General features: G+C 35.2%; 1 protein-coding gene, 1 non-coding gene and 1 pseudogene across 2 annotated transcripts; 2 read left to right on the forward strand and 1 right to left on the reverse strand.

The window, feature by feature from the left end:
- The first annotated feature begins 930 nt into the window (after positions 1-930).
- LOC107618156 (dimethylnonatriene synthase) lies at positions 931-4486 on the forward strand. The gene is made up of 2 exons (XM_016320115.3): positions 931-2076; positions 3678-4486. The coding sequence occupies exons 1-2, from the start codon at positions 1084-1086 to the stop codon at positions 4305-4307; spliced, it is 1623 nt and encodes a 540-aa protein (XP_016175601.3). The 5' UTR covers positions 931-1083; the 3' UTR covers positions 4308-4486.
- Positions 4487-22565: 18079 nt separating this feature from the next.
- Positions 22566-107796, forward strand: LOC110267052 (trimethyltridecatetraene synthase-like; annotated as a pseudogene).
- LOC148543963 (small nucleolar RNA R71) lies at positions 85533-85640 on the reverse strand. The gene has a single exon (XR_015900413.1). It is a non-coding gene; the product is annotated as a small nucleolar RNA R71 (small nucleolar RNA).
- Positions 107797-144179: the final 36383 nt, after the last annotated feature.

Here is a 144179-nt window from a genome sequence, read left to right on the forward strand (position 1 = left end):
TAGTGTTATCCTATTTTAGACCGTCTATTTCAACAAATCAATAAAATCCTTCCTTTGACAAAAAAAAAATTTCAAATTTCAAATTTTGATTTATAGACATGATAGTAAATTACCAGTGGTTAAAAATAGCTGGTACAAAATAGATAATTAAGTTATAATGTAAAAAAATACATTTATGTCTGAATATTACTAAGGTCTTATAATGATGAGTAAAGTATCGTTTTTGTCTCCAACGTTTGGGGTAAATTCTATTTGTATCCCTAACGTTTAAATCGTCCTATTTGTATCCCTAGCGTTTGTAAAAGTGATTTAATATTATCCTGCCGTCAATTACATATCATGAGTGCTTTAGTTTGAGTTTTAAAAATCTCTTCTTGAAGTTAGAATACAAATGTTTAGGATAGAATCGATGATCTACTCCGAAAAATAGCTCATCAAATGTTGAAACTAATTCCTACAACATTTATATAATTCATTTTTTTAGGGATATAATTGAATCTAAACACAAATAATGGGTATAATATTAAAATCGAACACATCCAAGTGAGACCTAATTGAGAATGAATACATCCAAGTGAGAATAATTAAAAAAAATATAATCTGATTTGTTAGTATAATTGATAGTAAGATAACATTGAATCACTTTTATAAACGTTAATGATACAAATAGGACGATTTAAACGTTAGAGGCACAAATAGAACTTACCCCAAACGTTGGGACCAAAACCATACTTTACTCTATAATGATTAGATCAACTTTATTTTTTTAATTGTTGTATTCACACTTAGACAAAAGTTGTGTTTATTACAGCCTTATAAGGTCAGTAGAAAGAAAAAAAATTATCCAAAAAAATAGAACTCAAAACGAAAGGACCAGCCAAAGTTGAAGCAATTTCCTACTACTTGCCTTTACTCTTTATTCATGAAGTCAAGGTCAAGCACTTAGACGAAAAGAGTAAAATAATGAACAAGTCCACAAAGAATCTAAGGTTACACAGTACACACATACAACCAAAATTAGTTAATTAGGATTAGCATGCATCACACGGCAATAATTTTCTCTATAAATACATCCACTCACACATGTACCTTCATCATTCATATATTAAACACATAACATTCTTCCTTTATCTCAGTAATCCAAAAACCACGAACCCAAATATGGTTATAGATTTCTTATCTCCTGGCTTAATTCCAACCATAGCAACAATATTAGCCACTTTTGTGGCCGTCGACCTCCTCCTGCGCCATATTCGTGGCCGACGATACAATCTGCCACCAGGCCCAAAACCATGGCCCATCATAGGGAACCTAAACCTCATTGGATCCCTTCCTCACCGGTCCATCGACGATCTTAGCAAAAAATATGGGCCCATCATGCATCTTTGGTTCGGCTCCCACCCTGTAGTTGTGGGTTCATCAGTAGAAATGGTCAGATCTTTCCTCAAAACCCACGACGCCGCCATAGCCGGCCGACCCAAATTCTCTGCCGGAAAATACACAACCTACAACTATTCCGACATAACATGGTCTCAGTATGGCCCGTACTGGCGGCAAGCGCGAAGAATGTGCTTAATGGAGCTCTTCAGCGCTAAACGCCTAGAGTCGTATGAGTACATAAGAAAAGAAGAGATGCAAAATCTGCTGAGTGATCTTGCCAACTCTAATAACAAAACAGTGTTGTTGAAGGACCATCTTTCAACTCTAAGCCTCAATGTTATAAGCCGCATGGTGCTTGGGAAGAAGTACTCGGAGAAATCAGAGAACGCAATTATATCACCGGACGAATTCAAGAAGATGCTGGACGAGTTGTTCTTGCTGAACGGTGTGCTTAACATAGGGGACTTCATCCCTTGGATTCATTTCTTGGATTTGCAGGGATACATCAAGAGGATGAAAGCTTTGGCTAAGAAGTTTGATAGGTTTATGGAGCATGTGTTGGATGAACACATTGAGAGGAGGAGAGCAGTGAAGGATTATGTTGCCAAGGACATGGTTGATGTTCTTTTGGAGCTTGCAGAGGATCCTAATCTTGAGGTCAAACTTGAGAGGCATGGCGTTAAAGCATTTAGTCAGGTACATATTGTACTCCCCAATCTCTTTCATCCTACTTTGTCACCTAAGATAATGGATTAGAAATAAGGAAGAAGGGAAAATGACATTTTGTTGAATTATTAGTGTTTTTAAATCATTGTCATAGTGGTCATTCCAGGAAAGTTGTCCAAGTTAAACTATGACTATCTTAACAATAAATAAATAAAAAATAATATACTTTTTGTAAATAAAAATGTGGTATGTTTATAATAAATTTTTTCTATTTTCTATATGTGTTATTGATTATTGGCATATACTACCAAAATTCCTTACACGTATATTTTTTTTTTATTTCATTATATTTATCTTTATTCTTTGATTTTATAATGTATTTAAATATTTATTATACTGTAAAAAATATTAATGAATATAATAAAATACATATTTGTTAATATTGATGAGTATTTAATTTTTTTCTGGTCTAAAAAATATTATATATTTTAAATTTAATTAATATTAGTGCACTAATACTAGTGAGCACTAATTAATATTGATATTAATATTAATGAATAAATATTTTATTATATTTATTAATATTTTTATAATGTAATAAATATTAAATACATAGTAAAATGAAAGAATAAGAATAAACATATTAAAAAAATGAATTAAAAAAAGTTGAGAATAGGGTATAAAAATTTTATAATATAACAAATTTTTTTTTTATAAATATCCGATAAAAATAAATGATACTTTATTTACAAAAGTATTATTTTATTATTTATCATAGTGGGCGGATATAGTAAACTTTGTCATGAGGTTAAGCAAACTTTTCTATTACCAAAAAAATTAAATCTTAAAAAATAAGGATGGATTAATTTTTTTTTAAATTAATTTTTTTATTTTATTTTAAAAAAATTCCTAAAATCATTCCTTCTAATATTTTACCTATTTGACATAACTTGAACTATATTTCTTTTGACTTCTGATTTGTTGGTCACTGCAAATTTTTTTTGTTCGGAAGAAACTATTCTTCCTCTTCTTTTCTTTGGTACCGAATTAGGCATACCCAACTATATAAATTATATTTTAAATCAGAATAAAAATTACAAAAATAACCAAGTAGCTAAACATTACAGTCTAGTGAAATTTCGAGGCTAACATTTTTAGTAAAAAAAATTGGTTATAAATGCCAAAAAATATAAAAAAATATATATTGATCACCAATTTTTTTTTAAATCTGTAACTTTTCTTAATTACTTTCAAAAAAGGATTGATCGGATCATATGTGGAACGATTAAAATTGTGACTAGTATATATTTCATTCATCAAATATGTAGAGGTTGAAATTGAGACTAAGTATAGCATCTTTTGAAAAAAAAAAAAGGGGGGTAATATCTGCTCAACGAACTTTTTTAACTATGAAACAACAAGAAGCAAAAACAAATTTAACAAATATTCATGCTCAATTCGGAGTTACGTTGAAATATATATATATATATATATATACACGAAGATATTTACTTAATAACACGATCTCTTTGCGCATTGATTAGAATAACCTATTTCATTACTTGCACCTTTGATACTAAAAAGTTTGATTGAATAATTTGTTGATCCGCTTTGATATAAATATTGAGTAGGATTTAATAGCTGGTGGAACAGAGAGCTCTGCAGTTACTGTAGAATGGGCAATTTCGGAGATGTTGAAAAAGCCAGAGATTTTCAAAAAGGCAACAGAAGAACTAGACAGAGTGATAGGAAGAGAGCGATGGATTGAAGAGAAAGACATTGTTAATTTACCTTACATTAACGCCATCGCTAAGGAGACAATGAGGTTACACCCGGTGGCCCCAATGCTGGTGCCACGGAAAGCCCGCGAAGATATTAAGATCGACGGCTATGATATCCCGAAAGGGACACAAGTGCTAATCCATGTTTGGACCGTTGGCAGAGACCCCGAGATATGGGACAACCCAACTGAGTTTCAACCCGAACGATTTCTTGGTAAGGATATTGATGTGAGAGGCCATGATTATGAGTTGTTGCCATTTGGTGCTGGTAGAAGAATGTGCCCGGGTTACCCTCTTGGACTCAAGGTGATTCAATCAAGTTTGGCTAATTTGTTACATGGCTTTAATTGGAGACTACCTGATAATATGAAAAAAGAAGACTTGAATATGGAGGAAATTTTTGGGCTTTCAACTCCAAAGAAATATCCTCTTGAGGTGGTCATAGAGGCTAGACTTCCTAACCGTCTTTATTCCATCTGAGTACTAGGGTTAAGTGTTTTGGAATAATTGTGAGCATTGTGTGCTGCTATGAAGTTTAATTTCATGAACTCCCTCTCTCCTTTCCCCTGGAGAAAAATAAGAACTACTTTGGATCATATTGTTATGATGGTCAATAGAACCTCCAAAACTAGTAAGTGATGGTTATGATTTTTTATCTATGATCACGGTTGTAGTATCTAAATTCTGACACTTTAGGCTATATTTTTTTTATTGTGACCATAGGTTATTCTATGATTACGCGTAAAAATTATGACCATAATCTAATTTATAGTCACGATTTTAGTGTGACCATAGCTTATCTATCGTCACTCTATTTTAAAACCATGAACATAGATTAGACTGTAGTTACCCTTTTAAAAAATTGTGATCATAACCTACTCTATGGTCACTCCTGTTTTAAACCGTGACCATAGTTTATTCTATGGTCACCCTTTTATATAACGGTGACCATAGCCTAATCTATGGTAAGGTTTTAGCGTGACCATAGCTTATCTATGATCATCCTATTTTAAATCCTATTTTAAAACCTTGACCATAGCCTTCTCTATGGTCACAATTTTAGCATGACCATAGCTTATTTATGGTTACCCTATTTTAAAACCATGACTATAGTCTACTCTATGGTCACTTCTGTTTTAAACCGTGATTATAGCTTATTCTATGGTCACCCTTTTATATAACCGTGACCATAGCTTAATCTATGATACAGTTTTAACGTGACTAACTGACTATAGGTTATCTATGGTCATCCTATTTTAAAACATTGACTATAGCCTTCTCTATGGTTTTCCTTTTATAAAACCATGACCATAACTCACTCTATGATCATCATTTTAAAAAATCGTGACCATAACCTTATCTATAATCACGGTAAAAATTGTGACCATAACTTATCTATGGTCATCCTATTTTAAAACCACGAACATAACTTATTCTGTTTTCTAAGATTTATTATTTTTTTTTTAAAAAAACATAATCACATTCCAGAATTATTATCATCACAAAATAAGTCTAAAAAGGAGAAATTCAGGAAATCTAAATCATAAAATTTACATTATAAATTAGATATGTTTTTAGTCCAAATAACACAAATTAAAATAAGACATAATTTATTCATTACATGTAATACCAGATAAAGTCTCTTAAAAAAATACAGAAGACATAAAAATATTAAATTTAGATAACTAAAGTATATATGAGACTCATCCCATCTCATATTTCTATGAAACATAATATTTTTTTTATATTATGTCCTTCTGCTAGCAAAAAAAATAAATATGTTAAAACGGAACAAAAATACTTTCGATGACATAGAACAGTTGAGTAATGAATATGTGACACAAATTTAATAAGTCAATCAACATTAAAAAGGACTATATTAACAAGTCAATCAAAAATAGAAAGGTACCGTAAAAAAAATTTCAATGACAATAAAAAAAATTTAAGTCAACTAATGCAGTTGTGTCTTATTCTATTTAAAATCTGACACCAATGCTCTAAGTATACCATTCTTATAACACTTTGTTTGGATGAAAGATGGAAAATGAAAAGAAAGAAAATGGGAGAAAAGAAAATGGAAGAAAAGAAAATGAAAGGAAAAGTTAATTTTTTTTATGTTGTTTGGATGAAGAGAAAATAAATGGAAAGAAAATAGGAGAAATTTTTTTTTTGTTTAGATAGAAAGAAAAGTAAGAAGAAAGAAAATCATAACTAAGTGAAATTACATTAACATCCTTCTCTATATTATATATAAATAATACTATATCAATATATTTTTACCATTGTTTCTATAAAGGGTAAATATGTCTTTTACCATTGTTTATACTTTTTTAACCAGTTTTCATCTCATGTCCGAGAAGAAAACTTTTCCATTGCCTCCGTACCACTTTTATGTTTTTCTTCCTATTTTCTATCTTAATCCAAACAGAGGAAAAATTAATTTTCCCTTTATTTTCCATCCTTACGTTTTTCTTCCACCCAATTTTCTTTAAACCAAACAATGCATTAATGAGCTTCTTAGTTGGAGAATTGGATTTGGAGGGAATTGGGAGAAACGACATTGTTTGGGGGAGGGGTTTTAAAAAAAAAATAGAAAAACCGTGACCATAGATATGTTTACGTCACTCCTCAAAATTGTAGTTACCATTTCGTAAAATCGTGACTATAGACCCTTTTAGGTCACTCTTTTTTAAAAATTGTGATCATAGACTCTTTTAGAGCACTCCAAAATCGTGATCATAGATCCTTTTAAGTCACTTCCAAAATCGTGACCATAGACCAAGTCATCCTTTTTTAAAAAACTATGATCATAAATTTTTTTTTGTCACCTTCAAAACTATAATCATAAATCTCTTTAGGTCACCTCAACATTGTGACTATAGATCCTTTTAGGCCACTCTTATTTTAAAAACCGTGACCATCTTTATAAAAATTTTTTGTTGGGTCTTGATACTTCGATCATTTTTATAGTCGAATAAATTTTTATTACTAAATTAGTTTATAATTTTTTATTTTATTAAAAAAATTATTACATTAAATTTTGGTAAAATATTAAATAAATTGATTGCTATTATTATTTAATAAAAACATAAAATTTTAAAGAATTTTAAAAATTTTCATATCAATTTTTTATATATAAAAAAAATTGATGTAAGAATAAATTTGTGTAATATAATAAAAGTTTAGAGACTAATTTAATTAAAATTTGTTAAAAATTAAAGTATCCGAATACAAATTTTGTAAGAATTGATTTGTGATATTATTATTATTATTATTGAATTTTAAAACAGGGTCTTTGCTCTATGAAAATTGTACTAAAATACAAAAAGTAACACCAGCCAACAACCTTACACAAGACAAGGTCATCAAGCATATATAAAAATTCGAATGCTTAAAAAAAATCACATCAATAATGCAGAACTAGTTGGACCCCATGTTCAACCAATGATTTATCTCGTACATTTTCATATATATATATATATATATATATATATATATATATATATATATATTATACTATATCAAGTGTTTCATATTGACTAAAAGAAATTAAATATCTAAGTATATATTAAAAATTAGTTATTAAATTAATTAAAAATTAATTATTAAATTATTTATATATAAATATATAATAACTTATTATAATTAATTTTTTAAAATATATTTATTTTTAATTTTATAAATTCATTAGGTAAATTTATTTTTTTTTAATTTTTATTTTAAAGAATTCAGTCATTGGGGACAAATTTCGAATTTATTGAAGTAACTTGTCTCTATATAAAAAGGTGAAACTCACGTGTAATTATCTTCATATATAGGTAATAGTTGAGAGTAAAATTCTAAAAATTGGATCGATTATCGAACCGTTTTAGTTACTGATTTATTGGTTTACTGGTCTAACTGTGCTTCAATTGAAAAAAACCGTTTTATATCAAAATAATAAATAAATTATAAATAAACATCTTAAAATATAATTATAATCTAATATAAATCTTAAAATATCTTTTAAATTTAGAACACTATATAAAACGCCATCAACAAAAATCATGTGATTTTATTAAAATACACCGACACAAAAATTAAATAATAAAAAAATATCTAATATCAGCATAAAAATTTGTCATCAATCATTAATATTATAACTTTTCATTCACTACTTGTAATGTAATATATTTTCAAACTAGATCTATTTTTTTCGTAAATTAGAAGTCACCTTAGAGGCCTAAAACCATTCCACCAAAACTATCTCAGAAGAGGGTTTGCTTTAGAAATTCTTGAATCCTTAAGCAATCAGGGCTTCGGAGCAAAAACATTAAAATAAATTATCATACTCCAATGCTACAAATGCAAAATACCACACAGAAATCCAATCAGAAGCAAAAATGGCAAGATTAAATAAAAAGGGATTCATAATCATAAGAAAACAAAGGATCAAGAAACAAACAACGGCATGCAAATGCATTTAGAATTTCACATAACACAAATAGGTAGAAGCAGCAAAAAAATGCAGAAAAGAGAAAGTTATCTTGCTGAAGAGTTCTAGTGGCGAATTCAACGCCACTGGTAGATTTGGACTCCAAAAAAACTAGTTGCGCGTGAACTTCGAGAAAATGTTGGATTTGCCAATGCCAGAGTCATCGATAAAGACGATCTTGAAGAGGTAATCGTACTCGTGGTCCACCTTGCGAGCCATGAGATCCTTCTTCTCCTTCTCCGATTTCTCGAACCTAAAACCAGAAGATCAGATCAAGCGACAAAAAAAAAAAAAAGAAACCAAACGTTCATTCAGGTCCAAAGTCGCACCACGGCGGCGCGTAGCTGCACACTCAAAAAAACCAAAACAAAACAAAAGGCGAAGCCACAAAGTGAAGAACAAGCGACCGAGCCACTGACCTTTAAAGACGACACCGACAGACTGTTGATTGATGGACGACGCCGACCAGACGCCAGAGAGAAGATGCAAATGACCAGTTACAGACCCAAAAAAATTTATGTTAAGGGATAAAAATAATATACATTGCTATTAAAAGATATATTAATCCAAATTTAAAAAAATAAAAGTGTACATTAATTATTTGAATATAAAAAAACCAAAAATTACATATAATAAAATAAAACAAAAAATATTTTTTGCAATATTTTTTTATTATTATTTTTATAAATAAAAAAAGATATTCTAAATTAATAAACTAATCGATTGACTTTAAAAATTTATATGCAACATAATTACATATAATGAAATAGAATGAAAGATAAACAAATAAATAATAAAGATCACTAAATCGAAAATAAAATAAAATACATAAATTTATGAAGAGAATAAAAAATTAGACTAACACTTAAACTATAATAGTTTGGATTAAAATTTGTAATTGAAAATATCAAAAAGAAAACAATGAAATTAAAAGATACATAGAGTCATAGAGAGTTATATAAAAAAAATAGAGAATTTAAAATTTACCTTTTGATGAAGAAAAAATGACCATTAGAAAAGAAATAGAAAAAAAAAGTTAAAACTAAGAAGAGGGTTTAAAAAAATAAAAAAGTGGTGACAGTTGAAATTTGAGAATGAGAGAAGACTAAATTTGATTAGGTTAACTAATAGTTAAAATGATAAAAAGATAAAATAAATATAAAACTTTAAATAATTGGGATAAATTAATTTATAGTGGGATCATTTAAAATTTAAAATGGAGGCATATAATAATATGTATATTTTTAAAAGAAAAAAATTAAAATAAGAGTGGGGGCAAGTGTCCCTCCATCAAACTACATGGGTCTGTCCCTGCAAATGACGGCAAGAAGATGAAGATAGCGGATGGGCCGAGAGTTCACAGAAGAAGAGAGTAGGGGTTGGAGACTTGGGGGCTGTGGCTACATGGACAAACAGCGGCAGTGGATCGACGGACCGGTGGCGACAGTAGCTAGGGTTGGAGAAGGGGGCTTGTGTGAGAGAGTGAGTGAAGAATGAAGACGGAAGAGTGTGAGCTGTGCAGCTAAGGATGGATAGTTTAAAGTTTAAACGTTTAAGCAAAAAATAACACCGTTTTTACGAAATTGGCCAGTTTTCGATCCGATCCAACCAACCAATTCCTGGCCGATTCACCGGTTTTTATTTTTACGGTTTTATATGTTCGATCGGACTGTTAATGCTGCTGGTTTGTGGTTGGACCGGTTCGACCGATCGGTTCAATTTGGTTTTTAGAACCTTGGTTGAGAGTTATTAGATAATAATTTACAGTATTGCTACACATGCAAGTCTTTTTGACAACCAAGTCTAACTAAATTGGTTAAAGCTCAACAAAAATCAATTTTATTAGTGAGAGCGTGAATACACGCTCCAACTCCCAGCCACTAACGTGAATACTCATATCCTTCTTCTTTGCGTTCTTCATTCTTCTTCACATTCCTTCTTCTACTTCTTCACGTTTCTTTTTTTTTCTTGCATGTTTTCTCTCCATCGTCGTTCATCTATTATTGTTGTTATTGCTGCATTTTTTCTTTTCTTTTCTTCCTTTTCTTTCTAGTAATTTTGCAGCATTGAATTTTCTTCTTTGTTTTTAGTTTTTATTACTCTTAAGAGAGTGAAACAAGAATAATTATGAAAAAATGAAATAAGAAGAAGAAGATGAAGAAGGAAAAGATTAAAAAGAAGAAGAAGCAGCAGCAGAAGATAAGGAGGAAGAAGAAGAGTTTTGAATTATGCAGAATTTAATAGAACAAATAACAACAAAATTTCTTAACAATAACATATAAATTTCTTAATTTTCACACCAAAATTTTACTACAAAGTACAAAAATGTCTTCTTTAATGCTGTATTTTTTCTTTTTCTTCTTTTTATTCTTCTTTGTCTTTTTCTTTTTTATGTTGCTCTTATTTCTTCTTTTAAGAGCATTGCTCTTATATTAGACTTGAATGAATATGTTTGTAATGTTTTGTAATCTTATTTAGTTGAATGAATGTAGGTTCCTCATCTTCCTAGTGATTTTGTAGTATTATGTGTTTCATCTTCTTTGTTTGATTTTTTTTTTTAATTTTTATTCTTGTTAAAAGAGTAAAATAAGAAGAATCATGAGAAGGTAAAACAAGAAGGAAAAGATCAATAAGAAAAGAATAAGAAGATGATGATGATAATGAAGAAGAAGGAGGAGGAGGAGGATGATGAGGAATTTTGAGTTATCATTAAGTAATTTTAGTGTATTCTGGATTTAAATAATGTACACTTTTGGTTTGTACTTATTTTGAATTGAGTTCGTTTGTGTGATGTCATCATTAAGTAATTTCAGTATATTTTGGATTTAAATAAGGTGCACTTGGTCTGTACTTATTTTGAATTGAGTTGTTCGTGTATCGTCAGTAATTTCGGTGCATTCTAGATTTAGTTTTGATACATTCTAAATTTAAATAAAGTGTATTTTTAGTCTGAACTTGTTTTGAATTTAGTTTGTTTGTATGTCGCCATCATTAACAAATTTTGGTACATTTTAAATTTGAACGGTTATACACATAAAAAGAAGAAGATGATGATGATGGAGTAGGAGGTGGAAGAGGAAAAGGAAGGAGGAGATAAAAAAAATTCAAATGAGAAAAGAAGGAGGAGGAGGAGGAGATGGAGTTGGTGGCATGGTGGTGATGGCGACGACGATAATTAAAAAAAAGATAAAAAAGGAGGAGGAGAATAAGACGACAATGATGACAATAACGATAATAATAATGATGATGATAATAATAATGATAATGAAGATGGAGGAGAAGGAGGAGCAAAAGGAAGGAGAAAAAGAAATTTAAATAAAGGAAGAGGAAAAAGTGATGATGGTGACAGCAATAATAATAACGAAATAAGAAGAAGAAGAAGATGCAATAGCCAGAAACGGAGCTTTGTGTAGACAATGGGGCCATGACTCCCAAAAATAATTGTAACAAAATTAGTAGTTCTTGTCTAAAAAAAATAAAGTTAGCTCATTTGATTAAATTGATATTTTTTCATTTTGTTTATCCGTGTTCAATACTCACCTTCACCACTTACTTGTTTTTGTGTGTTGAAATTGAAATGAAAAAATCCTCTCTAATTTCTTCTCTCATACATTTTTATTTTATGTATTATTTTAATTTTAGAGAAATGTAGCATAACTAGTAGAAATACTAGTTGCTAATAAAAAATTATTATTTTATTTTATTTTTAAATATCGTTGAAATATTAGCATTGTTTACATTAATAAATTTGGACGTTTTATTGGCTGAAAAGTTAAGATTTTATTTTATTGTAATATATTATTTGATTGTAATAAAAGTAAATAGTCTTGAGATTTTTAAGAGATAGATATAATCAAAGATAAAATTAATTGTTCAAAATTTTAAAAATTAACTTATAAATTATAATTGATTTTATATAATTTAAAAAAACCTACTTTTTAAAAAGAAAAAAATTGTTTTTGTGTGAAAAATCGATTTTTTCATACAAAAATCAATTTTTTTAAAATTAATTTTTATTTTTTAAATTAATTTATTAATTTTATAATCGGTTAATAGTTAATTTTATTATTCAAAATTAGTTTAGTTTATTAACTTAAACTAAGTTTTTTGTTAATCAAAATCAAATTTAGTTCTTTTAGTTAACTTTAACTATATGTAATCTTACGTGTTAATAACAAATTTTTAAAAATAATTATATTTATAAATTTTATTTTAATATAAATATTATTGTATAATTTTTTGTTAAAATTTTTTACTCCTTACAAAAGTTTTATTCAATCTCCGCTACTAGCAATAGCAACATGAGTAAAGAAGAGGTGCTCATGAATTAAAATTTTTAATAACAATTTAGTTGAATTTGGTTAGATATTTTATTTAATTGTAGAATTTTTTTAATAATTTAGTCAAATATTTTAGTTATTTAACCGTTTTTCAACTAACAATTTTACATAAAAATAAATGCATGTAATTTTCATCGCATAAAAATTATTGATTTCTTTCATAACTTGTTTTTACTTGTAATTTGCTCCAGCAAATTACGAATATGGCTATATTTCAAAACTACTATTGATACGTGTTTCAAATATTCGTGATATGAAAAATTAAAGAGTTCAAATATTATTTAGTAATTATTAATTTATAATTTTAAATATTAGAATGTTTAATTTAATTTCTTGTATTTTGATTTTGGTTATTTAGTTATTATTAGGTTGGACTTTGTATTAAGGATAAACAAGAAGATAAAAATTTAACTGAAAAAGATACATTGAAATTAAAATTAAAATTAAATACAAAGAGAATCACTCAACTTTTTATCCAATTTTTTGATACAATAAGAAAGAGATTCTTCAATCTAACTTATCTACATCATAGTTTGAAAGTTGAATCGAAGGACTCACTCAATCTTCTATCCAATTTCTCGATACAATAATAGATGGACTCACTCAATCTCACTTGTTCACACTATGATTTTATCACGAAAATAAAAAGTGTTTTGGCACTATTCTAATTTCTCTATAAAAGAAATCCTAAACCCAGTAACATAAATCCTAATCTAATAACTAAATAAACAAAATTAAAATATATAAAATTAAATTCAACACTCTAATATTTAAAATATAAACTAATAACTATTAAGTAATACTTAATCTCTTCGTATCATTAACATTGAACCAACGTATCAACTATCCATCATTAATACACCTATTAAAAATATAAAAATTATATATATATATATATATATATATATATATATATATATATATATTTGAGACGAATTTTCACGAATTAGCTATCTTTATTATTTGTAAATATATGAAAATACTTTGAAAAATAAAACATATTTAAATTTGAGGGCAAATCAACCTAATAAACTAAAGGCATGCAAAAATTACGGTAATCACCCAAAAAAAATACGTTACGTATATGTTTCTAATGAATATTTCTATGTAAATCGACATAGGTACACTCGATTTAGTTTTGTAGGTACTAAATCGAATTAGTATCACTTGAATTAGTATGTACATATGTAAATCAAAAGAGGTTGATTCGATTTATATAGACACCTAGTAAATCGATAGAGAAAATTTTGATTTACTCATTCGAATAATAAGCAAGTAAATTGACTGGTGGTGTTTTGATTTACATGGACGGAAGCCAATGAATAAATCTACACAATATAATTCGATTTACTAGGAGACTTATGATCATACATAAATGGATGCAAGCTATTTCGATTCACTATGGTACAAACGTATATAAATAGCTGTTGAATGTGAATTCTTCATTATAGTGAGCCTCACAATGGCTAGTGATGAGAGTTTTTTAGTTTTAGTACACTATAGAGGGTCGATTAAGAAAAAAACGCATTCTGGAATTAAGTTTACTGATAAGAATCTGCTTAGTATTTTTCTCAAACCTTCAATGAGTTTCACCAAGTTCCAGAATACTATAATCCGACGATTGGGGCTGCAAGGCATGGGTGGAGAAGTTATTCTACAAAATTTCGACTTTCGTGTTGCGAGATTATGTGAAGTATGATTCGTTCGTTATAGGCAGCGACGAAGATTTGCAAGTTTTGTTCCATTGTCGTCGGCAATTTCTCAAGGTGAGGACCCCTGAGCTGTTGGCCAAGCTTCTGGATGTGGTCTCTAGTTTAAGAGGTTCTAACTGGAATCCTCAGTCTGCAGCCACAGCAGCATGTTCTAGTTTTCGGCCTATTGGTGCCTCTTCTTCTGTGCCCGTGCTTGAACCTGAGGCAGTTTTGGTTGCCTCCTCATCCTTCGCTGCTGATCTAAATCGCACTATTGACGGACAAATAGGTGACACTGGACCCTTCGGACATGTTGCGATTGTGATGACTGACACTCCTAAATTGGTACCTGAATTGGTACCAGAATCAGGACAGGATGTAGCACCGGATGGTGTGGAACATGTATTTTAGGATGATGATGATGATGATGTGGAGCATGCCACGATTGCCAATGATAGCGATGAAAACATAGCGAGAAGTACTCGAACTGAGGGTGCTGGAGCAGCTAGTTTAGGAACTTAGCAGTACCCCCCGCACTTTTCATCCTTGGACTTGGATGCCATGAGACAGCATGGTGTACCTGGCGTGCCTGTCGGATTTGGAGCCAAAGACACACAGGATACAGGAGAAGTAGTTGAGTTCTAGGTTGGGCAGCAGTTTCAGGATAAAGAGGAAGTCGTACTGAGCGTGAAGACCTATAGCATCCGACGTGAGATTGAGTATAAAGTGTTGGAATCCGATTATCGCAAGTACCATGGGAAGTGTAAAGAATTCGGCAACGGGTACACATGATTGATTCGTATTACTTTCCGCCAGCGCAGAGATATTTGGGAGGTAAAATGGTACAATGGACCGCATACTTGTCTGGCCACTTCGATATCTAGTGATTACAATAGGCTGATTACCATGTGATCTCTGCCTTCATACTGCCTAGGAACACAGAAAACAACTAGTAATCAATTGAGTACCTTATCGCCAGGGGCCAGTGAAAGGCGTCAAACCCATCCGGTCTGAAACCGAGAAAGCGCCAGAAGATCCATGACTGGAGAAGTTGCAGTGGACCTGCCAACTTAACCACGTGCTTGTTGGCCACACGACATAGGCACCTGTATAACCACGACCCCAGCTATATCTGCCCATGTCCTCTCACCTCGCTACGTAGGGCAACCACCTGATATGCATGCGTGTACCAGACTTGTCACCGAAGAGCTGCGTTGATAATAGCATCATGATGTCGCTCTCGCGTACCTCCTAATTGTCTCCTCATCTGTGCCTTCGGGAAGGTCACTAAATGTCTCCTACATCCAAGTGCACTTCATAGTAAACTTGTCGATGCAGCCTGGTGGCAGCAACATACCCAACAAATCCTGGAACCAAACCCATGCCGGACGGTCGTCGTCGATATATCGCTCGAAGTCCGTCAGACAACCGCTGACGTACTGTTCGTGGATCGGGAGCCCTAGCTAGTAGGCTACATCCTATAGCGTAATCATGAACTCACCGAATGGTAGATGAAATGCGTGCGTCTCCGGCCGCCATCTCTCCACAAATGTACTCACTAATGGCTCATCTAACCTAAACCAGTGGTCGTTGAGTCTCGTAAGATGGGCTAGTCCAACCATCTGCAGGTACGACACGATCCTATCATCTAACAGCATACCATGCTGCCTTCTCATGCTCGTGATACAACGGTGGGACTGCATGACATGGAAAAATTCTCTTACAATCATAACACTTTTCAACACAACATTCACCTAAAACGGATAATTTTAATCGAAAAATATTTTAACCAAAATAACATTAAATTCTAACAGAACATAGTCTACCTACTATTTCCACCATAAAGCTAAAGTCTTTATTATATACCTACAAGTGTGCTATTTCTCGTTAATATAATCTTTGATAATTCAAATTTTTAAATAAATTAAAATCATTCTATACTTTAGGCTAATCTTCTGCTGTCTACATAATCCAAAACTTGAAATCCAAGTTAACTTAAAGATTCCTATCCCTATATGAATACTCTAATTACCATTCGAAGGTTAAAGAGTCTATTAATTATAATATTCAAATTCTAAACGGTTTAATATTACTAACAATCTTCTAACACACTACTACCTCTAAATCAATACTCTAACTACTACTTTAAGGTTAGACATTCTAATAATCAAATTCTAAGCGATTTAATATCACTAACAACGATTTATTTCTTATAAAAATAAAAAATAATTTGCTAACCTCTTCATGCACGCTACCAGTAATGTGTGCGACTTCATCCAACCGATAGATTTGATTTGGGTCGTCTTCCATTTCTGCGGTATCAAACTTGTAGCATAGCCTTACTTTCTCTGGATTTTCGGATGTGGTGAGGTACGGTGGTATAATGTAATTCGAATGAGATGAATTCAAATTCTATATATAGAGGGAATGAAAGTAAATCGAATTAGGGGGCATAGATTTATGTTAGAGCCACTTTATATGTAAATCGAATTGCACTGTTTCGATTTACCATAAATTAAAAAATCATAGGCTAAATCGACGCTACCTGTATCGATTTATTATGGGTGAGCTCAAAATCATGTGCTTCCCTAATAAATTAAAGCTACCTATATTAATTTACACTCTTCATGCTAATTCGAAATGCTGTTATTCAATTTATATTTTATTTTTGTAAATCGAAAGTTCCTCATTCGATATATATAATTACATACATTAAAGACATACGCATAACGTATTTTTTTAGGATGATTACGTAACTTTTACATGTTTTTAGTTTATTAGGGTGATTTGTCCGAAATTTTATTTATTTATCATTATTATTTAACCAAAGCAATAAGAGGCAGGGAATGAGAGTTGAGTACAACTGTACAATACCTCAAATTTAAATGCGGCGTGGAGGATATTTAACCAAATTAAAGCTGTTTACTCAAATTATTTACTTTTTGTATTTTAAAAGAACACTCATATTTTATTGTCCACTTCATTTAAATATTATGTAAGTCGTATTCTTATTTGGTTTACTTTATTTAAGTCTTTTTTAATTATTTTTTCATTTTTACATAAAACTTAATGTAACGAGTAAAATATAGGCCGATGTCTAATTAGGATAATTTTATTAGTATTTGAATTACTATAAATAAATATAGTAGAAAAATAATGGTTTAATTACTCTGCAGGTCCCTATAGTTTCACCAAATTTTTAATTAGGTTCCTATACTTTTTTTCTTTTCAATTGGGTCCTTAGATGTTAATTTTTTTTTTCAATTTAGTCCCTACCGTAACAAAACCGTTTAAATAACAGAATATTCTATTCAAAAATCGAATATTCTCCTAATTAAGTTATAATAGCTAATTAAACCCACTTCTATTTTTTAAAATACCAAAAACACCCTTGCCATTTTATCCAAAAACAAAGAACCCTAGTCAGCGCTTGTTCTCTGTGAAGTCACTGCGTTTCTCCTCCGATCCATTCGTTGGTGTCGTCCTCCATCTACGGCGGCGGCGTCGTCGTCGTCGTCCTTGGCGGCGTGAGCGTCCATCGTCGTCATCGTCCGTCATCCTTGGTCTGCGCTGCACTGCTCTGCGCTGGTCGTGCGTCTGCTCTACTCTGCTTCCCACTGGTGGTGTGTCGCTTCCGTCGTGTTCTCTCGCTGTGGATTGCTACGCCGCTACTTGCGTCGCCACACCTCGCCGCACCTCGCCTTGCTGCCTGAAGTCGATCTGCCAAAATCCCATATTTTTTCCAATTAACAATTTCTTCATTTTCATGGCAGATCCTTCCCATCTTAAACCCAGGTTAGATTCTAACTATCGTCATCCTAGACAATGGAGCTGGATTAGCTTTAAATGCCCCCTTTTATTTTGTTATGAGCTTTAATTACCCTTTAATTAATTAAAAATTGTTCCTTTTATGTTCCTTGGGGGCTAGAAAATATTTTGTGATATGATCCACTTACAGTTGGATAGGCTCACGTGGTTTTTGTTCATGGTTCTGTTCATTGAACTCTAATTAGCAGAGTTGTTATTAATCCTAAGTGACTCTGAAAAAAAGGGTTTTCCCGCGGGGGATGTTTAATGTTGTTATATTTTGTTAATGTTGAAATGTAAGTGGAAACCAAATAAAGCAAAAGAATTTGTCTTCTTTCTGTTTGATTTTGTTGGTTGCTTTTGCTTTACTTTCTAGCTTGCTTGGACCAATTGGTGTTTAAGGCTATTCCTCGCTTTTTAAGTGGTGCTGTATTGATTTAAACATGCACCAAGAAGTTCAGACTTAAAAGATGTTCAAATTTATATGATATTTGCTAGACTCCATCAAGGGAAACTATTAGTTTTCCATGGTGCTCTTTTTACTTTGGTGTGTTCTTGATGTGAATGAAAATTTGCAGCTCTTATAAGTTAAGACACAGATTCATATAAAATTGATGTCCTTGTTCATAAACGGTGAAAATAAAATCAAAATCCTATAGTCAAAGATGGTTGGTGCAGTTTATAATGATAACTGATTGCTTACTAAACAAAAAAATCAAAGTTAAAATCCTGTGACTCTGGCGAGGTCAGGTTTAAAGGAATTATTTATAATTTATTGCTGGAAAATCCTATCATTTGTTGTTATTTCCGATGTGATGGACCTTAGTTCAAATGTTTGTAATGTGCCTATTGTTGTTGTCTGTTGTAGAAGTTATAGATTTGTCAACTTTCCACCCCTTAGAAATGCTCTGAAAATTCATGCTTTGTTGCAGTTCAATCTTTTATCCATTGGTGTATTTGTAATGCAATCAGTTGATGAACGAGAAGAGGAATCCAAAGCGTCTGAAATCACTGTATTCCAAAATGCCTATGACAGACCAAGGTTTATCTCAGCAGAAAGAATTATACTCAATGAGCAGGAAGAATTATCTCAGCAGCACATTAATGGCAATAACTTTACTGATAGACCAAGGTTTTCCAATTCTAGCTTTCGGGAGGATCCATCTTCAGGAAGCACTTTGAACACTTCAGCGAATCCTTAGGATAGGCCAATTGGGAGTGCCAACAAGCTTGTTAGCAGTGGTCAAGAGGGGCTTACTTATGATGACAACTCAGGACATGGATTCTTAACTGACATCTTTGCTGAGAATGCAATCGTGGATGATACTAATTTGAACCCTTTGGAGTTCTTAGCTTCTCTGTTCCCTGGTTTTGCTGTAGAAAGCCTTGTGATAGTGACATTGGTTTCAATTCGGACATTGCTTCAAGTCTGAAACTATGCTTTCTATGGTTTTTATTTTTAGATTTCAAATTACATAGCCTTTTGATTTTCTATAGTATACCATGATATGATAAAGACATAAACTATATTTCATGAATCTACACAAATGTAAAATGTTACATGATCATAATAAATACTTGAATGATGGAAATTGAATTTTATATATACTTTTTACTACTATTTCTGTTTCATTTTATTCATTACTTTTTTTTGTATGTTCTTAAGATAAGGTATTTTGAAAGTCAAAAAAATAAAAAAAAATTATTTTTGGTACAATTTGTATATAAATAAGCAAAAGAATGATAATGACAAAATAAAAGGGATTATAGGAATATCTTTCATGTCGTAGAATCATTGAATAAGGATTATAGGAATATCTTTCATTGAATATTTATAGTTTTATCGAATTTTCAATTAGGTCCTTATACTTTTTTTCTTTTCAATTAGGTCCCTAAGGGTATACAGGTAATTTCACAATTTATTAACATTTTTTTGACGTTTAACGTTAACAAGGACTAAATTGAAAAAAAAATGATGTATAGGGATCTAATTGAAAAGAAAAAAAAGTATAGGGACCTAATTGAAAATTTGGTGAAACTATAGGGACCTGCAGAGTAATTAAACCAAAAATAATAGGAATCATGAATTGAGTAATGAATATAGTTTCTTTTTTGGAATTCCTTTCATGGAATTATCGCTCTCTCTTAATTTTCTCTAAATTTCCTCTGATTGATTAATTCTTCTCTATTCCTAAATTATACCCCTTACATTGGTGTTTTCATTGACCACTATTTTTCCATTTTTTTGGTAGTTTGGCGATCTCACTTCCAATGGAACAAATTGGAAGTGTAGCTGAATATTTTACTGCCTTTTTGTGTTATGTTCAAAGAGTAAATTTGAATGATGCTGAAATATTGAAGACATTTCTTAATGGATTGAAAACTTATATCCATAGAGAAATTATCTTTGATGATCCTAAAATTATTCGTGATGCTTTTTATTTGGCAAAGTATTATGAAGAATACTGGAGCAATCCATTTTCAGAAATTTCAAAGCCAAAATATCATCTCAACACCAAATCCAGAAAAGTTCATCAACAAAAATTTCCTATCAATCACTGTATTAAAGTTTGAAATCAACATTTTAAACAAAAATTCAAATCCAGAATTTCATAGTAGACACCACAGACCATCAACTGAACACAAAATCAGAAATTCAGAAGCATTAGTTAGTGAAATGGAGACAGTTCAGCAAGACCAGAAACATGTCCAAAGTGGACCCAATGAATCCGTAAGAGCAACTCCAATAGTTACTTTTTGGAGTCCCTATTACTGTGGCGTGTCAGAAAAAAAGGAACCAACCATTCGTGTCAGAAAAAAAGGGAACCAACCATTGGAATAAGATGAGAAGGAGGTCCTTCTCTTGGATCGAGAAGAGAGAGTCCCTCTGAGTGGAGACTCTTGTTGCCCAATAATAACTTGCCACTTGGCAAGTTATTTGAAAAATAAATAATTATATAAAATTTTTATTAATTAAATAATTATATTAAATAATTAAATAATAATTAATTCTGTAATAATTATAATAATAATTATATTAAATAATTATATTTTTATTTAATTAATAATTTATATTAATTATTTAAATAATAATTAATTAGATTAAATAATTAAATTTCTATTTAACTAATTATTTAGATTAATTATTTATATCATAATTAATATTAAATATTATTTATATTATTATATTAAATTATAATTAATTAACTTTACATACATTAAAAAATAAATTTAATTTTTACATCTTACAAAATAATTTTTGGTTGGGTTAGTTATTTTTATTTTTAAAATTTAAAATGCTAACCACGTTATTAAAATTATCAGTTGTAAAACTATATATTTTGTATTATTGTTACATATGAATTTTTTTAATATTAATATCTTTTAATAGTGAATTATTTTTAAATTTATAAATTTAAATGATATTATTAAAAAAATAATTACATTAATTTTAAGTATTTTAATTAATTAATTAATTACGTAGGACCACAACAGGGACTAAAGTTAGTTCCTTCTAATGGAGAAGAGAGAGATGCTTTGAGTTCCTATTTACTATTTATGACGCAAAAGCTGACGTGGAGTTACTTTTTATGACAGGTAGGCCATAAATAGGAACTGGAATGAATTCCTACTGGAGATGGTCTAAACGCTTAGCCTTATACAATATGTTATTTTTCTAATATTTTTAATTAAAAAATCATCAAATATACAAAAACTTTTAAAAATATATTTATATTAAAAAAAACGTATATGTTCAAATAGATTTCCAAACAATTTCACGTTGAACGTTTTCATTTCCAAAAAAAAAAATTACATTGAGATTTTTTAATTTTACAAAAATAAAACATGGATATCTATATTAGTCATACTCGTTATTTTACTTAAGCAAATAAATTCTCAAAAAAGTGTGATATAAAAATTTATATATTTTATTTTTATAAAATTAAAAAACTTTAATATAATAAAAATTTTTATAAAACAAAAACGTCCCATGCAAAATTTTTTAAAGATATATTTAAATATATATTAAAAAATAAAAATACTATTCGTACACTAAAATTAATTACTAAATTAGTTATGAATATATCCGTATATAAATACATGTGTGGTTTAATTTATTTTTAATGTATATTTATATTTTAATATATAGTTTATACAAATAATTAATTTTGGTGACTAATTTTAATATACACTTAGCATAATCATAAAAAGAAATTAACTTAATGATATCTAATATTCACGTCAGATCTTTAGTCCCTTGGGCACACCTACTCTCTAGCAAAATAAATAATTCACTCAGGGATACAACCTTTCATCCCAATTACACACAATAGAATCTAACCTGTGACGGGGATATAAAAGTCATAACTGTCAAAGCTATGCCTATAGCATTGCAGCCCCCTGCCTGGGATTCAATTGCAGCCACATGGCTTGCAATATTTCTTGCCCTCCTTCTTACACCCGCTACATCCGCCGCCGGCGATATAAATTACCGCCAAGCCCAAAACCATGGCCCATTATCGAAAACTTCAACCTTATTGGGCCTCTCCCTCACCGGTCCCTGCATACTCTCAGCAAAAAGTATGGGGCCATCATGCACCTCCAGTTGGTTCTACCCCTATCATCGTGGGCTCCACAGCCCAAATGGCAAAGGCCTTCCTCAAAACATACAATTTGCAATTGCAGATCGGCCCAAACTTGCTGCAGGAAAATACACAACTTATAACTATTCCAATATTACTTGGTCCCAGTACGGCCCATACTGGAAAGTGGAAACATCCCCGCAGATTGTGCGCAACAGAATTATTCAGCGCGAAACACCTCCAGTCTTATGAGTAGATAAGGTCATAAGAAAGCAAGAGCTACGTGCTTTTCTGAATAAGCTGTTCAACAACGCCAACAAAACCATTGTGTTAAGGGACCATTTATCCACCTTAAGCCTCAATATCATGAGCTGCATGGTGTTCAGGAAGACGTACTTAGAGAACTTGGAGGATGCAATTGTATCGCCGGAAGAGTTCAAGAAGATGCTTGACGAATTGTTCTTGCTAAATGATGTGCTCAATATTGGGGACTTTCCCTTGGATTAACTTCTTGGATTTGCAGGGTTACATAAAGAGGATGAAAATGTTGGGTAAGAAGTTCGATAGGTTTATGGAGCATGTGTTGGATGAACACATTGAGAGGTGGAAAGCAGTGAAGGATTATGTTACAAAAGACATGAAGATTATGTTGCAAAAAACACGGTTGATGTTCTTGTGCAGATTGGAGAGGATCCAACTCTTGAGTCATCATGTAGTACTTAATTACTATTTATATTTATTTATTTTATCTTAAATATAAAATTTAGAAATAGGAAACAACCAAATTGGTCTAAAAATTTTTAAAACAGACATTTTTATTTTCAATGAATTATAGTTAACTAGGTGTTCGAAAAATATTTTGGCAAGGCTTATATTTTAAAAAAATATTATTATGCCCAAAATGAATAGAAACTCACTCAAAAGATCGAACTACTACACTTACCCGATGGCAGTTTAGCTCTACTTATGTGAATAAGTAACTAACTCCTAAGATATCTCCCACTTATCTAGAAGGGAATATTTATCCTCCCTCAAAAGGTAGAACTACTCTAAAAGGGGGTACTCTAAAAAGTGGTTATCTATTCTACTATAAATACACTGACATCTTCAGGTATATTTAGGACTCAATCTACTAAAAACCTGCCTAAAACCCTTGCTAACATAAGCATCAGAGGTCCTTGCAGGTACCACCCTCACCTCCTCACGAGGAACTCGAACAGCGGCACCTCGGCACCGGTACAAGTTGGACGCTGTCACAGAAGGAGCCCGAACCTCACGTCTAGGCCCAAATACAATCCGGTTTCAGGTAATCTTCATAACATTGGCGCTGTTGGCAGGGACTTGGAAGTCTACACCGAACCATGGCGGGCGAGCAATTTGAAGATGGACACACTGCATCTGAGTCCGAGACAGAACCTCATAACGATGACCGATCCCTTGTGATACCCCCACGACAAGAAGGAACAAGTAATCCTAATAGGAAAGGAACATCACAAAATTCTCAAAGCCAACAACTACAGCCAAAGGTACATCCACTTGAGAACGAAGTACTTCTACACCCAACTGAAATCCTAGGACTCGTACACGGACATCATGGCCGGTTAGAGTAACTCGAACAGGAGATCGAGCGACAAAGAAAAGCCGAAAGAGATCTATACGACGTAGAAGGGAACTTGAGGAAAAGCTTCTAAAATTAGAAGCTGATCTACGAAATCGGACTAACAACACTAAACGAGAAAAAAATCCTTTTGGGGGAGAAGACCCATTCATAGAAGAGATCATGTGTGCTAAGGTCCAAGGAATTTTAAAAGTTTTGATATGGATCTCTATGATGGCACAACCAACCCAAGACATCATCTCAACAATTTCAAAAGTAGGATGTATCTGGCCGATGCATCCGATGCAACTCGTTGCAAGGCTTTTCCGACAACATTAACCAAAGCAGCAATGAAGTGGTTCGATAGCTTACCACCCAGGTCAGTGACTTGCTTTGATAACCTAGTAAGAAACTTTCCTACCCAATTTTTAATTCAGAAGAACAAAGGGAAACATGCTCCAAGTCTCTTAGGGGTAAAACAAGAAGTATGAGAAACTCTCTGAGCTTATATGGAAAGGTTCAATAAAGTCTGCTTAGAAATACAGAATTTGCCATCCAAAGCAGTAATAATGGGATTAGTTAATAGCCTTAGAGAAGGTTCATTTTCTCAATCCATATCAAAGCAGCACTCGACCTCTTTATATGAAGTACAAAAGCGGGCAGAGAAATATATTAACATGGAGAAAAATTTTCGACTTAGAGATCCAGCTCCAAGGCTGAACCCAACCTACCAAGTTGGGGATAAGGATAAGGAAACAAAGAAAAAGATGAATACAGCTCGGAAAAGTCTCGAAGATACCACAACTACACCCCACTCCGAGTTTCTCTTGTTGATATCTACAGGGAGATCTGTCACATTAAAAGGCTTCCGCCTCCTCACCCCATTAAAGACAAAAAGGCTGGAAGTCGGACGGAATGCTGCGAGTATAAAAAATTATATGGTCTTTCTACCAACGATTATTATGATCTAAAAAATGTTATAGAAAAGTTGGTTAGAGAAGGTCGGCTAGAAAGATACCTCGCTGAAAGACGGCGAGATCAGCCACCACCAACCCTAATAGGCACATACACATGATAAATAAAGGATTTGCAGGAGGAAAAATTACTAAGTCCTCACATAAAAGGCATCTTAAGGAAGTATATCAAGTCAGGAAAGATTGCGGAGTTTTCGACTTACCCACAATCTCGTTCAATCAAAAAGATGCTCAAGGGGTGACACCTAGTCATGATGATCCCAAAGTAATCACAATGATACTTGCTAATATAAACCTCCATAGAAATTTGGTGGATCAGGGGAGCTCAGCCGACATATTATTCAAACCCGCTTTTGATAAACTCGGTTAGAAGAAAAGAAACTGAAGGCCTATCCAGACAACCTTTTTGGGTTAGGAGATACGCCGATCCAACTTCTTGGTTTCATTTTTTTGTGTGCCACTTTTGGTAAAAGTATGAAATCAAGAACCTTAAGCATTGACTACATTGTGGTCGACTTGGTGTCAGCCTACAATGCCTTGATAGGTCGGACCACCTTGAACCGACTAGCTGCAGTTGTTTCTACATCTTACTTATGCATGAAGTTTTCAACTACAGAAGGAATTGCCACTGTAAATGGAGATCAGAAATTAGCAAGAAAGTGTTACAATGAAAGTCTCAACCTAAGGGGCAGTACCAAAGGTAAGGAAGTCAACAGTATTGAGTTCGGTGGTATCCAAGCACGAGAAGAGCTGCATTCACAACTTGAAGGAAAGGTCGAAAAAGTTCAAATCAGGATTAGACAGAAAAGACAACGAGTATAGGGGCTAACCTGGATGAAAAATTAAAGGCAAATCTCGTTGAGCTCTTACAAAGAAACGCCGATCTCTTTTTCTGGAAATCCTCCGATATGCCTGGCATAGACCCCCGACCTCATGTGTCATAAGCTCGCCGTTTACCCAGACTCTCGACCTGTTCAACAAAAATCGCAAAAACTCGATCCTGAGAACACAAGTCGTAGAAGAACAAGTGCAACCTTTGTTAGAAGCCGAGTTTATAAGGGAGGTAAATACCCTTTGTGGTTGGTCAATATGGTCTTTGTGAAAAAGCAAAATAAAAAATAGAGAATGTGTGTTGATTACACTGATCTCAACAAAACTTGTCCCAAGGATCCATATCATCTTTCCAGCATTGATGCCTTGATTGACTCAGTTTCAGAATATAGATATCTATCCTTCATGGACGCATATTCGAAATACAATCAAATCTTGATGTATAAGTCTGATCAAGAGAAGACCTCTTTTATCACTCCAAAAGCTAACTATTGTTATGTAGTAATGCCTTTTGGATTGAAAAATATTGGAGCCACATATCAACGATTGATGAACAAGGTGTTTTCATCTTACCTTAAAAAATTGATGGAAGTATATATGGATGACATGCTTGTAAAGACCAGAGACAATCTCAACCTCTTGTCTGACTTAGCTGAAGTATTAACCACAATAAGAAAGCACGGAATGAGACTAAATTCTTCAAAGTGTACCTTTGCAGTAGAAGTTGAAAAGTTCTTAGCCTTCATGCTCACTCAAAGAGGTATTGAGGCCAACCTGGACAAATCAGCAATATTGGAGATGAAAAACCCAACTTGTCTCAAAAAAGTCTAACAACTAAATGAAAAGTTGGCAGCTTTATCCACATTTCTGGCAAGATTAGCCATGAAGCCTTTATCCTCGTTTTCAATACCTTAAAAGGGGAATTAATTTAAATGAACTCAGGAATGCGAGCAAGCCTCCCAAAACTTTAAAACCTTTTTGAGCCAACCTCCAATTCTTACCCGACCTGTCTTAGGGGAGGAGCTTAATGGATTTTTTCTGAAAAGGATTTTTCTGGAGGGAGTTTTACGAGGCACCATAGTAAGGACTAAGGGTAAAAAGAAAAATCCTTAGTAACAAGAAGACTTATGTAAATCATTTTCTTTTTATTAATGATAATTCATTTTCTACCAATTTTCTATCCAAATGCATTAATTTAAACTCGAAAAAACTACAAAAATTATTGCCCGACCTGAGTGGTTGGTAAGATGAAGCGACGAGGTACAAATTAGTGTAAGAAGTTATATAAATAGTTCATGGTCCGATCTTAAAAGAGCTGGACCTAAAACGAAATGTAAGAGTAACTTGATAAATCTGACTACTTAAAGTCAGAGTGTAAACAATTAAGGAAAAACAATATTTACATATGAAAGGTCCAAAAATGACCGACCTACTTCGTCAACGTCTTTCCCAACTTAGCAAAAACAACATCAAAAACTTCAAAAATAACTTAGTAAAAATTTCTAAGTCGTAAAGGGTTAACAAAAATGACTTTGACTATTTATGTAAAATTCTAAAAATAGTTTTTACAAGTTATAATTTATTTATTTTTATCTGCATATTCAATTTTAATAATAATTTTTTTATTTATGAATAGATTACTTCCTATTTTAATATATATATAATTTTAAATTATTGTATAAATATAATTAATATGATCTTATTTTTATTATTTGAGCATCATTAATGTCCTTGTGAATTTTTATTGCATAATTTATTTTGACCAAAAATAATATAATTTGATTTATAAAAATTTAAACTTGAGCATTTACTATGATTAAGCTCAAATTTTAATTTATTTTGTTATGTTATATAAATATTAAATTCTTTGATTAATTACTTATTTAATTACAATATGATATGATATAAAAAATTTATATTGACAATTAAATTTCAGTTGTTATACAAATATTATATTTTAGGTAATTGTATATTTTTTATTATTTTAAAAATTATTATATATTTTTAGAATCGTTTAATTATATTTATTTTTTTTAAAAGAATTGTCATTATTGTAGAGCAATTAATATTTGTAATAGTCTAAAATTGAGAAAATAAAAAATACAAGATATTAATACTCTAACTTTTTGAGTTATAAATTTTGAAAAAAAATATATATGATTATGGTTAATGATCATAATTGGAGGCTTTTATTTTATTTCAATTTTTTCAGAATATGTTTGCCTTAATTAAATTTTATTTTTTTATTAATTGCTATTGTTTTTTGGTACACTTAAATGTCATTAGTTTATATCAATTAAAATTTATGACTTAAAAAAATAGACACATGTCTAAGTGAACAAGAAATATTCTTTTAATAAAAAATTTATAGTACTTTAGCTTTTTTTTTTCCTACATCATATCTTACCTTTTTATCATAATTAAAAGTTTTGCAGATACAATAAATTAACTATTATATTATTAAATATATTTTTAAAGATAAATTATTAAATATTAATTATCATAATCATATTTAAAGGTATCTAAGTTATTTTTATATAATAAAAGTGATATACTTCAAAATATATTTGTATATAATTTACAAACAACTATATGTGATTTTTACCATAATTTTTATTTTTAATAAAAAATATTATTATATTAAAGTGATGTATTTTAAATGTGTATAAATGTGATTTTTATTACAAAAAAAATTACAAAATAATAAATGCTATTTTGTTTTAATTTTATCTTAAATATTTAATTTTAATTTTATTTTTAACATTTCAATATGTTTAAGTTATATCACTAGGACAAATAATATTAATTATAACTAATCAATTATGTTATTTGATTTGACTAAAATAAACATTAAATTATTTAATAAATAATAAATAAAGAAATAAAATAAATAAATTTAATTTAAATTATACTCGTATTATTTTTTATATATGAATCATAATATACTTTTTTGTATTTTAATTAATAGTCTCTAAAAAAGTTAATATTTTATTTACAAATATTTTGAATTTTCTATAATATTTTTATAAAACTTGATTAATAGGCTTCTTTTATAATATTTTCTTTGAAATTTTTTAATAAAAATATATCTTTAGTTTTGTCTTTCATCTTTTATATTCATTCATTATACTAAATTTTTTTACAATGTACACGCATTATTTTTTTTGTCTTCTTTTACTTCTTTTAATTTCTTTTTTTACCTTATTTTTAGTTGTTTATTTTACCTTTACTCCTGGTATGTTTATTGTATTTTATTTTATTTTAATCTCAATTTTATAGTTATTTTTAATTATATAAAATTAAATAGTTTCTGTCAGGACATGCTTAAATATATTATTTATTATATATCATCATTAGAATAAATAAAAAATATAAATTAAATATATTATTTAATTTTAATTTAAACTAAAAATTGAATAAACTGTCAAAAAAATATCAACTAATTTTATTTTTAATTTTTCTATAATTTTATTTAAAGGTAAAGTCTCTCTATAACCACTAACATCATCGATAAAAAAAATATAAGTCTCTATAAAATGATATATATAAGATAAGTAACATATATATAATTTCAAAGTTATTAATCATAAATTGTGGACAAATTTTTAAAAAGAAAATTTTATAGATCAACATGTAACTTTCTAATATTTTCGAGACGTATCAATATTTAGGTTATCTATATATTACTTTTTAAAGTATTATAATTTCACAAGTTATAATATGTGATATTTGTTATTGTTATATATATGAAAAATGTGAGTTAGTATTTACCCATTTATCTTTGATTAATATTATTGTAACTAGAATATATTAGACTTTACGAGAATGATATAACCTAAACTTTGGTTATCTGAGAATTTAGTGAGTGGTTACTGTTGGAAACAAGAAACTAAACTGGAGGAAGGATTTGTGTATCATTGAGTGTAATCAAGTTGTCTATTCAAGTTGTCTAGAATGATACAATATAAAGGGTATTTATAGGTGCTAAAAGAATCGTAATAATAAAGACGTAATCTCCTATAATAAATATTCAGATATACTAAATAATACTAATTGATCCTAATTATATTCTAACATCCCCCCACAAACTCAAGTGACAACTTGAGTTTGAAACTTATTTAAAACAACGAAATAAAGAGAAAAAAACTGAATAAACTGATAAAACGGGTGCAGATGGAACTGCCGCTTGTCTGAAGGAAGCGCAGATGGAACTGTCAAAAAGAAATGCAGACGGAATTGCCACAAGAAAACACAGACGAAACGCAGACAGAACTGCTACGAGAAAACGCAGATGGAACTGCCACGAGAGAACGCAGATGGAACTGCCACAAGAGAACGCAGACGGAACTGCCACAAGAGAATGCAGACGCAATTGCCACGAGAGAACGCTGACGGAATTGCCACGAGAGAACGAAAACTATATGATTTCTTCATGAGAATAGGTAAGCAGCGGATGACAAATGGTGTTTGATCATTCGACTCAGAAAAATAGAAGACAGAGAGAACAGGCTAGTCGGTGAGGTGAAAAAGTATCAAAGGAGTGACAAAAGATAAGGAAAAATGACATAGAAAAAAAAGTGCAAAAACTACGGTGAGTTTACTGCAAGGAAAACAACCTATCCTCTTCAAGGAGGATACCATGGCTCTGATACCATATTAGAAACAAGAGACTAAACTGGAGGAAGGATTTGTATATTATTGAGTGTAATCAAGTTGTCTATTCAAGTTGTCTAGAATGATATAATATAAAGGGTATTTATAGGTGCTAAAAGAATCGTAATAATAAAGACGTAATCTCCTATAATAAATATTCAGATATACTAAATAATACTAATTGATCCTAATTGATTCTAATTATATTCTAACAGTTAGAGTAGCTTCACATCACGAACCAATATGAATGCTAGCAATAAGAATGATGAAAAACCAGCTAAAATAGATATTCGCAGGGACTACTCGTGATTTGGGGTTAGATGAAAATTCATGAAATCTTCACGACCTGCCCACGTAAAATAAATGGGGACGGAGACATAAATGGCCATCCGTAGAACCCATTAAATAATTGCGAATATAAAATTACTCATTCATTTTAATTTATATATACATTAATCCCTTTCTTGAATTTAGTATTAAAAAATATATAAATAGTATAAATTGATATTTTTTAGTAGAAAAACAATAATAAAAATTATTAATTAAGCTAATTACATAATAAAAAAAATTATGAATAATTTTTAAATAATAATAAAAATTAAGATCACTATTTTCACATACTAAAAAATTTATAAAAAAAATTTTAGACAATAAATTAATATTTAGTAAATTATATATAGCCTTGTCAAAAAAAAATAATTAATACATTAAATATTATTATTTATGTGTTAATATCATATGGATTATTGATTATTAAGTTATAATAATTTCTAATCTAATTTTTAATAATTAAAATTTAAATAATTAAAATTATTAAATGCTGAATGTTTTTGCACCTAACCAATTTTATTTTTATTATTGTAATTAAACAAAAGATGATTTGTTAATTAATTCTAAATTCAAATTTAAATTTGAGTAAGAAAATAAACAAAAGATGATTTGTTAATCAATTCTAAATTCAAATTTAAATTTGAGTAAGAAAATAAAAAAAAATTGTTTTGAATTTTATTTTACTAACCAAAATTAATTTTAAGATAATAAATTACTTTGTACATCATATCATATCGTAAGATAGTGTGGTCATTTGCTATTTTTTATTGGCAAATATTATCAAATGAAATGGCGTAAGAAATTAAAAAATATATATTTATAATCTAGAGAATATTAATTTCTTTTTCAATAAAATAAATTTTATATTAAATAACCAAAGTTGTTATTGGTTTCTCTTCACATTAACTAATACTCAACGATGATATTATGGTAATATTACCAAAAAATATTAATCAATCTAATAGATTTTGTAATGACATAAGTCTATAAATTTAGAAACAACGTTGATTGTATTGTTTTGACTTCAAAAGAATGAATATGATATTAACAAATAAAATTGTCCCAAATAAATTTTAATATAAAAAAATCTTCATAAATATTGCTATCAATGAGAGAAATTGTTATACTTTAAAGACAAATACTCTTTTTTTTTCTACGAATTTTTTAATTTGGCAGGTTGAGGACTAATCCACTATATATTGATGCTTCATTTATTAAAAGTCTGCTGATAGCCAATAGATTACTACACACATAAAACGAGATTCGAACTTTAAATACTTGCTTAGACAGACGAGTGAGATAATCACTCAACCAACCTAAATTAATTAAAATAAATACTAATTATTTTTAATATTTTCAAGTTATAAAATATTTATAGTAATAATTATTATATATATTTTTAGTTTAATTTCTTAATAAAAAATTTATATAACTTTATGTATTATCCCGTGCAGGGCACAAGAACATAAATTAGTCTGATTAAAAAAATTTTTGGTGACTAATTTGGAAAATAAGTGATCTTTTAGGAACGAATTTGACTATTTACCCAATTAAAGAGTTGAACAAATCTCTACATTTAAGCAAAATACTTAACCAAGTTGTTATAATCGCTTTTCAAATCATGTACCTTCTCCTTCTCCGTTTCCTCCTCCTCCTCCTCCTCTTTCTCTTCTTCTTCTTACTAGCATCTTAGTTGCTGTTTTTACTTCTCCTTCTTTTTCTCTTTTTTTCTTTCGATATCGTCGTCACCACTGCCATCACTATCTTCTCCTCCTCCTCTTCCCTTTTTTCATTTGATTTTTTATTTTTCATTCGTTTTCCTCCATCATTTTCTCCATCGTCATAATCATTGTTATCATTATATCGTCATAATCATCATCATTATCGTCATCGTCATCTTTTTTATCGTTATCGTCGTTATTATTATCGTTATGTTTAAATTTTTGTCATATTAATAATGTTGTCTGATCCAAAATTAATTTGGATATGTTTTTATTCATGATTGAGTCTTGTTTGTATGCTTGTTGTCGAATTGAGTTTGCGTGTGCAATTATTAAGAAAAGCTTCTATGGTGGAGAAAGTATTTTCTGGTCCTCCAAAGACTTGGATACATTTTCAATTGTGAAAAAATTATAGATTGTTTTAAAATTTTGCAATTCAATATTAACATTTTTTTGTTGGTGATGTGACACACTCACATGACCCACTCACAGTATCAATGATCATGGATCTAAAAAATTAATATCCACCTATACACTTGTCAACATCCAAAAAAGAAAAAACTGTAATTTTATTTTATATTTATAAATTGTAACATATGTAATTAATAATAAATAGTTTTAGTAACTAAAAATAGATAATAAAATTAACTCAATAAAACATAATAAATAGTTACAGACAGTTAACTTTTAAAGTTAGTTAAAATAAAAGTGTATACTATCGATATTAATATATTAATATTTTTTATTAAAATAATCTTATCTATATTAGTAATTATCTTGGATAAAAAATATTTATATCATAAATGTTATAAGAAATAATATTTAATAATTTTTGTCAAGTGAATTTTTTAATATATTTTTATTGTGAATGATTATATTTTTTTAAAATAAAAAAAATTTAGAGAGCAAATTTTGTTTCGAAATTTTTGTGTACTTTTTAAATATTTGTTCAGATGTTGTTACAAAAATTTAGGTCACATAAATAAGTTGTTTGCTAAATATAAAAGTCATTTTTTTATTTACAAAAAATATAATATTTATTAATTCTTTTAATCGTATTTTTAAATTATTTAGGAACTATTTTGTCGATAAAATCTTTAATCTTTTTGTCAGTGGCTGAATTTTTTGGATACTAAATTGATAGTTAGTCTAAATAATTATTTAGAAACACATAGAGAATAAAAATATTTAGATATGTTAAAAATAAAAAAATAATTATAAATTATTTTTTTATAATTTAATATTCTAGATTAATTATAGATTATTTTTTTATTATTTTAGATTAAATATAAATTATTCTTTTAAAAAGATTAAGTTTTATGAAAAAATCGTCAACAATTTCATGACTGATTTATAAATATAGTTTTTTATTATAAATTTCCATCACAGAGAAGATAGCTGTCATTTTTTGGGATTTCTGCTAGGCCGTCACAAATGTTAAATAACAAAAATAATAAATTAAAAGGACTCAAAATTTTCTTTCTACACTTGCGTAAGACATAAATAACAACCATTATTCACACGGGTATTATTCATCTTAAAACAAATTAATAATTAATTAATTATCATTTAAAATATACAAATAATAATTAAAAATTAATACTATTCCATTTAAATTAATAAACAAAATTTTGAATGTAAATATAAAAAATTAAAATTTGATAATTTGAATTATATCTATTTAAATAAATTCATAAAAAATATCATTTTAAAATATTTTTAATTTAAACATAGTTTTTCGATTTAAAATAGACTTTCAAAAATTATATTTAAACTCAAAATACTATGATTTAAATTTTTTAATTTATTTAATTTAAAAAATTAAATAACTAAAAAAATATTCTTTTTTAAAAAAATAAAGGCTATTAATTTTTTTTAATATAGATCAATGACATAATCTTTCGATACTCAATTAAGAGGTTGCGGGTTCGAGTCTCCTATCTTTGGTAAAAAAAATCAATATTTTCATATTTCATAATATTAAATATTCTTTATTTATTATTAGAAAATTAAATTATTAATTACTTTAATATTATTAGCAGTTTTCTTTTCTTTTTATCAATATAAAAAAATAAAGAAATAACCATTTTTTTACCTGAATTTGACATTTACTTATATATTTATTGTTCTTCATAAATTAATTTTACTAAATACATATTTATTACAAAGAAAATTATATGGTACAGATCTAAATCTGTACAGATTTAAAGATTTGCTTACTTAAACCACACTTTTTAAAGTCACACTTTTCACTTAAAACCGTAGCTCTTCACAAAGAAAAACGTCACCTAATGGAAAAAAAGTAAATTAGAAGATTTAAGAGAAGAAATAATTAAGTTATCAAAATTAATAGATCAAAAATTAATGATTTTAACTAATGTTAACTGTAATGACACCGAATTCTTAAAATCAATACAAAATGATTTTTCTCAAAATCTTTATTTTACTATAAGCTTTATTGAAGGACTTCAAAAACCTGAAAAAACTTATTTTTCACATGGAATTTCTAAGAAATGTTATCATGGAAATGATTCCCCACATCTTCATCATACTTTTAACCCACAATTAAATTCTATAGTAGATATGCTCGAAGAAATACTAGTATCCATAAAATTTCAAAGAAATAAGGAAAAAGAAAATCCAAAAGAAGAAAAATTTCAAAATATAATCAACATAACAGATTTAAAAGTAAAACCACCACTAAAATTATGAATATTGAAGAAAAATTAGAAGAAGTTACAATGCTTTTTAAACAATTAAAAATGGCTCAAGAAAATAATATTATGGAACAGGGATTTCAGATAGAAGAAGAAATAGTAAATTCTGAAAATATAGAAAATGAAGAACACATCCTAGATTATTCAAGTGACGAAGAACCAGCAATTCCAATACAAGTAAAAAATGAAGCTGGAACATCTAGGGATAATCAATCTCAATTTAAATGGGAAACAGGTTTTGATAATTATGCTTTTAAAAAGGGGTTTATAAATAAAGATTCAAAATATACAAAAATACCATCAAAATACGTTCCTAAAATTCAGGAAATGGAAGGAGAAAGAATGCTCGATTTAGACTGTAAAACGAATGAAAAAGAAATTTTCGAAAACTGGTTGAATTCCTTCTTATTAGAAGCCTTTACTAATCCAAAACTTAATGAATTATCTGGAAGAGACATTTGGAATTACATAGGGTTTCATACTAAAGGAGCTATAAGAGATTATATGACATCAATAGAAAACCAAATAATAGAAGAATTAGCAACAAAAATAACAGCTTATGATAAGATATTATATATAATGATGATTCTATATAAAGAATTTTTTGGAAAAAATATTATAGATCATAAACAAGAAGTCTATAATAAAGAATATCAAGAAGCAAAAAATCATTTAGCTAACATTCACATATATGATCTATGTAATGTGGAGTCTTATATATGTGAATATAGAATACATTATTACAAATTAAAAGAAGAAGATAAAAATCATTATCTTAATATGTATATAACAAAACTTCCATATCCTGCTAACGAATTTATTATGGGAAGATTTATAAGAGAAATAAATAGAGGAACAATTGAAAATAATTTTGGTGGAGCAACCTCTGCAATAAGAGAGGAAATAAAAGAACGATGTATGCAAGAAGCAACTCAAAAAAGATTTGCAAATATAATTAGAATTTGCTGTCAGGATAATGAAGAGATACCTCAAAAATATGGTCTTAATAAAAATTTTCAAAGAAAAAGAAAATATCAATTTAGAAAAAGAAAATACTATCCAAACTGGAGAAAAAAGAGGTATTTTAGAAAAAGAAATAACAATAAAAATAAGAGACAAAAAAGTGATTATTGCCCAAATAAAAAAGAAAATTGTAAGTGTTGGTATTGCCAAGAAGAAGGACACTATGCAAATGAATGTCCGAAAAAGAAGGATAAAAAGGATCTTACTAAACAAATAGAAATCGCTAAGTCTTGTTTCATGGAACCTTTAGAAGAATCTGATGATAATTTAGACTATATTTTTGAATATGTCTCGAAAACAGACTCAGAGACTGAGTAATAATGCTACATTTATTACTATAAAAATAACAGAAAAATTTATAAATGCTTTCATAGATTCTGGAGCAACACAATGCTTTGCTAGTTCAAATACAAAACTTGATTGGAAAAAATTAAAGAAACCATTAAGAGTTAGAATAGCTGACAAATCAATACATAAAATTGACCAAAAAGCAGAGATGGTTGAAATTTTTATTCAAAATTATAGGTTCATTGTTCCATCTATATACATGTTAGATTCTGGAATGGATTTTATCATAGGAAATAACTTTTTAAAGCTATATCATCCATTCATTCAAGAACTAACATATATAGTTTTAAAAGCTCCACACGATTCTTCAATAAATCAAAAATCAAAACGTATAAAAATACCGACTACTACTATAGATAAGATCTTAAAATTTAAAATATTTTCTATATTGGAGACATGTTATTTAAATTTATACTTTCAAATAAATATCCCAAAAAATAATCTTGAAATAAAGATAGAAGAACTTTTGAATGAAATTTGTGCTGAAAATCCTTTAGATATTAAAAATACAAATAACGAATTAGTAAGCATTAAATTAAAAGATCCGACAAAAGAGATAAATGTTCCAAATAAAATTCATTATTCCGCAAGAGATAGAGAAGAGTTTTCATTAGAATGTAGAGATCTTTTGGAAAAAGGAATTATAAGATTAAGTAAAAGTCCTCATGCGGCTCCAGCCTTTTATGTCGAAAACAATAATGAAATTAAAAGGGGAAAACGAAGAATGGTTATTAACTATAAAAAGATGAATGAAGCAACTATTGGTGATGCTCATAAACTTCCAAGAAAAGATTCAATTTTAGAAAAAATTAAAGGAGCAACTTGGTTTTCATCTCTTGATGCAAAATCAGGATATTGGCAACTTCGTTTAGACGAAGAAACAAAGAAATTAACTGCTTTTACTTGTCCAACAAAAGAATCAACAAGTGTGTTGCTCTATGAATGGAATGTATTGCCATTCGGATTAAAACAAGCTCCAGGTATTTATCAAAGATTTATGGAAGAAAATCTAAAAGAGTTAAATGAATTTGTTTTAGTATACATTGATGATATACTAATTTTTACAAAACAGGATAGAGAAGATCATCTTCAAAAATTATTAATAGTTTTAGAAAGATGTAAAGAAAAAGGATTAGTTCTTAGCAAAAAGAAAGCAAGAATAGCAAAACAAGAAATAGAGTTTCTTGGATTAATTCTATCCACTCAAGGAAAACTTAAACTTCAGCCAAATGTCCTAGAAAAGGTAAATTTATTTCCTAATAAAATAGAAGATAGAAAACAATTACAAAGATTTTTAGGGTGTATAAATTATATTTCTGATCGAGGATTCTTAAAGAATATAACAGAATACACTAAAAGCTTATTTCCAAAAATAAGTACTAAAAAAGAATGGAAATGGGATGAAAAAGATAGTATGCAAATTCAAAAGATTAAAGAATTATGTGAAAAACTTCCAGAACTTTATATTCCAGAAGAAAATGACTACTTAATAGTAGAAACAGATGCTTCAGACCTAACCTGGTCAGGATGTCTAAAAGCTAAGAAAGCTATAAAAAGTTTGGAGCAAGGAAAAGAATCACTAGATTCTAAAAATTCCCCAAAGGAATTACTTTGCAGGTATATTTCAGGGACTTTTACTCCAACAGAACAGAGATATACCACTCATGAAAAGGAAACTCTAGCAGCAATTAAATCTCTTAAGAAATGGAAAATTGATTTACTACCTAGAGAATTTACATTAAGGACAGATTCAAGCTACCTAACAGGTTTCATACGATATAATTTAAAAGTTGATTATAATCATGGACGATTGGTAAGATGGTAATTATTTTTGTTACAATATCCAATAAAAATTGAATATATTAAGGGTGACAAAAATGTTATTGCAGATACATTAACAAGAGAATGGAGTTCGTCTACAACGCATTAGATCAAGAAATTCAGAAATACGAACAAGAACTCGAAAAATGCAAGCATTGTCAGCAAATAAGGACACAGATCCAATCCCTCAAGAAGGCCGTCGAAGCAATGAAATCAACACAACAACCAAAACCATCAGAGCTCAGCCAGCTAAGCGTGGTGGACAAATCAGGTGAAGAAAAAATTCCAGAAAATAAAACAATTGCTGAAATTATCAAAAAATCTACCCAAGATAAAAAATATTATGTAATTTATAATGGCCCCATGAAAGGAGTATATGATGCCTGGGAAAAAGCAGCACCATTTACACATCAATCAAGGATAATTCATAAAGGAGGGTTTTTAACACTGGAAGAAGCAAAGGAATCTTTCAGGGAATATGAAGCTCTTCATCCAGAGCAAACCCTAAAAAGAGCAGATAAAGCTCCAATTCAAACCCAGAGAACAGGGATAATAAGAAACATTCCTACAAGGGCTGAAATCAAAGAAAAGAAAAGGGTCTGTAGATCAAATCTCAGAGAAACCCTTAATATAGTCCTGAACTGGACTGAAGAAAAAAGAGCAATTTTAGGATATTATCCTATTGCCAAAGAACAGCTAACAAAGCTGGTTATATTTCCAGATGCATCCCCATCGGACACCTATCAGTTTTTCCAGTATGGATTAATTGATACAATTTTAATTTTTAATGATCTAAAAATTATTAGTGAGTTTCCTGCAGGATTCTTTGATGCAGTGAAGAGATTTAAAAATATGATTGACAACGTAAATCCAAGGGATATATCCCTAAAATTTACGAACAGTCAACCTATTTTTAATGAAGAAGAAGAATGCTTGGTTCCAGCACACCAAGTAATATTCATGTCCGTCTTCCCAGGAAATTTTCAACCAATTGATCAAGTTCAAGATTTAACAATCTACAGTCATGAAGGAAGGCTAGCCAGCACACTAGCAAGGGTCTTCGAAAGAACTCAAAAGATAACAAGGGAATCTCACACAAGAATTAATTATAAAAGCAGAAATACTTTGCTTGTGTCTAGTAAAAGGAATGAAATTGAAGAAAGAGAGATGAGACTCTTAGTGGAATTTGAATCAGCATTCTACAACTTGTCTGGACTCTTAGAAAAGCTCCCTGAAGGGATAAAGAGGAATCTCTGCTATCTGATAAAAGAGAGAGAAGACCACAAGTGCCAGCTATGCGTCTCAGAGTTATCTGAAGAAAGCAATAATAAAACGGAATCAACCCACATGATAAAGGAAGAAGACAACGCATCTGAAGGACACATAATGAAAGAGGAAGACAGCACATCTGAAGCATCTCTCAACATTATTGCATAGTGACGTAAGCGCTTAGGTCATAGAGCACCAACAATGTAGCTGGTGCAAGATAATAAACAATGACGTAAGCAATGACGTCATAAGAAGGGTAAGGATGGGAATTGTCCATCAGACCCAACCATTATAAATAGGTTGCTTAGGCAATTGTACAGGGCATCAGAAAATAGAAAGCAGGAGGCAAAGAGTACTCAAATGCTAGGAGAGCAAGGAGGAAGCTGCCGAGGCGATTCTATGATCTGAAGAAGAATTCCCATTAGGGAAAAATAGTTCTAAACTCCCCTCTGGAGTTAGTATTTACAATCTCCCCTCTGGAGATAAAAACACCTTATGTAAAATATATTAAATAAAGGAAGTTTTTCTCCAGAAAGGTATGTATTCATTCTAAGTCTTTCAATTATGAATTATTTAGAAAGTTTAGAATTAACAGAAGAATCTGATTATTATAGATTAACTGCTTTATTAGATAATGAAAAACAGGCTGTTTTAAAAACAGAATTAAATCTTAAATCAAACGAAAATTTTAATAAACAAAACCTTTTAAAAGAAGTTTTTAATAGAAAAAATATAATATACTATGGAAAAATTCAACTTGAAGCCCCTATAAAGATAAAATCCGCCAATGGAGAACTCGAAATAGCTTTGATAAATGATGAAGAATTAAGTAAACAGATTGAGAAAATTAAGGATCAACAAAAAAGATCTAAAATTGGATGGATTCATATTAGTACTATACAAGTCTTAATCAAATCTACATATATGAAAGGAATTAATTCACCAATAAGCTTAGCAATCTGTGATAAAAGAATTACTGATGACCCAATAGATCAAATAATTGGAATTGTTCATGGAAACTTGGCAAATGTAAATGTTAAATTTAATGCCCATCTGGGATATGCTATACCTTTATCAACTGAAAATCTTGGAAGATCTATAAGTCTGGCTTATAAATTTCACAGAAAGAATTTAATGGAACAAGATGATGAACCATTTTCAATTACATATGCAATAAATTATGCTTTAACAAATAGCCATCATAGTATAATATTTAAAAACAGAGAAAGAATTTATGTCGATGAATTATTTCAGAAAATTGTAAAAATAGAAATACCAAAATATAAAGCTATTGAAAACCCAGTTCTATTAATAAAAGAACCGTCAGGAAAATTAGTTTCATCGAATTTTCAAATTAGAGAATCTAAAATTAATAGCCCTTTAAGTCTATCTAAGTTGAAGATTAAAGAAGAAAATTCTGAAATAAAAGAATTAACAAAAAAGGTCGAAAAATTAAATGAAACCCTAAACACCAAATTATGACAATAAATAAAGAAGAAATATATGTAACCTATCAAGACAAGAAACAAGAGCTTTTTGAAAGAGAAAATCGTTTGAATTATTTACAGTTTTCTGAAATAAATCAAAGAGCATTTGAAGCTCTAAAAATAATCTATGACAAGTTAAAAAGAGAAGTTGAAGAGCTAGAAAAATTAATAAAATCTCTAGAAAATAGTGATGAATCAATGATAGAGTTTGCAGAAATTTTAAAATAAATAATGAAGCATAAAAAGATTGAAAAACCAGAAAATAAAATAAAAAGAAAAAGGGCAGAAAAATTAAAAAGTAAAATAAAAGAGTATAAAAAGGAATTAAATAACCTTCAGATCAAAATTGATGACCTTATAATAAAAAGGATAGAAATAAGAATAAATATAAACAAGTTGGAATTAAACTTAAAAAATTTATAAATGCCTGGAAAACCATATTATGACTTAAAAGAATTAAAGCTGTTGAAAGAAAAAATGGAAAATGAAGTTGAAAAATTAAGAAGGTATTTAGAAACAACAGAAAGTGTAGAAATAAAAGAAGTTTTTGAGGATTTAAGAAATTATATTAAAGAAAAAGACAAACAGATAAAAGATTTTATATACAATAATCCATACAAAAAAGAATATTATAAACTAAAACAAGATTGAAAACTATAAAAATGAAATTACAATATACAAGGATTAGTAAAAAATTACAAAATTGGTATCAGAGCCAAGTTAACGATTAAGGGTAACACTTTCTCTTTAAGCAACACTTTTACTGATACACTTTTAAACCAAATAAAAACAAAAATCTGTAAATCTGTACCAAAGTGCATCTGTACACTAGATGGACCCTTATTACAATACAAGTCCACATTTTTTTTACCAAATTCAAAGTTTTGACTCCATCTATCAATGTAAGCAAACTAGCTGAATAGGCTCACCTGTCCCACATTTCTATGCACCGTTAGGTTATTAGCAGAATTCCATCTCTACCCTCTATTGCACTATGTCAATTGGATCATTCTACAATTCATTTATTATAATTTCACAAACTTAAAGGCCACTCACAAAATATAAAAAGTAGTGTACCGAAATTACCACAACCACAAAAATAACATACTCCTCCATAGTCCTTAAAGAACCTGAGTTTACTTTCCTCACCATAGACAATTCCATCCTAAGTAATTTTGGTGTAAAAACTAAGAAAATTTATGTGTATTTATTAAGAAATTTTAGTGTATTTTTATTCTGATAAATTATATATAATTTAAAATTCAGCACAACGATGAGGGATCTAACTTTTCTTTCTTCAAGATGAGAGAGAATATTATCTACAACCCAACTAAAAAGCACACAATTTATCCGATTATTCATGCACATTAACTTGCTAATGAAATATTGCAGTATTAAAGTGTTAAACATTCCATAACTATTTGCGTTAGAGTATGATAAATTACTCTAGCTCTTGCAATTGCTTCTTTTTTTTTTCTTTTTCATCATCATTTTTTTTATTCATCTTTTCCTTTTTGTTTTACGTTTTTAAGTTTCTTCTTGTTTTACTCTATTAACAAGAATAAAAACAATGAACCTACATTCATTCAACTAAATTAAAAGAAAGAAAAAAAGAAAAAAAATATAGCATTAAAGAAGACATTTTTGTGTTTTTGTAGTAAAATTTCGGTGTAAAAATTAAGAAATTTATGTGTATTTGTTAAGATTTTTTGGTGTATTTTTATTCTGATAAGTTCTGTATAATTCAAAACTCTTCCTCTTCCTCTTCCTCTTCCTCATCTTCTACTGTTTCTTCTTCTTCTTTTTCATCATCATCTTTTTTTCTTATTCATCTTTTTTTTCTTGTTTTATCTTCTCATATTTTTTCTTGTTTTACTCTCCTAACAAGAATAAAAACAAAAAAATCAAACAAAGAAAAAAAGAATACATAATATTGTAAAATTACTAGAAGAGAATAAACCTACATTTATTCAACTAAAAGAAAGAAAGAAATAAGAAAAAGAAGAAGAAGAAAAAATACAACATTAAAAAAGATATTTTTGTACTTTTGTAGCAAAGCTTTGATATAAAAACTAAGAACTTTATTTTTTTTTAATAAATTTTAGTATATTTTTATTTCGACAAGTTCTGCATAATTCAAAATCCTTCATCTTTCTCCTCCTCGTCTTCTACTGCTTCTTCTTCTTCTTTTTCATCATCTTCTTCTTTTTTCTTATTCATCTTTTCCTTCTTATTTTACCTTCTCAAGTTTCTTCTTATTTTATTCTCTTAACAAGAATAAAAATAAAAAAGTCAAACAAAGAAGGAAAAAAAATACATAATACTGCAAAATTGCTAGGAAGAGGCTGAACATACATCAATTCAACTAAAAAAAAAATGTAGCATTAAAGAAAGCATTTTTATGCTTTTGTAGCAAAGTTTCAGTGTAAAAACTAAGAAATTTATGTATATTTGTTAAGAAATTACGGTATATTTTTATTCTGATAAATTCTGCATAATTCAAAACTCTTCCTCTTCCTCCTCCTTATATTCTGCTGCTTTTTCTTCATCATCTTCTTCTTCTTCTTATTTTATTTTCTCATAATTCTTCTTGTTTCACTCTGTCAAGAGGAATAAAATAATAAAAAAAAGAAAAATTAATGCTACAAAATTACTAGAAAGAAAATGAGGAAAAGAAAAAACACAGCAACAATAGCAGCAATAAAAGAACAACGATGGAGAAAAAACATGCAAAGAAGAAAAAGGAACGCGACAAAGAAGAAGAAATGCGAATAAGAAGAAGGAAGAACGCAAAGAAAAAGAAGGAACACGAAAACGAAAAATAATGTTTGCATTAATAAAGCGCGTATGTATACACGCTGCGTATAATGAAAGTGACTTTTGTTGATTTTAGACCAACTTAATTGAATTTGATTATCAAAAAGACTTAGATGTGTAGTATAACTATAAAAAATTAATATGAAAAATTGTACAAAGTTTGATTTTCAATACAATTATTATACATCTATTAAAACAAGACATTTAAAACTTTCTATTAATGATCATAAGTCATAACATGTACTTTTAGGATACAGATTAACTAGATCATTAAATATTTAGTACACCATATTTAATTTTTGGGTAAAGTACTAAATTGATCCCTTACGTACGTAATTCTGTTTTAGTTTAAAGTGTCCTATTTGAATTAAAAAAAGTTTCATTTAATTTTAATGTATTCCCACCGTGAGGTCAAAATTAAATAGTTAATGGAATGTCCTACATGACAGCAGTACAAGAAAAATGTCGCTAATCTGGTGAACAAGTACATGCTCTAGAGGCACAAAATCAACCGTGAATGCATCAATACATTTATTTATCATTCTCCTTACAATTTAAATGAATATTTCTATAGAACTAAGAAGAATGATAAATGAATATATTTATGCATCTATTGCTGATTTTGTATCTCTGGAACTTGTACTTGTTCTCTAAATTATCGACCTTGTTCTTACACTGCTGTCATGTAGGACATTTCATTAATTATTTAACTTTGACAACACGGTAAGACTATATTGAAACTAAATAAAACTTTTTTGAATTCAAATAGAATACTTTAAACATTAAGGATCAAAATAGGATTACGCACAAACGTAAAAGACTAATTTAATACTTCACTCTTAGTTTTTTAACATTGGAACTCTGGAAATCGAGGTCTTTCTTTAATTATTTATCAAAGATTTCATCAATGGAAGGAATGACTCATTCTTTCATGACTTTTAGATGGCTAACCCGTATTTGTGATTCAATAGATTCGGCAAAGCAACGTTTAGCCCCCAAAAAATTTTCCATTTTGATAAATTGACCTCTGAGATAAAGAAAAGCACACGTGACTGTTTAATAATAATAGTAAAAAATTGAAAAATTTCACAAAAATCTTTTATATATATAGAAATCAACACCATACTTTTCAAGTTTTCATTCATAAAACTGTGTTTGCGAAAAAAAAAAAAAGGTAACTATTATACATATTAGGTTTAGTGGAAAAAGTGTATAAATACAATTTTTTATATTTTGATTTAGTAAAAATTTTTTAACTTTTATTTTTATTTTTATTTTTATTTTTAAGAGGATTTCAGGTAGAGTGTAAATGAGTGGTTCAAGTTGGTTTTGAAAGGACATTTATATCCGAATCAATCAAATCTAGTTAGTTCGCACTGGTCTAAATTTACACTTGTTTATTTGCAAATCTAAACCAATCCAACTTGTAACACCCTACCATACAAAGTCTTATGCTTAAGTCATAATTCAGAGATGGCAAGGTATTACGACCTTTAAAACAAAAATTTAGTACGTATAGTAGTATGAATAATTGATTATAACTAGGAGCCTTAGTAGAAAAAAGGGGTAAACAAAAACCGTAACTCGAACGCGCAACACTCCGATCGATAACGTAACGAACCGGGATAAGCTAACGCGAGATCATATATATAAAGAGTGTCAAAAACAAGAATATCAAGACTCAAAATCCGGCTGCGAAGAGAACCGGTCCGAGCATAGCAATATATACATATGATAAAATAAGGAAACCCCAAAGGAAACCCAAAGGGACACAAATACAGAAAACCTATTCTCCAAAAATCCCCTCTAGAAGGAGTCATCACAGTTTGTATTATTTAATGGAGATAAAAGTATCTAAACAAGATATATAACCCAAAACAGAGTCCCGAGAACAAAGGATCTTCGCTAATCCAGAAGTCTCCAGCATGCCTCAACGAGAAGCCTCGCGTCCTGCATCTGAAAACCACAAAATCCACATGGGTGAGAACCAGAGGTCCCCAGCACGGTAACAGCTTCCACATATATAATACATAATAATAGAGGAAAGCCGAAGGCAATCTTAGAGCTTCCTCCAGATAATATCAAAGCTTATAAACAAGCTAAACCGTAAGTGGCAACTGACTAAAGATTCTTCAGTCTAACTAATACTTCCCTTTCCAATTCCTTCAGACCTCCCAACCACCAGCAGGAGTATAATATAGCAAACACAGTTATATCAGACAAGAGATTTACAAATAGGAACAGATAAGGCATTTAGATAATTAGCAAGTAATATGCAGTCAAATAGGCAATCTCAAACAATTCATGTAGTATGCTTATGATGCATGCCTATCCCTAGTGGCTGATGATATCATCTGTCGGTTATAGAGCCAACCCGACAAGTCCTGGTAGCTAATCATTGGACTGTCCCTCTGCCGTGCATCCCCAACTCGAGTTATACTCATCATAAACTTGATCATAAACATGATCCATATCCATCACCCTCACTGGTGAATATTTACGGGGGCGAGCTCATCCGGGCCTTTCACAGTGCCCGGCCACACTTACGACATAGGGTCAAAAGAGCTTCGAGTCTCAACCTGGAGCACGTGGTGGCTAGCCACTGCTACTACCCAGGGAAACCCTCATCTCCAATGGTGGAAGTGCCAACATTCACAATTCATTCAACAGCATATATGCATTTATACTTAGCCATAAACATGGCTCCGCTGCCACACGGCATAATCCAGCCATTCGGCTCACAGTTAAATCCATAACCAGCCAATTCATTAACAATTACGGCCATTCGGCCCATGGCATAACAAGCACTTCCACCGCCATCCTCCACATCTCACATAATCATCTTTGATCCTCATGGATCATTCATTTTTCCCTTGCTTCACTCGCAAGTTACCACATTCACTAGCCTTTTTCCTCATGCTAGGCATATCATAATGATTTAAGACATAAGTGGTGAGATCGGAGGCTTAGAAGTATGAAGTTTGGCTTTTAAAACTCAAAAATCAACTTTGGAATGAAAACAGGGCCACGCGTACGCGCACTCCACGCGCACGCGTGGATGATGCTTTCTCGAAGAACGGTGCATACGCGCCAAGTGCGCCTACGCGCGAGGGGTCATTCTGCTAAAAATTTTCTAAGTTAAAAGCTGCAGAATTCACAGATTCAACCCCCAATCTTCCGACGGTCATAACTCTCTCATTTTAAATCATTTTTCACCCGTTCTTCGAACGGCATGGACATCCCGGATCCAATTTCATTTCTAAACAGATTTGGCACAAATCAAAGATCCGTAGTCCAAGTTATGTCCCGTCAAAGTATGCCCAAAAACCATATTTTCATTCAAAACCACAAAGTGCCATTTTCAAAACAAGCCACTTTCAACTCTTTTCAAAATCAATTAAAACATGCCAATTTCATCCCTTTTCTTTGAAATCAATCAAAGTGTACCAAATTCAACAACAAGCCATCCTCAACTCACGCATTGACATTTTACCAAAATTCTCAAAACTACCTCCAACCATTTTAACACTTCTCAATCAAAAGGCCAAAGGATAAACATAATATTATGTCACATCCTTCTCATCCCAATTTCTAACAATATCAATTTTCAATCAACCATCATTATACATAATCATCATACTCACCAACAATATGGTACCACCCATCAATTCAACCTCAATCATTCATCAAGCATATATCACAACATGCATTTTCTCACATATCACACAATCAAGGCATCAATATTCATAATCACACATATGATCATATCATATATCTCAACCATTCCACAACATCATCAATTCAATGCCTATCTTAGGGCCTCTAGCCTAAGTATTTCCTACCACATTACATATTAGATACGGGAAACCGAAACCATACCTTAGCCAATTTCCCAAGCTCAACCGGAGCACTTCCAAACCACTTGTCCACAAGCTCTCAAGGTATCAACACCTCCAAGAACAGATTTTATCACACAAAACCCTCTTCCAAGCTTTCCAAAATCACCAATCAAGCTCCAATATTCACATATACACAACCTAAGCCACAATCATCATACCCATACACATCTCAATGCCCAAACCTCATAGAACAACAAATTACACTAGGGTTGAGAATCTTACCACACCCAAGGTCCAAAGAGACAAGATTAACCTTCTCCTTCAAGAGAGTTGGGTCCTATAACATCAAAGAACCCAAAATCTCAACATTTTTACTTATGAAACTCGAAATCAAGGGCTGGAATTTCGAACAGTAAAACGTGGCTTACCTCAAGATTAATTGTAAAGGTTTTGTAGAGCTCTCCGCGGTGAACGCGTGGCCGTAAACGGAGCGGCAATCGGAGCTCTAGATCAAAAGTTATGGTGGTTTGAAGATCAAGTGAGAGATAGAACTTGAGAGAGTGTTCTTCCCTCCATGGCCTCTCTTTTTCAGCGTGTATTAGTGTTGTGTGAGGAGAGAGAGTGCTGAAAACTAGGGTTTTGGTTTAGTTATGTTGGGCCAAGGGCCCACTTTGGGTCCGGTTGGACCGGTTTGGCCCGTTCGGTCCAATCTTGGTCCGATTTCCATAAAATTGGTACCGAAATTCTCATCTCAATTTCTTCTATCATATTAAGCCATAAAAATATCATTTTTGGCTTTCTAGAATAAATTCTCATATATGGGTTAATTAGCCGTTAATTAACCGGGTCTTATATTCTACCCACCTAATTGGGAATTTTGCCCACAAAATTCAAATTCAAATTCAATTACCTGAGAATAAGTGCGGATAATCCGTTCGCATCTCCGACTCAAGTTCCCAAGTGTGTTCCTCAACACCGCCTCGACTCCAAGCCACTTTGACTAATGAAACCTCTTTTCCACGCAACCGTTTGATACTAGTATCATCAATTCTGACTGGAGCCACTGGAAGCGTCAAATCTTCTCTTAACTGAACCGATTCGGGTTCTAACACATGGCTAGCATCAGGAGTGTACTTTCGAAGCTGCGACACGTGAAATACGCCGTGCAGGTTTGAAAGATGGGGTGGTAGAGCCACCCGATACGCCACCGGCCCAATCCTCTCCAAGATCTGAAATGGACCAATGTATTGAGGATTCAACTTCTTTGCTTTAATCGCTCTACCTACTCCTGTGGTCGGAGTAACTTTCAGGAAAACATGATCTCCTGCCTCAAATTCTAAGGGCTTCTGCCTTTGATCGGCGTAACTCTTTTGATGACTCTGCGCCGTAAGCATCCTATCTCGGATTTTCTTGACTTGTTCAGTGGTCTCAGCTATCATTTCCGGCCCCAACAAGCCTTTCTCTCCAGCTTCATACCAACATAGTGGAGATTGACATTTTCTCCCATACAAAGCCTCATACGGAGCCATTCCGATGCTCGCATGGTAACTATTATTGTATGCAAACTCTACTAACGGCATATACCGATCCCAACTCGCCGGTTGGTCCAAAACACAAGCTCTCAACATATCCTCTAGTGTTTGGATCGTCCTCTCGGATTGACCATCTGTTTGAGGATGGTACGCTGTACTCAAGCTTAATCGAGTTCCAAAAGCTTTCTGAAATGCACCCCAGAACCTCGAAGTGAAACGAGGATCTCTATCAGAGATTATAGTAGCAGGTACACCATGGAGTCTCACAATCTCCTTTATGTATAACCGAGCTAGCTCCTCAAGGGTGTAAGTCATCCGAACGGGTAAAAAGTGAGCTGACTTCGTCAGTCGGTCCACGATCACCCAGATAGCATCAAAACCAGTCCTAGTCCTTGGCAATCCCGACACAAAGTCCATTGCAATACTTTCCCACTTCCATTGCGGAACTTTTAAGGGTTGCAACATCCCGGAAGGTCTTTGATGTTCAATCTTTACCTTTTGACAAGTTAAGCACTTTGAAACATATTCCGCCACATCATTCTTCATACCCGGCCACCAAAACATCGCCTTTAAATCATGGTACATCTTAGTACTCCCCGGGTGAATGGAGAATCCGCTTTTGTGTGCCTCCTTTAAGATATCTTGCCTTAAAGTGCCAACATCCGGCACAATGATCCTACCCTTGAATCTCCATAACCCATCTTTTTCTTCCGACACTCTCCACTGTTTTCCTTGCTCGATAGCCGGTAACACCTTCCATAACGCTTCATCATTTTCATGAGCCTATAGGAGTTCAGACTTAAAGTCACTCGAGATTTCTAATCGGCTCAAACACAAGGTTCCAGATACTTCTCGAGCACCAATTTTTAGACTCTCGAATCCCTTGAGCAACTTCTCCTCTTGAAGCATCATCCAAGACGCATATAACGACTTCCGACTTAACGCATCCGCCACTATATTCGCCTTTCCAGGATGGTAATTTAACTCAAAGTCATAGTCTTTCAACAATTCCATCCACCTCCTTTGCCTCATATTAAGCTCTTTCTGATCAAAGAGGTATTTCAAGCTCTTGTGATCGGAGAAGACTTGGAACTTAACCCCATAGAGATAATGCCTCCACACCTTCAAGGCAAACACAACCGCAGCGAGTTCCAAATCGTGCGTAGGATAACTAACTTCGTGAGGTCTCAACTGTCGTGAGGCATACGCCACCACATTATGATGCTGCATCAGCACGCACCCTAGGCCCTTTAACGATGCATCACAATACACCTCAAAAGGCTCGTTCGGCTCAGGTAACACTAACACAGGTGCAGTCGTCAACTTTTTCTTCAATGTCTGAAAGCTCTCCTCGCACTCAGGAGTCCAAACAAACGGAGTGTCTTTGCGAGTTAACTTTGTCAACGGCAAAGCTAATTGCGAAAAGCCTTTGATGAACCTTCGGTAATAGCCAGCTAAACCCAGAAAACTCCTTATCTCAGTTACTGTGGTTGGTTGCTTCCAATCCATCACAGCTTCTACCTTGGTTGGATCTACGGCTATTCCCTTCTTACTCACCATGTGACCCAAAAACTTCACCTCACTCTTCCAGAACTCACACTTAGACAGTTTTGCATAGAGTTTCTTCTCCTTTAAAATCTGCAACACGGTCCGCAAGTGTTCCGCATGCTCTTCTTCAGTCTTGGAGTAAATTAGTATATCGTCAATGAAGACAACCACGAATTTATCCAGAAACGGACGGAACACTCTATTCATGTAATCCATGAATACTGCAGGAGCGTTCGTCAACCCAAAGGACATTACAGTGTACTCGTAATGACCATAACGAGTCCTGAAAGCGGTCTTAGGGATATCCTCACCCCCTCACCCTTATCTGGTGATAACCGGATCGCAAATCGATCTTAGAGAAAACCCCAGCTCCTTGTAACTGATCCATGAGATCATCAATCCTCGGCAATGGGTACTTATTCTTTATGGTGACCTTGTTCAGCTGCCTGTAATCCACACAGAGTCGCATACTTCCATCTTTCTTCTTTACCAGTAACACTGGAGCACCCCACGGGGAAACACTTGGTCGGATAAAGTTCTTACCCAACAATTCCTCTAACTGAGACTTTAGCTCGGCCATCTCTAACGGTGACATCCTATAAGGAGCACTTGAGATTGGTCCCGCCCCAGGCACCAATTCAATAGCAAACTCGACCTCTCGGTTAGGTGAAAATTCCTCAATATCATCGGGAAACACTTCCGGAAACTCACACACTACCGGAATCTGATCCAACCTTTGATCATCACCCGAAACACCCGCGGTTAACAACAGGATACCCGGACATTCGGTTCCAGAACAGTTCACCATCATTGAATTCAAGTAATAATTATTCACCACAACCGGCCCTTCTATATCCTCCGGCATAAAGTACACCGACTTGGTAGAACAATCAAGCAGGACATGGTTTTCGGATAACCAGTCCAATCCCAAGATAAGATCAAGACCGATCATCGGTAAGCAGATTAGATTATGGACAAAATCATGCTGCTTGAACCTAAACGAAACTTTCGGGCATCCTAGTCTAGTTACCATGGCTTCATGGGTAGCATTATACACTTTTAAGTCATAACCTAAGGTTACGATCTTCAACCCTAACTCATGGGCTTTCTCAAATGCAATGAATGAATGCGATGCTCCCGAATCAAATAAAGCATTTAAAGTTTGACCAGCCATTTCACAGTTACCTCGAATGAGTGTCTCGGATCCCTCTGCACCCACAGCAGAGGTGGTGAACACCCGACCAGTCTGTTGTGCTTTCCCAGCACCTTGCTTTTGCTTCTCTGGACAACTTGCGGCTTTATGCCCCGCCTTTCCACAATTGTAGCACAAACCCCATCCGGCCTTGCATGGTACTCCCGGATGGTGACTCCCACACCTAGTACAAGCTTGATCATTCTGAGGCTGCTTCCCAAACCTTTTCCCTTGGGAGTAGTTGTTGTTGGGCCTCCTAAAAGAACCTCCCCTCTTGAAAGGCGGACCTCTAGGTGCAAAGCTCTTCCCTCGGTTCTGTAAAAATGATTCTTTGTGACTTCCTTTCTCAGCGGTTGCCCTCTTCACACACTCTTCAGCAACCCTACACTTGTTCACCAACTCGGAGAAAGTCCTAATCTCCATTGGTCCCACTGAACTGAAAATATCGCTCCGGAGTCCTCCTTCGTACTTTACACACTTCCATTCCTCATATTCCACCGGAGTCCCTTGACACATACGAGAGAATTTGAACAGCTCCTCAAACTTGTCAGTATACTCAGATACGGACATAGTACCATGCTTCAGCTGCAACAATTCAAGCTCCTTGGCCGTCCTAGCAGAAGTCGGAAAGTACTTCTTATAGAACTCCTCTTGGAAGACATTCCAGGTGATATAATCATCACCCTGCTGCAGGAGGCGTCGGATTCCTTGCCACCAATGCGACGCTTCCCCAGTGAGCAAATAGGTAGCGAACTCTACACGCTGCCCTTCAGGTACCACCTGCGCTTGCAGTGCTCGTTCCATGGCTTGAAACCACGTATCGGCTTTAGTCGGGCTAGTAGTTCCCTTGAACTTCGGTGGATTAACCTTCAAAAAGCTTGCCAGTGTCATCGGACCCTGAACTCCACCTCCGTCATTACCATGGTTGTTCATCTGTTGACCAAGAGCCTCAGCAGTGGCTTGCATAGCAGCAGCCATGTTCTCCAACGCAGTCATAAAGTTCACCGGGTCATTAGGATTAGTCTCCGGCGCACGAGCATTCGTATGTCCTCTCCCACAGCCTCTATCGCGTCCACGAGGCGCCATCTGGTTCCTATACACACCAAACAATCAATATTAAGTTGATCAGTCTTAATATCGGAAGTCTAGTGCTTCAAAGTCCCAAATGCATGCTCATGAACGTTTATGCCAATTATATCAAGCAGATATACTAGTAGCACATAACACACACACAGAGAATGCACAGAAGCATAGTCAGTCCATTCCTCAGGCTCTACAGGAACGAACTGCTCTGATACCATAATGTAACACCCTACCATACAAAGTCTTATGCTTAAGTCATAATTCAGAGATGGCAAGGTATTACGACCTCTAAAACAAAAATTTAGTACGTATAGTAGTATGAATAATTGATTATAACTAGGAGCCTTTGTAGAAAAAAGGGGTAAACAAAAACCGTAACTCGAACGCGCAACACTCCGATCGATAACGTAACGAACCGGGATAAGCTAACGCGAGATCATATATTTAAAGAGTGTCAAAAACAAGAATATCAAGACTCAAAATCCGGCTGCAAAGAGAACCGGTCCGAGCATAGCAATATATACATATGATAAAATAAGGAAACCCCAAAGGAAACCCAAAGGGACACAAATACAGAAAACCTATTCTCCAAAAATCCCCTCTAGAAGGAGTCATCACAGTTTGTATTATTTAATGGAGATAAAAGTATCTAAACAAGATATATAACCCAAAACAGAGTCCCGAGAACAAAGGATCTTCGCTAATCCAGAAGTCTCCAGCATGCCTCAACGAGAAGCCTCGCGTCCTGCATCTGAAAATCACAAAATCCGCATGGGTGAGAACCAGAGGTCCCCAGCACGGTAACAGCTTCCACATATATAATACATAATAATAGAGGAAAGCCGAAGGCAATCCTAGAGCTTCCTCCAGATAATATCAAAGCTTATAAACAAGCTAAACCGTAAGTGGCAACTGACTAAAGATTCTTCAGTCTAACTAATACTTCCCTTTCCAATTCCTTCAGACCTCCCAACCACCAGCAGGAGTATAATATAGCAAACACAGTTATATCAGATAAGAGATTTACAAATAGGAACAGATAAGGCATTTAGATAATTAGCAAGTAATATGCAGTCAAATAGGCAATCTCAAACAATTCATGTAGTATGCTTATGATGCATGCCTGTCCCTAGTGGCTGATGATATCATCTGTCGGTTATAGAGTCAACCCGACAAGTCCTGGTAGCTAATCATTGGACTGTCCCTCTGCCGTGCATCCCCAACTCGAGTTATACTCATCATAAACTTGATCATAAACATGATCCATATCCATCACCCTCACTGGTGAATATTTACGGGGGCGAGCTCATCCGGGCCTTTCACAGTGCCCGGCCACACTTACGACATAGGGTCAAAAGAGCTTCGAGTCTCAACCTGGAGCACGTGGTGGCTAGCCACTGCTACTACCCAGGGAAACCCTCATCTCCAATGGTGGAAGTGCCAACATTCACAATTCATTCAACAGCATATATGCATTTATACTTAGCCATAAACATGGCTCCGCCGCCACACGGCATAATCCAGCCATCCGGCTCACGGTTAAATCCATAACCAGCCAATTCATTAACAATTACGGCCATTCGGCCCATGGCATAACAAGCACTTCCACCGCCATCCTCCACATCTCACATAATCATCTTTGATCCTCATGGATCATTCATTTTTCCCTTGCTTCACTCGCAAGTTACCACATTCACTAGCCCTTTTCCTCATGCTAGGCATATCATAATGATTTAAGACATAAGTGGTGAGATCGGAGGCTTAGAAGTATGAAGTTTGGCTTTTAAAACTCAAAAATCAACTTTGGGATGAAAACAGGGCCACGCGTATGCGCACTCCACGCGCACGCGTGGATGATGCTTTCTCGAAGAACGGCGCATACGCGCCAAGTGCGCCTACGCGCGAGGGGTCATTCTGCTAAAAATTTTCTAAGTTAAAAGCTGCAGAATTCACAGATTCAACCCCCAATCTTCCGACGGTCATAACTCTCTCATTTTAAATCATTTTTCACCCGTTCTTCGAACGGCATGGACATCCCGGATCCAATTTCATTTCTAAACAGATTTGGCACAAATCAAAGATCCGTAGTCCAAGTTATGTCCCGTCAAAGTATGCCCAAAAACCATATTTTCATTCAAAACCACAAAGTGCCATTTTCAAAACAAGCCACTTTCAACTCTTTTCAAAATCAATTAAAACATGCCAATTTCATCCCTTTTCTTTGAAATCAATCAAAGTGTACCAAATTCAACAACAAGCCATCCTCAACTCACGCATTGACATTTTACCAAAATTCTCAAAACTACCTCCAACCATTTTAACACTTCTCAATCAAAAGGCCAAAGGATAAACACAATATTATGTCATACATCCTTCTCATCCCAATTTCTAACAATATCAATTTCCAATCAACCATCATTATACATAATCATCATACTCACCAACAATATGGTACCACCCATCAATTCAACCTCAATCATTCATCAAGCATATATCAAACATGCATTTTCTCACATATCACACAATCAAGGCATCAATATTCATAATCACACATATGATCATATCATATATCTCAACCATTCCACAACATCATCAATTCAATGCCTATCTTAGGGCCTCTAGCCTAAGTATTTCCTACCACATTACATATTAGATACGGGAAACCGAAACCATACCTTAGCCAATTTCCCAAGCTCAACCGGAGCACTTCCAAACCACTTGTCCACAAGCTCTCAAGGTATCAACACCTCCAAGAACAGATTTTATCACACAAAACCCTCTTCCAAGCTTTCCAAAATCACCAATCAAGCTCCAATATTCACATATACACAACCTAAGCCACAATCATCATACCCATACACATCTCAATGCCCAAACCTCATAGAACAACAAATTACACTAGGGTTGAGAATCTTATTACACCCAAGGTCCAAAGAGACAAGATTAACCTTCTCCTTCAAGAGAGTTGGGTCCTATAACATCAAAGAACCCAAAATCTCAACATTTTTACTCATGAAACTCGAAATCAAGGGCTGGAATTTCGAATAGTAAAACGTGGCTTACCTCAAGATTAATTGTATGGGTTTTGTAGAGCTCTCCGCGGTGAACGCGTGGCCGCAAACGGAGCGGCAATCGGAGCTCTAGATCAAAAGTTATGGTGGTTTGAAGATCAAGTGAGAGATAGAACTTGAGAGAGTGTTCTTCCCTCCATGGCCTCTCTTTTTCAGCGTGTATTAGTGTTGTGTGAGGAGAGAGAGTGCTGAAAACTAGGGTTTTGGTTTAGTTATGTTGGGCCAAGGGCCCACTTTGGGTCCGGTTGGACCGGTTTGGCCCGTTCGGTCCAATCTTGGTCCGATTTCCATAAAATTGGTACCGAAATTCTCGTCTCAATTTCCTCTATCATATTAAGCCATAAAAATATCATTTTTGGCTTTCTAGCATAAATTCTCATATATGGGTTAATTAGCCGTTAATTAACCGGGTCTTACATTCTACCCACCTAATTGGGAATTTTGCCCACAAAATTCAAATTCAAATTCAATTACCTGAGAATAAGTGCGGATAATCCGTTCGCATCTCCGACTCAAGTTCCCAAGTGTGTTCCTCAACACCGCCTCGACTCCAAGCCACTTTGACTAATGAAACCTCTTTTCCACGCAACCGTTTGATACTAGTATCATCAATTCTGACTGGAGCCACTGGAAGCGTCAAATCTTCTCTTAACTGAACCGATTTGGGTTCTAACACATGGCTAGCATCAGGAGTGTACTTTCGAAGCTGCGACACGTGAAATACGTCGTGCAGGTTTGAAAGATGGGGTGGTAGAGCCACCCGATACGCCACCGGCCCAATCCTCTCCAAGATCTGAAATGGACCAATGTATCGAGGATTCAACTTCTTTGCTTTAATCGCTCTACCTACTCCTGTGGTCGGAGTAACTTTCAGGAAAACATGATCTCCTGCCTCAAATTCTAAGGGCTTCCGCCTTTGATCGGCGTAACTCTTTTGACGACTCTGCGCCGTAAGCATCCTATCTCGGATTTTCTTGACTTGTTCAGTGGTCTCAGCTATCATTTCCGGCCCCAACAAGCCTTTCTCTCCAGCTTCATACCAACATAGTGGAGATTGACATTTTCTCCCATACAAAGCCTCATACGGAGCCATTCCGATGCTCGCATGGTAACTATTATTGTATGCAAACTCTACTAACGGCATATACCGATCCTAACTTGCCGGTTGGTCCAAAACACAAGCTCTCAACATATCCTCTAGTGTTTGGATCGTCCTCTCGAATTGACCATCTGTTTGAGGATGGTACGCTGTACTCAAGCTTAATCGAGTTCCAAAAGCTTTCTGAAATGCACCCCAGAACCTCGAAGTGAAACGAGGATCTCTATCAGAGATTATAGTAGCAGGTACACCATGGAGTCTCACAATCTCCTTTATGTATAACCGAGCTAGCTCCTCAAGGGTGTAAGTCATCCGAACGGGTAAAAAGTGAGCTGACTTCGTCAGTCGGTCCACGATCACCCAGATAGCATCAAAACCAGACCTAGTCCTTGGCAATCTTGACACAAAGTCCATTGCAATACTTTTCCACTTCCATTGCGGAACCTCTAAGGGTTGCAACATCTCGGAAGGTCTTTGATGTTCAATCTTTACCTTTTGACAAGTTAAGCACTTTGAAACATATTCCGCCACATCATTCTTCATACCCGGCCACCAAAACATCGCCTTTAAATCATGGTACATCTTAGTACTCCCCGGGTGAATGGAGAATCCGCTTTTGTGTGCCTCCTTTAAGATATCTTGCCTCAAAGTGCCAACATCCGGCACAATGATCCTACCCTTGAATCTCCATAACCCATCTTTTTCTTCCGACACTCTCCACTGTTTTCCTTGCTCGATAGCCGGTAACACCTTCCATAACGCTTCATCATTTTCATGAGCCTTTAGGAGTTCGGACTTAAAGTCACTCGAGATTTCTAATCGGCTCAAACACAAGGTTCCAGATACTTTTCGAGCACCAATTTTTAGACTCTCGAATCCCTTGAGCAACTTCTCCTCTTGAAGCATCATCCAAGACGCATATAACGACTTCCGACTTAACGCATCCGCCACTATATTCGCCTTTCCAGGATGGTAATTTAACTCAAAGTCATAGTCTTTCAACAATTCCATCCACCTCTTTTGCCTCATATTAAGCTCTTTCTGATCAAAGAGGTATTTCAAGCTCTTGTGATCGGAGAAGACTTGGAACTTAACCCCATAGAGATAATGCCTCCACACCTTCAAGGCAAACACAACCGCAGCGAGTTCCAAATCGTGCGTAGGATAACTAACTTCGTGAGGTCTCAACTGTCGTGAGGCATACGCCACCACATTATGATGCTGCATCAGCACGCACCCTAGGCCCTTTAACGATGCATCACAGTACACCTCAAAAGGCTCGTTCGGCTCAGGTAACACTAACACAGGTGCAGTAGCCAACTTTTTCTTCAATGTCTAAAAGCTCTCCTCGCACTCAGGAGTCCAAACAAACGGAGTGTCTTTGCGAGTTAACTTTGTCAACAGCAAAGCTAATTGCGAAAAGCCTTTGATGAACCTTCGGTAATAGCCAGCTAAACCCAGAAAACTCCTTATCTCAGTTACTGTGGTTGGTTGCTTCCAATCCATCACAGCTTCTACCTTGGTTGGATCTACGGCTATTCCCTTCTTACTCACCACGTGACCCAAAATCTTCACCTCACTCTTCCAGAACTCACACTTAGACAGTTTTGCATAGAGTTTCTTCTCCTTTAAAATCTGCAACACGGTCCGCAAGTGTTCCGCATGCTCTTCTTCAGTCTTGGAGTAAATTAGTATATCGTCAATGAAGACAACCACGAATTTATCCAGAAACGGACGGAACACTCTATTCATGTAATCCATGAATACTGCAGGAGCGTTCGTCAACCCAAAGGACATTACAGTGTACTCGTAATGACCATAACGAGTCCTGAAAGCGGTCTTAGGGATATCCTCACCCCCTCACCCTTATCTGGTGATAACCGGATCGCAAATCGATCTTAGAGAAAACCCCAGCTCCTTGTAACTGATCCATGAGATCATCAATCCTCGGCAATGGGTACTTATTCTTTATGGTGACCTTGTTCAGCTGCCTGTAATCCACACAGAGTCGCATACTTCCATCTTTCTTCTTTACCAGTAACACTGGAGCACCCCACGGGGAAACACTTGGTCGGATAAAGTTCTTACCCAACAATTCCTCTAACTGAGACTTTAGCTCGGCCATCTCTAACGGTGACATCCTATAAGGAGCACTTGAGATTGGTCCCGCCCCAGGCACCAATTCAATAGCAAACTCGACCTCTCGGTTAGGTGAAAATTCCTCAATATCATCGGGAAACACTTCCGGAAACTCACACACTATCGGAATCTGATCCAACCTTTGATCATCACCCGAAACACCCGCGGTTAACAACAGGATACCCTGACATTCGGTTCCAGAACAGTTCACCATCATTGAATTCAAGTAATAATTATTCACCACAACCGGCCCTTCTGTATCCTCCGGCATAAAGTACACCGACTTGGTAGAACAATCAAGCAGGACATGGTTTTCGGATAACCAGTCCAATCCCAAGATAAGATCAAGACCGATCATCGGTAAGCAGATTAGATTATGGACAAAATCATGCTGCTTGAACCTAAACGAAACTTTCGGGCATCCTAGTCTAGTTACCATGGCTTCATGGGTAGCATTATACACTTTTAAGTCATAACCTAAGGTTACGATCTTCAACCCTAACTCATGGGCTTTCTCAAATGCAATGAATGAATGCGATGCTCCCGAATCAAATAAAGCATTTAAAGTTTGACCAGCCATTTCACAGTTACCTCGAATGAGTGTCTTGGATCCCTCTGTACCCACAGCTGAGGTGGTGAACACCCGACCAGTCTGTTGTGCTTTCCCAGCACCTTGCTTTTGCTTCTCTGGACAACTTGCGGCTTTATGCCCTGCCTTTCCACAATTGTAGCACAAACCCCATCCGGCCTTGCATGGTACTCCCGGATGGTGACTCCCACACCTAGTACAAGCTTGATCATTCTGAGGCTGCTTCCCAAACCTTTTCCCTTGGGAGTAGTTGTTGTTGGGCCTCCTAAAAGAACCTCCCCTCTTGAAAGGCGGACCTCTAGGTGCAAAGCTCTTCCCTCGGTTCTGTAAAAATGATTCTTTGTGACTTCCTTTCTCAGCGGTTGCCCTCTTCACACACTCTTCAGCAACCCTACACTTGTTCACCAACTCAGAGAAAGTCCTAATCTCCATTGGTCCCACTGAACTGAAAATATCGCTCCGGAGTCCTCTTTCGTACTTAACACACTTCCATTCCTCATATTCCACCGGAGTCCCTTGACACATACGAGAGAATTTGAACAGCTCCTCAAACTTTTTAGTATACTCAGATACGGACATAGTACCCTGCTTCAGCTGCAACAATTCAAGCTCCTTGGCCGTCCTAGCAGAAGTCGGAAAGTACTTCTTATAGAACTCCTCTTGGAAGACATTCCAGGTGATATAATCATCACCCTGCTGCAGGAGGCGTCGGATTCTTGCCACCAATGCGACGCTTCCCCAGTGAGCAAATAGGTAGCGAACTCTACACGCTGCCCTTCAGGTACCACCTGCGCTTGCAGTGCTCGTTCCATGGCTTGAAACCACGTATCGGCTTCAGTCGGGCTAGTAGTTCCCTTGAACTTCGGTGGATTAACCTTCAAAAAGTTTGCCAGTGTCATCGGACCCTGAACTCCACCTCCGTCATTACCATGGTTGTTCATCTGTTGACCAAGAGCCTCAGCAGTGGCTTACATAGCAGCAGCCATGTTCTCCAACGCAGTCATAAAGTTCACCGGGTCATTAGGATTAGTCTCCGGCGCACGAGCATTCGTATGTCCTCTCCCACGGCCTCTATCGCGTCCACGAGGCGCCATCTGGTTCCTATACACACCAAACAATCAATATTAAGTTGATCAGTCTCAATATCGGAAGTCTAGTGCTTCAAAGTCCCAAATGCATGCTCATGAACGTTTATGCCAATTATATCAAGCAGATATACTAGTAGCACATAACACACACACAGAGAATGCACAGAAGCATAGTCAGTCCATTCCTCAGGCTCTACAGGAACGAACTGCTCTGATACCATAATGTAACACCCTACCATACAAAGTCTTATGCTTAAGTCATAATTCAGAGATGGCAAGGTATTACGACCTCTAAAACAAAAATTTAGTACGTATAGTAGTATGAATAATTGATTATAACTAGGAGCCTTTGTAGAAAAAAGGGGTAAACAAAAACCGTAACTCGAACGCGCAACACTCCGATCGATAACGTAACGAACCGGGATAAGCTAACGCGAGATCATATATATAAAGAGTGTCAAAAACAAGAATATCAAGACTCAAAATCCGGCTGCAAAGAGAACCGGTCCGAGCATAGCAATATATACATATGATAAAATAAGGAAACCCCAAAGGAAACCCAAAGGGACACAAATACAGAAAACCTATTCTCCAAAAATTCCCTCTAGAAGGAGTCATCACAGTTTGTATTATTTAATGGAGATAAAAGTATCTAAACAAGATATATAACCCAAAACAGAGTCCCGAGAACAAAGGATCTTCGCTAATCCAGAAGTCTCCAGCATGCCTCAACGAGAAGCCTCGCGTCCTGCATCTGAAAACCACAAAATCCGCATGGGTGAGAACCAGAGGTCCCCAGCACGGTAACAGCTTCCACATATATAATACATAATAATAGAGGAAAGCCGAAGGCAATCCTAGAGCTTCCTCCAGATAATATCAAAGCTTATAAACAAGCTAAACCGTAAGTGGCAACTGACTAAAGATTCTTCAGTCTAACTAATACTTCCCTTTCCAATTCCTTCAGACCTCCCAACCACCAGCAGGAGTATAATATAGCAAACACAGTTATATCAGACAAGAGATTTACAAATAGGAACAGATAAGGCATTTAGATAATTAGCAAGTAATATGCAGTCAAATAGGCAATCTCAAACAATTCATGTAGTATGCTTATGATGCATGCCTGTCCCTAGTGGCTGATGATATCATCTGTCGGTTATAGAGACAACCCGACAAGTCCTGGTAGCTAATCATTGGACTGTCCCTCTGCCGTGCATCCCCAACTCGAGTTATACTCATCATAAACTTGATCATAAACATGATCCATATCCATCACCCTCACTGGTGAATATTTACGGGGGCGAGCTCATCCGGGCCTTTCGCAGTGCCCGGCCACACTTACGACATAGGGTCAAAAGAGCTTCGAGTCTCAACTTGGAGCACGTGGTGGCAAGCCACTGCTACTACCCAGGAAAACCCTCATCTCCAATGGTGGAAGTGCCAAAATTCACAATTCATTCAACAGCATATATGCATTTATACTTAGCCATAAACATGGCTCCGCCGCCACACGGCATAATCCAGCCATCCGGCTCACGGTTAAATCCATAACCAGCCAATTCATTAACAATTACGGCCATTCGGCCCATGGCATAACAAGCACTTCCACCGCCATCCTCCACATCTCACATAATCATCTTTGATCCTCATGGATCATTCATTTTTCCCTTGCTTCACTCGCAAGTTACCACATTCACTAGCCCTTTTCCTCATGCTAGGCATATCATAATGATTTAAGACATAAGTGGTGAGATCGGAGGCTTAGAAGTATGAAGTTTGGCTTTTAAAACTCAAAAATCAACTTTGGGATGAAAACAGGGCCACGTGTACGCGCACTCCACGCGCACGCGTGGATGATGCTTTCTCGAAGAACGGCACATACGCGCCAAGTGCGCCTACGCGCGAGGGGTCATTCTGCTAAAAATTTTCTAAGTTAAAAGCTGCAGAATTCACAGATTCAACCCCCAATCTTCCGACGGTCATAACTCTCTCATTTTAAATCATTTTCACCCGTTCTTCGAACGGCATGGACATCCCGAATCCAATTTTATTTCTAAACAGATTTGGCACAAATCAAAGATCCGTAGTCCAAGTTATGTCCCTTCAAAGTATGCCCAAAAACCATATTTTCATTCAAAACCACAAAGTGCCATTTTCAAAACAAGCCACTTTCAACTCTTTTCAAAATCAATTAAAACATGCCAATTTCATCCCTTTTCTTTGAAATCAATCAAAGTGTACCAAATTCAACAACAAGCCATCCTCAACTCACGCATTGACATTTTACCAAAATTCTCAAAACTACCTCCAACCATTTTAACACTTCTCAATCAAAAGGCCAAAGGATAAACACAATATTATGTCATACATCCTTCTCATCCCAATTTCTAACAATATCAATTTCCAATCAACCATCATTATACATAATCATCATACTCACTAACAATATGGTACCACCCATCAATTCAACCTCAATCATTCATCAAGCATATATCACAACATGCATTTTCTCACATATCACACAATCAAGGCATCAATATTCATAATCACACATATGATCATATCATATATCTCAACCATTCCACAACATCATCAATTCAATGCCTATCTTAGGGCCTCTAGCCTAAGTATTTCCTACCACATTACATATTAGATACGGGAAACCGAAACCATACCTTAGCCAATTTCCCAAGCTCAACCGGAGCACTTCCAAACCACTTGTCCACAAGCTCTCAAGGTATCGACACCTCCAAGAACAGATTTTATCACACAAAACCCTCTTCCAAGCTTTCCAAAATCACCAATCAAGCTCCAATATTCACATATACACAACCTAAGCCACAATCATCATACCCATACACATCTCAATGCCCAAACCTCATAGAACAATAAATTACACTAGGGTTGAGAATCTTACCACACCCAAGGTCCAAAGAGACAAGATTAACCTTCTCCTTCAATAGAGTTGGGTCCTATAACATCAAAGAACCAAAAATCTCAACATTTTTACTCATGAAACTCGAAATCAAGGGCTGGAATTTCGATCAGTAAAACGTGGCTTACCTCAAGATTAATTGTATGGGTTTTGTAGAGCTCTCTGCAGTGAACGTGTGGCCGCAAACGGAGCGGCAATCGGAGCTCTAGATCAAAAGTTATGGTGGTTTGAAGATCAAGTGAGAGATAGAACTTGAGAGAGTGTTCTTCCCTCCATGGCCTCTCTTTTTCAGCGTGTATTAGTGTTGTGTGAGGAGAGAGAGTGCTGAAAACTAGGGTTTTGGTTTAGTTATGTTGGGCCAAGGGCCCACTTTGGGTCCGGTTGGACCGGTTTGACCTGTTCGGTCCAATCTTGGTCCGATTTCCATAAAATTGGTACCGAAATTCTCGTCTCAATTTCCTCTATCATATTAAGCCATAAAAATATCATTTTTGGCTTTCTAGAATAAATTCTCATATATGGGTTAATTAGCCGTTAATTAACCGGGTCTTACATTCTACCCACCTAATTGGGAATTTTGCCCACAAAATTCAAATTCAAATTCAATTACCTGAGAATAAGTGCGGATAATCCGTTCGCATCTCCGACTCAAGTTCCCAAGTGTGTTCCTCAATACCGCCTCAACTCCAAGCCACTTTGACTAATGAAACCTCTTTTCTACGCAACCGTTTGATACTAGTATCATCAATTCTGACTGGAGCCACTGGAAGCGTCAAATCTTCTCTTAACTGAACCGATTCGGGTTCTAACACATGGCTAGCATCAGGAGTGTACTTTCGAAGCTGCGACACGTGAAATACGTCGTGCAGGTTTGAAAGATGGGGTGGTAGAGCCACCCGATACGCCACCAGCCCAATCCTCTCCAAGATCTGAAATGGACCAATGTATCGAGGATTCAACTTCTTTGCTTTAATCGCTCTACCTACTCCTGTGGTCGGAGTAACTTTCAGGAAAACATGATCTCCTGCCTCAAATTCTAAGGGCTTCCGCCTTTGATCGGCGTAACTCTTTTGACGACTCTGCGCCGTAAGCATCCTATCTCGGATTTTCTTGACTTGTTCAGTGGTCTCAGCTATCATTTCCGGCCCCAACAAGCCTTTCTCTCCAGCTTCATACCAACATAGTGGAGATTGACATTTTCTCCCATACAAAGCCTCATACGGAGCCATTCCGATGCTCGCATGGTAACTATTATTGTATGCAAACTCTACTAACGGCATATACCGATCCTAACTTGCCGGTTGGTCCAAAACACAAGCTCTCAACATATCCTCTAGTGTTTGGATCGTCCTCTCGAATTGACCATCTGTTTGAGGATGGTACGCTGTACTCAAGCTTAATCGAGTTCCAAAAGCTTTCTGAAATGCACCCCAGAACCTCGAAGTGAAACGAGGATCTCTATCAGAGATTATAGTAGCAGGTACACCATGGAGTCTCACAATCTCCTTTATGTATAACCGAGCTAGCTCCTCAAGGGTGTAAGTCATCCGAACGGGTAAAAAGTGAGCTGACTTCGTCAGTCGGTCCACGATCACCCAGATAGCATCAAAACCAGTCCTAGTCCTTGGCAATCCCGACACAAAGTCCATTGCAATACTTTCCCACTTCCATTGCGGAACCTCTAAGGGTTGCAACATCCCGGAAGGTCTTTGATGTTCAATCTTTACCTTTTGACAAGTTAAGCACTTTGAAACATATTCCGCCACATCATTCTTCATACCCGGCCACCAAAACATCACCTTTAAATCATGGTACATCTTAGTACTCCCCGGGTGAATGGAGAATCCGCTTTTGTGTGCCTCCTTTAAGATATCTTGCCTCAAAGTGCCAACATCCGGCACAATGATCCTACCCTTGAATCTCCATAACCCATCTTTTTCTTCCGACACTCCACTGTTTTCCTTGCTCGATAGCCGGTAACACCTTCCATAACGCTTCATCATTTTCATGAGCCTTTAGGAGTTCGGACTTAAAGTCACTCGAGATTTCTAATCGGCTCAAACACAAGGTTCCAGATTCTTCTCGAGCACCAATTTTTAGACTCTCGAATCCCTTGAGCAACTTCTCCTCTTGAAGCATCATCCAAGACGCATATAACGACTTCCGACTTAACGCATCCGCCACTATATTCGCCTTTCCAGGATGGTAATTTAACTCAAAGTCATAGTCTTTCAACAATTTCATCCACCTCCTTTGCCTCATATTAAGCTCTTTCTGATCAAAGAGGTATTTCAAGCTCTTGTGATCGGAGAAGACTTGGAACTTAACCCCATAGAGATAATGCCTCCACACCTTCAAGGCAAACACAACCGCAGCGAGTTCCAAATCGTGCGTAGGATAACTAACTTTGTGAGGTCTCAACTGTCGTGAGGCATACGCCACCACATTATGATGCTGCATCAGCACGCACCCTAGGCCCTTTAACGATGCATCACAGTACACCTCAAAAGGCTCGTTCGGCTCAGGTAACACTAACACAGGTGCAGTGGTCAACTTTTTCTTCAATGTCTGAAAGCTCTCCTCGCACTCAGGAGTCCAAACAAACGGAGTGTCTTTGCGAGTTAACTTTGTCAACAGCAAAGCTAATTGCGAAAAGCCTTTGATGAACCTTCGGTAATAGCCAGCTAAACCCAGAAAACTCCTTATCTCAGTTACTGTGGTTGGTTGCTTCCAATCCATCACAGCTTCTACCTTGGTTGGATCTACGACTATTCCCTTCTTACTCACCACATGACCCAAAAACTTCACCTCACTCTTCCAGAACTCACACTTAGACAGTTTCGCATAGAGTTTCTTTTTCTTTAAAATCTGCAACACGGTCCGCAAGTGTTCCGCATGCTCTTCTTCAGTCTTGGAGTAAATTAGTATATCGTCAATGAAGACAACCACGAATTTATCCAGAAACGGACGGAACACTCTATTCATGTAATCCATGAATACTGCAGGAGCGTTCGTCAACCCAAAGGACATTACAGTGTACTCGTAATGACCATAACGAGTCCTGAAAGCGGTCTTAGGGATATCCTCACCCCTCACCCTTATCTGGTGATAACCGGATCGCAAATCGATCTTAGAGAAAACCCCAGCTCCTTGTAACTGATCCATGAGATCATCAATCCTCGGCAATGGGTACTTATTCTTTATGGTGACCTTGTTCAGCTGCTGTAATCCACACAGAGTCGCATACTTCCATCTTTCTTCTTTACCAGTAACACTGGAGCACCCCACGGGGAAACACTTGGTCGGATAAAGTTCTTACCCAACAATTCCTCTAACTGAGACTTTAGCTCGGCCATCTCTAACGGTGACATCCTATAAGGAGCACTTGAGATTGGTCCCGCCCCAGGCACCAATTCAATAGCAAACTCGACCTCGCGGTTAGGTGGAAATTCCTCAATATCATCGGGAAACACTTCCGGAAACTCACACACTACCGGAATCTGATCCAACCTTTGATCATCACCCGAAACACCCGCGGTTAACAACAGGATACCCTGACATTCGGTTCCAGAACAGTTCACCATCATTGAATTCAAGTAATAATTATTCACCACAACCAGCCCTTCTGTATCCTCCGGCATAAAGTACACCGACTTGGTAGAACAATCAAGCAGGACATGGTTTTCGGATAACCAGTCCAATCCCAAGATAAGATCAAGACCGATCATCGGTAAGCAGATTAGATTATGGACAAAAGCATGCTGCTTGAACCTAAACGAAACTTTCGGGCATCCTAGTCTAGTTACCATGGCTTCATGGGTAGCATTATACACTTTTAAGTCATAACCTAAGGTTACGATCTTCAACCCTAACTCATGGGCTTTCTCAAATGCAATGAATGAATGCGATGCTCCCGAATCAAATAAAGCATTTAAAGTTTGACCAGCCATTTCACAGTTACCTCGAATGAGTGTCTCGGATCCCTCTGCACCCACAGCAGAGGTGGTGAACACCCGACCAGTCTGTTGTGCTTTCCCAGCACCTTGCTTTTGCTTCTCTGGACAACTTGCGGCTTTATGCCCCGCCTTTCCACAATTGTAGCACAAACCCCATCCGGCCTTGCATGGTACTCCCGGATGGTGACTCCCACACCTAGTACAAGCTTGATCATTCTGAGGCTGCTTCCCAAACCTTTTCCCTTGGGAGTAGTTGTTGTTGGGCCTCCTAAAAGAACCTCCCCTCTTGAAAGGCGGACCTCTAGGTGCAAAGCTCTTCCCTCGGTTCTGTAAAAATGATTCTTTGTGACTTCCTTTCTCAGCGGTTCCCCTCTTCACACACTCTTCAGCAACCCTACACTTGTTCACCAACTCGGAGAAAGTCCTAATCTCCATTGGTCCCACTGAACTGAAAATATCGCTCCAGAGTCCTCCTTCGTACTTAACACACTTCCATTCCTCATATTCCACCGGAGTCCCTTGACACATACGAGAGAATCTGAACAGCTCCTCAAACTTGTCAGTATACTCAGATACGGACATAGTACCTTGCTTCAGCTGCAACAATTCAAGCTCCTTGGCCGTCCTAGCAGAAGTCGGAAAGTACTTCTTATAGAACTCCTCTTGGAAGACATTCCAGGTGATATAATCATCACCCTGCTACAGGAGGCGTCGGATTCCTTGCCACCAATGCGACGCTTCCCCAGTGAGCAAATAGGTAGCGAACTCTACACGCTGCCCTTCAGGTACCACCTGCGCTTGCAGTGCTCGTTCCATGGCTTGAAACTAGGGGTGTTCAAAACCGATCCAGACCGAACTAAACCGTCAAACCGAACCGAAAAAACCGAGAATTAAATTAACCGAAAACCGAAAAAACCGAAAAAAACTCATTTTGCTGTTTTTTGTGCGGTTCGGTTCGGTTTTCGGTTTTTATTCTCAAAACCCTAACCGAACCGAACCGAACCGGTTCGAAAAAAAGCCCTAAAAATGCCTAACCCTACCCCCCCAGACCCCCACCCCCCAAACGAACAAAGGTTGCTGCGCGAGTGTGAGAGCGCCCCCCTCCCCCAGCCGTCCCTGACCCTAACCCCCCAAATCCCCAATCCCTAACCTGCGGCTGCGCTCTCTACTCTCTAGTCTCTATCATCAGTCGCTCTCGCTCTCGCCAATCCCAGTCGCTCTCGCTCTCTCTTCTCCAAATCCCAGTCGCTCTTGCTCTCTCTTCTGCAAATCGCCAAAGCACGACGCCGTCGCCACCCACAGCACCACGCCGAAGCCTTCCTCTTCGCGGAGACGCCACCCGGCAGCGAACTCACGTTGCAGCACCTCCCAGCGCCGCGAGAGACCCTTCCTCCCAACGCCGTCGAACCTCTTCACGGACAGAGCACCACGAAGACCCAACACCAGCACCACCCTCGCACCCAGGCGTAGCAGTCTAACAGAGCACCCACTGACCCGGCAGAGCACCCACTGACCCAGGCGTAGCAGTGTTTCTGGCCACCCAGGCACCCACAACACATCACTCCTCAATCTCCCACCCACAACACAGCAGGCACCGGTTGGCCCTCTTCCAGTGCTCTTCCTCCTTCCCATGATTTTCTCTCCTTCTATGTATCTGAAGCTAATTAGACATATTAGGTTTATAATTATGAAATAGTTAGGGTATGATTTTGTTAATTATAATTTCTGTGATTCTGAGTTGCTGGATTTGTTTAGGGTTTTGTTATTTTCTTCTTAATAACTCTGATTCTGTGCTTCTGAGTTGCTGGGTTCAAATTTGCTTGTTTTACTTAGTTCAAATTCTGTGATTCTCTGATTTTGTGATTATGTGATTCTGAATTGATTTTTGGTTTTCTGCACTTATTTTGCTTGTTTTGAAATTTTGTTAATAATACTGATGAGTTACTGTGCTTGTTTACTGATTTTGTTAATTTTAGTTGTTTGTTTTGAGTTGATTTTGTGATTTAATTTATTAATAATTCTGATTCTGTGATTTTGAGCTACTGGGTTTAATTTATTTTTGCTTGTCTTGAGTTGATTTTGTGATTTATCTGTATTCAATTTCTGCTCAATCTATTTGTTCATTGTTGCTGAATGCTGGTAATCCTATTTTGTTGTGTTTCTACTTCTGTTTTTTTAATTATTTGTTCATTGTTGTTGATTCCTAGTATTTGTTGTTTCATTATCTGGTATTGGTCTTTGGCAGGATATAAGAAGAGAACTTGGAGTTTGTTTTGATGCTAGATGTGGAGCCACAATATTCAGGAGCAAGAATAGAGGGGGATGTTGTTACTTTGGATTTTGTGAAGAAAATGATGGATGATTTCAAGAATCAAAAGTGCTTACACAAATGGTACTTAAGCATAGGAGTTCATTAATAACTTTGAATTTCTTTAAGTGTTATCACTTACTAACTTTGCTTGTTTTGCCTTGGTTCTTGTATTAGTTATGCATTCCAGATTGTATTGCAAACCAGAGAAATGTTGAAAGCTTTGCCTTCTCTTGTTGATATAAATGTTCCCGATGGCAAACATTTTACTGTTTGTGGTGATGTGCAATAATTCAAAAATAGAAAGTGTGTTGAGCAAATATGGATACTTGTGTACCACATCTTTGTGCAGACAAAGAGTAGGACTCCAGAAAAGAATTTATGTACTTAGAGAATTATTAACTTGAAAAGAGAGTTAAGTTTCGTCAATGATGTGGATTGTGTATTTGTGTTGTTACAGTAATGCTATTCAATGAATTAGTTTGGTTCTGTTCTTTCTAATTTGTTCTTGCAACTTTGGTAATTTATAATAGTATTGTATTTTTTTTTGAATTGATTGAAAAAACCGAATAAACCGAACCAAACCAAACCGATTTTAATTGGTTTGGTTTGGTTCGGATGGCTTCGACAAAAAAACCGAACCAAACCGAACCGCAGTTTAATTAAACGATCGGATCGGATGACATTTCTCTTAAAAACCGAACCAAACCGCACCGCGAACACCCCTACTTGAAACCACGTATCGGCTTCAGTCGGGCTAGTAGTTCCCTTGAACTTCGGTGGATTAACCTTCAAAAAGTTCGCCAGTGTCATCGGACCCTGAACTCCACCTCCGTCATTACCATGGTTGTTCATCTGTTGACCAAGAGCCTCAGCAGTGGCTTGCATAGCAGCAGCCATGTTCTCCAACGCAGTCATAAAGTTCACCGGGTCATTAGGATTAGTCTCCGGCGCACGAGCATTCGTATGTCCTCTCCCACGGCCTCTATCGCGTCCACGAGGCGCCATCTGGTTCCTATACACACCAAACAATCAATATTAAGTTGATCAGTCTCAATATCGGAAGTCTAGTGCTTCAAAGTCCCAAATGCATGCTCATGAACGTTTATGCCAATTATATCAAGCAGATATACTAGTAGCACATAACACACACACAGAGAATGCACCGAAGCATAGTCAGTCCATTCCTCAGGCTCTACAGGAACGAACTGCTCTGATACCATAATGTAACACCCTACCATACAAAGTCTTATGCTTAAGTCATAATTCAGAGATGGCAAGGTATTACGACCTCTAAAACAAAAATTTAGTACGTATAGTAGTATGAATAATTGATTATAACTAAGAGCCTTTGTAGAAAAAAGGGGTAAACAAAAATCGTAACTCGAACGCGCAACACTCCGATCGATAACGTAACGAACCGGGATAAGCTAACGCGAGATCATATATATAAAGAGTGTCAAAAACAAGAATATCAAGACTCAAAATCCGGCTGCGAAGAGAACCGGTCCGAGCATAGCAATATATACATATGATAAAATAAGGAAACCCCAAAGGAAACCCAAAGGGACACAAATACAGAAAACCTATTCTCCAAAAATCCCCTCTAGAAGGAGTCATCACAGTTTGTATTATTTAATGGAGATAAAAGTATCTAAACAAGATATATAACCCAAAACAGAGTCCCGAGAACAAAGGATCTTCGCTAATCCAGAAGTCTCCAGCATGTCTCAACGAGAAGCCTCGCGTCCTGCAACTGAAAACCACAAAATCCGCATGGGTGAGAACCAGAGGTCCCCAGCACGGTAACAGCTTTCACATATATAATACATAATAATAGAGGAAAGCCGAAGGCAATCCTAGAGCTTCCTCCAGATAATATCAAAGCTTATAAACAAGCTAAACCGTAAGTGGCAACTGACTAAAGATTCTTCAGTCTAACTAATACTTCCCTTTCCAATTCCTTCAGACCTCCCAACCACCAGCAGGAGTATAATATAGCAAACACAGTTATATCAGACAAGAGATTTACAAATAGGAACAGATAAGGCATTTAGATAATTAGCAAGTAATATGCAGTCAAATAGGCAATCTCAAACAATTCATGTAGTATGCTTATGATGCATGCCTGTCCCTAGTGGCTGATGATATCATCTGTCGGTTATAGAGCCAACCCGACAAGTCCTGGTAGCTAATCATTGGACTGTCCCTCTGCCGTGCATCCCCAACTCGAGTTATACTCATCATAAACTTGATCATAAACATGATCCATATCCATCACCCTCACTGGTGAATATTTACGGGGGCGAGCTCATCCGGGCCTTTCACAGTGCCCGGCCACACTTACGACATAGGGTCAAAAGAGCTTCGAGTCTCAACCTGGAGCACGTGGTGGCTAGCCACTGCTACTACCCAGGGAAACCCTCATCTCCAATGGTGGAAGTGCCAACATTCACAATTCATTCAACAGCATATGTGCATTTATACTTAGCCATAAACATGGCTCCGCCGCCACACGGCATAATCCAGCCATCCGGCTCACGGTTAAATCCATAACCAGCCAATTCATTAACAATTACGGCCATTCGGCCCATAGCATAACAAGCACTTCCACCACCATCCTCCACATCTCACATAATCATCTTTGATCCTCATGGATCATTCATTTTTCCCTTGCTTCACTCGCAAGTTACCACATTCACTAGCCCTTTTCCTCATGCTAGGCATATCATAATGATTTAAGACATAAGTGGTGAGATCGGAGGCTTAGAAGTATGAAGTTTGGCTTTTAAAACTCAAAAATCAACTTTGGGATGAAAACAGGGCCACGCGTACAAGCACTCCACGCGCACGCGTGGATGATGCTTTCTCGAAGAACGGCGCAAACGCGCTAAGTGCGCCTACGCGCGAGGGGTCATTCTGCTAAAAATTTTCTAAGTTAAAAGCTGCAGAATTCACAGATTCAACCCCCAATCTTCCGACGGTCATAACTCTCTCATTTTAAACCATTTTTCACCCGTTCTTCGAACGGCATGGACATCCCGGATCCAATTTCATTTCTAAACAGATTTGGCACAAATCAAAGATCCGTAGTCCAAGTTATGTCCCGTCAAAGTATGCCCAAAAACCATATTTTCATTCAAAACCACAAAGTGCCATTTTCAAAACAAGCCACTTTCAACTCTTTTCAAAATCAATTAAAACATGCCAATTTCATCCCTTTTCTTTGAAATCAATCAAAGTGTACCAAATTCAACAACAAGCCATCCTCAACTCACGCATTGACGTTTTACCAAAATTCTCAAAACTACCTCCAACCATTTTAACACTTCTCAATCAAAAGGCCAAAGGATAAACACAATATTATGTCATACATCCTTCTCATCCCAATTTCTAACAATATCAATTTCCAATCAACCATCATTATACATAATCATCATACTCACCAACAATATGGTACCACCCATCAATTCAACCTCAATCATTCATCAAGCATATATCACAACATGCATTTTCTTACATATCACACAATCAAGGCATCAATATTCATAATCACACATATGATCATATCATATATCTCAACCATTCCACAACATCATCAATTCAATGCCTATCTTAGGGCCTCTAGCCTAAGTATTTCCTACCACATTACATATTAGATACGGAAAACCGAAACCATACCTTAGCCAATTTCCCAAGCTCAACCGGAGCACTTCCAAACCACTTGTCCACAAGCTCTCAAGGTATCAACACCTCTAAGAACAGATTTTATCACACAAAACCCTCTTCCAAGCTTTCCAAAATCACCAATCAAGCTCCAATATTCACATATACACAACCTAAGCCACAATCATCATACCCATACACATCTCAATGCCCAAACCTCATAGAACAACAAATTACACTAGGGTTGAGAATCTTACCACACCCAAGGTCCAAAGAGACAAGATTAACCTTCTCCTTCAAGAGAGTTGGGTCCTATAACATCAAAGAACCCAAAATCTCAACATTTTTACTCATGAAACTCGAAATCAAGGGCTGGAATTTCGAACAGTAAAACGTGGCTTACCTCAAGATTAATTGTATGGGTTTTGTAGAGCTCTCCGCAGTGAACGCGTGGCCGCAAACGGAGCGGCAATCGGAGCTCTAGATCAAAAGTTATGGTGGTTTGAAGATCAAGTGAGAGATAGAACTTGAGAGAGTGTTCTTCCCTCCATGGCCTCTCTTTTTCAGCGTGTATTAGTGTTGTGTGAGGAGAGAGAGTGCTGAAAACTAGGGTTTTGGTTTAGTTATGTTGGGCCAAGGGCCCACTTTCGGTCCGGTTGGACCGGTTTGGCCCGTTCGGTCCAATCTTGGTCCGATTTCCATAAAATTGGTACCAAAATTCTCGTCTCAATTTCCTCTATCATATTAAGCCATAAAAATATCATTTTTGGCTTTCTAGAATAAATTCTCATATATGGATTAATTAGCCGTTAATTAACCGGGTCTTACACAACTTATCCAATTTGATCAAAGTTGGATTGGTTCGGTATTACTCATTTGGTTATGTTGATAAAAAATTTTTTTTACCTACTGTCGTACTGCAATTCAAGTTACTAAAATTTCATAATCAAATAAAATGCATCATAACACAATTTGTCTCAACTTCATAATCTACCTTTACATAACAAATAAAATAAAATACAACATAATACATCTTGTCACAACAAAATATAAATAATAATTGAGACAGAAATAAATAGTTAATAGCTAAAGAACAATAAGACACTTCCTAATTGTTCTGTCTACCTTAGCAATGTCTTGGTAGTGGTGTGGTTTTTTATTTTTCTGAGAATAAATGAAGATAAGAGAGAAGAGTAGTGAATCTTGTAATTCTATATGGAGTTAGGATACCGATGTGTCTCTTATTACTAGGGTTAGATTCCTCCAAATTTTGAATTTTTACTTTAGAGAATAAAGTGTGATCTCTTATCTTTAAATGATTTCTCTCTCATATTTTTTTTTTGGTCCCACCTATAGAATAAATGGTGAGAAATCACACTTTATCTTCTAAAATAAAATTCAAAATTTAGAGGATCCAAATCCATAACAATGAACTCAACATACTGGACTTTAGTCATAGAAAACGTTCGATATAGCATTGGTTCAGGTGGGTATTGGATTTTCAAAGTTAAATACAAATTAATTATTCATCGATTTTAATTGGATTTTACCCATTTGATCCGATTTCGCAAACCAAAGCGAACCAATTCACTACAAGAAAAAAGGCCTGTCGTCACCTATTTTTTGCTACACTTCAAAAGCGTGGCAAAAAAAGGTCAATGGCCACGCTTTTACGAGGGTGGCGATTGATTAAAGATTTGGCCACGTTTTTTCTTGTTACGCTTGAAAAGCGTAGCCAAAAGGGTCAATGGTCACACTTTTATAAGGGTGGCAATTGATTAGCGATTTGGTCACATTTTTTGGTGCCACGCTTCAAAAGCGTGGCCATAAGGAGAAACAGGCATGCTTCTAAAGCGTGCCAACAGAATTACGTTAGGGCAACATTTGTAAAGCGTGCCAATAGGGTGAGTAGAATTATAGTGACCTAAAACACTTAAACGCACGCTTTTCATCACTCTTCACTATCAGTCTTCACTGTGTACCAGAGCCTTCCATCGCGCCTCCAACCTTAAACACAGACCCTCTTCATCGCGCCTCCAACCCTAACTCAGAGGATCTTCATCGCGCCTCCAACCCTGACCACAGAGGCTCTTCATCGTGCCTCCAACCCTAACCCCAGAGCCTCTTCATCGTGCCTCCGACCCTAATGCCAGAACTTCATCGCGTTTCCAACCCTTTGTTCGGCCCTCCCTCCGTCGAGCTCTCTCCGTCTCAAATGCTCCTTGAGTGATAGGGATGACGACGATGAATCGAACATTGTCTTGAACGATGACGAAGGCGTTTGAAATGGTCTTCCACCTATTGCTCGTTGTGATGACATGGATGATGATTACGGTGGTGAAAGTGGCGGCAATGGTGATGGTGGTTTGCGATTGGATGATAGGTTCGAGTTTCTGAGTAAGAATGGGGTCAGAGGTGGATATGGTTCCTTGTTTTTTCGTCGTAAGGTTCGTTCTTCAATCCTCTATATATATTTGTTAAAACACGTAGATTCGATTAATAATAGTCATTATTTTTTATTTTTCATTATTTTCTAATATGTTATTTTCAATTGAGGTCCTACTTTTTTCTTTTTCTGTCAATTTTTTTTCTATTTTGGTCTTATGGCAGTGTTTTTGAAAATGATAAGTGGTTAATTAGATGTTTCTAATAGATTTTGGTTTGTTGTGTATTGTGTCTGTGCTCTGTAGTATACAAGGAATCAAGGATTGATATAGCTGGGGATCGGTTCTTCCTTGAACAAAAATTGGCGGAATGGCGATACATGTTCGCAGAATCTCACATCAAGTTCCTCTCATGTTACTCGAATGTGCGCCACACCAAATCCTATGGGTAAAATTCTGTATTTTGATTTATTTGAGTAAATAATTAATTAATTTTATTTAAATAAAAAGAAGCCCATTCGATAATGATGTCTCAATAGTAAATACTACATAGAGAAAATAAATGACATAGAGAAAATTTTCCATTCGCATTTAGAAATAGAGTTTGAGTAATCTCTTGCATTTTTCAGTTTCGTGTATCGTAGAAAAGGAATCGTAGGGCACTTCATGTGTTTTGCTTTATTTTTGATTTTTCTATCGCAAAATCTTTGACAAGTGGCAAGTTTGAGCTAATAATTATTACTTTATTAGAAGATTCCATTTGGTTTTTGAGATTTTTGGAGAAGTGAATTATATGGTAAAGATGTACATTTACAGATTTTTCTATTAATAGAATGAAAGAGAGATTAATAAAGGTAGGACCCATATTTTAAATAATAATAAAATAATAAAAAATAACTATGAAAGAAATTATATTCTCTCTCTATACCACTCTAATCTGTACAGTAGAGTGCCCCTTTTGGAGATAATAAACTGACAAAGTTCAATTGTTCTTTCTTTTTTTGAATGGGATTTGAGAAAGCTCATTATGAGATATATTTACGTGTTTGGTTTATGAAATGATTTTGTTTCTCTTTTTCAATATTTATCTTGGATGAACATCTTTGTTCTGATATGGTTGACATGTACATCATGTTCATGTATATATGTGATGAGTTGATATTTTATACATTTTTTGGTACTATTTTCTTAGTGTTTTTACTGTATTTTGTTAAGTTTTATTATGTTTTAGTAGGTTTTAGTGCAAAAATCACTTTTTAGATGCTACTTTGAGTTTTTGTAGTTTTTCTATGATTTTAGGTGATTTTTGGATGAAAATTGTTAGTTTTGGCAAAGTCTGATTCAGAGGCAAAGAAAGGACAATAGATGCTGTCAGATCCTAACCTCTGTGTATTCAAACGAGCATTTCTAGAGCTACAGAGGTACAATTTATGCGCTCTCAATGGCGTTGGAAAGCTAACTTCCAGAGCTTTCCAGCAATATATAATAGTTTATGCTTTGCTTTGTAAATGACTGCCCAAAATGGGCATTGAAGACCCAACTTACCCCTTTACTGGCGTTCAACGCCCCAAGAGGACCAAAGCCAGCATTGAACGCCCAAGACTGGCGTTCAACGCCACCAAGGGAGCATCAAGGCTGCGTGGACACTCCCTAGTGGGCGTTTAATGCCCACTCCTCCAAGTTGGACGCCAAGCTCAACCCAAACACTCACCAAGTGGGCCCAGAAGTGGATTTTCGCACCTTTAGCTTAGTCTATTTCATTTTTGTAATTTCTACTTATTATTAATGTCATTTTAGGTCTAGTTATTAGTATAAATAGAAGGAAGATCACCTTTGTTAAAGACTTTTTGATCTTCAGCTTCTGAGAACTATCTTTTCTATAAATTATGAGCGGCTAAACCTCCTAGGTTAAGGTTAGGAGCTCTGCTGATTCTCATGGATTAATACAATTACCTTTCTACTTTAATTTATGTCTGATTCTATTCTATGATGCATTTTCATTCTTCATCCTTATGGATCTGGGGTGGAACTGATGTATGACCCCTGATTCTACATGAGTTCCTGCGAGTCCCTGACAGGATAGTATTGAGCTACAGCTTGAGAGTGCATCACAGATTCCAACACGTATCTGGGCTAATGGGGATATGTGACATAAAATCTCGTTAGTCATGGGTGACTAATGTTTTTGTGGCGCTAAGGCTAGAACCATAGAGCTTCATTCTCCGATCCGGAAGATTCGACCTTGTCTGTGGCGTTTTGAGTAGGATCACCAAAGATTGAATGCGCGAGCTTCACCCTCATCCAGCTTGAATGACCACTGACCCTGGCTTTAGTCACTCATAGCCTTATCATTGAATGAATCATTCGTTGTTGAAGTAGACAGTAAGAAGTGTTAATCTGGAAGAACAAGCATCTCCGAAGCCTTAACTACTCCTCCATCATCGTTTCTACGTCAATTCAGTATTGCTTTCTCTATTATTCCATTTTATGCATTTACAACACCAACCATCTTTTCTGTTCGCTTGACTAAGATCTACAAGATAACCACAGCTTGCTCAATCCGACAATCCTCGTGGGATCGACCCTTACTCACCTGAGGTATTACTTGGACGACCCGGTGCACTTGCCGGTTTAGTTGTGCGAGTTCTAATTTCGCGCACCAAAGTTTTTGCCGCCGTTGTCGGGGATTGTTTGTGATTGACAAACTAACGGTTGTCTTGCTGCTTAGATCAGGTACTTTTACTGTTTTCCTTTTTGTGTTTCTTATTTTCTTTTTTAAAAAAAAAACTTTAATCAAAAATTTTTTTATCTTTAGTCATCTTTTTCTTTTGTTTGAGTCTTATGTCAAGTCTTAAGTTTTGGTGTCCCTTTGGTTCTCATTTCTTTTCTTGAATTTTCGAAAATTGCTTTTGTTTTTCTTTCTTGGTGTTTGAAATTTTCTTTGTGTTTTTTTTCTTTGTTTGATTTCAAAATTTTTAAGTTTGTTGTCTTTTAGTGTTTTTCTTTTTCAAATATTTCAAATTTTATGCTCTTTGATCTTAAAATTTTTAAGCTTGGTGTTCGTCTAGTGTTTGTCTTTCCTTTTTAAAATTTTTCGAATTTTTTTTTTAAAATTGAAAATTTTAAGTTTGGTGTCTTGATTAGTATTCTTGTTTTTCTTGTTTATCTTTTCTATCTTAAAAAATCTTTATCTTATCTTTTTCTTTAATTTTCAAAATTTTGTCTTATCTTTCTTTTTAATTTAAAATTTTAAATTTTAGTATCTTGTTAGTATCTTATCTTTTTAGTATCTTATCTTTCTCTTTTTAATTTCAAAATTTTTCAAAATCAAATATTCTATCTTAAATTTTAAAAATCTTATCTTATCTTGTTTGACTTTCTTTCTAAATTTAAATTTTAAAATCTTTGATTGACTTTTACTTTTTAAAATTTCAAAAATTTTTAAAATCATCTTTTATTTTATTTTCAAATTTGTTTTATCTTATTTTAATTTTAAAAAGTTTGGTGTCTCTTTAATTCTTCTTTCTCTCTCTTCTATTTTCGAAAAGTTCTAACTCTTTTCTCTCTCTTCTTTTTCAAAAATCTTCCTTTTCTTTCTCACTCTATTTTCGAAAACTTTTTTTTTATTAAAAGATACCTTCCTTTTCTTTTCCTTTTACCTATCTCTCATCTCACTAAGAGTCCTCTATACTCTGACATAGAGACTCTTTTCTTTTCTTTTCTTGGTTTCTTTTTTCTTGTTTATGAGCAGGAATAAGGATAAAGAACCTCTCTTTGATCCAAATCCTGAACCTGAAAGGACTCTAAGAAGGCGTCTGCAACAAGCTCAGGCAAGCAGAGCCGTAAGGAATTTCACAGGAGCTCTAGAATAAGAAGCTGAAGATACAACAAAGGCAACTAATTCAGAAGTTGGAGGAGACACAAGAAAGGTCCTTGGATCTTACACTATACCTAATTTTGATTTCTATGGGCGCAACATCTCCATTTCTGCCATTGGCGCAAACAACTTTGAGTTGAAGCCTCAACTGGTCACTCTAGTACAACAGAATTACCAGTTTCATGGACTTCCCCAAGAAGATCCAAACAAATTCATATCTGACTTCCTACAGATATGCGACACTATCAAGACTAATGGAGTCAATTCAGAAGTCTACAAGCTCATACTCTTCCCCTTTGCAGTAAGAGACAGAGCAAGGCTATGGCTGGATTCTCAGCCTAAAGAGAGCCTAGATACATACGAGAAGGTGGTCAATGAATTTTTGACCAAGTTATTTCCACCTCAAAAGCTGAGCAAGCTCAGGGTGAAAGTACAAACCTTCAGACAGAAAGAGGGTGAATCTCTCTATGAAGCTTGGGAAAGATACAAGCAACTGATCAGGAGATGTCCTCCTGACATGATTTCAGACTGGACCATGCTACACATCTTCTATGATGGTCTATCTGAGGCATCCAAGATGTCATTGGACCACTCTGCAGGTGGATCCCTCCACTTTAAGAAGACACCTGAAGAGGCGCATGAGCTTATTGATATGGTTGCCAACAACTAGTATATGTACACTTCTAAGAGGAACCTTGTGAACAATGGGGTAGCTTAGAAGAGAGGTGTCTTGGAAGTGGACACATTAGATGCCATCTTAGATTAAAACAAGCTCATGTCTCAACAGATCAATATGATCTCTCAGCACTTGAGTGGGACACAAAGCTCAGATGCTTATTGTCCAGAAATAGCATGTGAATTAGACGCAATTGACAACACCTGGACCACAATGGAGGAGGTGAACTACATGGAAAACTCCTCTAGAAACTCCAATAATAATCCCTATTCGAACACTTTCAATCAGGAATGGAGGAACCACCCCAATTTTGGGGGAAAAGATCAGCAGAAGCCTCAACAAGGCTTTAGTAATAATAAGGGTGGAATGAACCAGAATCGGTTCAACAACAGATCATTCTAACCCTTTCAACAACAGACAGAGACTCCCACACAAAGCCTCTCTGACCTGGCTACTATAGTCTCTAACCTCTCCAAGACCACTCACAAGTTCATGGCTGAAACTAGGTCTTTCATTCAGAACTTAGAGATACAGGTTGGTCAGCTGAGCAAGAGGATCCCAGAGATCCCTTCCAACACTCTTCCAAGCAACACAGAGGTAAATCTAAGGGAAGAGTGCAAGGCCTTCATGGTGGAGGTTGTGACCGAACTGAAAGAGGAGCCTGCTATTGGGAAGCTCAAGGAAATCAGAGCTCATGAGGAGACTGATAATGTCAACTTGCACGCCCCCTTTACTGGGAGAAGAACCTGAAGAATACACCTCTTTTGACGAGGATGAGGAGTCCAAGGAAGATCAAATTGCTCGGTTCCTGGCAATCCTCAGGAAGCTGAAGGCCAACTCTTCTCATACAGAGGCGTTGGAGGAGGAAGATGAGCCTGTGGTACTGGCCAAGGAGTGCAGTGCCTTGGTGATGAGCGGATAATTTATACGCTTTTTGGCATTATTTTTAGTGTGTTTTTAGTAGAATCTAGTTACTTTTAGGGATATTTTCATTAGTTTTTATGTTAAATTCACATTTCTGGACTTTACTATGATTTTGTGTGTTTTTCTGTGATTTCAGATATTTTCTGGCTGAAATTGAGGGACTTGAGCAAAAATCAGATTCAGAGGTTGAAGAAGGACTGCTGATGCTGTTGGATTCTGACCTCCCTGCACTCAAAGTGGATTTTCTGGAGCTACAGAACTTGAAATGGCGCGCTTCTAATTGCGTTGGAAAGTAGACATCCAGAGCTTTCTAGCAATATATAATAGTCCATACTTTGGCCAAGAATATACGATGCAAACTGGCATTCAACGCCAGTTCTCTGCCCAATTCTGGCGTCCAGCGCCAGAAAAGGATCCAAAACCAGAGTTGAACGCCCAAACTGGTACAAATACTGGCGTTCAACTCCAAAAAGGACCTATACACGTGCAGCACTCAAGCTCAGCCCAAGCACACACCAAGTGGGCCCCGGAAGTGGATTTATGCATCAATTACTTATTTCTGTAAACCCTAGTAACTAGTTTATTATAAATAGGACCTTTTACTATTGTATTACTAATTACTTCAATTTTTAAATCTTAATTTTCGAAAACTCCATAACCATTTGATATTCGCCTGACTGAGATTTACAAGGTGACCATAGCTTGCTTCATACCAACAATCTCCGTGGGATTCGACCCTTACTCACGTAAGGTATTACTTGGACGACCCAGCGCACTTGCTGGTTAGTTGTGCGAAGTTGTGAACCATGGTACTGGCATCAAGTTTTTGGCGCCATTACCAGGGAAAGAAAAAGTGATAAATTTTACATAATCAAAGTGTAATCACAACTTCTGCGCACCAAGTTTTTGGCGTCGTTGCCGGGGATTGTTCGAGTTTGGATAACTGACGGTTCATCTTGTTGCTCAGATTAGGTAATTTTCTTTTTGTTTTATTTTCAAAAATTTTTCAAAAAAATTTCTTTCAAAAATTTTCTCCTTTGTTTTCGAAAAATTAAAAAAAAATGTTTTCAAAAATGTATTTTTCTTCAGAATTTTTAAGAATGAATTCTAGTGTTTCATAAAGCATGTTGAAGCCTGGCTGGCTGTAAAGCCATGTCTCAATTCTTTTGGACTCAAGAGAAGAGCTTCTTTATCTTTCTTAGCAAATTGGCTGCTGAATGTAAAGTTCTGCTAAAGCTTGACTGGCTATTAAGCCATGTCTAACCCTCAGATTGGAGCTTTAGACTAACATGGCAAGATTCCTGGAATTCATATTAAAAATTTTGGAATCCTTATTTTTCTTTTTTTTTTTAAATGATTTTCGAAAAAATTAAAAAAAAATACAAAAAAAATCATAAAATCATAAAAATAAAAAAAATATTTTTGTGTTCTTGTTTGAGTCTTGAGTCATGTTATAAGTTTGGTGTCAATTGCATGTGCATCTTGCATTTTTCGAAAATAATCATGCATTCATAGTGTTCTTCATGATCTTCAAGTTGTTCTTGGTAAGTCTTCTTGTTTGATCTTTGCATTTGCATGTTTTGTGTCTTTTCTTATTTTTCATATGTATTCTAGAATTCTTAGTGTCTAAGCATTAAAGGATTCTAAGTTTGGTGTCTTGCATGTTTTCTTTGCATTAAAAATTTTTCAAAAATATGTTCTTGGTGTTCATCTTGACATTCATAGTGTTCTTGGTGTTCATCTTGACATTCATAGTATTCTTGCATGCATTCATTGTTTTGATCTAAAAATCTTCATGCATTGCATAATTTTCATGTTTTTCTCTCTCATCATTAAAAATTCAAAAATAAAAAAAATATCTTTCCCTTTTTCTCTCTTAAAATTTCGAAAATTAGATTTGACTTTTTTTAAAAATTTTTAAAATCTAGTTGTTTTCATGAGTCAAATCAAATTTTCAATTTAAAAATCTCATCTTTTTCAAAATCTTTTTCAAAAATCAAATCTTTTTCAAATTTCTTAGTTATTTTCGAAAATTCCAAAAATATTTTTCAAAAATCTTTTTCTTATTTTTATATCAAATTTTCGAAAATAACATAATCAATTAATGTTTGGATTCAAAAATTTCAAGTTTGTTACTTGCTTGTTAAGAAAGATTCAAACTTTAAGTTCTAGAATCATATCTTGTGATTTCTTGTGAATCAAGTCATTAATTGAGATTTCAAAAATCAAATATTTAAAAAAAAAAACTAATTTCAATCATATCTTTTCAAAAATATCTTCTCATCATATCTTTTTCAAAAATTTGATTTCAAAATATCTTCTCTAACTTCCCAACTCCTTATCTTTTCAAAATTGATTTTTGTTTCAACTAACTAACTAACTTTTTGTTTGTTTCTTACCTTTTTCAAAACCACCTAACTAACCCTCTCTCTTTATTTTCGAAAATATCTTCCCCTTTTTCAAAAATTTCTTTTTAATTAACTAATTATTTTATTTTTATTTTGAATTTTCGAAAAAACTACTAACCTTTTTCAAAAAACTATTTTCAAAAATCACTAACTCTTTTTCAAAAATTATTTTCGAAATTTCCCCTCTCTCATCTTATTCTATTTATTTATTCATCTACTAACATCTCTCCCTCACCCACCAAAAATCCGAACCCTCTCTCTCTCTTTCTGAGTTCAGATTTTTCTCTTCTTCTTTTCTTCTACTAACAATCAGGAACCTCTTTACTGTGACATAGAGGATTCCTCTTCTTTTTTTTTCTCTCCTCTTTCTTATGAGCAAGGACAGAGAAAAAGGCATTCTTGTTGAAGCTGATCCAGAACCTGAAAGGACTCTGAAGAGGAAATTAAGAGAATCTAAATTACAACAATCCAGAGACAACTTGATTGAAAATTTCGAACAAGTAAAGGAGATGACAGCCGAACCCAACAACAATGCAAGGAGAATGCTTGGTGACTTTACTGCACCAAATTCCAATTTACATGGAAGAAGCATCTCCATTCCTGCCATTGGAGCAAACAACTTTGAGCTGAAACCTCAATTAGTTTCTCTGATGCAGCAGAACTGCAAGTTTCATGGACTTCCATATGAAGATCCTTTTCAGTTCTTAACTGAATTCTTGCAGATATGTGATACTGTTAAGACTAATGGAGTAGATCCTGAAGTCTACAGGATCATGCTTTTCCCTTTTGCTGTAAGAGACAGAGCTAGAGTATGGTTGGACTCTCAACCTAAGGATAGCCTGAACTCTTGGGATAAGCTGGTCAAGGCTTTCCTAGCCAAGTTCTTTCCTCCTCAAAAGCTGAGCAAGCTTAGAGTGGATGTTCAAACCTTCAGATAGAAAGAAGGTGAATCCCTCTATGAAGCTTGGGAGAGATACAAAGGACTGACCAAAAAGTGTCCTTCTGACATGCTTTCAGAATGGACCATCCTGGATATATTCTATGATGGTCTGTTTGAGTTATCTAAGATGTCATTGGATACCTCTGCAGGTGGATTCATTCACCTGAAAAAAACGCTTGCAGAAGCTCAAGAACTCATTGACATGGTTGCAAATAACCAGTTCATGTACACTTCTGAAAGGAATCCTGTGAATAATGGGACGCCTATGAAGAAGGGAGTTCTTGAGATTGATACTCTGAATGCCATATTGGCTCAGAATAAAATATTGACTCAGCAAGTCAATATGATTTCTCAGAGTCTGAATGGAATGCAAGCTGCATCCAACAGTACTCAAGAGGCATCTTCTGAAGAAGAAGCTTATGATCCTGAGAACCCTGCAATAGCAGAGGTGAATTACTTAGGTGAACCTTATGGAAACACCTATAACTCATCATGGAGAAATCATCCAAATTTCTCATAGAAGGATCAAAAGCCTCAACAAGGCTTTAATAATGGTGGAAGAAACAGGTTTAGCAATAGCAAGCCTTTTCCATCATCCACTCAGCAACAGACAGAGAATTCTGAGCAGAACTCATCTAGCTTAGCAAACTTAGTCTCTGATCTATCTAAGGCCACTGTGAGTTTCATGAATGAAACAAGGTCTTCTATTAGAAACTTGGAAGCACAAGTGGGCCAGCTGAGTAAAAGGATCACTAAAATCCCTCCTAGCACTCTCCCAAGCAATACAGAAAAAAATCCAAAAGGAGAGTGCAAGGCCATTGACATAACCAAAATGGCCGAACCCAATGAGGGAGAGGAGGACGTGAATCCCAAGGAGGAAGACCTCCTGGGATGTCTAGTGATCAATAAGGAGCTTCCCTCTGAGGAACCAAATGACTCTGAGGCTCATCTAGAGACCATAGAGATCCCATTAAACCTCCTTATGCCATTCATGAGCTCTGATGAGTATTCCTCTTCTGAAGAGAATGAGGATGTTACTGAAGAGCAAACTGCCAAGTTTCTTAGTGCAATCATGAAGCTAAATGCCAAATTATTTGGCATTGATACTTGGGAAGTTGAACCTCCCTTGTTCATCAATGAACTAAGTGATCTGGATCAACTGACATTGCCTCAGAAGAGACAGGATCCTGGAAAGTTTATAATACCTTGTACCATAGGCACCATGATCTTTAAGGCTCTGTGTGACCTTGGTTCAGGAATAAACCTCATGCCCCTCTCTGTAATAGAGAAACTGGGAATCTATGGGGTGCAAGCTGCTAAAATCTCATTAGAGATGGCAGACAATTCAAGAAAACAGGCTTATGGACAAGTAGAGGACGTGTTAGTAAAGGTTGAAGGCCTTTACATCCCTGCTAATTTCATAGTCTTGGATACTGGAAAGGAAGAGGATGAATCCATCATCCTAGGAAGACCTTTCCTGGCCACAACAAGAGCTGTGATTGATGTGGACAGAGAAGAATTGATCCTTCAATTAATGAGGACAACCTTGTGTTTACAACTCAAGGATCTCTCTCTGCATCCATGGAGAGGAAGCATAAAAAGCTTCTCTCAAAGCAGAGTCAATCAAAGCCCCCACAGTTAAACTCTAAGTTTGATGTTGGGAGGCTACAACCAAACTCTAAGTTTGGTGTTGAACTCCCATATCCAAACTCTAAGTTTGGTGTTGGAGAGTCTCAACAATGCTCTGAACATCTGTGAGGCTCCATGAGAGCCCACTGTCAAGCTATTGACATTAAAGAAGCGCTTGTTGGGAGGCAACCCAATTTTTATCTAACTATATTTTTCTTAGTTATATGTCTTTATAGGTTCATGATCATGTGGAGTCACAAAATAAATATAAAAATTGAAAACGGAATCAAAAACAGCAGAAGAAAAATCACACCCTGGAGGAGCATCTGCCTGGCGTTCAACGCCAGAACAGAGCATGGTTCTGGCGCTGAACGCCCAAAATGGGCAGCATCTGGGCGCTGAACGCCCAGAACAAGCATGGTTCTGGCGTTCAACGCCAGAAATGGCAACAAATGGGCGTTGAACGCCCAAAATGGGCACCAACCTGGCGCTGAACGCCCAGAGTTGTGTGCAAAGGCATTTTACATGCCTAATTTGGTGCAAGGTTGTAAATCCTTGAACACCTAAGGATCTGTGGACCCCACAGGATCATCTCAGGATCTGTGGACCCCACAGGATCCCCACCTACCTCCGCTCACTTCTTCTCACCCCTCTTTCACACAATCCCATAAACACTCTTCCCCAAAACTCTTCACCAATCACCTCAATCTCTCTTCCCCATCACCTCTTCTCCACTCACATCCATCCACTCTTCCCCATAAACCTACCTCATAAACCCCACCTACCTTCAAAATTCAAAACCAATTTCCCCCCCAAACCCACCCATATGGCCGAAACCTTCCCCCCTCCCTTCCCTATATAAAGCCCTCCATTCTTCTTCAAATTCACACAACACAACCCCCCTATACCCTCTTAGCCGAAACACAACACCTTCCCCCTTTCCTCCATATCTTCTTCTTCTTCCTCTATTCTTTCTTTTATTGTTCGAGGGCGAGCAATTTTCTAAGTTTGGTGTGGTAAAAGCATAAGCTTTTTGTTTTTCCATTACCATTGATGGCACCTAAGACCGGAGAATCCTCTAAGAAAGGGAAAGGGAAGACAAAAGCTTCCACCTCCGAGTCATGGGAGATGGAAAGATTCATCTCTAAAGCCCATCAAGACCACTTCTATGATGTTGTGGCCAAGAAGAAGGTGATCCCCGAGGTCCCTTTCAAAATCAAAAGAAATGAGTATCCGGAGATCCGACATGAAATTCAAAGAAGAGGTTGGGAAGTTCTAACAAATCCCATCCAACAAGTCGGCATCCTAATGGTTCAAGAGTTCTATGCCAATGCATGGATCACCAAGAACCATGATCAAAGTAAGAACCCGGATCCAAAGAACTATGTTACAATGGTTCGGGGGAAATACTTAGATTTTAGTCCGGAAAATGTGAGGTTGGCGTTTAACTTGCCTATGATGCAAGGAGATGAACGCCCCTACACTAGAAGGGTCAACTTTAATCAAAGGTTGGACCAAGTCCTTATGGACATATGTATGGAAGGAGCTCAATGGAAGATTGACTCCAAAGGCAAGCCGGTTCAACTAAGAAGATTGGACCTCAAGCCTATGGCTAGAGGATGGTTGGAATTCATCCAATGCTCCATCATCCCCACTAGCAACCGATCTGAAGTTACTGTGGATCGGGCCATCATGATTCATAGCATCATGATTGGAGAGGAAATAGAAGTTCATGAAGTCATCTCTAATAAACTCTACAAAATAGCCAAAAAGTCATCCCCCATGGCAAGGCTAGCTTTTCCTCATCTTATTTGCCATCTATGTTACTCAGCTGGAGCTTTCATAGAAGGAGACATTCCTATTAAGGAAGAGAAGCCCATCACTAAGAAAAAGATGGAGCAAGCAAGAGAGCCCATTCATGGAGCTCAAGAGGTGCAAGAAGCTCATCACCATGAGATCCCGGAGATGCCTCAAATGCAATTTCCTCCACAAAACTATTGGGAGCAAATCAACACCTCCCTAGGAGAATTAAGTGCCAACATGGGACAATTACGGGTGGAACATCAAGAGCACTTCATCATGCTTCATGAAATAAGAGAAGATCAAAAAGCAATGAGGGAGGAGCAACAAAAACAAGGAAGAGACATAGAAGAGCTCAAGGACATCATTGGTTCCTCAAGAAGGAAACGCCACCATCACTAAGGTGGATTCATTCCTTGTTCTTATTTCTTCTGGTTTCGTTTTCTATGTTATGTGCTTATCTATGTTTGTGTCCTCGTTACATGATCATTAGTAGGTAGTAACTTTGTCTTAAAGTTATAAATGTCCTATGAATCCATCACCTCTCTTAAATAAAAAAATGTTTCAATTCAAAAGAACAAGAAGTACATGGGTTTCGAATTTATCCTTGAACTTAGCTTAATTATATTGATGTGGTGACAATGCTTCTTGTTTTCTGAATGTATGCTTGAACAGTGCATATGTCTTTTGAAGTTGTTGTTTAAGAATGCTAAATATGTTGGCTCTTGAAAGAATGATGACTAGGAGACATGTTATTTGATAATCTAAAAAATCATAAAAATGATTCTTGAAGCAAGAAAAAGCAGCAAAGAACAAAGCTTGCAGAAAAAAAAAAGAAAAAAAAAATAGAAAGAAAAAGAAAAAGCAAGCAGAAAAAGCCAAAGCTCTTAAAACCAAGAGGCAAGAGCAAAAAGCCAATAACCCTTAAAACCAAAAGGCAAGGGTAAATAAAAAGGATCCCAAGGCTTTGAGCATCAGTGGATAGGAGGGCCTAAAGGAATAAAATCTTGGTCTAAGCGGCTAAACCAAGCTGTCCCTAACCATGTGCTTGTGGCGTGTAGGTGTCAAGTGAAAACTTGAGACTGAGCGGTTAAAGTCAAGGTCCAAAGCAAAAGAAGGGTGTGCTTAAGAACCTTGGACACCTCTAATTGGGGACTTTAGTAAAGCTGAGTCACAATCTGAAAAGGTTCACCCAATTATGTGTCTGTGGCATTTATGTATCCGGTGGTAATACTGGAAAACAAAGTGCTTAGGGCCACGGCCAAGACTCATAAAATAGCTGTGTTCAAGAATCATCATACTGAACTAGGAGAATCAATAACACTATCTGAACTTTGAGTTTCTATAGATGCCAATCATTCTGAACCTCAATGGATAAAGTGAGATGCCAAAACGATTCAAGAGGCAAAAAGCTATAAGTCCCGCTCATATGATTGAAGCTATGTTTCATTGATAGTTTGGAATTTATAGTATATTCTCTTCTTTTTATCCTATTTGATTTTCAGTTGCTTGGGGACAAGCAACAATTTAAGTTTGGTGTTGTGATGAGCGGATAATTTATACGCTTTTTGGCATTGTTTTTAGTGTGTTTTTAGTAGAATCTAGTTACTTTTAGGGATGTTTTCATTAGTTTTTATGTTAAATTCACATTTTTGGACTTTACTATGATTTTGTGTGTTTTTCTGTGATTTCAGGTATTTTTTGGCTGAAATTGAGGGACTTGAGCAAAAATCAGATTCAGAGGTTGAAGAAGGACTGCTGATGCTGTTGGATTCTGACCTCCCTGCACTCAAAGTGGATTTTCTGGAGCTACAGAACTCAAAATGGCGCGCTTTTAATTGCGTTGGAAATTAGACATCCAGGGCTTTCCAGAAATATATAATAGTCCATACTTTGGCCAAGAATAGATGATGCAAACTAGCGTTCAACGCCAGTTCTCTGCCCAATTCTGGCGTCCAGCGCCAGAAAAGGATCCAAAACCAAAGTTGAACGCCCAAACTGGCACAAATGCTGGCATTCAACTCCAAGAAGGACCTCTACACGTGCAGCACTCAAGCTCAGCCCAAGCACACACCAAGTGGGCCCCGGAAGTGGATTTATGCATCAATTACTTATTTCTGTAAACCCTAGTGACTAGTTTATTATAAATAGGACCTTTTACTATTGTATTAGACATCTTTGGTCTCAGTTTTAATCCATTGTTCATCTTAGGAGACTATTGATCATGTTTTTAGGGGCTGGCCATTCGGCCATGCCTGGACCTTTCACTTATGTAATTTTAACGGTAGAGTTTCTACACTCCATACATTAAGGTGTAGAGCTCTGTTGTTCCTCAAAGATTAATGCAAGTACTACTATTTTCTATTCAATACATCTTATTTCGCTTCCAAGATATTCATTCTCACTTCAACCTGAATGTGATGAACGTGACAATCATCATCATTCCCTATGAACGCGTGCCTGACAACCACTTCTGTTCTACATTAGATTGAATTAGTATCTCTTAGATCTCTTAATCGGAATCTTCGTGGTGTAAGGTAGAATGATGGCGGCATTCAAGAGAATCCAGAAAGTCTAAACCTTGTCTGTGGTATTCCGAGTAGGATTCAATGATTGAATGACTGTGACGAGCTTCAAACTCGCGATTGTTGGGCGTAGTGACAGAACGCAAAAGGATAGTAAATCATATTCCAGCATGATCGAGAACCGACAGATGAATAGCCGTGCCGTGACAGGGTGCGTTGACCATTTTCACTGAGAGGATAGGATGTAAACCATTGACAAGGATGATGCCTCCAGACGATTAGCCATGCCGTGACAGGGCATTTGGATCATTTTGCCGAGAGAAGACCGAAAGTAGCCATTGACAATGGTGATGCATTACATAAAGCCAGCCATGGAAAGGAGTAAGACTGATTGGATGAAGATAGCAGGAAAGCAGAGATTCAGAGGAACGAAAGCATCTCTATTCGCTTATCTGAAATTCTCACCAATGATTTACATAAGTAATTCTATCCCTATTTTATTAATTATTTTCGAAAACTTCATAACCATTTGATATCCGCCTGACTGAGATTTACAAGGTGACCATAGCTTGCTTCATACCAACAATCTCCGTGGGATTCGACCCTTACTCACGTAAGGTATTACTTGGACGACCCAGTGCACTTGCTGGTTAGTTGTGCGAAGTTGTGAACCATGGTACTGGCATCAAGTTTTTGGCGCCATTACCAGGGAAAGAAAGAGCGATAAATTTTACATAATCAAAGTGTAATCACAACTTTTGCGCACCACTTGGTCCAGAAGAGCTCCCTCAAAAGTTGCCAGATCCCGGAAGCTTCTTGATTCCCTGTACTATAGGGACCATCACCTTTGGAAAGGCACTATGTGACCTTGGCTCAAGCATCAACTTCATGCCTCTTTCTGTGATGAAGAGGTTGAGAATTCTGGAGGTGCAACGTGTCAAGATCTTATTGGAGATGGCAGACAAGTCTCTGAAAAGGGCATATGACATGGTGGAAGATGTCCTAATGAAGGTTGAAGACCTTTACATCCCTGTAGATTTCATAGTCTTAGACACTGGGAAGGACAGAAATGAATCTATCATCCTTGGAAGGCTTTTCTTAGATACTGCAAAGGCCATAATTGATGTGGAAAGAGGTGAGTTAGTTTTGAGGTTGCATGAGGACTGCATCCTGTTCAAGATCCCCAGCCCTCAGTCTCTCTCTGACAAAGGAGGTACCATTGTGCAGTACATAGTATTCCAGCCTTCCCTCTTAGTACAGAGCTTTACAGATCCCCCAGACACCAACTCTAAGTTTGGTGTTGGACAACCATCATCAAGCAATGGGAAGGAAGGCACTAAGAAGAAGGTACCTAAAGGCTGGAGGAACAAGAAAGTTCCCACTAAAGACCTCTCACCAGGTATGAGAGTTGTCTTCACAAAGAGTCCAGTCATTTTGCATACTGTGAACCAGATCCTATCTCTAGAGCATGTGGAGCTCATTCATGAGAACACAGAAAGAGAATTCACTGTGAGGGATGAAGATCTAAGCCCCTACTTACCTCCGTAAAGGAGCTATCTGTCAAGCTAATGACGGTAAAGAAGCGCTTATTGGGAGGCAACCCAACCATTAGCATAGTGTTTTCATTTTCTTTTCATTTATTTTAAGTTTTATATTATAGTTTTTCCTTTGCTTCTTGACATTTGTGATCATGTGCAGCACTTAGGACAGAAATAGAGACATACAGAACTAAAAACAGAACACACTGGGGAGTCCCTTGTTGGCGTTGAACGCCAGACAAGGAGAAAGTTGGGCGTGCAGCACCCACTAAGGAGCTGAGAAGACCCTTTCCCTGATCCCTTCTGGGCGTTCAACGCCCTTAGAAGAGGAATAGCTGGCGTTGAACGCCAGACAGGGAGCAGTCTGGGCATTCAATGCCCCTAAGGGAGTAAGGAACTGGCGTTGAACACCAGAGAAGGACCATTTTGGGAGTTCAACACCCCATAGGGAGCATATACTGGTGTTGAACGCTAGCCAAGGAGCAATGCTAGGTGTTTAACGCCCTAAAGGGAGCAGCCAGGCCTGCATTTTGACCCTCCTATGGGCGTCCAATGCCCATTCCTGGCATTGAACGCCAGGTAGGGGGCAGGCTGCTCAAGTTTGGAAGCTTCTCAGCTAGTGGGTCCCCTAGAATCTCCACCTACCCCACCTTTCTTCTCTCCCTCCCACCTTTTCTAAACCTTGAAATCTACACCCTACTTTCCCTCTTTCCAATACACACTCTTCCCCCAAAACCATCATAAATCCCATCACTTTAATTTCCATCAACCCCACCCACTTCAAATTCAAACCTTTCACACACATTCTTCCCTAACACAAAACCGAACCCTACCCCATCCCCATCCTATATATACCCCCTCATACAACCCTTTATACACATACACACACACACGCACCTCCTAAACACTCTCTTCCTCTAACCCTATACACTTTTCACAACCTTCTTCCGCCACATTCCCCCACTTGGCCGATGCCTTCCTCCCCCTCTATCTCTATCATTTCCTTCTCTCTTTTACTTTTTTCTTTCTTTTTGTTCATATTTGCTCGAGGACGAGCAAAGTTCTTAACTTTGGTGTTGCAAAAGCTTTGCTTTTGACTTCTCCATTCCTAAGTATGGCACCAAAGGCTAGCGAAGCTTCAAGGAAGAGAAAGGAAAAGGCTCCCTCTTCCACTTCCGAACCTTGAGAATCATGGAGATTCCTCACCAAGGTATACCACGATCACTTCTATGATGTGGTAAGGCAAAAAAATGTGATTTCTAAGGTCCCCTTCAAGCTCAAAAAGGGGGAGTATCCGGAAATCCAACAAAAGATTTGGAGAAAGGATTGGAAAATTCTAACCAATCCTGTTTCAGAGGTCGAAACACTAATGGTGCGAGAATTCTTCGCCAATACTTGGGTCACCAAAAATCATGATACAAGCGTGAACCCAATGCCTAATAACTAGCGAACCATGGTGAGAGAGAAACTTTTAGACTTTAGCCCGAAAAGTGTGAGAGTTGCGCTCCAATTGCCTCAGATGCTAGGAGACCCACATTCCTACACTAGAAGGGTCAACTCCGACCAAAGAATGGATCAAGTCCTTGGGGACATCTGTGTGGAAGGACCACAGTGGAGAAGAGACGCACAAGGCAATCCCTACTAACTGGGTAGGCTTGACCTCAAGCCCATGGCTAGAGGATGGTTGGAGTTTATCCAACGCTCCATCATCCCTACAAGTAACCGATCCGAGGTTACCATTGATCGAGTAATAATGATTCATTGCATTATGCTCGGGAATGAGGTAGAAGTACATGAGGTGATACCTCAAGAATTGTACAAGGTGGCTGAAAAGACCTCCACCCAAGCGAGGTTAGCATTCCCACCCCTCATATATCGCCTATGCAATTTAACTGGAATTGGCATAGCTGGAGATACCCTCATAGAGATGGATAAGCCCATCAAAGAGAAAGATAGAGCATGTGAGAAAGCAGGCGCACGGACCACAACAAGAACCTGTGTAGCCGCCTCCACCAGAAATTCATGAGATGCCTCAAGAGATGTATTTTTCTCCCATAGACTATTGGGATCAACTGAATACCTCAATAGGGGAGTTCAACTCAAATGTGGAGCAGCTGAGAGTAGAGCATAGGGAGCACGCCAGTACCCTCCATGAAATAATAGAAAATCAGAGAAGATTAATGGAGGAATAGCAGAGACAAGGGCGTGACATAGAGGAGATCAAACGCTCCATTGGATTTTCCAGAGGGAGCAGTAGCTGCCATCACTGAGGTTGTTGAGTCCTTTTACATCTTTAATTGTTTTACTTATGTTTTCATTGTACCTTAATTTACTATCTATTCTCTATTCTAAGTTCATGATCATGTTTAGTATTTCATTTTTTTAGTTTTATTTTCTTATTTTATTTTGGTTATAAGATATCCAATGTATCCCTCACGATGCTTAAAATAAAAAAAATTAATTGAAAAAGAAATAGTGAGATACATAAGTTTTGAGTTATATCATAAGTTATTTCAAGTATTTTGATGTGGTGGCGTTGCATTTATCTTCTGAATATATGTATTAATACTGCATAATTGATAGTGAAGTTAAGTATGTTGGCTCTTGAAAGGACAGTGAATTTAGAGAAATATTATTGATTCTCTGAAAAATAAAAAAATTATTGATTCTTGAAGTAAGAAAAAGCAGCTAAAAGAAAAATAAAAATAAAAGAAAAAGAAAAATAAAAAGCTCAAAAGAAAAGGAAAAGAGCAAGGATCCAAGGCTTTGAGCATCAATGGTTAGTAAGGTAAAAAAAATTGGCCTAAAAAGCTAAAATGAGTTACTATCCCTAACTAAATACTTATGGTGTGAAGGTGTCAAGAAAAAAGCTTGAGACTGAGCAGTTAAAGTCGTGATCCAAAAGCTAAAGAGTATGCTTAAGAACTTTGAGCACCACTGTCTAGGAATTTAAGCAAAGCTAAATTCGAATCCAAAGGATTTCTCCAGTTAAGTGCTTGTGGCATTTATGTATCCGGTGGTAATACGGAAAAACAAAACGCTTAGAGTCACGGTTAGGCTCAAAAGTGCAAAGCACCAAACGAAGCTGTGTTCAAGAATCAAGAAGAGCTTAAAGAAGAGAGTCCATAATATCATCCAGATTCTAGTTCTGAGCGATGCCAATACTTCTGAGTTTCAAAGGAAACTGAGATGCCAAAACTGTTTAGAAGTAAAGAGCTAATAGCCCCATTCAGTATTTGGAACTGAGCTTCATTGAGGACAAGCAACAGTTTAAGCTTGGTGTTCTGATGAGCGGATATTTTATACACTTTTTGGTACTATTTTCTTAGTGTTTTTAGTATATTTTGTTAAGTTTTATTATGTTTTAGTAGGTTTTAATGCAAAAATCACTTTTTTGGATGCTACTTTGAGTTTTGTGGTTTTTCTATGGTTTTAGGTGATTTTTGGGTAAAAATGGTAAGTTTTGGCAAAGTCTGATTCAGAGGTAAAGAAAGGACAACTGATGCTGTCAGATCCTGATCTCCGTGTATTCAAACTAGCATTTCTGGAGCTACAGAGATCCAATTAATGCAATCTCAATGGCGTTGGGAAGCTAACTTCCAGAGCTTTCCAGCAATATATAATAGTTTATGCTTTGCTTTGGAAATTACTGCGCAAAATGGGCATTGAACACCCAACTTACCCCCTTTCTGGCGTTCAACACCCCAAGAGGACCAAAGCCAGCGTTGAATGCCCAAGACTGGCATTCAACGCCACCAAGGGAGCATCAAGGCTGCATGGACACCCTTTAGTGGGTGTTTAACGCCCACTCCTCCAAGTTGGACGCCAAGCTCAACCCAAACACTCACCAAGTGGGCCTAGAAGTGGATTTTCGCACCTTTAGCTTAGTCTATTTCATTTTTGTAATTTCTACTTATTATTAATGTCTTTTTAGGTCTATTTATTAGTATAAATAGAAGCAAGATCACCTTTGTTAAGGACTTTTTGATCTTCAGCTTCTGAGAACTATCTTTTATGTAAATTATGAGCGGCTAAACCTCCTAGGTTAAGGTTAGGAACTCTGCTGATTCCCATTGATTAATACAATTACCTTTCTACTTTAATTTATGTCTAATTCTATTCTATGATGCATTTTCGTTCTTCGTCCTTATGGATCTGGGGTGGAACTGATGTATGACCCCTGATTCTACATGAGTTCTTGCGAGTCCCTAATAGGATAGTATTGAGCTACAGCTTGAGAGTGCATCACAGATTCCAACACGTATCTGGGCTAATGGGGATATGTGACATAAAATCTCGTTAGTCATAGGTTGGTATTTGATTATTCTATTGTTACCATTTTTTATCTCTCTCATGCATTGAATGCTTATTGAGTTTATTAAAATTATGGGAGTCATTCAACTTCGATAAAGGACTCACCAGTAGAGTAGTGCGGAAAATCTATACCGACCAAGTTTGTCTCATTTGGTTTTTGTAAAACATGAATCCATGAAAACCATCATTGAGGGATGAGGCTATTAGTTGGATTATACCATGTGTTTGCATCTAAATTTTCAAGCAAAAGGGTGTTACTCAAGGGAAATAGAGTAAAACACTGTCCACTATTAGATTCCTATAGAAATATTTGTCATGTCTAGATTCTGTTTTTCGTAATTCATCATGGGTACACTATATTTACCATGTGTGTGATGATGCAGGATATACCTGGGTTCTTTTAAATTGCTATGCTTTCCATGTATGTTTTACAAACAAAATATTGTTCTCTATTCTCTATTTTTTCAGGTGGGATACAATTTTTATGCACTTTTTTTCTATTTTTGAACTTTCTCTTCTTTAATGATATGGGATCTGAAGCATAATCTAGCTATTTTCTGTTACCAGCTTTGTATGTGATGCTGTGGATGGTTGGGCCGCTCGCAAATTCAATCAAGGTATAATCTTTCATGAAGAGGTGATACCAATTTTATTCTATTTGTTTATATAATTCTTTGACGAGTGTTATGTACACATTATCTCTTTCTAGTAATGTTTTGCTGAACTGGTATGATTAGACGTTGTTTTAAAAAATATTGGGTTCAGACTTAGGGGGTTTGTGGCATGTCTTCACCACAGAATGGGACAGCGTTTCCTCTATACTAACTTGTTTAGTTTAAAAAGGTAACTAGTCTATTTAATATTAACCTCGTTTTCTTGTTTCAGTGTCGACCTTCGGAGCTATTCTGGACATGGTTACAAACAGGTTATCTCTATCTCTTTCTGTTTCTCCAAGCCAAAGAATGCGTTGTTAAACTTATAGTTCTTTACATTGTTTGATTTTTGTTTCTTTGAATTAATGTGTCTTTCTTAATATCATAATTAGCACTGTTTGTCTACTTGTTGTTCTTTCCCAAGTTTACAAGTAAGATTTTTCTCCTTTTTAATTGTTCATAATTTGCTGTCATTTAAGCATCACATGTAAACCTAACTTTTGTGTTGAATTTGTGTAAAGGCCTGGCTTATTCTTCTTGTCCTTGCTAGCATTAGATATTACTAGCCACTGGCTGCAAATGTCTTTTCGTTCTTCTTTAACTCAATTTTTATGATCCTGCATTTGTTGGTTTGGGGATGATGTTCTTTAGCTGTGTTTTGCGAACTCAAAAATATAGTGGTTGTTTTATCATATACATCAGCCTGATAGGAAAATTCTTTTCTTTCTGGGATTAGGTTTTCGTTTTAGTGTTGGATTAGCTCTGACTATGATGATTCAAAAAGTTTGCACACATCAATGTCCTTTAGCTCTAAAGATAATTACAGAAGAATATGGATCGATTCTACCTTCATACTAGTTAGTGTATTATGCATTTTGACATGTAGTTCATGTGTGCCTTAATTGATTCTGTAGCATTTTTTATGGCATTTTAATTTCTTTTGTACATTCTTGTTGACTACAACATATTTCAGGAAGCCATGAGTCAGCAAATTGATGAAGTTGTGTCTGGAAGTGCACTTTCCCCTTCATCCGAATTTGAATTGGTATGCTTGTGATAATTACCTGGCCATTGTTAGAATTTTAAGGTTATTCAGGTGATAGGAGCTATGTATGAGGTGTCTTGTGTTGCACTACACAGTCTGCACTAGTGCATTATTAACATAAAAAGGAGCATTGGGTCAATGGTTTGAAAATTATCTCCCTATTCTGATGCAGATCTTCTTTTCCATTTTTCCTCCCATTTTTATCTATTCTCTAATTTTCAACAACTGCACTTATATTTATGCCACAATATTTTGTTAGTTTCAAATTATTTTCTCAATATATGAAGCTGGACGTTGGTATTGATTAACATTTGGCAACTCAGCCAAAAGGTAGAGCAATTCAGGTTGAGGACAATATGATTGAACGCAATTCATGTCTATCTCCGTTTCTGCTGCTTCTCTTTCTGGTAACTTCATTCACTTCCCTTTTTTTTTCAAGCTCCTGATGACTCACTTTTTTTTTCTTCTTCTAACGTTTGGGTTTTCTAATTACCTCATCAATTTTCGATTCTCAGGAGCATACAGCTCGCCATCTTCTTCAAGCTAAGAGAGGTTTGCAATTTCTTAAACATCTTTATGCTTTTAGATCTACCAATATTTTTTATTCAAAAATTGAAAACAACAGTTGATGAATTATATGGACTTAGCTAACCACATTTACTTTCCTTTTATTGTTGAGATCAGTCTGCTCTGTATGAGGATTTTCATTATTTGTTTAGAGATAACTCTAACTTCAAATGTGACTCGGTCTACCATTTCTGATAAACTCTTGTATATACAAACAACACAAATACTTATGAATAGTTGAATAATGATTGCTATTAAACTACTTCAGTTCTGTTGATTACTTATTTGAGATATCCATCTTCATAGGATGTCTTAGTATATTTTCATCACTTCATGCAAATCTAGTGCATTACCTGTGTCTCTGATCTATAGAGGATTTTCAGCATGCTGCAATTTGGTTTTGTCGTGACATTTGAACTGTTATGTGTATGCTGAAGCCTGAAAGGTTAGAGTTTGGCGATATCAATTATCAAATGCACAAGGCAAGTGGAAAGTGCTGCCACATAGCATGTGTCTTAATCACTTTCTTATGTCTTTCATCTAATATCGCCTCATGAATCATGATTTTATAGTTGCCAATTTTGTCTTGGTTTGTTTGTAAACTCATTGCAGACGTTATTACTTACTGTTAAAATATATATGGAATCTGCGACAAACTGTTCTCATGATACTGGTTTTCCCCTGAATCTGCAGGTTGTTCTGTGAATTTCGAGTTTGCGAATTACACAATAATCACAAGCAAATGCAAAGGACCCAATTATCCACCCAAAGAATGTTGTGGGGCATTCAAAGAATTTGCATGCCCTTACGCCGATGTGTTGAATGATTTACAGAATGATATTTATTTGAGAATTCAAGAAAGGTGTGCTATTTATTTGATATCAAATCTGACTGATGATTCCTTTAACGTTCCTTGTGATTACTTGAAGTGGCATTATTTAGTGAATTGGACTTGTTGTATCAACGTCACTTATCTTACCTGGACTATGACTTTCGCAGAACTGGGCTGATTCTTGATGTAGATGAACATGAACTTCAGGATAAAGTAGACAAACATTCAAATGATGTTTCCCAAGTTCCAGGGGGAGAAATGAAATCAGAGCAAGGTGAACACATTTATATTTTATAAGCTAGCAATTTTATGAACAAAATTGAACTTTTACAAAATTGTTAACTTTGTGAAATTAAAAATATGGATCATGATTACAAAATAGTTGCTTATCTTCCCTCTGGATTTTGATGAGATACTTGTGGCAGGTATAATGTTGCTATGTATGTGCTCATGCATACAAAGAAAGTGGGACTACTTTCGAAGTAGAGTTTACAGGAACTTTGCCAAAAGAACTCATGTAGAAGTGTCAAGGCATTATTTTGGAGAACAAATTCTGGTCACTACATTGTTTGGTTCATACTATCACAATGTTGGTTTGCTATTTGCAATGTCTGGTCACTACTTTAAATGTTCAAAAAATATAGAAGTGATAAGATTCTAACACTCTTCTTATGATATTTTTTAGGGGCTAATGACTTTGGTCAACTAGGTGATAGAACCGATGAGTAAAGGAAATATCTAAAGAAAGTGAAGCTATTAGAGTCAGAGTTTGTAAAATCTGTGTCTTGTATAATTCTTAATTCTCTTCTTAGAAATTCATTTTTGTTAATGTTTGTAAATTTTATGTACGCAGCTGTTGCATGTATACAGATGACATTGTTGTAGGCTTTTACCAAGTTTTGAATGAAGGAACATAAATTTGAGTGTTCACATGTAGGATTTTACCATAATTTTTTTTAAAAATTTGATTTAGCTATAGCCACGCTTTAAAAGCGTGGCAATAGGTTCGTATCTAGGCACACGACTTAAAAGGCGTGGCTATATCTCGTTATCGGGACGCTTTAAAAGTGTAGCCATATGTCTTGCTATTGGCACGCTTTTAAAGCGTAGCCATATATCTCTCTATTGGCACGCTTTTAAAGGGTAGTCATATCTTGTTATTGGCACACTTTAAAAGCGTAGTCATATTTGGCACATATGGCCACGCTTTTAAAGCGTGGCGATCTTTAAAAGCGTGCAAAAAATAAAGCATGGCGATAGGTCACCAAAAGTGTGGCGATAGAGCAACCGGCACCTTTACAGATGTGATTCTTTCAAAAGCGTGCCGGTAGCTCAAAAAGCGCGGTGAAAAGGTATCGCTACGCTTTTTTGACTTTTTGCCACGCTTTAAAGCGTAGCAAAAAGCTTGTTTTCTTGTAGTGATTATATCGGATTGAATAAAAATATTCAGGTTCATTGAATCGATCTGATCTGTTTACACTCCTAGTTTTAAGTGCTTTCGTTTGCTTAATATGAGTAGTTTATCCTAAGCAAAATAAAACTTGAATAGATATGATGGTACTAGCTGATTATATATGATTCGTTTGACTACAAGCGAACCTTACATAGTAGAATTGTTTGATTTGTTTTTCTTTTTATAGGACTTAATAGGGGGAGGAACAAAGAGTTCATCTACAACTGTAGAATGGCCAATGTTGAAACTCTTAAAAAATTCTGAGATAATAAAAAATGCAATAGAGGAGCTTGACAGAGTTATAGGAAGAGAAAGATGGGTTGAAGAGAATGACATTATCAATTTACCTTATATTGATGCCATTTCTAACGAAACAATGAGACTTCTGAAAGAATCCAGCAACGAAAATAGCACAAATATCTAATACGAAAATAATATAAAAATATTCACAACATAATATGACAGTAGCTAAAAGCAAGTAAATATATCAACAAAAGTAATAATAAGAACACACTGATATTTTAACGTGGAAAACTCCCTCAATGTGAGAGGTAAAAATCATGAGTCACCAAGATCAAGAAAATGGCTCCACTATAGTCAAATATGAGGTATAAGAGAGTCTCAAATAAAGCACAAATTATGCATACAATTAGCCAAAACACCAAAGCACCAAAGCTTACAAATGAGTAATAAGAAGATGAAAAATACCCAACAACAGAGTTGTTGTTCGAAGCAGATTTCTACCTCTGAAGACCTCCAATCAAAATCTCCAATGATCAGAATAAAGAACAAGATGAAGTGAAGCTGCAGTTCAAATTTCAGGTCAATCCAACGGTGAACAAACGAGAAACTACTATTTGAAATCTGCTGTTCTGCAAAAAAATGTGAATTCTATTTTTTCCTCTTCTCTCTCACTTTGTGGTGCTCTCTCTAACTCTCTATTATTCCAAAAAATCTGATTAGGATAGTGACATAAGGGTGCAAGGAGACACCCCAAAAAATCAGACTTGAGCCTCACAAAAGAGAGAAAAAAACCAACAAATCTCCCCCTTCTCGACTAGGTGAAGGACCTCGCCATCCCGGCGATCAAACAATATGTTTCAAACTTATCTCTTGGCAATAATTTTGTCATCATATCAGTACCATTATCATCAGTGTGAACTTTCTCGAGTTCCAAAAATTTGGAATTCAACACATCCCATATCCAGCGATACCTAACATCAATATGTTTAGATCTTTTATGAAAAGTAGAATTCTTAGCAAGATGAGTAGCACTTTGACTATCATACAACAACACATAACGGTCTTTCTTGAAATCAAACTCTCGAAGAACTTCTTCATCCACAATAACTCTTTATATGTTTCAGTTGCTACAATAAACTCTACCTCTGTGGTAGAAGGTGCAACATACTTCTGTAGTTTTGACTACCATGAAATAGTTTCCCCCTACAAACTTGGCCAAATACCCTAAAGTAAACTTTTGAGAATCAACATCTCCTGCCATGTCAGTAAAGCCAACTAGCAAATATTTCTCACCACCAAAACTCAAACTCAAGTTAGTTGTTCCTTTGAAATATCTCATAATCTATTTAACAACATTCCAATATTCTTTACTTGGATTAGAGAGGAAATAACTCACAATACCAATCGCATGAGTAATGTCTGGTCTAATATACACCATAGCATACATTAAGCTTCCAACAGCTGAGGTATAAGAAATTTCATCCATTGCTTGTTTCTCCTCGTTAGTAGTTGGACACTACTTAGTACTCAACTTAAAATGAGGAGCAAAAAAACTAGCAACACATTTGGCATCATTCATGCCAAACCTTTGAAGCACATTCTTTATGTACTTCTCCTGTGACAAATAAAGCTTTTTAAAATATCTATAACGAGTAATAGTCATGTCCAAAATCTGTTTGGCAGGACCCAAGAATTTTATCCGTTGCTTGTTTCTTCTCGTCAATGGTTGACTGCTTGGTACTCAACTTAAAATAAGGAGCAAAAGAACTAGCAACACATTGGCATCATTCCTGACAAACCTTTGAAGAACCTTATTTATGTACTTCTCCTTTGACAAATAAAGTTTCTTGAAATCTCTATAACGAGTAATAGTTATGCTTAAAATTCGTTTGGCAGGACCCAAGTCCTTCAAAGGAAAGAACTTGCTCAACTGTTTCTTCAACTCATTAATCTTTAAAACATTCTTGCTCACAATAAAAATATCATCCACATAAAGTAAAAGAATGATAGGTAGCATCGCCAACTCATAGGTATCATTCTCATGAAAGGACTTCATTTCTTCTTGCATAGCTTCAAGCCATTGAGCTTTGCTTCCATCTTCAGCAGCCTCTCCAAAACATTCAAGTTCTCCCCATCAGTTGACAAAACAAACTCATATGGAGAATACCTTGACAAAGGCTTCCTCTTTCTTGTAGACCTTTTGAGTGCATTTGCAGGAATTTTCAAAGCTAGCTATTCATCATGATCATCATCACCAACTTCATTAAGCGTCGGTTCAACTATTCCATCTTCACCTGCACCTGTATCATCCTCATTATTTTGAGCTTCAACTCTACAATCTTCCACCATAGGCATTGAGGGAGTAATATCTAAGTCAGAAAAATCATTACTAGGTTGAACCATTGACTTCTTTGCATTATCAATATACTTCAATGTTTGGTCTCCAGCAAAGATAACATCTCTACTTTGAATCACCTTCTTGATAACAGGATCATAAAACCTATAACCAAATTCATCCATGTCATAGCCAATAAAAATACACTGTCTAGTCTTTACATCAAGCTTGGATCTCTCATTTTTTGGAATAAGAAATATCTTTATCTGACCATATATTTTTTGGCACTTCAAATTGCAAGAGAACACACGGTGTCTGGTTTAAGATATAAACAATAGTACTCAGAGCTTCACCCTAAAAGGATTTTGCCAATCCAGACTGTGACAATAAGCACCTAACTTTTTCAACCAATGTTCTATTCATCCTTTCAGCCAAGCCATGCAACTGAGGAGTCTTCGGAGGAGTCTTCTGATGTCTTATACCATGCTCTTTACAATAAGCATCAAATGGACCTATTTACTCACTACCATTGTCAGTACAAATTTCTTTCAATTTCTTCCCAATTTCTCTTTCAATAGAAGCTTGAAATTGCTTGAACATATTCAAAACTTGATCTTCGGTCTTCAAAGTATAAATCCATAATTTTGTAGAATGATCATCAATAAAAGTTACAAAATAGATAGACCTTTCAAGTGTTCTTGTCTTCATCAGTCCACATACATCAGAATGCACCAAGTCAAGTATTTCTGGCTTCCTTGAAGGTGGATGGTTCTTGAAAGAAACCCTGTAAGCAATCTTGTAACCAGATAAAAGATTCCTCTTGGATAACATATTCATGCCTTTCTCACTCATATGACATAATCCCTTATGGCATAAATCAGTTCTATCAACAAACTCAGTAGCATTAAGAACATCTTTTACAATCTTTGCTTAAGTTAAATAAAGAATAGAGTATTGTGTACTTCCAGCAACAACCATAGAACCATTAGTGATCTTTCAACTATCACGAGGGAATGATCTATCCAAGTCTTTAACACACAACTTACCAATAGAAAGTAAGTTCAACCGAATATCAGGAACATACTTCACATGCTTCAAAGTCAACTTGGTATCGTTGGAGGTTTCTAAGCAAACCTGTCCAACACCGGTACACTTTACAACACCTTGATAAGTCATTTTTACATCACTAAAATCAGCAGGAGTATAAGACGTAAACAAATTCCTCCTAGATGTAGCATGAATAGATGTACCACTATCAATCATCCAACTAGTGCTATTATCAAGTTAACAGATTCAAACTCCTCAACTAGAAGAAAATCATTTACATTGACCTTGTCTTCATTGCTACCGTCATATTTATTTGTGCTCTTGTCTTTACTTGCCTTGGCTTTCTCCTTCTTTAGTTGCCAACAAAATTTCTTCACATGTTCTTTTTTACCACAATGATGACACTCAATATTTTTATACTTTTTTGGGACTTTCTTCTACTTTGATCTCTACTTTTAGGACTTCGGCTTTTGTTTCTCCCCCTAAACTCAAAAACCAGAACATCTAAATATGTAGTTGATGTACCTTGTGACTTTCTTCTTATTTCTTCATTTAAAATACTGCTCTTGGTAAGATCCATAGAGATTACACCATCAGGAGTAGAATTGGACAATGAAATTCTAAAAATATCCTACGAATCTAGTAAAGAGGCAAGATGTAATAATCCTTGAACTTCATCATCAAACTTGATACTCATGGAAGATAATTAATTCATTATTCCTTAGAAGTTATTCAAGTGATCTGTTATTGATGTTATCTATATATTTCAGAGCCAATAACTGTTTAATAAAATACATCTTGCTATTCCCAGTTTTTCGAGCATACAACTTTTCAAGCTCAATCCAAAGGGTCCGAGCATGTGTCTCTCCAATAATATGGTTCAACACATTATTGTCAATTCACTGCCTAATATATCCACGAACTTGTCTATACAACAAAGTTCAATCATCATCAAATTTATCATTAGGCTTTTCTTACCAAAAGCAAGTTGATAAAAATTCTTGACATAAAGCAAATCTTCCATCTTTGACTTTCACAAATCATAATTAGGACTATTAAGATTGATTATCCTACTAGTATTAGTATTAGTATTAGCTTTCATTGTTCACAAAATTATAAGCCCAGAAAAATACCAACAAGCTCTAATGCTAGTATGAAAGAGTCCAGCAGCAAAAACAACACAAATATCTAATACAAGAACAATATAAAAGCACTCACAACACAAGATGATAACAACTATAAGCAAGCAAATATATCAACTAAAGCAACAACAAAACATACTAATATTTTAACGTGACAAATTCTCTCAATATGAGAGGTAAAAAATACGAGTCACCAAGGCCAAAAAAATTACTCCACTATAATCAAATAAGGTACAAGAGAGTCTCAAACAAAATATAAATCGTGCATACAATCATCCAAAATACTAAAGCACCAAAGCTTACACATGAGTAATAAAAAGATGAAAAATACCCAATAACAGAGCTGTTGTTCGAAGCAAATTTCTTCCTCTGCAGACTTCCAATTAAAATGTCCACCGTTCAGAGTGAAGAACAAGATGAGATGAAGCTGTAGTTCAAATTTCAAGCTGATCCAATAGTGAGCAAATAAGAAACTGCTGTTTGAAATTTGCTGCTTTGTACAAAAATGAAATTTTTTTTCTTTTCTCTCTCACTTTGTAGTTGCTCTCTTTCACTTTCTATTGTCTCAAAAAATCTGATTAGGATATAGGGATATAAAGATACAAAGAAACACCCTAAAAAAATTAAGTTTAGGCCTCACAAAAAGAAGAAAAAACCAACTTCACCCTGTGGGACCAATGTTATCGCCGAGGAAAGCTAGGAAAGACATCAACATTGAAGGGTATGATATCTCCAAAGAAACCCAAATAATTATCAATATTTGGGCTATAGGCAGAGACCTTCAAAGTTGGGGAAATCCAACCAAATTTCAACCAGAAAAGTTTTTGACTTTTTAAAAATTAGTAAGAGTGTAGATGTAAAAGGCCACGATTATGAGATGTTGCCATTTGGTGCTGATAGAAGGATTTGCCCTCGGTAGTCAGTACACTCTAGGCCTTAAAGTGATTCAATCAAGTTTAGCTAATTTGTTATATGGGTTTAATTGAAAGCTGCCTAATAATATGCAGAAAGAGAACTTGAATATGGAGGAGATTTTTGGGTCTAGAAAAGTGCCTTTGGAAGCAATTACTAAGCCCAGATTGCCAAATCATCTTTATCATATTTAATTATTTAAGTATGAATTTAAATTTGGTACATTTTTAATATAAAATAATTTTATATGTATATTCAATTATATAAAATTACGTTAGTAAAGTAATTATTTTTTACATTGATCATATGAATGATCATTCAAAAAAATAGATATGATAAAACGACAGCGTAAAATATTATACAATGTCAGTATAATATGGGGTTGCTTCAACAATTGTTTTGGTTATCTCAACTTAAATGTTATATGTACTAAATATCTAATTTTTTATATCATGTAATAAATGTTGTTCAAATAAGTTGAGTTAAATTTTAAAATGATCTTTGAGATTGATTGTGTATATTGAAATAATTTTTGAGATATACACTAATTATATCTTTAAAGATATACCACATTAATTCTTGACCAATTTTTCGTTAATGGCTTGCTAATATAGTTGGATGACATGAATTATTAGTGACACATATCACATTTTGGGTTGGCTACATGTAATTATGTAATAATAGGTCGTTCAGTGACACGTGTCACAATATTATTTGTTCACATGTTAATTTAATGTCACATATTGCAACATAATTTGTCTATGTGTATCATATCATTATTGTAAATATACTAAATTAATCTCTACTTTTATATTAAGTGACTTACTTTAATTTCTGAAAATAAATATTGTGAACTAAATCAATGCACTAATTTTTTCTCTTTTTATTTTTTTAAAATTTAAAATTTTTAATATGTTTTAACGTAATTTCTCTTTTATTTTTTACAATATCATTTAAATACAAATATTTTTAAATTTTTAAATTTAATCATACAATTTTTTCTTTTGTCATAATTTAACATTAGTAAATTTTGTGATATATAATTATGTTTGTTAGTTAATAGATGAATTATATGATTAATTTAAATACATTAATTTAAATAAATATTAATTTAATATTGATTTAAATATATTTTTAAATTAATCATATAATTCAAATGAAGAGATAACGAAAGAGAAAATAAAGAGAAAAAGAAATTAAAATGAAAATTTTGTAAATGTAATTTTAGTTTTTTGTAATTCAAACATATTCAAATCATTGTTTAAAATTCAAATGAAATTTTAAAATTGATATTTATTTAAGAACCGATGGGGAATTACTTGACTTTGCAATACATAGCATACAACAGGGTTGTTTGTGTCCGAATGTGAATGAATGCTACTGTCACGAAAGAGAGAGACGAAAATATTGAAGAAGGAACTAAAAATTTCGATTATTATTATTATTCATAGCACACAAAAGCTTTGGTGGATGCATGATACATCAATTGAACCCATTATAGACCAACTTTTAGAAAACATATATTGAAGTCAGCTATATTTTATCACTTCATATACTATTTTGATCTCAATTGAATAGCCAGCATGCAGCATCCAAGGTCTGTTGTCAACAAAATTTATTAATTCATTTCGCTTTGTTGTAGATAAATAAAGAAAATGGAATAAGAGTCTTTAAACAATAACGTAACTCTGGCACCGTTTGATTGATGTTTGTGTATATCAAAGATAGATAGAAAATGTTTTTTGTTTGGTATGTAAGACACAAAATTAAGAGAGACATAGTTACACAGAGATATTTATAATAGCAATTTTGTTAGATAGACAATGACTTTTGTAAGTAATATGAACAATGAATTCTAAAATTGACTTAATAAAGTAAAAAAACACTTCACCCCCAATTACTTCCTAAACCCTAACATTAGGATAATCATCCGTACACCTAGTAAATTGAACATCCAGCCATTATTAACTGTGCATGAGTAAACCGAATCAAAAAAATAACCATTCAAGTAAGAATCAACATAATCATCTTCATATCTATTGAATTGCACATCAGCATATCCATTATTCACATTGTTTAGTATTCTTATTATCTCCCTATACTTTTTCTTATAAAAAATATGTATTTTATATTTTTCCAGTTAGTTGAGACTCTAATTTTTAATTTGAAACATTGAAATTTTTATCATTTTATCTCTTTAATTTTTTTATAATTTCATTCTTACCCTTGGCATCTTTAACCTAGTTTTTTTTTTCAACTATTCTTTATTTCCTCTCTCTGTAGCCTCCATATACTTTGCCGAGTATTGTTGTCCGATTTTGGCTTCGACGGCATTTCCTCCATCCTCTCTTTGGCGGTGTTGTTCGTCTTCTCCTTGGCGGGATCACAGCAAAGAAGAATGTGTCTCTGCCCCACCCTTCGGTCAACATCAACAGCGACAGTGGTAACTGTCATAACAACAAAGACTCTCTCTCTCTGGCGGCAAGAGCAACTACAGATCTATAGTGAAAATAATCATAGATCTCATCACAATCTGATATTTTTTCGTCGCCCCATCTTTCTTCCACCTTTCTACATTTTCATCTTCTTTTCATCATTTTCTATCTCTTTTTTTTCTTTCATCTACTATATTACCTTGTTCTACTTTAGATTCAATTTGTATTTATTTTAAATTTTATTTTTTAATAAAAATTTTAAATCTATTTGTATTATTCAATTAGAATAATATTAAAGAACTTTTGTTTATTTTATAAATATTGCATATTATTTGTGGTGTTTTTTATTGTAGATGAGGTGATAACTCATTTCTATTTGGGTTGATGGAGATTTATGTTTGTTATGCTGATTTTGAATAATTCTGCATTTGTTTTGATATTTATGGGGTTAATTTTGTTTTGGATAAAAAATTACCAAAAATAAAAAAAAAATTGTGTTAGTTTAAAAATGGTGATGCTATGATAAATTATGATGATTTTAAAGAAAAATGAAAAGACATAAGTAATGATGGTGATACAAAATTAAATTGAATAAAATTAATTTCTTAATAGAATTGTGAGTTGTGTGTTCTGTTTATATTTTAATTATCAACTAAAATACAAAATTAATGTCTTTTTATATGTCCATAATTTTAAAACATCAATCAAATACAATCTCTTTTCATTCCTAAGACATAAACTAAAATAATAATGCTAAAAAAATAAAATTTATTTTATTTAATATTTATAAATTATTATAATAATTAATTAATATTAAATAAAATAAATTATTAACTATTTTTTACTAATATTTATTTGTTACTAAATATTTTCAAAAACCTAAAATTTTTAGTTAAAAAACTTAAGTATCTACCCCCTTAATTAAGGTCACGCTACTCTAATTCATCATCCACCATTGCGCTCTAAGTGCCATGTTGCCTAACTTTGTTCTCCTGCGTTGAACTCCGCAACCTTTGAGATAATATATTTTCATAAAAAAAATCATTGGCATAAAATTAACAAAGACAATAATAATAGGACTGCATATGTATTTTTAGAATTTGAATTCTCTAAATTTTAAATTTAATTTCAGAAAATAAAATTAGTATTTTTATCCGTAATAATATTATAAAAATTAAATATAAAATCAAACTACTTTTATAAAAAAAGTCGTAAGTTGACAAAAGTTTTTGGTTAAGAAGACCAAGGTATCTGTAGATAAAAAATTAAATAATAAGATTTTTAGTTATTATTTTTATATGAAAAAGTCTAATTTTTTTTATTAATAATTAATTTTAACATTCGTTATTTAAAATGTAAAATAATTTAACGTGTATACTTTTACATTTAATTAGGTATTAATTGTTAAGTCTGTTGCACAAATAAAAATAATTAATTTTTATATTTGCTATTTAAAAATAATATTTTTTCTCTATGTAATAAAAATATAATTAGATATTAGCATAAAAAAATTATACTGATAGTTATAAAATTAACTCAAAATTAATTTTTTTAAAACAATTGAATCTTGATTCTAACTTTTAGTTATAACATTAGTATTCTCTCCAAATTATATGTAATAAATATTTGAAAGAAGAGAAATGAAAATATAAATTAGAAAGATAAACGGTAAAAATTTAAAACTAAATAAAAAACTAAAAAATTATGTATATAATAACAATAATAATAATATTTTTATTTAAATTATATTATTTTGTTAATTTTGTTTTATGTAGGAGAGAAAGATAGAAAAATAGAAAATGAGAAAAAAGAGAGAGAAATAAAGATGAAGAATGAGAGTTAGAGTTTGTTAATTTTGGAAAAAATATTTTAATTGTAAAAAATATCGGATGACATATTTTGATTTTTTAAATTACTAATATAAAATATAATTTATATATAGAGTAAAAATAGTAGAGAAAAATTGAAAAATAGAGAGAGGTAGATGAGAGAATTTAGAAAGGGAGTTTATTAATTTTGAAAAAAAATATTTTTTCTCAATTTTAATAAGAGAGTGTCATGTGACACATTTGATTATTAAATTAGATAGTAATATATGATACATAATATAGGTATATTTTAATTTTAATTTTAATTTTAATGCAATTAAAAAATATCATGTTTGCACATTTTGAGTGTCAGATTAGTAATTAGTTATTGATATTGATAATGATATATAAAATAGATAGAATGGTTGAAAGAATGAGAGAAATAGAATAAAGAAGAGGGAGGAGGGGAGAACTCTTTAATTTTGGTGGAAATTTTGATTTCAATTGCAATAAGGGAGTGACATGTGGCACATTTTGGTTGTAAAATTAGTAAGAAGGAGGGAAGAATTCTTTAATTTTGGAGGAAAAGATTTAATTTTAATTACAATGAAAGAGTGACATGTGGCACATTTTGGTTGTAAAATTAGTAAGAAGGAGAGGAGAATTCTTTAATTTTGGAGGGAAAGATTTGATTCCAATTGCAACGAGAAAGTGACATCTGGCACATTTTGGTTGTAAAATTAGAGATATATAATCAAGGTTGCGAGAACCGGACCGGTCATCGAACCGGTCAAGTGACTGGTTCAATAATTCAATGGTTCAACCGGAGTTGAACCATAGTTGAACCGATTTAATTAAATATAGAATAAAATTATAAAAAATTTAATATATAATTTTAAATATTTAAATTCAATAATTTCTAAACTAATAAAATTCAAATTTAACAATTTCACAAAATGAGATATAAATAATTTATCATTAAAGGTTCATAAACAATTTCAAATATCAAAATTTATAACTAAAGAAAATCAAAACGCACATAAATGACAAATATAAAATGTTTTACAACCAAAATTAACAACATTGAACAAATAATAATTCAACTAAACAAAGACACTACTCATAAGAATTTTCTTGAGAAGAACTTGTTTGAGATTCTTGGACAACATTTTGTTTTGTGGTTATTGATCATTTTGTTGTTGTTCCATCAAAATTCAGAATGACAGCATTTCAGAATTCAATTCATAATTAAATTTAGCAATTCATCTAGTTAATTCACAAAATTAAATCCAACAATTCATCCAGTTAAATTCAGAATTCAATTCATAATTAAATCCAGCAATACATGTATATCAATTCATACCACATTCAACATAATTAAATTCAACAATTCATCCATTCAATATAGCAGAAATGCGGAATTCAATATAACAAAATTGAACTTACATAGCAAAATTCAATATACCAAAATTCAAGATTCAAAGTCTCAAAATTGAACTTATATCAAATTTATTTAGAATTAACAAATTAGAAAAAAAAGGCAGAACAAGAACTCAGAAGAAGAAGAATTCTGCATCTGAGTTCTGAACTCTGCATTTGCCCTAAATTTCTCAATGAATAAACTTATATCAAATTTATTCAGAATTAACAAATTAAAAAATATATATATATATATATATATATATATATATATATATATATATAAAGCAGAACAAGAACTCAGAAGAAGAAGAACTGAAGAACTCTGTATCTGAGTTCTGAATTCTGCATTTGTCCTAAATTCCTCAGTGAATAAACTTATATCAAATTTATTCAGAATTAACAAATTAAAAAAATAAAATAAAAAGCAGAACAAGAACTCCGAAGAAGAAGAACTGAAGAACTCTGCATCTGAGTTTTGAACTCTGCATTTGCCCTAAATTCCTCAATGAATAAAAAATTAATTAAAAAAAACCAAAAACACAAGAACTCAAGAATCCAAGAACCAAATTCATACACTTAATTCACCAAATAAACAAAATTAATTGACAAACAAAAGGTTAAAGTACTCACCGGGGAGAGCACAGACTTCGACCAGATTCTCAACGACGACGTTGACAGGAGCCGCGACTAGGACCACAAGCCGATGACCAGACGACGCCAACTTCAAAAGCTTCAGACTTCAGAGTTCAGGACAAGGACGTCTCTCACAGTTGCCTCAACCTGCGACGGTGACGCTTCGATCCGCGGCGGTGACGCTTTGATTCGGTGTAGATGATGGCGTTGACGGTGGCGTTTGTTGGAGGAAGGTCGAAGAGGAGATTAGGATTGGGAGGTGACTGGTGAGTGTTTTCGAAGTAGGCAATTAGAGTTGGAGGAAGGTGATATTGATTCAGCGTTTTTACTTCGGCCTTTTGTTTTTTTTTTCTCCAGCGTCAAAACGACACCGTTTGGTGGCTTGTTGGAAAAAATCGGTGCTTGTCAAAACCCGGCCGGTTCGTCCGGTTCGGTGGTTAACCATTGGTTCAACTGGTTTTTTGCCAGTTTTTTGCAAGACGGTTTTGGGGTGGACCGGACCGGCCAAATGATCGATTTTTGATAAACTCGGTTGAACCGGCCGGTCCGGTCCGATTTTTAAAACCTTGTATATAATAGATAATAGATATGATCTATCACCATTTATTTTTTAGATGGAACCAAAAGAATACATGCGAAAGAAAATATTTAATGGTGAGAAATCTCACTTTATCCTCTAGGTTGAAAATCTAAAATTTAGAAAATCCAAATTCGTATTTCTAAATCGATAATGCTAGAAAAAAAAACAGTCAGAATTTGTCTTATTTAATATTTATTAATTATTAACAAATTATGATTATTTTTTACTAATTTTCTTTTTCGTTCCTAAATATGGTATCAAAAGTGTGCTGCGTATTAATTTTATCCGAAACTTAATTAAAATTCAGCGATAAACAACATTTATTACTCATGAAAGTTAAAACTCAATGAATCATGTTTGTTTTTGGGGAAAGTTAAAGAATGTGAAAGCGACTTCGCTCGTGTTATGTTAGTGGAGATTGATATTTACAAATAATCCAAATTGACTGTTTAATTTTCAAACCTGCTTTTTATGAAAAAGATATTATTATCATCATTGCTGGACCACTATAAAAGTTGTCTGCGTGTACATTCTACAATTTTATTATGTCATGCGCCTCTTTGATCCGGCATGCAGTGGAAGCTAATAAATTAAATAGTTTAAAGAAAATTATATGGTACAGATCTAAATCTGTACAGATTTAAAAATTTGTTTACTTAAACCACACTTTTTAAAGCCACACTTTTCACTTAAAACCGTAGTTCTTCACAAAGAAAAGTGTCACTTAATGGAAAAAAGTAAATTAGAAGATTTAAGAGAAGAAATAATTAAGTTATCAAAATTAATAGATCAAAAATTAATAATTTTAACTAATGTTAACTGTAATGACACCGAATTCTTAAAATCAATACAAAATGATTTTTCTCAAAATCTTTATTTTACTATAAGTTTTATTGAAGGACTTCAAAAACCTGAAAAAACTTATTTTTCACACGGAATTTCTAAAAAATATTACCATAGAAATGATTCCCCACATCTTTATCATACTTTTAACCCACAATTAAATTCTATAGTAGATATGCTTGAAGAAATATTAGTATTCATAAAATTTCAAAGAAATAAGGAAAAAGAGAATCCCAAAGAAGAAAAATTTCAAAATATAATCAAAATAACAGATTTAAAAGTAAAATCACCACTAAAATTATGAATATTGAAGAAAAATTAGAAGAAGTTACAATGCTTTTTAAACAATTAAAAATGGCTCAAGAAAATAATATTATGGAACAGGGATTTCAAATAGAAGAAGAATTAGTAAATTCTGAAAATATAGAAAATGAAGAACACATCCTAGATTATTCAAGTGACGAGGAACCAGCAATTCCAATACAAGTAAAAAATGAAGCTGGAACATCTAAGGATAATCAATCTCAATTTAAATGGGAAACAGGTTTTGATAATTATGCTTTTAAAAAAGGGTTTACAAATAAAGATTCAAAATATACAAAAATACCATCAAAATATGTTCCTAAAACCCAGGAAATGGAAGGAGAAAGAATGCTCGATTTAGACTGTAAAAAGAACGAAAAAGAAATTTTCGAAAATTGGTTGAATTCCTTTTTATTAGAAGCCTTTACTAATCCAAAACTTAGTGAATTGTCTGGAAGAGATATTTGGAATTACATAGGGTTTCATACTAAAGGAACTATAAGAGATTATATGACATCAATAGAAAACCAAATAATAGAAGAATTAGCAACAAAAACTACAGCTTATGATAAGATATTATATATAATGATGATTCTATATAAAGAATTTTTTAGAAAAAATATTATATATCATAGACAAGAAATTTATAATAAAGAATATCAAGAAGCAAAAAACCATTTAGCTAATATTCAGATATATGATCTATGTAATGTGGAGTCTTATATATGTGAATATAGAATACATTATTACAAATTAAAAGAAGAAGATAAAAATCATTATCTTAGTATGTATATAACAAAACTTCCATATCCTGCTAATGAATTTATAATGGGAAGATTTATAAGAGAAATAAATAGAGGAACAATTGAAAATAACTTTGGTGGAGCAACCTCTGCAATAAGAGAGGAAATAAAAGAACGTTGTATGCAAGAAGCAACTCAAAAAAGATTTGCAAATATAATTAGAATTTGCTGTCAAGATAATGAAGAGATACCTCAAAAATATGGTCTTAATAAAAATTTTCAAAGAAAAAGAAAATATCAATTTAAGAAAAGAAAATACTATCCAAACTGGAGAAAAAAGAGATATTTTAGAAAGGAAAATAATAAAAACAAAAGACAAAGAAATAACTATTGCCCGAATAAAAAAGAAAATTGTAAATGTTGGTATTACCAAGAAGAAGGACACTATGCAAATGAATGTCCGAAAAAGAAGGATAAAAAGGATCTTACTAAACAAATAGAAATTGCTAAGTCTTGTTTCATGGAACCTTTAGAGGAATCTGATGATAACTTAGACTATATTTTTGAATATGTCTCGGAAACAGACTCAGAGACTGAGTAATAATGCTACATTTATTACTATAAAAATAACAGAAAAGTTTATAAATGCTTTCATAGATTCTGGAGCAACACAATGCTTTGCTAGTTCAAATATAAAACTTGATTGGAAAAAATTAAAGAAACCATTAAAAGTTAGAATAGCTGACAAATCAATACATAAAATTGACCAAAAAGCAGAGATGGTTGAAATTTTTATTCAAAATTATAGGTTCATTGTTCCATCTATATATATGTTAGATTCTGGAATGGATTTTATCATAGGAAATAATTTTTTAAAGCTATATCATCCATTCATTCAAGAATTAACATATATAGTTTTAAAAGCTCCACACGATTCTTCAATAAATCAAAAATCAAAACGTATAAAAATACCGACTACTACTATAGATAAGATCTTAAAATTTAAAATATTTTCTATATTAGAGACATGTTATTTAAATTTATACTTTCAGATAAATATCCCAAAAAATAATCTTGAAATAAAGATAGAAGAACTTTTAGATGAAATTTGTGCTGAAAATCCTTTAGATATTAAAAATACAAATAACGAATTAGTAAGTATTAAATTAAAAGATTCTACAAAAGAGATAAATGTTCCAAATAAAATTCCTTATTCTGCAAGAGATAGAGAAGAGTTTTCACTAGAATGTAGAGATCTTTTGGAAAAAGGAATTATAAGATTAAGTAAAAGTCCTCATGCGACTCCAGCCTTTTATGTCGAAAATAATAATGAAATTAAAAGGAAAAAACGAAAAATGGTTATTAACTATAAGAAGATGAATGAAGCAACTATTGGTGATGCTCATAAACTTCCAAGAAAAGATTCTATTTTAGAAAAAATCAAAGGAGCAACTTGGTTTTCATCTCTTGATACAAAATCAGGATATTGGCAACTTCGTTTAGACGAAGAAACAAAGAAATTAACTGCTTTTACTTACCCAACAAAAAAATCAACAAGTGTGCTGCTCTATGAATGGAATGTATTGCCATTCGGATTAAAACAAGCCCCAGGTATTTATCAAAGATTTATGGAAGAAAATCTAAAAGAGTTAAATGAATTTATTTTAGTGTACATTGATGATATACTAATTTTTACAAAATAGGATAGAGAAGATCATCTTCAAAAATTATTAATAGTTTTAGAAAGATGTAAAGAAAAATGATTAGTTCTTAGCAAAAAGAAAGCAAGAATAGCAAAACAAGAAATAGAGTTTCTTGGATTAATTCTATCCACTCAAGGAAAGCTAAAACTTCAGCCAAATGTCCTAGAAAAGGTAAATTTATTTCCTAGTAAAATAGAAGATAGAAAACAATTACAAAGATTTTTAGGGTGTATAAATTATATTTCTGATCAAGGGTTTTTAAAGAATATAACAGAATACACTAAAAGCTTATTTCCAAAAATAAGTACTAAAAAAAGAATGGAAATGGGATGAAAAAGATAGTATGCAAATTCAAAAGATTAAAGAATTATGTGAAAAACTTCCAGAACTTTATATTCCAGAAGAAAATGACTACTTAATAGTAGAAACAGATGCTTCAGACATAACCTGGTCAGGATGTCTAAAAGCTAAGAAAGCTATAAAAAGTTTGGAACAAGAAAAAGAATCACTAGATTCTAAAGATTCCCCAAAGGAATTACTTTGCAGGTATATTTCAGGGACTTTTACTCCAACAGAACAGAGATATACCACTCATGAAAAGGAAACTCTAGCAGCAATTAATTCTCTTAAGAAATGGAAAATTGATTTACTACCCAGAGAATTTACATTAAGGACAGATTCAAGTTACCTAACAGGTTTCATACGATATAATTTATAAGTTGATTATAATCATGGACGATTGGTAAGATGGCAATTATTTTTGTTACAATATCCAATAAAAGTTGAATATATTAAGGGTGACAAAAATGTTATTGCAGATACATTAACAAGAGAATGGAGTTCGTCTACAACGCATTAGATCAAGAAATTCAAAAATATGAGCAAGAACTCGAAAAATGCAAGCATTGTCAGTAAATAAGGACACAGATCCAATCTCTCAAGAAGGCCATCGAAACAATGAAGTCAACACAACAAGCAAAACCATCAGAGTTCAGCCTGTAAGACCCGGTTAATTAACGGCTAATTAACCCATAAATGAGAATTTATTCTAGAAAGCTAAAAATGTTATTTTTATGGCTAAATGTGATAGAGGAGTTTGAGACGAGAATTTCGGTACCAATTTTATAGAAAACGGACCAAGATTGGGCCGAACGGGTCAAACCGGGCCAACCGGACCCAAAGTGGGCCCTTGGCCCAACTAAACTAAACTAAAACCCTAGTTTTCAGTACTCTCTCTCCTCACACAACACTCATACACGCTGAAAATTGAAGAGAGGGGAGGAAGAACACTCTCTCAAGTTCTTTCTCTCACTTGATCTTCAAACCACCATAACTTTTGATCTAGAGCTCCGATTGCCGCTCCGTTTGCAGCCACGTGTTCACCGTGGAGAGCTCTACAAAACCCATACAATCAATCTTGAGGTAAGCCACGTTTTACTGTTCGAAATTCCAGCCCTTGATTTCGAGTTTCATGAGCAAAAATATTGAGATTTTGGGTTCTTTGATGTTATAGGACCCAACTCTCTTGAAGGAGAAGGTTAATCTTGTCTTCTTGGACCTTGGGTGTGGTAAGATTCTCAACTCTAGTGTAATTTGTTGTTCTATGAGGTTTGGGCATTGAGATGTTGTGTATGGGTATGATGATTGTGGCTTAGGTTGTGTGTATGTGAATATTGGAGCTTGATTGGTGATTTTAGAAAGCTTGGAAGAGGGTTTTGTGTGACAAAATCTGTTCTTGGAGGTGTTGAGACCTTGAGAGCTTGAGGAAAAGTGGTTTGGAAGTGCTCCGGTTGAGCTTGGAAAATCGGCTAAGGTATGGTTTCAGTTTCCCGTATCTAATATATAATGTGGTAGGAAATACTTAGGCTAGAGGCCCTAAGATAGGCATTGAATTGTTGGTGTTGTTGAATGGTTGAGATATATGATGTGTTCATATATGTGATTATGAATATTGATGCCTTGATTGTGTGATATATAAGAAATGCATGTTGTGATATATGCTTGATGGATGATTAAGGTTGAATTGGTGGGTGGTACCATGTTGATGGTGAGTATGATGTTGATTATGTATAGTGATTGTTGATTGGAAATGGCATTGTTGGAAAATTGGGATGAGGAAGGATGTATGACGTGATATTGTGTTTGTCCTTTAGCCATTTGATAGAGAAGTGTTAAAATGGTTGGATGTAGTTTTGGGAATTTTGGTAAAATGTCAATGTGTGAGTTGAGGATGGCTTGTTGTTGATTTTGGTACATTTTGAATGATTTCAAAGAGAAGGGTTGAAATTGGCATGTTTTGATTGATTTTGAAAAGAGTTGAAAGTGGCTTGTTTTGAAAATGGCATTTTGTGGTTTTCAGACGCAGGACGCGAGGCTTCTCGTTGAGGCATGCTGGAGACTTCTGGATTAGCGAAGATCCTTTGTTCTCGGGACTCTGTTTTGGTTTATATATCTTGTTTAGATACTTTTATCTCCATTAAATAATACAAACTGTGATGACTCCTTCTAGAGGGGATTTTTGGAGAATAGATTTTCTGTATTTGTGTCCCTTTGGGTTTCCTTTGGGGTTTCCTTATTTTATCATATGTATATATTGCTAAGCTCGGACCGGTTATCTTCGCAACCGGGTTTTGAGTCTTGATATTCCCATTTTTGACACTCTTTATATATATGATCTTGCGCTAGCTTATCCTTTGCTTGTTACGTTATCATTCGGAGTGTTGCGTTTTCGAGTTACGGTTTTTGTTTACCCCTTTTTCTTCAAAGGCTCCTAGTTATAATCAATCATTCATAATACTATACGTACTAAATTTTTGTTTTAGAGGTCGTAATACCTTTCCATCTCTGAATTATGACTTAAGCATAAGACTCTGTATGGTAGGGTGTTACACAGCCAGCTAAGTGTGGTGGACAAATCAGGTGAAGAAAAAATTTCAGAAAATAAAACAATTGCTGAAATCATTAAAAAATCCACCCAAGATAAAAAATATTATGTAATTTATAATGGCCCCCATGAAAGGAGTATATGATGCCTGGGAAAAAGCAGCACCATTCACACATCAATCAAGGATAATTTATAAAGGAGGGTTTCTAACACTGGAAGAGGCAAAGGAATCCTTCAGGGAATATGAAGCTCTCCATCCAGAGCAAACCTTAAAAAGAGCAGATAAAGCTCCAATTCAAACCCAGAGAACAGGGATAATAAGAAACATTCTTACAAGGGCTGAAATCAAGGAAAAGAAAAGGGTCTGTAGATCAAATCTCAGAGAAACCCTTAACATAGTCCTGAATTGGACTGAAGAAAAAAGGGAAATTTTGAGATATTATCCTATTGCCAAAGAACAGCTAACAAAGCTGGTTATATTCCCAGATGCTTCCCCATCTGACACCTATCAGTTTTTCCAATATGGATTAATTGATACAATTTTAATTTTTAATGATCTAAAAATTATTAGTGAGTTTCCTGCAGGATTCGTTGATGCAGTAAATAGATTTAAAAATATGATTGACAATGTAAATCCAAGGGATATATCCCTAAAATTTACAAACAGTCAACCTATTTTTAATGAAGAAGAAGAATGCTTGGTTCCAGCACACCAAGTAATATTCATGTCCGTCTTCCCAGGAAATTTTCAACCAATTGATCAGATTCAAGATTTAACGATTTACAGTCATGAAGGAAGGATAGCCAGCACATTAGCAAGGGTCTTTGAAAGAACTCAAAAAATAACGAAGGAATCTCACACAAGAATTAATTATAAAAGTAGAAATACTCTGCTTGTGTCCAGTAAAAGAAATGAAATTGAAGAAAGAGAGATGAGACTCTTGGTGGAATTTGAATCAGCATTCTACAACTTATCTGGACTTTTAGAAAAGCTCCCTGAAGGGATAAAGAGGAATCTCTGCTATTTAATAAAAGACAGAGAAGACCACAATTGCCAGCTATGTGCCTCAGAGATATCTGAAGAAAGCAATAATGAAACGGAATCAACTCACATGATGAAGGAAGGAGACAATGCATCTGAGGGTCACATGATAAAAGAAGAGGACAGTGCATCTGAAGCATCTCTCAACATTATTGCATAGTGACATAAGCACTTAGGTCATAGAGCACCAATAATGTAGCTGGTGCAAAAGAACAAACAATGACGTAAGCAATGACGTCATAAGAAGGGTAAGGATGAGAATTGTCCATCAAACCCAACTATTATAAATAGGTTGCTTAGGCAATTGTAGAAGCATCAGACAATAGAAAGCAGGAGGCTAAGAGTACTCATATGCTAGGAAAGCAAGGAGGAAGCTGCCAAGGCGATTCTATAGTCTAAAGAAGAATTCCCTTAGGGAAAAATAGTTCTAAACTCCCCTCTGGAGTTAGTATCTACAATCTCCCCTCTGGAGATAAAAACACCTTATGTAAAATATACTAAATAAAGGAAGTTTTTCTCCAGAAAGGTACATCTTCATCCTAGTCTTTTAATTATGAATTATTTAGAAAGTTTAGAATTAACAGAAGAATTTGATTATTATAGATTAACTGCTTTATTAGATAATGAAAAACAGGCTGTTCTAAAAATAGAATTAAATCTCAAATCAAATGAAAATTTTAATAAACAAAATCTTTTAAAAGAAGTTTTTAATAGAAAAAATATAATATACTATGGAAAAATTCAACTTGAAGCTCCTATAAAGATAAAATCTGCCAATGAAGAACTTGAAATAGCTTTGATAAATAATGAAGAATTAAGTAAACAGATTGAGAAAATTAAGGATCAACAAAAAGATCTAAAATTGGATGGATTCATATTAGTACTATACAAGTCTTAATCAAATCTACATATATGAAAGGAATTAATTCACCAATAAGTTTAGCAATCTGTGACAAAAGAATTACTGATGACCCGATAGATCAAATAATTGGAATTGTTCATGGAAATTTGGCAAACGTAAATGTTAAATTTAATGCCCATATTGGATATGCTATACCTTTATCAACTGAAAATCTTGGAAGATCTATAAGTTTGGCTTATAAATTTCATAGAAAGAATCTAATGGAACAAGATGATGAACCATTTTCAATAACATATGCAATAAATTATGCTTTAACAAATAGCCATCATAGTATAATATTTAAAAACAAAGAAAGAATTTATGAACTATTTCAGAAAATTGTAAAAACAGAAATACCAAAATATAAAGCTATTGAAAACTCAGTTCTATTATTAAAAGAACCATCAGAAAAATTGGTTTCATCAAATTTTCAAATAAGAGAATCTAAAATTAATAGCCCTTTAAGTTTATCTAAGTTAAAGATTAAAGAAGAAAATTCTGAAATAAAAGAATTAACAAAAAAGGTCGAAAAATTAAATGAAACCCTAAATACTAAATTATGACAATAAATAAAGAAGAAATATATGTAACTTATCAAGATAAGAAACAAGAGCTCTTTGAAAGAGAAAATCGTTTGAATTATTTGCAGTTTTCTGAAATAAATCAAAGAGCATTTGAAGCTCTAAAAATAATCTATGACAAGTTAAAAAGAGAAGTTGAAGAGCTAGAAAAATTAATAGAATCTCTAGAAAATAGTGATGAAGCGATGATAGAATTTGCAGAAATTCTAAAATAAATAATGAAGCATACAAAGATTGAAAGACCAGAAAATAAAATAAAAAGAAAAAGAGCGAAAAAATTAAAAAGTAAAATAAAGGAGTATAAAAGGGAATTAAATAATCTTCAGATCGAAATTGATGACCTTATAATAAAAAGGATAGAAATAAGAATAAATATAAACAAGTTGGAGTTAAACTTAAAAAATTTATAAATGCCTGGAAAACCATATTATGACTTAAAAGAATTAAAGCTGTTGAAAGAAAAAATGGAGAATGAGGTTGAAAAATTAAAAAGATATTTAGAAACAACAGAAAGTGTAGAAATAAAAGAAGTTTTTGAAGATTTGAGAAATTATATTAAAGAAAAAGACAAACAGATAAAAGATTTTATATACAATAATCCTTGCAAAAAAGAATATTATAAACTAAAACAAGATTGAAAAACTATACAAATGAAATCAGAATTATAAATACTAGTAGAAATGGTCAACATTTTTTATGAATTTGCAAATTATACAAATTATAAACTTATTCGAAGTAAAATATGAAGAGTAAAATTTTGCAAATTATACAAATTATAAACTTATTCGAAGTAAAATATGAAGAGTAAAATTGGTATCAGAGCCAAGTTAACGATTAAGGGTAACACTTTCTCTTTAAGCAACACTTTTAGTGATACGCTTTTAAACCAAATAAAAACAAAAATCTGTAAATCTGTACCAAAATGCATCTGTACAATAGATGGACCCATAGTTTAATTAATGAACGGTTTGTAAGATAAAAAAATACTATATTCAATTCAAAATTTTTAATGTGTTAAATTAATACATTTTTATTTTATAAATTTTTATTTTTTATTTTTTTAATATGAGATTAATTTCGTACATTTCTCACACTTATAACATTAACAGTAAATTAGTTGCTCCATTACTACATACGCTACTATGTCAAAGAAGATGGTATATTTAATTTTATACATGTTATCCTTATTTCTTGTAACTCTTGCATTTACTTTCACATTAATAATTTCTTTATTTTAAATGTTTTGTTAAATATTGTTCCGAAAATTATCTGAAACGGTGATTTGGGCCTGAACGTGAGGTCCAGACTCCTTCTGAAGCAGCGTTTGACTTGTGCGGGTGCTGAGGTGCCGCCGTCCGAGTTCCTCATGAGGAGGTGGGGGGTGGTACCTGTAAGGGACTCCGATGCTTAAGTTAGCAAGGGTTTTAAGCAGATTTTTAATAGATTGGGACCTGAATATGCCTGAGTGCATCAGTGTTTTATAATTGAGAGATAACCACCTTTTTAAAATAGTTCCACCTTTGTGGGTGGATGATCGTTCCCTTTATCTTTGGAGTTTGTTGAGATCTACCTTCTAGATAAAATAGAGATAATAGAAAATATTTCAGGAGGTGGTTACTTATTCAAATAAGTAGGGTTGAACCACCTTTGTCATGTCCGACCTCTATGAGGTCGGGTAAGTGGATGAGGCCACCCTATTTGGGTGGGCCTTTATCTTTGTTGGGCTCGCCTTTATATTTTTGCGGCAGGGTATAAATAGTACCATTTCTTGAGTCCGAGCTTGTATGAGGTTGGGTTCGAGCATTTGTGGCTTCAGTTTCCTTCGTCGGTTACACCGCCTTCGAGAGGTCAGGTACTCAACGTGTTTCAAAATTTTTTTGAAATGTTGTGCCACTTAATGCGCGTCATCAATGAGGGGTGTGAAATGTCTCTTTTGCCCCTTGTGTCTTATAAATACTTCACTTTTCCCCTTTCTCCTTTTTCCATTTCCAAAACGTTCATTCATTTTCCTCTTTTCACTTCTTTGTTCTTCGTTCCATCATTCATGATTTCTCCATCTTGAACCTTTTAGAGGTTTTCGTTCGCACTTTGGGAGATGACCGTTCGTGTTTTTGCTGTTCATTGTGCCCTTCTATTTTCGCGCTTCTTCAAGGTTGGTGTTCTATCTATCTTTTTCTTGGTTTTCTGTATTCTGGTATGTGTGAATGAATGGTAGTTGTGAAATGTTACTTGTGATTGTCACTCTAATTTTGGGGCTTTGCGTCTTTGAGAGTCTTATTTTGACTGTTTTTGAAAAAAATTGAAAAGAGATTTGAAAAGATTTAATTTTTACTGCTGCTGTGGTCCTAATCGTGGGGTTCTATATTGCCCCCAAATGATGCCATTTTCATATAGAGGATGGCTTCATTTCTATGTGTAAGCAGCATCGTATAGCGGTTTGGTGCTCTGGGAGGGTTTCGCAATGTTGGCCCGACCTCTTTTTGGGTTTTGTGAATGCCAGTGCTATTATTGTTTACGTTTGGGATGTTAGTGTTGACCTGTGGTATTAACGCGACATTTTAATTTCTTAGCTTGCTTTGCCCGATTTGTAGCAATTATTTTTTGTTTTGTTTTGTTGTAGGTGTAGCTTGTATATCTCGTTCAGTAGTTCACAGCATGTCGCCTATGGTCCAGTTCGACTTGAAATGGGTAGATTTATCTGTCCTTACCCCTGTCTCTGTGATTGATAATGAATATGCCAAGGCCTTTCGTAGACATCATAGGCTATGCTTGAGTCGAGAGGATGAGAGAAACTATGGGATTGTCGTTACTGATCCTGAGGAGAGGGTCTGCTTCCCCCGACTTGATAGGTCGGAGCAGCATTTCATATATCTTTATGATTGTTTTTTCACGAAGTTAGGGGTTACCTTCCCTTTTCTGAGTTTGAATCCAAGGTTTTTAGATTCTGCAATGTTTCCCTTACCCAATTGCATCCCAATTCTTGGAGTTTCTTGAAAATATATCAACTTCTTTGTCGAGAGTTAGATGTTTGACCTTCTCTCAACGTCTTCTTTTACTTCTTTGTGCTCACCAAACCTTTTTAGTTCTAAAAAATAAGGTTGACTGTCTTTCCATGGTATCCAGGGTAGAAAAGTTTTCGCTATCTTTGATGAGTCCTTTCATGACTTCAAAAATTATTTCTTTAAGGTTTGAGCTGTTGAGGATGTCTGACCTTTTTTCTTGAATGATGAAGATGAACCCATCTTCCCTTTGTATTGGGAAGAAAATCCCGCGATAGTTAAATATAACTCAAATGATTTAGATGAGGTAGAGTGGAGTGTAGTCGGGATGTTTCAGGAGTTCTAGGGCCGAGCTCCTTATCTAGACAAATAGAGGTATTTAGGGAACCCGAGCCAGCTTCAGTCTGAGTTAGGTAGTTTTCTTTTCCCTTTATAGATTCTGCTTGTAAATTTGTGTTGATGACTAATGTCTCTTTATTTGGGATGTTGCAGAAAGGATGGCTCTTAAGTCGGCCGCCATAAAAATGCTCTGTTCTACAAAAAAAAAAAATATTGTTGTGCAAAACATTCAACTGAAAGAAGCTGGTGACCCTGTCATCCTGTCCTCGCCTTCGAAGTCGGACTTATGCTCGTCATCTTCTCAAAAGATTATTCCTGACCTGACCTCTCAATCGACTCTTCCTCCCAGCCCGACTAAACAAATAACCCGGCCTCCCCCTGTTATTGACGAACCAAATCCTAAGAGGCGCAAGACCTCAGAGTCGGGGAGCACATACGAGCAGGGCTCTGACAGCCTTGCGTGGAGTGAAAAACACATCCTTCCTCATAGCTACATCAGCATAGATGATGTGGCCATCAAAAGCCACCTTCAGCTCTTAGCCCAGGGTGGAGTTCGAACGGCGGGTATATGCGCAGCCTTGGCCAGAAAATTGGAGAAGACTTCTCTTAATGCCACACATAGCTCTCTGGTGGCTTCTCAGGCCGAAGTAGCTTCCTTGAAGGAGTCAAAAAAGGAGTTGGAGGAAGAGAGGGACGCACTACTCTCCGACTTGGGTAAAGCTCGAGCCAAAGTCAAATACACAGAGGCTTCTTTAGTCATGTTGGAGAGGTTGAAAAAAAAAAAGTTGAAGAAAGCTATACCTGAGTTTTTTTTGGGAAAAACTAGATTTGGAGGATGAGGTTTTTAAAGCCCGGGACAAGTATACGGAGCTCGAGGATTCTGTGGTTGAAGGTATCGACAAGATGGTTGAAAACTTAAAGGCCCAGTTCCAAGTTATTGCTCCCAAGGCCGACTTTTTTCTGATCAGCCCAGACAACATAGTGGTGGACCAAAGAATCGTCCCTGCTCTGGATGATGAGGAGGACACCCTTTTGCTCGATCCGAAGACCTCGGGGGCACTGGTTGGTCAGGCTTCCCAGGATCCTGACCTTCAATCCGGTGGTGAGCTCGTTGGTGGCGAACTCCTTTCTCTTCCAACTCATCTAATTCCCACAGTGCCAATGTCTGAGTACGATATGACCTCTTCTACTCAAGCCGAGGATGCTATCATGGGAGAACAACTTAATCCTTTGTAAATTTGCCCCGATCTATGGGTCTTTATGTAAAACCCACGAAATTAATAAATAATTAGTCAATAAATTAAATATTATTTTAAAAAATTAAGAAATTAAATTTTATAGTTTAATAAGTAGAAATAATTAAAATATAAATTTTAACACTAATTTTAAAGATTTTGCCCCAAAATTAGACTGTCGGACCAAACTGATTGAACCTGGCCCATAACGGATGATGGGATAATTATCGTTGGTCTAGAATTTCATCAATAGAAAATCATATCATTGTCATAGTATAGTCATAGACCAACATATAATCCTCTTGATCAAATTTTGATATGATTGTCACAAAGTCAACCCCAATAAAAAGTAACCGAGAGTATTGGTCTCGGGTCGTCCTCAAGAGAATGGGCAAAGATGTGCATCAATATTGGTTAGAATTCCGGAGTTGGGAGTCATAAACAAGAATTCAAACTACTAAACTTAACATGCAAGAGATCTTAAAGTGCAAGAAACTAAATCAAGCAATTAAAGCAAGGTATAAGTAAATGTAATCTAACAAGGTAACATATAAAGTTACTTCTATTCTAAGACTAAATGAACAACTAAACTAACTATAACAAGAATCAAGCAATTGGGATTTTTGGGTTTCAAATATGAATTATAAGAAGGAACTCTTGGCTAGGCATAGGAATTGGGATCACCATCCTTGTCTAATAACCATATATTGACAATTATGAGGAACCAAGCCCATTAAGTCTACTTCTACAAGTGAAGTATGTTAAATGGCTTGGTCAATTTCAACTCATAAGTCCTAATCTATCTACTAATTGGCTTAGTAGTAGATTAACGTCAATGGGTATCAAAATGACCACCAAGGGTTCTCAAATCACCAAATCAATTAGACCCAATGACTCAAGGTCACCCAATTTTCTTAGCCTAGGCCAAGAATATAGGAAACTACTCCATAATCAAAGGAAACATTTCATCAAACACATGGTATGCACTAACTAAAGACATATTTAAATTGCAAAATTAATTGGAAATTACAAGTACCCACTGACAATTATCAATAGAAAACAACTCAAATAACACTATCAATCATAGAAAACATCAATTCACTAATAGAAATTTAAAATCCACAAAGTTTATAAAATGAGAAGAAAAGGGGAAAATGACAAGAAAATACAATTCCAACACAAGATCTAAACAAAATTATAACTAGAGAACTCAAATTAAGTAATTAAAACTAGAATTAACAAGACCCAATTTAGAAATTCAACAAAGGAAGATAAAAACAAACTAAATCTAGAGAGAAGTAAGAGTTTCTCTCTCTAGAAAATAAGAACAAAAAACTAGCTAAAATTATGTGTATGTGTGAATGATTGAGTCCTCTTTTCCCCTTGGTTGCCTCATGGTTTCCTCTAATTTGAACTTCACCACCTTCCCTTTGGCTTCAAATGAGTAATCCCCTGAAAATGCATCTAATTTAAACCGAAATGTCTTCAAGAATGGCCTCCCAAGTAAGATGGAGGATGGCCTATCCGAATCAATGGGAGGTGTCTCTAGGATATGGAAATCCACCGGAAAGATTAAGTTCTGAATTCTCACCAATACATTCTCAGCAATACCCACAACTGAAATTATACTCTTGTCCGCAAGCACAAACCTAGCTTCGGATCGCCTCAACGGTGCAAAGTTCAATTTCTCATAAATCGAGAGGGGCATAATGCTCACACACGACCCTAGGTCGCACATGCAATCCTTAAGTTGAATCTCACCAATCATGCAAGATACCAAGCAAGGACCGGGATCACTATATTTTTTAGGAAAATCATCCATCACAGAAGAAATAGAATTACCCTAATAGATTCATCCCTAGCCCACCAATCTTCTCTTTGTGAGTGCACACATCCTTAAGGAGCTTAGCATATTTCGGAACTTGATGTATGGCATCAAAGAGTGGAATAGTTACCTCCACATTCTTGAAGATTTGCACTATGTTGGGATCAAGCTCCTCATGCTTCTTGGCCTTCTTGGCTATCGTAGGGAACGGTATAGGAATTTGTTCCTCTAAGTTGTTCTTCTGCTTCGGTTCCTTGGCCCTCAATTGCTCTTCTTCTTCCTTTGCAACTTCTTCCTCCTTTCTATCTTCATCTATCTCCATTTTTTCACCAACTTCAATATTAGGAACATCCTCCGCCAACTTGATAGGCTTGGCTTCAACTTCCTCAAGCGTTGTACTACTCCTCAAGGTAATTGCATTGATGCTACCCATTGGGTTTGGGATAGGTTGGGAAGGAAAGCTAGATGAGCTAGAGACTTGGTTGGTGTTGGTATTGTTGGTAGGAGGTAGGGCCAACCTTGAGAGAATCTCGGCTATGGAGGACATTTGAGCACTCATAGTGCCAACTTATGCATTGAGAGTCCTAGTGTTCTCTTTATTTTTCTCTATCATAGCCCTAAGTCTCTCTTGTTCCTGGTAGAGTGCACGGTGAGAGTCATCACCTTGGTTTGTGGGAGAAGAAGAAGGTTGATTGGTTTGTTGTCTTTGGTGAGGTGTTTGGTATCTATGGTTGTTAGCTTGGTTTGTTGTGAGTGTTGGTATGGTTGGTTATGGTAGTTTTGGTTGACTTGGTAGGTATTGTTGTGGTATTGAGAAGATGAGTTGCCTTGGTTCCATCTTTGATTATGGTTGTTTCCTTGAGCATTGTCCCTCCACCCTTGATTAGAGCTATTATCATGGGAGTAATTATTTTGACCTTGAGATTGATAGGGTGGACGGTTGTTGTAGTTGTTGGCTACCGCAAGAGTGTAATCCCTTTGGACTTGAGGGTATTGGTCGGTATAGTGTGAGGTACAAGATCACACCCCACACACTCTTGGAGGTCCTTCAAGTTGGAGGATTTGAGGTGGGGCTTGGATAGCTTGGATTGATTGAGATTTCTTTTGTCCTTGGTGAATCTCCTTGAGAAGAGTGGTCGTTTCTCCAAGCACTTTAGTCAAAGCCAAGTCGGAAGAAGGTGCTTCTACCACACCCTTGGGAGGATTGTTCCTTACTCTCACATGTTGGGTAACTTCAGTGACATCATTGATTAAACTCCATGCTTCTGCCGCCGTTTTGTTCTTAGAAAGGGTACCACCACTAGAGGTGGTGAGCAATCTCTTATACAGTGCACAAAGAGCTCCAGTGAAATAGCTAATGAGCAAATGAGTATCTAACCCATGATGTGGACAAGATTCCAACAACCTCTTAAATCGAGTCCAATATTCATAGAGTCTCTCTTAGTCTCTTTGCATTATACCGGAAATTTTCTTCTGGATGTAGTCGGTCTTCTCCGGAGGAAAGAACTTATCTAAGAACTCTCTTCTCAATAGGTCCCATTCAGTCACCACTTCATCAGGTTGGGAGTAGAACCATTCTTTTGCTTACACCTCAAGAGAGAAGGGGAAAGCAAAAACCATGATAGCAATCTCATCAGCACCATGTCTTCGAGCCGTAGAACAAGCCACTTGAAAGTCTCTCAAATGCCTAATGGGGTCTTGGCCCGATAGTCCATGGTACTAGGAAGCAAGTTAATCAGACTATTCTTCAGCTCAAAATTAGGATCAAGATTTGGATACCTAGCTTGCATCGGTTGAAGAATGAGATCCAGTGCTCTTTGCTCGTGCAAGGTAATCCTACGTGGCTCCGCCATGCGATTTTCACCTATAATATGCAAAGATGTATCAGTAGTGCCAACAGAGGAATAGGAAGTTCCTTCGTTGAATGTGGACTCTAGATCACTCTCAGTTCTGTCTAGTATTTCGGAAGGTTTCTCAAGAGAGGCCGAAGTACTAACCGTGTAATACAACCACCGCCTAGCTTGCCGAGTATGTAGTAAGGTTCTTTCAATTTCGGGATCAAACTCGGCTAAGCTAGGATTCAGTTGAGACCGAGTCATTCAACTTATAAGTCATATCTCATGCATTAAAGGAAAATTAAACTAAAAACAAACTAATGAAAGTAAGTAAACTATCTACAATATTCACATATTCACATAACCAATATCAAGGCACACATTGCAACCATTCCCCGACAACAGCGCCAAAAATTTGATAGGAGAAAATTAGTGTCGGCTTAGACTTTCATCAATAGAAAATCATATCATTGTCATAGTATAGTCCTAGACCAACATATAATCCTCTTGATAAAATTTTGATATGGTTGTCATAAAGTCAACCCCAATAAAAAGTAACCAAGAGTATTGGTCTCGGATCGTCCTCAAGAGAATGGGCAAACATGTGCATCAATATTGGTTAGAATTTCGGGGTTGGGAGTCATAAACAAGAATTCAAACTACTAAACTTAACATGCAAGAGATCTTAAATTGCAAGAAACTAAATCAAGCAATTAAAGAAAGGTATAAGTAAATGTAATCTAACAAGGTAACATATAAAGCTACTTCTATTCTAAGACTAAATGAACAACTAAACTAACTATAATAAGAATCAAGCAATTGGAATTTTTGGGTTTCAAATATGAATTATAAGAAGGAACTCTTGGCTAGGCATAGGAATTGGGATCACCATCCTTGTCTAATAACCATATATTGACAATTATGAGGAACTAAGCCCATTACGTCTACTTCTACAAGTGAAGTATGTCAAATAGCTTGGTCAATTTCAACTCATAAGTCCTAATCTATCTATTAATTGGCTTAGTAGTAGATTAGCGTCAATAGGTATCAAAATGACCACCAAGAGTTATCAAATCACCAAATCAATTAGACCCAATGACTCAAGGTCACCCAATTCCCTTAGCCTATGCCAAGAGTATAGGAAACTACTCCATAATCAAAGGAAATATTTCATCAAACACATGGTATGCACTAACTAAAGACATATTTAAATTGCAAAATTAATTGAAAATTACAAGTACCCACTGACAATTATCAATAGAAAACAACTCAAATAACACTACCAATCATAGAAAATATCAATGCATTAATAGAAATTCAAAATCCACAAAGTTCATAAAATGAGAAGAAAAGGGGAAAATGACAAGAAAATGCAATTCCAACACAAGATCTAAACAAAATTATAACTAGAGAACTCAAATTAAGTAATTGAAACTAGAATTAACAAGTCCCAATTCAGAAATTCAACAAAGAAAGATCAAAACAAACTAAATCTAGAGAGAAGTAAGAGTTTCTCTCTCTAGAAAACAAGAACAAAAAACTAGCTAAAATTATGTGTATGTGTGAATGATTGTGTCCTCCTTTCTCCCGTGGTTCCTTGGGTCTTTTCCATGCAGAATCAAGTTGAATTTGAGCCTGGAGCCTCTCCGAAATCGCCAGCCACGATTTCATTAATGAAGTCACGTGCTGGGCGTCACGCGTGCGCGTCGGCCACGCGTGCGCGTCATATGAAATCCTCGGCCACGCGTACGCGTCAGTCATGCGTACGCGTCGGTGGGATTTTGCATCACCATGTGAGTGCGCCAGCTTATGCACGCCAGTCTCAGCTACACACGGCCATGCTTGCGCGTCGCCACCAAATTTTCAAAGCTTTATTCTTTATGTCCCTTCCACTTGTGCATGCTTCCTTTCCATCTTCTAGACCATTCTTGCCCTATAGATCCTGAATCCACTTAACAAACACATCACTGCATCGAATGGTAATAAAAGAGGATTAAAAATTGGCGTTTTTAGGATTAAAGAAGCATGTTTTAAACCATAAAGCAAAATTAGGGAGAAAACACAAAACCATGCAATTTATATGAATAAGTGTGAAAAATTTTGATAAAACCCCCCCCCCCAAATTCTACACAAGATAAACCACAAAATTTGGATTTATCAACGGGCCCAAGGCCCAACCCAACACCCACTTAATCCAGAGCTCTGATTGACGAGCCGTTAGCGGCCATGCGTTTGTCTCAGAATTCTCTACAAAACCCACTAAACAATTTGGTAAGAACTATGCAATTTCTTACCCGGCCTTTCTCCCTTCAAATTCAAAAATTTTAGGTTCTTTGATTTTGAGATTTTACGATTTAATGATGTTAGGTGTGTTATAGTGGTGAGTAATTACTGAGTTTTGCTTCGATTATCCGTGGAAATGGTAAGGAACCTTTGAACCCTTGTGAATTATTTATATTGGTAAACTCTATGTTGATTATAATAAAATTGAATGGTGTTATATTAAATTGTATGATTTGGAATCAAATTGGTGTGGTGAGATGCTTGACTTGAACCTTGAAAGCTGGTATTTCACTTGGTGAGAAGTTGGAGGCTTAGAACTTGTGGTAGAGGGCATTTCGAGGTGCTCTGAGCTTAGGAAGGAATCGGCCAAGGTATGGTTTTAATTTCTCGTAGATAATGTGTAATATAATGTGAAAACTTAGGTTAGTTGACCGTAGGATAAGTTGAACCATCTGAACTCGTTAAGCTTTAGTGAATTGGTATGTTGAATCTAATTATGTAAATATGTGATAATTGGTGATTGTGGTAATTGATGAGAATTGATGAATGATTATGAGTTATACTATGATTTATTGATGAATTATGTTGTGTTGGCTATTAATTGTTGGGTTACAATTGGTAAAATTGAGTATTGGAATGTTGTGGAAGGGAATAAGATGGATATGGAATTGGTTTGAGTTTATTTGGTTTAGGATTGAGAATTTGGTAAAAGAGGAGGTTTGGTGATTTTTAATAAAACTTGATTTTTAACCAACTTCGGCGGTTCATAACTTGAGCCTTGGATTTTGGATATAAAAATATTTTGTTTCAAAATGAAGATAATTTCAAGAGCTTTAAAACAGTAAAATTTTGTGGAAATCGAAGTTTTGTATAGAAAACTAGGATTTCTGGTGTGCGTGCGTACGCACGCTAGTGTGCACACGCACGGACCACCGAGTGTGTTTTTTCTCGTGCGTACACACAAGGGGTGTGCGTATGTACACCCTGAGAATTTTGCGAGTTGTGCGTACGCACATGCTGGGAAGTTCTTCTGGTGCGTGCGTACGCACAGCAATGATACGTACGCACAATACCTAGTTTTACACTAAAACTTAGGTTTTCATTGTTTGACCTTTTTGGCAAGCCTATAAACCTCCAAAACTACTGTTTTGATGAAAATTCACCATTTTTGAACTATCAATTATTTCTCTGATTTTTCAAACCTCTTTAATACCCGTTTAAGGTTTGATAGAGAGTTTTTAAGCATTGGAATGAGGGTGAATATGTCGAATAAGTTGAGGAGATATTGAGGAGGAATGGTAGAGTGAATAACTAAGCAGTGAGATAATAGTAACATTGAAGGAGAGAATGATTGATAAAGATGGTGAGAATTATAATGAATTATGATTGTATGCTGTATGGAAAACTACGATGATTAATTCTGATGAAAATGATGAGGTATGATTTGTGATTATGAATTTAAAGTTTATTGATTGTCTGGCAAGGACGGGGACATAGTCCCACTTGCTCAGTATGTCGTAAATTCGTGGGGGTGATGGTTTTATCCTGCCTGTGGTGAAGTCGAAGATTTCATCCTGCTTACGAGGTTGGCAAGTTGAGGATGAAGGATTTTCTCTCTTGTCGTGATGTGGGTATGGAAATGTGGAAAGGTACTCTCTTTTGTATTGTTCCCCCACGTTTTTCTCTAGATGCAAGGAGGAAAGGCAAACTCCTTCAATGTGGAAAGGCACTCTCCTTCGTAATTCCTCCAAGAGAAGGTGGAAAGGCACTCTCCTTTATTTGTGTTCCTCTTGGGGATGCGCAACCTAGAGACAATGTCCGGATTAGCTACCGGATGTGTCAGATTCTAGCAGTTTAACTGACGCATGAGTGGTGCACGAAAATTACTTCACACTATGTAATTCCGCACAACTAACCAGCAAGTGCACTGGGTCGTCCAAGTAATACCTTACGTGAGTAAGGGTCGAATCCCACGGAGATTGTTGGCTTGAAGCAATCTATGGTTATCTTGTAACTCTTAGTCAGGAAAACAATTCACTTATCAAATTGAATTACGAAAAATAAGAGAGTATAAAATAAATACTTATTATGCAGTAATGGAGAATATGTTAGGGTTTTGGAGATGCTTTATCTTCTGAATTTCAGCTTTTCTCTTGTATTCCTCTTCCCTCATGCATGCAAAAGTGCAAAGTTCCTTCCATGGCAAGCTCTATGTAAGGTGTCACCGTTGTCAATGGCTACTTCCCATCTCCTCAGTGAAAATGGTCCAAATGCTCTGTCACAGCACGGCTAATCATCTAGAGGTTCTCGATCATACTGGAATAGGATTTACTATCCTTTTACGTCTGTCACTATGCCCAGCACTCGCGAGTTTGAAGCCCGTCACAGTCATCTAATCCCAGAATCCTACTCGGAATACCACAGACAAGGTTTAGACTTTCCGGATTCTCCTGAATGACGCCATCAATTCTAGCTTATACCACGAAGATTCTAATTATAGAATCTAAGAGATACTCATTCAATCTAATATAGAACGAAGGTGGTTGTCATGCACACGTTCATGGGTTGAGGAAGGTGATGAGTGTCACGGATCATCACCTTCTCCATAATTAAGCGCGAATGAATATCTTAGATAGGAACACGCATGTTTGAATGGAAAATAGAAGTAGTTGCATTAATTCATCGAGACGCTGCAGAGCTCCTCACCCCCAACAATGGGGTTTAGAGACTCATGCTGCCAAAAGGTACAAATTTCAGATCTAAAATGTCATGAGATACAAAATAAATCTCTAAAAGTTGTTTAAATACTAAACTAGTAACCTAGATTTACAGAAAATGAGTAAACTATGATAGATAGTGCAGAAATTCACTTCTGGGGCCCACTTGGTGTGTGCTGGGGCTGATACTAAAGCTTCTCACGTGCCTGGGCTGTTTTGGGCGTTCAACGCCAGGTTGTAACCTGTTTCTGGCATTGAACTCCAACTTGTAACCTGTTTCTGGCGCTGGACGCCAGACTGCAACATGGAACTGGCATCGAATGCCAGTTTACATCATCTATCCTTGAGCAAAGTATAGAATATTATATATTACTGGAAAGCCCTGGATGTCTACTTTCCAACGCAATTAGAATCGCGCCAATTGGACTTCTGTAGCTCCAGAAAATCCATTCCGAGTGCAGAGAGGTCAGAATCCAACAGCATCAGCAATCCTTTTTCAGCCCGAATCAGATTTTTGCTCAGCTCCCTCAATTTCAGCCAAAAAATACCTGAAATTATAGAAAAGCACACAAACTCATAGTAGATTCCAGAAATATGAATTTTTCCTAGAAACTAATGAAACTATACTAAAAACTTAACTAAAACATCCTAAAAACTACATGAAATTAACCCCAAAATGCGTATAAAATATCCGCTCATCACAACACCAAACTTAAACTGTTGCTTGTCCCCAAGCAACTAGACAAATAAAATAGAATACAAATAAGTCATGAAGCAATAATATCTCCAAGTTTTTTGAGTGAAGCTCAGATTCTAATTAAATGAGCGGGACTAGTAGCTTTTTGCTTCCAAACAGTTTTGGCATCTCGCTTTATCCATTGAAGCTCAGAATGATTGGCATCTATAGGAACTTAGAATTCAGATAGTGTTATTGATTTTCCTAGTTCAGTATGTTGATTCTTGAACACAGCTACTTTTATGAGTCTTGGCCGTGGCCCTAAGCACTTTGTTTTCCAGTATTACCACCGGATACATAAATGCCACAGACACATAATTGGGTGAACCCTTTTCGGATTGTGACTCAGCTTTGCTAAAGTCCCCAATTAGAGGTGTCCAGGGTTCTTAAGCACACTCTTCTTTTTGCTTTGGACCTTGACTTTAACCGCTCAGTCTCAAGTTTTCACTTGACACCTTCACGCCACAAGCACATGGTTAGGGACAGCTTGGTTTAGCCGCTTAGACCAGGATTTGATTCCCTTAGGCCTTCCTATCCACTGATGCTCAAAGCCTTGGATCCTTTTTACTACCCTTGCCTTTTGGTTTTAAGGGCTATTGGCTTTTTCTGCTTGCTTTTTTTTTTTTGCAAGCTTTGTATTCACTGCTTTTTCTTGCTTCAAGAATCATTTTTATGATTTTTCAGATTATCAATAACATGTCTCATGTTCATTATTCTTTCAAGAGCCAACATATTTAACATTCAAGAACATCAAATTCCAAAGACATATGCTCTGTTCAGGCATTCATTCAGAAGGCAAAAAGTATTGCCACCACATGTAAACAATTAGAATTTGTTTTATTAAAAATTCGAAAAATATTGCCTCCTTATTCTAAAGAAAATCTTCTATTTTATTCATGTTTAATGATGATGAGAAAAATAAATTATAGCTTAATTTGAGATAAAATAACTACTAATTACCACTATATCTTCTAAGGTAAAACTAAAAATAAGAACAATTATCACAGAGTTAAGGTTAAGATTAGAGCTCAACAACCTTGAGTTTGGGATGTGGATATTCCTCTAGTCTGTGGAATGCTTGGTCCTTCAAGAGATAACTTCTGACACTTCAGTTCCTTTAAGTCACGCCCTTGCTCTTCTTGTTCCCTGAGCAGTTTGCAGAGCATACTGTTTTGATTTTGCTGTTCTTCCTTTATTTGGTCCATAGATTCTTACAACTTGGTGATAGATGCTTCAAGCTGTTCCCAATATGCAATTTGAGAGAATTTCGGGAGGAATTTTTGCGCCCTCCTCTTGATGGGGTCATCCTGCATTTGTTGTTTTCTATTGTGGTTTTAGTGATTGGTTGCTCCACTGAGATGTACTCCGTTATTCCCATCCTTACTCCAGCATCTTTGCAGAGCATAGAGATTAGGCTTGGATAAGCCAACCTGGCATCTTTGGAGTTCTTGTTTGCAAGTATGTAAAATTCAGATGGAATCAGTTGATGAACTTCCACTTTTTTCCCAACATAATGCAATGGATCATCACTGCTTTTTTGACGGTGACTTCAGAACGGTTGCTAGTGGACAAAATAGAACGCCCAATGAAGTCCAGCCATCCTCTGGCGACTGGTTTGAGATCTTCTCTCTTGAGTTGATTTGGGACACCCTTGCTGCTGGTGGTCCACCTGGCTCCAGGGATGCATATATCCTCTAGAATCTTATCCAGGCCCTTGTTTGTTCTCATCATTCTCCTATTGAAGGAGTCTGGGTCATCTTTCAGCTGAGGTAGCTTAAAGATCTCCCTGATTTTGTCAGGGTGGATGTGAACAATCTTTCCTCTGACCATAGTCCGATAGTCATAGAGGGCAGTTCCAGATATTCTTTTCCTGTCTGTTTGCCACAGATTAGCATAGAACTCATGAACCATATTCCTTCCCACTTTTGTTTCAGGATTAGCTAGGACTTCCCAGTTTCTGTTTCGAATCTGCTCTTGGATCTCCGGATATTTATCTTCCTTCAGATCGAACTTGACTTCCGGGATCACTGATTTTAGACCCATTATTTTGTAGTAATGGTCTGAATGTTCTTTGGTTAAGAACTTCCCTTGATTCCAAAGTGGTTTTGGAATACTTTCTTGCCTCTTAGAGTGGTTTATTTTCCTTTAGGAGCCATGATCTTAGTGGGTATAATTTAGTGATCACGGATAAACACACCAAACTTAGAGGTTTGCTTGTCCTCAAGCAAAAGAAAAGAAAGGAGAGGGATAGAAGGAGAGCTAGTGTCGAATGGTGGATGAGAGGAGGGAGGCCGAATGTGGATTTAAGAGGGAGAGGGGTGGGTTTTCAAAAATTTAAAAAAAGGATAAGATAGAAGATATGATTTAAAAAAAATAAGTATGATATGAAAAGATGTGATTTAAAATTGAAAAGATATGAAAGATATTTGAAAAAGATAAATTTGGATTTTGAAAAAGATAATGTGGAGATTTGAAAAAGATATTGATGAGTTGAAAGGATTTTAGAAGGAAAAGAGATAGATTTGTTTTGGAAATTTTTGAAAAAGAGTTGGATTGGATTGAAAAAGAATTTGTGTTTATGGATTAAGATACATTTGATATTTTTAAAGTAGGGTTTTTAGAAATTAGGGATTTTAGAAATCAGGGTTTGTAACATGTTTATGCAAGAAATCATGAATTGAAACATGAAAATTAAAATTAAAATGAAAAATATGAAGTAAAAATGAATTTACCTCCTCCCCACCATCCTGGCGTTAAACGCCCAAACGCTGCATATTTTGGGCGTTTAACGCCCAATTGCTGCTTCTCCTGGGCGTTCAACGCCCAGCTGTTGCTTCTTTCTGGCGTTGAACGCTAGAACTCCTTTGTCACTGGGCGTTTTTCTGAACGCTCAGATAGCTATCCTTACTGGCGTTCAACGCCCAGTGGATGCTTCTTTTGGGCGTTGAACGCCCAAAACAGACTTTTACTGGCGTTTTCTTGCCAGTGAGCTCTCTTTCTCTGTTTTGTGTGCTGAATCCTTCTGTAACCCTGTGAAATTATACAATTGACTCTTTACCTTAGTAGCAATGAACTTTATATAAACAAATAAAATCAAGAATAGGGCAAAATAACAGAAAAAGTCTTCACAATGGCTGGGTTGCCTCCCAGCAAGCACTTCTTTATTGTCTTTAGCTGGACCTTGCTGAGCTTTTAATCTAGCTTCAGCCTTGAGCACTCTTGCTCAATATTGCCTTCAAGATAGTGCTTGATTCTCTGTCCATTAACAATGAACTTCTTATCAGAATCAATGTCTTGAAGCTCCACATAACCATATGGTGATACACTTGTAATCATATATGGTCCCCTCCACCGGGATTTTAGTTTCCCTGGGAATAGCCTGAGCCTAGAGTTAAATAACAGAACCTTTTGTCCTGGTTCAAAGACTCTAGATGACAACTTTCTATCATGCCACCTTTTAGATTTCTCTTTATAAAGCTTGGCATTTTCGAAAGCAGTGAATCTGAATTCCTCTAGCTCATTCAGCTGGAGCAATCTTTTTTCTCCAGCTAATTTGGCATCAAAGTTTAGGAATTTGGTTGCCCAGTAGGCCTTATGTTCCAGTTTCACGGGCAGGTGACAAGCCTTACCATACATAAGTTGGTACGGAGAGGTCCCTATAGGAGTCTTGAATGCTATTCTGTAAGCCCACAGAGCATCATCCAAGCTTCGTCCCTAATCCTTTCTACGGGTACTTACAGTCCGTTCCAGGATTCTTTTCAGTTCTCTGTTAGAAACTTCATGTTGCCCATTTGTCTGTGGATGATATGGAGTCGCCAACTTGTGACGAATCCCATACCGGACCATGGCAGAGTAAAGCTGTTTGTTGCAGAAGTGAGTGCCCCCATCACTGATTAGTACCCTAGGGACACCAAACCTGCTGAATATATATTTCTGGAGGAACTTCATCACTGTTTTAGTATCATTGGTGGGTGTGGCAATGGCCTCTACCCATTTTGATACATAGTCAACTGCCACCAGAATATAAGTGTTTGAGTATGATGGTGGGAAAGGCCCCATGAAATCAATTCCCCATACATCAAACAACTCAATCTCCAAGATTCCTTGTTGAGGCATGGCGTAACTATGAGACAAATTACCAGCTCTCTGGCAACTGTCACAGTTACGTACAAACTCTCGGGAATCTCTGTAGAGTGTAGGCCAGTAGAAACCACATTGGAGGACCTTGGTGGCTGTTCGCTCACCTCCGAAATGACCTCCATATTGTGACCCATGGCAATGCCATAAGATGCTCTGTGCTTCTTCTCTATGCATACACCTACGGATTATTCCGTCTGCACATCTCTTAAAGAGATAGGGTTCATCCCACAAGTAGTACTTTGCATCAGAAATTAATTTTTTCTTTTGTTGCCTGCTGTACGCCTTGGGTATGAACCTTGCAGCTTTATAGTTTGCAATGTCTGCAAACCATGGTGTTTCCTGAATGGCGAACAAATGCTCATCCGGAAAGGTTTCAGAGATCTCAATAGAGGGAGAGGGCGCCCCTTCTACTGGCTCTATTTGGGACAGATGTTCAGCCACTTGGTTTTCTGTCCCTTTTCTGTCTCTTATTTCTATATCAAACTCTTGCAGAAGCAATACCCATCTTATAAGCCTGGGTTTTGAATCCTGCTTTGTAAGTAGATATTTAAGAGCAGCATGGTCAGTGTACACAATCACTTTTGATCCTACTAAGTATGATCTAAACTTGTCAATGGCATAGACCACTGCAAGCAATTCCTTTTCTGTGGTTGTGTAATTTTTCTGGGCATCATTTAAAACACGGCTAGCATAATAAATGACATACAAAAGTTTATCATGCCTCTGCCCCAGTACTGCACCAATGGCGTGATCACTGGCATCACACATTAATTCGAATGGTAATGTCCAGTCTGGTGCAGAGATAACTGGTGCTGTGACCAGCTTAGCTTTCAAAGTTTCAAACGCCTGCAGGCACTCTGTGTCAAACAAAAATGGCGTGTCAGCAGCTAGCAGGTTGCTTAGAGGTTTTGCAATTTTTGAAAAATCCTTTATAAACCTCCTATAGAATCCTGCATGCCCCAGAAAGTTTCTGATTGCCTTAACATTGGCAGGTGGTGGTAATTTTTCAATTACCTCTATTTTAGCTTGATCCACCTCTATTCCCTTGTTTGAAATTTTATGCCCAAGGACAATCCCTTCAGTCACCATAAAGTGACATTTTTCCCAGTTTAAAACCAAGTTGGTCTCTTGGCATCTTTTCAAAACCAGTGTCAGGTGATCAAGACAGGAGCTGAATGAGTCTTCATATACTGAGAAGTCATCCATGAAGACTTCCAGAAATTTTTCCACCATATCAGAGAAAATAGAGAGCATGCATCTCTGAAAGGTTGCAGGTGCATTACACAGCCCAAATGGCATCCTTCTGTAAGCAAATACTCCAGATGGACATGTGAATGCTGTTTTCTCTTGATCCTGGGGATCTACTGCAATTTGGTTGTAGCCTAAATAGCCGTCCAAAAAGTAGTAATAATCATGACCTGCTAGTCTCTCTAGCATCTGGTCTATGAATAGTAAAGAAAAATGATCCTTCCTGGTGCCTGTATTGAGCCTTCTGTAGTCAATACACATGCGCCACCCTGTAACTGTTCTTGTAGGAACCAGTTCATTTTTTTCATTATGAACCACTGTCATGCCTTCCTTTTTGGGGACAACTTGAACAGGGCTCACCCAGGGGCTATCAGAAATAGGATAAATAATCCCAGCCTCCAGTAATTTGGTGACCTCTTTCTGCACCACTTCCTTCATTGTAGGATTTAGCCGCCTCTGTGGTTGAACCACTGGCTTAGCATTGTCCTCCAATAAGATCTTATGCATGCATCTAGCTGGGCTTATGCCCTTAAGGTCATTTATGGACCACCCAAGAGCTGTCTTGTGTGTCCTTAGCACTTGAATTAGTGCTTCCTCTTCCTGTGGATTTAAAGCAGAGCTTATGATCACTGGAAAAGTATCACCTTCTCCTAGAAATGTATATTTCAGGGATGGTGGTAATGGTTTGAGCTCGGGTTTAGGAGGTTTTTCCTCTTCCTGAGGAAATTTCAGAGACTCTTTCAATTCCTCTGAATCCTCTAGATCAGGCGGAACATCTTTAAAGATGTTTTTCAGCTCTGATTCGAGACTCTCAGCCATGTTGATCTCCTCCACCAAAGAGTCAATAAGATCAACTTTCATACAGTCTTTTGGTGTGTCTGGATGCTGCATGGTATTGACAGCATTCAACTTAAACTCATCCTCATTGACTCTCAGGGTGACTTCCCCCTTTTGAACATCAATGAGAGTTCGTCCAGTTGCTAGGAAAGATCTTCCTAGAATGAGAGTAGCACTCTTGTGCTCCTCCATCTCCAGCACTACGAAGTCAGTGGGAAAGGCGAATGGCCCAACCCTGACAATCATGTCCTCAATCACGCCTGATGGGTATTTAATGGAGCCATCAGCAAGTTGGAGACATATCCGGGTTGGTTTAACTTCTTCAGTCAAACCAAGCTTTCTGATAGTGGATACAGGTATTAAGTTGATGCTTGTCCCAAGATCACATAAGGTTGTCTTGGTGCAATTACCCTCTAATATGCATGGTATTAGAAAGCTTCCGGGATCTTTAAGCTTTTCAGGGAAGCTTTTCAGAATGACTGCACTGCATTCTTCAGTGAGGAGA

This window comes from Arachis ipaensis, chromosome B9, assembly GCF_059453495.1.
Source record: "Arachis ipaensis isolate K30076 ecotype BB chromosome B9, ASM5945349v1, whole genome shotgun sequence".
NCBI lineage: Eukaryota > Viridiplantae > Streptophyta > Magnoliopsida > Fabales > Fabaceae > Arachis > Arachis ipaensis.

Coding starts and splice junctions, on each gene's coding strand:
- LOC107618156 (XM_016320115.3), top strand. CDS start 1,084: ATGTACCTTCATCATTCATATATTAAACACATAACATTCTTCCTTTAT. Junction 2,077..3,677: donor GCGTTAAAGCATTTAGTCAG/GTACATATTGTA, acceptor AATATTGAGTAG/GATTTAATAGCTGGTGGAAC.